Source organism: Ranitomeya imitator, chromosome 2 (assembly GCF_032444005.1).
Source record: "Ranitomeya imitator isolate aRanImi1 chromosome 2, aRanImi1.pri, whole genome shotgun sequence".
Lineage (NCBI taxonomy): Eukaryota > Metazoa > Chordata > Amphibia > Anura > Dendrobatidae > Ranitomeya > Ranitomeya imitator.
Genome location: NC_091283.1, coordinates 565,328,848 through 565,473,026, shown reverse-complemented (window position 1 = coordinate 565,473,026; position 144,179 = coordinate 565,328,848). Strand labels below are relative to the sequence as shown.

Here is a 144,179-nt window from a genome sequence, read left to right as displayed (position 1 = left end):
CCCACTGTTTGGGCGCACGGCAGAGCTCAGAAGGGAGGGAGCACCATTTGACTTTTTGAGCGCAAAATTGGCTGTCGTGTTTGGAGACCCCCTGATGTACCTAAACAGTGGAAACCCCCCCAATTCTAGCTCCAACCCTAACCCCAACACACCCCTAACCCTAATCCCAACCTGATCCATAATCCTAATCACTAACCCTAACCCTAATCACAACCCTTACCCCAAAACAACCCTAATGTCAACCCTAACCATAACCCTAATCAAAACCCTAAATCCAACACACCCCTAATCCTAATCTCAACCCTAACCTCAAACCTAACCCTAATCCCAATACACCCCTAATCACAACCCTAACCTTAACCCTAATCCCAAACCTAACCCTAATCCCAAGCGTAACCCTAATGCCAACCCTAACCCTAATACCAACCCTAATCCAAACCCTAACCCTAATCCCAGCTCTAACCCTAACTTTAGCCCCAACCCTAGCCCTAACTTTAGCCCTAACCCTAGCCCTAAGGCTACTTTCACACTTGCGTCGTTTGGCATTCCGTCGCAATCCGTCGTTTTGGACAAGAAACGGATCCTGCAAATGTGCCCGCAGGATGCGTTTTTTGCCCATAGATTTGTATTGCCGACGGATCGTGACGGATGGCCACACGTCGCGTCCGTCGTACACTGGATCAGTTGTGTTTTGGCGGAGCGTCGGCACAAAAAAACGTTCAATGAAACGTTATTTTGTACGTCGCATCAGCCATTTCTGACCGCGCATGCGTGGCCGTAACTCCGCCCCCTCCTCCCCAGGACATAGATTGGGCAGCGGATGTGTTGAAAAACTACAGCTGCTGCCCACGTTGTGCACAATTTTCACAACGTGCGTCGGTATGTCGGGCCGACGCATTGCGACGGCCCCGTACCGACGTAAGTGTGAAAGAAGCCTAACCCTAAATTTAGCCCCAACCCTAACCCTAAATTTAGCCCCAACCCTAACCCTAAATTTAGCCCCAACCCTAGCCCTAACCCTAGCCCTAACCCTAGCCCTAACCCTACCCCTAACCCTACCCCTAGCCCTAACCCTAGCCCTACCCCTAACCCTACCCCTACCCCTAACCCTACCCGTAACCCTACCCCTAACCCTACCCCTAACCCTACCCCTAGCCCTAACCCTAGCCCTACCCCTAACCCTACCCCTACCCCTACCCCTAACCCTAACCCTAGCCCTAACCCTAACCCTACCCCTAACCCTACCCCTAACCCTAACCCTACCCCTACCCCTACCCCTAACCCTACCCCTAACACTAACCCTACCCCTACCCCTAATTTTAGCCCCAACTGCTGTTCTCCTGCCGGCCGGCAGATGGAGACAGATGGCGGGCGCACTGGGCATGCGTCCGCCATGTTCTTCTGCCGGCGGCCAGGAGGAGCAGCAAGAGGATCCAGGGACCTAGGTGAGTATGCTAGGGTCCCCGAATCCCCCTATTTCTCTGTCCTCTGATGTGCGATCACATCAGAGGACAGAGAATTACACTTTACTTTTTTTTTTTTTTTGCGGTCGCCGGTAAACAGTTAATTACCGGCGATCGCAAAACAGGGGTCGGTAATACCGACCCCGATCATGCTCTTTGGGGTCTCGGCTATACCCGGCAGCCGAGACCCCAAAGATTCTCCCGGTGCCGGCCGGCGGGCGCACTGCGCATGCGCCCGCCATTTTGAAGATGGCGGCGCCCACCGGGAGACACGAGGAGCTTCGGGGGAGCTAGGTGAGTATTGGGGGGCCACCTGGGACCCCTTTTCTCTGTCCTCCGATGTGCGATCACATCGGAGGACAGAGAAATTAAAAAGAGATCGCTTTTTTTTTTTTTTGCGATCGCCGGTAAACGGTTAATTACCGGCGATCGCAAATGCGGGGTGGGTTAAAAACCCCCCGAATCATGTTCTCTGGGGTCTCGGCTACCCTCGGCAGCCGAGACCCCGGAGAAAATCGGCCTCTGGGGGGCGCTATGGACTTTTTCCACAGCGCCGTTAATTAACGGCGCTGTGGTTTAAGTACCCTTAGCGGCCGCCGTTAAAAGGCGTATCGGCGGTCGCTAAGGGGTTAAACAAAAACTTTTTAGCACACAGCAACTAATCAGAGCTCAGCTTTCATTTCATAAACTGCTCTGGTAAAATAAAAGCAGCATTGTGATTGGTTGCTTTCTGTAAGGGCTCATTCAGCCGTCCATTTTTTGCATACCAGTTCTATCCGTGTCTTTTATGGATAGCACACGTACCAATTATAGTCTATGGGGTTGTTCATATGTTCAATTTTTTTTGGGGGGGGATTCGTGCAAATTCTATGAGACATGTCTGATATTGATCAAAGTGTCAGATTAAAATCGGCAATGCAAGTTTATGGAAAGTCTATGCAAGTCTATCCGTCTGCTGTCCGATTTTCGCTGACTGATAGGAAAAGCTTGAGTCTAGCAATGAGCGAATTTGTTCGGAAAACAATCGCCAAGCATAAATATGGCATGAAAATGGCACAATCAGGTTTCATGATCAGAAAAACACAAGCCAAATTTTATAATATCGGGAAAAATCGGAAACATTCGTTAAAAAGTGAGGGAAAATATTTGTGTTGCCACAAAAGTATTTTCAGCACTTTTGCTATGAAAATGATGGTGTATCATAAGCGTGGGGCACGTGTTTGATTAGGGGAGGGGGTTTGCAGAGCTCAGAGGTGCGGCGTGCTTGTAAACATTAATTTTTTTCTAACTTTAAGTGTGCACATTTCTGCTAGCTAATCAGAGTGCAGGAAACATCCACAATGTCCTTACACAACGGCTTGTGTCATTGGCTGCTGAAACCACATGTCCCTCACCATATAAAGAGCGGACATCTTGTTTTAGCGCCAATTTGACACTGTAACAGCGCAGAGAGGCTGCTCCTGATGCTGACAGTCTTAGCAGCTAGATTTTAGCTACCTAGCTAGGCAGTTGCTTCTTACTCAGATAGTTTAGCTAGGTAGTGTCCTGTGTGGCTGTGAAATGGACCTTCCTTTTTGTCATTACTGAGGTCCACAGACAAATACAACCTGGCACATATTAAACAAGTGTGTTGTGCACTGCTTCTAATGTTCTCCATGCACGAGTATAGCGTTCTAAATCTTATTTTTTCACTAGCTAAATGTGAAACAGCAAGCCATATCCTACTGTACTTTGTCATTTAGTGCTGTGGCGACATTGTCCTGTGATTTGAGCTGTTGTGCATGAAGAAATATTTTTTGGTGCAGTTACTACCGTGAATCACCATGCCATATCTCACCTTGTTATTTAGTGGCGGTGAAATTCCACAGTGTGCATAGGTCATGCACATTAAAAAAAATAATGTGGCTAAACGTGATACAGGCAGCCTTATCCCACATTGTAATTTTGTGACATTGATATGAAGCCATCTGCAGACCGGACATAACTGCAAGAGAAGTATGCTGCCTTCCAGGTGCGATGATCAAGGATGTGACCGATAGGATACCAAAGCTCTTCAGCTCCAAGGACGTCCACCCATTTCTTCTGATACATGTTGGCACCAATGACACGGCAAGGAAGGACCTACCGACAATCTGCAAGGACTTTGAAGAGTTGGGGAAGAAAGTAAAGGAACTGGATGCACAGGTAGTTTTTTCTTCTATCCTTCCAGTAGACGGGCATGGCACCAGGAGATGGAACAGGATCCTTGATGCAAACAACTGGCTAAGACGATGGTGCAGACAACAAGGATTTGGATTCCTGGACCACGGTGTGAATTACTGGTATGATGGACTCCTCGCCAGAGACGGACTACACCTCAACAAACCTGGGAAACACACATTCGCCAGAAGACTCGCTACACTCATCAGGAGGGCGTTAAACTAGAAGAAGAGGGGACGGGAAGAAAAACATTAGACTCGAACAAAGACGACCCAGGAAAACATACTCAGAAGGGAGGTAAGAACATTTCTAAAACAATTCACAGTGAGGAGATTGGAACAAAACAAAATCCTCTAAACTGCATGCTCGCAAACGCCAGAAGCCTGACAAACAAGATGGAAGAACTAGAAGCAGAAATATCTACAGGTAACTTTGACATAGTGGGAATAACCGAGACATGGTTAGATGAAAGCTATGACTGGGCAGTTAACTTACAGGGTTACAGTCTGTTTAGAAAGGATCGTAAAAATCGGAGAGGAGGAGGGGTTTGTCTCTATGTAAAGTCTTGTCTAAAGTCCACTTTAAGGGAGGATATTAGCGAAGGGAATGAGGATGTCGAGTCCATATGGGTTGAAATTCATGGAGGGAAAAATGGTAACAAAATTCTCATTGGGGTCTGTTACAAACCCCCAAATATAACAGAAAGCATGGAAAGTCTACTTCTAAAGCAGATAGATGAAGCTGCAACCCATAATGAGGTCCTGGTTATGGGGGACTTTAACTACCCGGATATTAACTGGGAAACAGAAACCTGTGAAACCCATAAAGGCAACAGGTTTCTGCTAATAACCAAGAAAAATTATCTTTCACAATTGGTGCAGAATCCAACCAGAGGAGCAGCACTTTTAGACCTAATACTATCTAATAGACCTGACAGAATAACAAATCTGCAGGTGGTTGGGCATTTAGGAAATAGCGACCACAATATTGTGCAGTTTCACCTGTCTTTCACTAGGGGGACTTGTAAGGGAGTCACAAAAACATTGAACTTTAGGAAGGCAAAGTTTGAACAGCTTAGAGATGCCCTTAATCTGGTAGACTGGGACAATATCCTCAGAAATGAGAATACAGATAATAAATGGGAAATGTTTAAGAACATCCTAAATAGGCAGTGTAAGCGGTTTATACCTTGTGGGAATAAAAGGACTAGAAATAGGAAAAACCCAATGTGGCTAAACAAAGAAGTAAGACAGGCAATTAACAGTAAAAAGAAAGCATTTGCACTACTAAAGCAGGATGGCACCATTGAAGCTCTAAAAAACTATAGGGAGAAAAATACTTTATCTAAAAAACTAATTAAAGCTGCCAAAAAGGAAACAGAGAAGCACATTGCTAAGGAGAGTAAAACTAATCCCAAACTGTTCTTCAACTATATCAATAGTAAAAGAATAAAAACTGAAAATGTAGGCCCCTTAAAAAATAGTGAGGAAAGAATGGTTGTAGATGACGAGGAAAAAGCTAACATATTAAACACCTTCTTCTCCACGGTATTCACGGTGGAAAATGAAATGCTAGGTGAAATCCCAAGAAACAATGAAAACCCTATATTAAGGGTCACCAATCTAACCCAAGAAGAGGTGCGAAACCGGCTAAATAAGATTAAAATAGATAAATCTCCGGGTCCGGATGGCATACACCCACGAGTACTAAGAGAACTAAGTAATGTAATAGATAAACCATTATTTCTTATTTTTAGTGACTCTATAGCGACAGGGTCTGTTCCGCAGGACTGGCGCATAGCAAATGTGGTGCCAATATTCAAAAAGGGCTCTAAAAGTGAACCTGGAAATTATAGGCCAGTAAGTCTAACCTCTATTGTTGGTAAAATATTTGAAGGGTTTCTGAGGGATGTTATTCTGGATTATCTCAATGAGAATAACTGTTTAACTCCATATCAGCATGGGTTTATGAGAAATCGCTCCTGTCAAACCAATCTAATCAGTTTTTATGAAGAGGTAAGCTATAGACTGGACCACGGTGAGTCATTGGACGTGGTATATCTCGATTTTTCCAAAGCGTTTGATACCGTGCCGCACAAGAGGTTGGTACACAAAATGAGAATGCTTGGTCTGGGAGAAAATGTGTGTAAATGGGTTAGTAACTGGCTTAGTGATAGAAAGCAGAGGGTGGTTATAAATGGTATAGTCTCTAACTGGGTCGCTGTGACCAGTGGGGTACCACAGGGGTCAGTATTGGGACCTGTTCTCTTCAACATATTCATTAATGATCTGGTAGAAGGTTTACACAGTAAAATATCGATATTTGCAGATGATACAAAACTATGTAAAGCAGTTAATACAAGAGAAGATAGTATTCTGCTACAGATGGATCTGGATAAGTTGGAAACTTGGGCTGAAAGGTGGCAGATGAGGTTTAACAATGATAAATGTAAGGTTATACACATGGGAAGAGGGAATCAATATCACCATTACACACTGAACGGGAAACCACTGGGTAAATCTGACAGGGAGAAGGACTTGGGGATCCTAGTTAATGATAAACTTACCTGGAGCAGCCAGTGCCAGGCAGCAGCTGCCAAGGCAAACAGGATCATGGGGTGCATTAAAAGAGGTCTGGATACACATGATGAGAGCATTATACTGCCTCTGTACAAATCCCTAGTTAGACCGCACATGGAGTACTGTGTCCAGTTTTGGGCACCGGTGCTCAGGAAGGATATAATGGAACTAGAGAGAGTACAAAGGAGGGCAACAAAATTAATAAAGGGGATGGGAGAACTACAATACCCAGATAGATTAGCGAAATTAGGATTATTTAGTCTAGAAAAAAGACGACTGAGGGGCGATCTAATAACCATGTATAAGTATATAAGGGGACAATACAAATATCTCGCTGAGGATCTGTTTATACCAAGGAAGGTGACGGGCACAAGGGGGCATTCTTTGCGTCTGGAGGAGAGAAGGTTTTTCCACCAACATAGAAGAGGATTCTTTACTGTTAGGGCAGTGAGAATCTGGAATTGCTTGCCTGAGGAGGTGGTGATGGCGAACTCAGTCGAGGGGTTCAAGAGAGGCCTGGATGTCTTCCTGGAGCAGAACAATATTGTATCATACAATTATTAGGTTCTGTAGAAGGACGTAGATCTGGGTATTTATTATGATGGAATATAGGCTGAACTGGATGGACAAATGTCTTTTATCGGCCTTACTAACTATGTTACTATGTTACTATGTTACTATGTTAAGCTGTCTGCAAAGCTCACACACATTAAAAAAATATATTTTTTTTTCTGTTGAAAAATGTGATACAGCTCGCCATATTCCACGTTGTAATTTTGTGGTGGTGATCAGGGTTGAGCGACTTTTACTTTTTTAGGGTCGAGTCGGGTTTTGCGAAACCCGACTATCTCAAAAGTCGAGTCGAGTGAAATCGGCCGATTATGGCGAAAAGTGTTATGATGCGGTGGTCTAGGAGCAACATGGAACGAGCTCTGAGGGAAGTGGTAACTGTACTGACCGCAGTCCCTAAGTTAAACACAACACTAGAAGTAGCCATGGAATGCTCCTAACTCTCCCTAGGCATCTCATCACAGCCTAAGAGCTAACTACCCCTAAAGACAGAAGCAGGAAAACTATCTTGCCTCAGAGAAAATCCCCAAAGGATAGATTAGCCCCCCACAAATAATGACTGTGAGTGGAGAGGAAAAAGACATACACAGAATGAAACCAGGATGAGCACAGGAGGCCAGTCTAGCTTGATAGATAGGACAGGATGGAATACTGTGCGGTCAATATAAAACACTACAAAAATCCACGCAGAGTTTACAAAAAAATCTCCACACCTGACTAAAGGTGTGGAGGGTAAATCTGCTTCCCAGAGCTTCCAGCAAGACAGAATTAATTCATACTGATAACGCTGGACAAACATAGAAAGCACCGAACGGATAAGTCCACAATCTGTGAACAGAAAAGCGCAAGCAAAAACTTAGCTTTCCTGAACTGGTCAGGATAACAGGGAAATCCAAAGAGATGTGAATCCAACCAGGAACCATTTACAAGTGGCACTGGCTGAAGGAACAGCCAGGCCTAAATAGCCGAGCAGAAGAGACGATAAGTGGAGGCAGCTGAAGACAGCTAACTCCAAGAAGCAGCCATACCACTTGAAACCACAAGAGGGAGCCCAAGAGCAGAACTCACAAAAGTGCCACTTACAACCACCGGAGGGAGCCCAAGAGCGGAATTCACAACAGAAAAGTCAGGGATCGACCGAAACACGAAACCCAATGCAAAGTCAATGGGAAATCTATCTTTTTTCTCTCTCTCTCTCTCTCTCCTCCGTCCCTGAACAGAAAAGCTGGTGTTACACATTGCAAATCGCTACAGCGCACAAGCGACAAGATGGCGATAGGCGTCCACGCCCCTAAGACCTATGTCATCACTCTGCCCACGCTCTTTCATTGGCTGAAAAAATGGCACCAAACACGTCATACGAAACGCGACTTTGGCGTGAAGATTGACGACTGCATGGCCGATCCCACACTAGGATCGGGTCGGGTTTCATGAATCCCGACTTTGCCAAAAGTCGGCGACTTTTGAATTTGTCCGATCCGTTTCGCTCAAGCCTAGTGGTGATATGAACCTGTCTGCATACCTAGCGCGCATTAAAAAAATATATAATTTTTTCTGCTGCAAAATGTGATACAGCCCACTGTATTCCACATTGCCATTTTGTGGTGGTGAAATGAAGCTGTCTGCAGACCTCATGCACATTAAATAAAAACATTTTTGTTGGTAAACATGATACAGCCTGCATGTTATAATTTTTTGGTGGTGATATGAAACTGTCTGCAGACCTAACGTACATTAAGAAAATTAATATTGTTTTCTGTTGCAAAACATGTAACAGTCTGCCGTATTCCACATTGTGATTTTGTGGCGGTGATATGAAGCTCTCTGCATACCTAACGCACATAACAAAGAAATGTTTCTGTTGCTGAACGTGATACAGGCCATATCGCCATATCCCACATTGTAATTTTGTGGTGGTGAAATGAAGCTGTCTGCAGACCTAGCGCACATTACAAAAATTTGTATTTTTTTCTGTTGCAAAACGTGATACAGGCTGCCATATCCCACGGTGTCATTTTGTGATGGTGATATGAAGCTGTCTGCAGATCTCACGCATATTAAAATAACTTTTTTTTTCTGTTGCTAAATGTGATACAACCCGCTATATCCAACTTTGTCATTTAGTGGTGTTGCAATTGTTCTGTGTGCAAAGCTGTGGGCATTAAAATATTTTTTTACAAATGTGATACAGCTGCCGACATTTGAGTTTGAAATTGTTTTGAGCATATCTTCTAGATTATGTGCATCTTTGGCATCCAATTTCTTTCATGCCTAGCTTGAGAAGCACCTATGTTATACCTATCTTCTAATGAGCATCAAACACTCTCTGGTGTTGATTAAACAACTAATCATCGTAGGCTGGATTCTGTATTTCGTACCTCCCATAACTGTCCTCTTATTGATCCTGTTGTATGATCCCATTCCCACCATCGTCATGCCCCTTTTCTTGATCAGTTCATCTAACGACACGTTGGCCATATTTCTCTGACAAACCTGCACCTTACCAGCAGCAACTGTAGGAAAGAGGGCGTTCGAGTGCCATGGACAATATTGTAGATTATAGAGGCTTCATCTACACTAAAAACATTTTTTTTATGCTACTAATGTGATACAGAAGGGGAGATGTCAGTTTGAAACTCTTTTGAGCATCTAGTCAATATTATACAGGCCTCATTGACAGGCCAAGAAAATTATTCTGTTACTAACATCATAGAGTAGGGGGCATGTCACTTTTAAATTGTTTGGAGCATATAGTTAACGTTATACAGGCCTCATCGACAGATCCCCCCCAAAATTCTACTGTTACTAATGTAATACAGTAGGGGATATCTTATTAAAAAATTATTTGGAGCATATCTTCTTTGTCATCCAGCCCTCATCCCCACTTAATTCCTTCTTCTGTTACTAACGTCATACAGTAGGGGACATCTCACTTTAAAATTGGGGCATTTAGTCAATGTTATACAGGCCTCATTGACAGGCCCCAAAAAGTTCTTCTGTTACTAACGTAATACATAATTCACATAATGGGAACCTCAAAATAGAAATAAGGGTCTCCAACATCAGTACTTATAACAATAAAATTATAAAAATATCATCCAGAGAAGGTGCTTGATCCAAAAAATGAGGGACTATAATGTCCTGGGACTTCCCACAAACTAACCCACCAATGTGATATAGTCCAATATACAATGTGCATATAGGTCATAAAACAATCATGGCAATAGTCTCATGTTAAGTGTAACAATCTGATACTAACAATAAATATATGCCCACTAGAAAATTGTGCAATTTCATACAGAAACAATGCCCCAAATGTGCATCAATAAACCCAAGATAATAGGCAATCTATAATGATGTTAACTTCTCAGTCATCGTATCGGCTTATACAAAAAAACCCTGTTTGGGAGAGAAGAACAGACAAATCGCGGCGCCCTAAGTGCGTAAACACAATATTATAGTCTTTAAAGGGTGCACAATTTTATGCACTCACCTGATAAAAGACTAAAATGGCTTTAGATCGTGTATCCTCCAAATTCCCTCTGAGATGCTTTTCAATATACAGGGCTTAGAGCCAAAATTGATAAACAATACACAGCGTGTTTATATACAAACCACCTGTGCCTATACAGGGACTACTAGCAAAAGAAATCCCATGCAATTACGACAGATAAATCCTATAAGCAAATATTGCACAAAACAAGGGGATCATTATCAAAAAAAGATTTATTCTTTATTAAATGCAAATAGAAAATATTAAAATATAAAATTACAACAGAGGGAAAACTATGACGGTGATAACTACACCAGGGGCCGCAGATAGGAGGCTAACACATTGCTCATAATCACAAATACAAACCCAATAGCAATTGTTGGTGTGCTAGTGATCCATAACATAGGAAAATACCACTACGCTGGTAAAAAGCATCCAGCACCCACATCCAGACTAGCATATAGGACAGTAGACATATGTTAGTGCAGCATAGATACCTCAGGTCTGCGGCGCCACCACCCCTACGCGCGTTTCGGCGTGCGTGCCTTCTTCCGGGGGAGTGGCGTCGTCAGGACTTGTAGCAGCATATATACAACTGGCCACCCAATGAGAAACAGGACATCAAAAGACGCTAAGTATCGGCCGTGTATCGGCGCATGCCCAGTCGGAACAGGAAGCGTACACCTCGCAGAGTGCGTCATCGCAAGGAGGCAGAGCAAGAACCACCCACAATGACGTGGGACGACACTGCTCGCACGCTGGAACGTTGCGATAGAGACGCCGTCAGTGAAGGTAAACAAGCTGACACAACGGGCATGCGCACTGGCCATAAAGGGGATCCAAGTGAACCAAATCGAAACGCAAGAGAGCTACTATCTAAAGTGCATTATTACAAAGTAATGACAATTATCATAAAAAATACATTGTCATATACTGAAGACAATAAATATATAGATTAAAGTGTGAGAAATAAGTGTGAACAATAATTGTACCGCAATACATGAGAATGAATCATTACAAAAATTAAATAATAATAACCACAACTAGTTATTAATACAAATGTACCAATGTGTCAACGATACATAGTGATACACAAAACATTTTATCAGATACTTAAAATACATATGAACATATTATATATACCAGTGTGAAACAATTGGTACACATAGATGAAGATAATATATTAGAAAAACACACAAGCTCATAAAGTGCATATTGTGCAAAGACTCATTGCTCCAAAAGTCCAAAGGTGCTAATAAGATCCTCTTCATGAAATATTGAGAGACATCATGGGACAAGCCAGATAGACAATTAAACTCAATACAAATGAACTAAGAAAAAAGAAAGAGAAACACATAATTAGTAACAGTTAAAAACAAAAATAAAAACCCCTGACGAGGCCATTAAAAAATCTGATAACGGGTTGATCAGAGAAAAGGGGCGTAACTAATCATTTCGTTTAGGCCTTGTGGATACATAGTACGTAGTTCCCAGATCCAACGAGCCTCCTTTTGGGCTAACAACCGACCCAATATGCACTTTATGAGCTTGTGTGTTTTTCTAATATATTATCTTCATCTATGTGTACCAATTGTTTCACACTGGTATATATAATATGTTCATATGTATTTTAAGTATCTGATAAAATGTTTTGTGTATCACTATGTATCGTTGACACATTGGTACATTTGTATTAATAACTAGTTGTGGTTATTATTATTTAATTTTTGTAATGATTCATTCTCATGTATTGCGGTACAATTATTGTTCACACTTATTTCTCACACTTTAATCTATATATTTATTGTCTTCAGTATATGACAATGTATTTTTTATGATAATTGTCATTACTTTGTAATAATGCACTTTAGATAGTAGCTCTCTTGCGTTTCGATTTGGTTCACTTGGATCCCCTTTATGGCCAGTGCGCATGCCCGTTGTGTCAGCTTGTTTACCTTCGCTGACGGCGTCTCTATCGCAACGTTCCAGCGTGCGAGCAGTGTCGTCCCACGTCATTGTGGGTGGTTCTTGCTCTGCCTCCTTGCGATGACGCACTCTGCGAGGTGTACGCTTCCTGTTCCGACTGGGCATGCGCCGATACACGGCCGATACTTAGCGTCTTTTGATGTCCTGTTTCTCATTGGGTGGCCAGTTGTATATATGCTGCTACAAGTCCTGACGACGCCACTCCCCCGGAAGAAGGCACGCACGCCGAAACGCGCGTAGGGGTGGTGGCGCCGCAGACCTGAGGTATCTATGCTGCACTAACATATGTCTACTGTCCTATATGCTAGTCTGGATGTGGGTGCTGGATGCTTTTTACCAGCGTAGTGGTATTTTCCTATGTTATGGATCACTAGCACACCAACAATTGCTATTGGGTTTGTATTTGTGATTATGAGCAATGTGTTAGCCTCCTATCTGCGGCCCCTGGTGTAGTTATCACCGTCATAGTTTTCCCTCTGTTGTAATTTTATATTTTAATATTTTCTATTTGCATTTAATAAAGAATAAATCTTAAATCTTTTTTTGATAATGATCCCCTTGTTTTGTGCAATATTTGCTTATAGGATTTATCTGTCGTAATTGCATGGGATTTCTTTTGCTAGTAGTCCCTGTATAGGCACAGGTGGTTTGTATATAAACACGCTGTGTATTGTTTATCAATTTTGGCTCTAATTGTTGCTGTGTATTTTCACAGAAATATCTCTGATTCACAATGGATTACAGGAATAGGGATGCTACCTGGCAGGTTCAAGCTGCCCAGGTCTTTGATGGTGATGCTACTAATCTGATGACGGGTGTTCAGGGTGATGTGAGTGGTTTACAAACGCAGATCAAACGTCTACTACACAAACGTACTAGGATGTGGTGGAATAGAGCCCTCCTGGAGAATTGTTTGAGGAAAAAAATTATTCCACGTGGCTTGAGGATTCAGGTGTTCCCGTCTTTTCCAGTGAGTGATGAAAATTTTATAACAAAATGGGAAGAAATTTGTACCAAATCATCTCTTCAGTTCATGGAACTATTAATTGAATTGAACAAAAAATCGGTTTTGGCTGTGGAAGTTGAAATTGATGAATTATTTGGTAACCTTAAGGAGGTGTCTTCAGCTGAGAATTTGACCACGTTTAATATGACTATGGATAAAAATTCAGACGAATGGGAAAAACAAATCAAAACTATTCATGCCAAAAAAATATCACGTGATAATAATGATTACCAACAAGGTACGGTATACAGATGGAGAAATAATGGTACTAGGAGGCAAAGATCTGTTTCGTTCTCATCTGTTTCATCTTCGGGTGAAACTTCGGATACGTCACACTCCATGAAAACAAGGTTTGGGAATGATAATAAAAGAAAGAAGGAACAAAGAACAGATGCTAATAAACGCAACCCTGGTCCCAACCCACGGAGTGATTCCTTGAAGGTGATTAATTTATCGGATCATGTATTTAGTAATGAGGAAATTTATGTGTTATCTAAGGGTTTAACCTTTTCTCCTAGCACAAGATGTGATAAATTTACGGTTATCAAGGATCTGCACGTTTTTGGACGATCGTTACTTTTTAAGAAATGGTACCATAGTGAGGAGATCCAAAAATTATTCCCCTTACCATCTGAACAGGCAGCATTGAGGACATTGGAGGAACTAGCCGTGGAGCATCAGGGTCCATCTTTGGGTAAGGTTCCCCCTTCTCTCCGCCCAAAATCCACGAGGTTTCCACCCTTATCTGCTTGTCCAAATGTGGAGATTTTTGTTCAACTCACCACCAATGATCTCGAAAGTATACCATCGCATATTCATCATAATAATCTGACTGTCTCTCAGCACCAGTGCATAAAACGCCTCAAAAACTTGAAAAATATTGTAATTAAACCGGCCGACAAAGGCGGAAATATCGTCGTCTGGCCCACTAAGTTATATGAGGCTGAGGCCTATCCGTTGCTGAGGGACACGTCTTGTTACAGAAAATTAACATACAATCCCCTATCTTCATATAAGGAACAACTACGGAAAATCCTTTGGAATGCAGAGGAGAGGCATATAATCACCACGGAAGTACGTGATATCTTGATGGTTAAGGATCCACGAATATCAACACTATACCTTTTGCCTAAGGTTCACAAGAGTTTGCAGGTTCCCCCAGGTAGGCCCATCATATCTGGGGTTGGTGGCCTTACGGAGGGCATCGGGAGGTATATTGACTCGTTCCTCAAGCCCCTGGTGGAGACGATCCCATCATATACTAGGGACACGTCTGATTTTTTAAAAAAGATTGACTCAATTCACATTGACGAGGATATGATCCTCGCCACTTGTGATGTTGAGTCTTTATATACGAACATTCGCCACCAGGATGGCTTGAGGGCGGTCTCATATTTTCTGACCATGACGGATTTATCGACTGATGATGCTGAGTTTTTGTTGGTTTTGTTAGAGTTTTAACTTACAAAAAATTTTTTTCTTTTTAATGGGTCCTTCTTCCTACAGCTCCAGGGGACAGCAATGGGGGCGGCATGTGCGCCCTCTTATGCGAATCTGTTCCTGGAGCTGTGGGAGAGGGACCTGTTCTCGTCAGATCGGGGTGTGTCGATTGAGCGGGTCATTTTTTGGACCCGCTACATCGATGACATTTTCCTGATCTGGCGAGGTACTTCTTCTGAGTTAAATTCTTTTTTTCAAGTTCTTAACAATAATGATTTGAATATTCATTTATCGTTTAATTCCAGTTATCATCAAGTTGAATTTTTGGATGTTGTGGTCAGAAGGGGCCCTGATGGTCTGTTGTCCTCCGATGCCTTCCGTAAGGTCACGGCTGTGAACTCGGTCCTCCATGCTAGTTCCTCACACCCTCCTCATGTGGTCAACGCTGTCCCCACAGGACAATTTTTACGCATCAAGAGAATTTGTTCCGACATCTCGGATTTTGAGATCAGAGCCGAAGAAATGAAGGCCCGGTTTTTGGAGAGAGGTTACAGCAAAAGGTCTATCAAGAGGGCATACAATAGGGCAAGAAATACGGATCGCCATCAATTACTATATGCACCCAAAAAGAAGGAATTAAGTAATGAGGTAAGGTTGGTCACCACATATAATTCCCATTGGAACAAGCTGTACCAAATTATGGATAAACATTGGCCTATACTTTTGGCTGATCCTGTACTGAGGCTGTACCTGTCACCCAAACCATCATTGACAGCTAGGAAATCTCCCAGTCTGGGTGATATTTTGGTTAGGAGTTACTATACACCTAAAACTTCCTCATCTCCTTTCAGTTCTGACCAAAAGAAATCATTGCCACCTTGGGGCTGCAAGCCATGTGGGAAATGTGTGGCATGCCCTAACGTTGTGTCAGCCAAGGAATTCACCTCAACAGATGGACGTATATTCAAAATAACACATACCATCACATGTGCTACTACGGCTGTAGTGTATTATGCGTCCTGTCCTTGTACCAAGATCTATATTGGTTTGACAACAAGAGCCCTGAAAATTAGAGTTAGGGAACATGTAAGAGATATCCTGGCGGCCAAAAATGAGGATAATATGGATATTCTGAAAAGTGTACCGAGGCATTTTAAGCAATTTCATGCCTGTGATCCTACGGTTCTGCAAGTCAAGGGGATTGATTGTGTTCATCTGAATTTGCGGGGTGGCAGTGTGGGTCGGTTGTTAGCCCAAAAGGAGGCTCGTTGGATCTGGGAACTACGTACTATGTATCCACAAGGCCTAAACGAAATGATTAGTTACGCCCCTTTTCTCTGATCAACCCGTTATCAGATTTTTTAATGGCCTCGTCAGGGGTTTTTATTTTTGTTTTTAACTGTTACTAATTATGTGTTTCTCTTTCTTTTTTCTTAGTTCATTTGTATTGAGTTTAATTGTCTATCTGGCTTGTCCCATGATGTCTCTCAATATTTCATGAAGAGGATCTTATTAGCACCTTTGGACTTTTGGAGCAATGAGTCTTTGCACAATATGCACTTTATGAGCTTGTGTGTTTTTCTAATATATTATCTTCATCTATGTGTACCAATTGTTTCACACTGGTATATATAATATGTTCATATGTATTTTAAGTATCTGATAAAATGTTTTGTGTATCACTATGTATCGTTGACACATTGGTACATTTGTATTAATAACTAGTTGTGGTTATTATTATTTAATTTTTGTAATGATTCATTCTCATGTATTGCGGTACAATTATTGTTCACACTTATTTCTCACACTTTAATCTATATATTTATTGTCTTCAGTATATGACAATGTATTTTTTATGATAATTGTCATTACTTTGTAATAATGCACTTTAGATAGTAGCTCTCTTGCGTTTCGATTTGGTTCACTTGGATCCCCTTTATGGCCAGTGCGCATGCCCGTTGTGTCAGCTTGTTTACCTTCGCTGACGGCGTCTCTATCGCAACGTTCCAGCGTGCGAGCAGTGTCGTCCCACGTCATTGTGGGTGGTTCTTGCTCTGCCTCCTTGCGATGACGCACTCTGCGAGGTGTACGCTTCCTGTTCCGACTGGGCATGCGCCGATACACGGCCGATACTTAGCGTCTTTTGATGTCCTGTTTCTCATTGGGTGGCCAGTTGTATATATGCTGCTACAAGTCCTGACGACGCCACTCCCCCGGAAGAAGGCACGCACGCCGAAACGCGCGTAGGGGTGGTGGCGCCGCAGACCTGAGGTATCTATGCTGCACTAACATATGTCTACTGTCCTATATGCTAGTCTGGATGTGGGTGCTGGATGCTTTTTACCAGCGTAGTGGTATTTTCCTATGTTATGGATCACTAGCACACCAACAATTGCTATTGGGTTTGTATTTGTGATTATGAGCAATGTGTTAGCCTCCTATCTGCGGCCCCTGGTGTAGTTATCACCGTCATAGTTTTCCCTCTGTTGTAATTTTATATTTTAATATTTTCTATTTGCATTTAATAAAGAATAAATCTTTTTTTGATAATGATCCCCTTGTTTTGTGCAATATTTGCTTATAGGATTTATTTAATATACAGGGCTTGCAGCTTGCCTCGGGTGGATCCAAGTGAGAGAGCCAGAGTAAGGCTAACACAGGATGAGTAGTTCAAGAAAAGCACATCCAGCCCATGAATGGCAGCGCTTCCCAGGACTCACATTCAAAGATGATATTTCATATTTTTTTATTTCATAACTTAAAATAGAAGAGATACAACGCGTTTCGGATACAGTATATATCCTTCTTCAGGTATCATAAAAACAGGGGATTTGTACTGTGTTTTTATGATACCTGAAGAAGGATATATACTGTATCCGAAACGCGTTGTATCTCTTCTATTTTAAGTTATGAAATAAAAAAATATGAAATATCATCTTTGAATGTGAGTCCTGGGAAGCGCTGCCATTCATGGGCTGGATGTGCTTTTCTTGAACTACACATCGTATCGGCTTAGGCATAACAAATAATGGGTAGGTGGGGGTTCCTGGACGTCCCTCTGCCCCGACGCGCGTTTTGCTCTGCTTCTATGGGCTGAGCATCAATTTAAATTTTTTTTTTGTTTTATCACTCATATAGTGCCAAGAGTTCAACATTAGCTTTATAGATATTACTGGCACTGTCATCATTGGGACTTGTAATCTACATTTACTATCTTTTTGTCTATCAGAGTGGGTAGAAAAATAATTAATGGGAGTAAGCCCTTGCAAACACGGGTAGAACATAAAAACTCTTTGCAGATGCTGTCCTTGGTGGGGTTGGAACCCAGAACTCCAGCGCTGCAAGGCTGCTAATGTTTTTGCATTGACGACAGAAAGTTTCTGTGCTTGGAATGCTATCAATGCGATGCAAACTGTGTGCCATACTGCTGTCTTGGGGAAAACCATTGTCAAGATTGTCTTCCAGCATGTTTTGATACTGCAGCATAGGCATGTCCCTTTCCAGGGGGGAAGCAACTGGCAAAATTTACTTTTGTATTGTGGATAGAACACACTGGCAACTCAGTAGTCAGCACTATTTTGAATCATAACTATACAGGTAACAATCATGTTGCAGATAGTGCTGCAAGAAAGTGCTCTTTCATGAGATCCAACTCCACAGTGTGTTGGTGGTGGGATAACACTCAGGTTTTCTTCCTCCATCCTTTCCTGACCACCACAGACAACACAGAGGGAATCATTATCGTCATCATCTCCCAACTGTTGCGCGTCCATCACCTCTTCCTTCTCGTCCTTTTCATGGTCCTTCTCCATTTGTTCCTCCCATGGCAACCACCTGTGAGAAAACAGACCTGAACTTATAGATATTGTTAACCCTAAAGAAATCCTATCCGACTTCCTACTACAGTATTTTCCCGGGACCACCAACACCACCACCTCATCTCCCAGACTATTTAAAGTGTGCTCTAGCATGTACGAGTAATAGTGATGCTGATGATCATAGTAGCCATTAAGAAAACATGCAGAAGGGTGCAGAGGTCCCTCATCTGTGTCCAATACACAAGTATGAATTGCACCACATCTGTACTGCGTTGTGCCAAGCTATAAAAAATGCATACCGCACCAGAGTCGCTGCAACATGTGCAGGGTTTAATTGCATGGTGTGGTCATATCGCATATCAACCGGTAGTCCGAAAGATCTTTATACCACCAATGGTGGAAGTGAGCACACAATGACAGTGGTTTCTGCAGCAGAACATACAGGCTGGAACTATGGCATAGGAATTGCTGTACCATCAGGTTGAGGATGCCAGCCATGCAAGGCACATGTGTAAGATTGGCTCGGCGTAGGGTTGCCACCAGGTTTGCACCATTATCGCACACAGCCTTCCCTGGCTTCAGGTTGAGTGTACACAGCCATTGCTCAAACTCAGCATGAATAGCTGTCCACAACTGTTGATCTGTATGATTGCGATCTCAAAGGCATATTAATGTAAACACTGCCTGATTGCGGTGAGCCCTGGCTGTGCGGTACGGAGATGGGGGTGTTGGAGTATGTGTTTCATTAAGGCATAGGTTGAGGGCGCAGGTGGAGGCCCTAGAGGGGGTGAAGGATGCAGAAGCACTGGAGGAACTGTTGCAGAGGTTTGTTCTGCAAGACCTGGGGATTCCAAGACTTTGTGTCTAGTGACACCTTGGTGTGTACTGCTTTAGTTCTCCATCTCCTGGTGTGTACTAGTTTATTTCTCCAACCCAAGCTGTTTAGTAGTTTAGTTCTCCAACCCCTGTTGTCTGTTAGTTTAGCTCTCCATGTTTTGGTGTGTATTTCTTTTCTTCTTCAATGATATCTGTTTCGTAGTTTAGTTTATCCAACCCCTATGGTCTAATTCTTTAGTTTTCCAGGTTCTGGTGTTAATTTGTTTAGTTCTGCAATCATAGCTGTTTATTAGTTTAGTTCTCCGATCTCTGATGTCTAGTAGTTAAGTTATCCACCTTATGGTGTGTAGTGGTTTATTTCTCCATCCCCAAGCACCCTGCAAGTCTTGGGGATTGCAAGACTTGTGGATTGCAACACTTGTGGAGCAGCCCCTTCCCCGACTGCCCCCACAGCCACCAGAGTTACCCAGTGCTCTGCTAGGTGGCGAGAGATCATGCACACAGATGAAGCAGACCTGCCGTGCTGCATCAAAGCCACCACCAGATGGCAGCAGACAAGTCAAACAAGCCGGGTAAAATCGAAGACTGTAGCGCATTACCAAAGGAATAAGCAAACTCAGGGTCAGAGACAAGCCAGGGGATCAGTAACGGTCAGGAGCGGGTATGCCAAAGACAATAGACAAAAGCAGGTCAGGGTCCAAGCCGAGTTCAAGCACCAAGAAGTCCAGACACAAAGGGGGCCCACAGAGACAGGACAGGGATCAAGGTATAACACAGACACAGGTTGAGTCAGGAATAACAGCAGAACAAGTCAGGGTATAACAGAGTCAGCTACTCACGCCGTAGGCAGAACAATAACTGACACCACCTGCAGGATGCAGGGAAGAGAAATAGCCAACCTGAAGCCAGGCCAGATTGGCGTGGCCATGTAATACTCACAGAGATCACAGACCCTGAGTCATGCAGAAACAAGCGCTGTGATCTTTGTAGAGAATACAGTAGTGAACGCTGCGATAGCAGCCACGATTCAGGTATGTCATAGTCCGCCTGCCTCTTATGTATAAGCCGTTCCTAGCACATTTTGCCCCTTAACTATCGCATATAACCTTTTACCTAGGCTGCATCTACCCCACACAGATGACTCCTTAAGTATCTACAATCCACATTATTGCTAGGTCTTCTGTTATCCTATTCACGTAGCGTTCACGCTATATTCACTTATTGGCACTTATGTATCACCTACACACGGTCTCTCCTATAGGCTTGAACAGCCATTTCCATTCAGCATACCACATCCTTCTGTATGGTACGTTGCTTTGCATTTTTCTACTCTTTCCCATCCTTTCTTTTATGTTATCTGACTATGCCTTGATATACCGATTTCTTCCATACTGACATTACTGCTATATGCATACCCATCCGCCACTATGGAATTATGTGAGATTATCTATATATTTTCCTGTATATACTTTGTTTTTATTTTTTTCATTATTCTCGTTGTATTTTTGTACTTTCTATCCCACTTATATGTTTGATATACTGTATATCTATGTACATCTCTACAGTAATTGATGAAGGTCTGTGGTTGGGACCGAAACGTCTTGTCACATACTGGGATTGAATAAAATCACCTTTATCCTTATCGCAAAGTTGAGTGCCGGGTTCTGCTTTATTTACAATCTGGCTTCAGACAAAATTCTACTGAAATTGCCCTGCCTAAAGTCACCAACGACCTACTATCCGCCAAATGAAAGTGACGCGAGTTTGTTTTCCTCCTTCTCCTGGACCTGGAACAGTGGACCATTCCCTCTTACTACAGACTTTCTGATCTGTTGACATTACAGACTTGGCCCTTTGTTGGATCTCTTCATACCTAACAGACAGGACATTCAGTGTCTACCACTCACACACCACCTTCTCATCTCGCCCCCTATGTGTCGGTGTTCCCCGAGGTTCAGTTGTAGGACCGGGCACTATGCTTAGGGCGCGTGCATGCTCACTCCCTCTTAAAGGGACCACCCACGTCAAGCTATGGTATTCCCAGTCTACAGCTTGGCGACACCTTCTATTTAAGGCTTCTCCTCCAATATTGAGGTGCCTGAGCTATGCTGTTAGTTTGCCTTGTGTGACGCCCAAGAGACCGGGGTACCCAGCACCGGACCAATGGGGTCTGTCTCTTGAGGGGGGTGTCACGGGTGGCTTGACCCGGTGCTGTGGCCTCAGGCAATGCACAGTGTAAAGGGTATCGTGAGGGAACAGGCACTTACTTGATCAGCAGCAGGTTCTCCCAGCGGTGATGATCCCAATCCTGGATAGATGACTATTGTCCAAATGAAAGACTGAGGCACTGAAACGTTTAAAGAGTTTACTTTAACAAAAAAGGATTTACAACCAGTCCTGTCACCGGAGTCTGTATGGGAACTCTGAGTTACTTTGACCCTGCCGGGGTCTTCGCCTCTTATTGTACGCAATATCTGTGTGGCCCTGCTGCTGTATGTGAACTGGCTGCCGGCCCAATCTGTCCCCTCCGGGTCCTGGTTCGACGGGCAACCTGAGTCCTTTTATCGGCTTACCCCCTCCAGGAGTACCGCTGAACTCTGTGTCTGTTGCTGCGTCCGACCCTAGTGAAGCTGATATCACCTCACGTTTTTCCGGTTGCTGTATTATATGTAATGAATACAGCCACGGATCCGGTATCCGTCTTTGCGCCTGTTCTGGGTAGTGATTAATGCTACCCGGTTCTCACAATGTCTTTTTTCTCTATCCCTCTTCTCCTCAGGCCGGTGATTTAGGCCTGGTAACAGTCACAGGGCTGTTAGAGATTCAACTGTATGACCTCTCACTTTCAGCTCCTTAGCCCAACTACCAGTTCTTCTCTCAGACCAGAATGGATCAAGGGGAGTCTCTGGAGCTCCCCCTTCTGGCCGGAGGTGGTAGTGCAGTCTTGCTATTTTAGTATTTGCATTTACTGTCAGTAACTATTTTTGTGGCAAATACCCCTAGGGGTGCCACATTCCCCCTTAGTTAAGAACAGTACTCCGGGACTGTGGGACAATAACATTTTGAAATAACAATTAATATGTACAGAGTCTTAAAAATGAAAAGTTACAAAAACCACTCGAGGAAACAAAAATATAGTTCTGTACAAAGTCACTTCAAATAGCGTCCATTAATACAGTTCTATCCTTGAAGGTATCAGGAAAGGCACTGTACTTAGTGTCCAGGAATTTAGTTTTTTTCCAACGGAGTTATCAATATAAAGTCTAAAGAAAGTTCAAAAAGAGCGAGGAGCAAAGTTCAAAAAGCAGTCTTTCCGGAGCTTTGATTTAGTGCCTCCGGGCTGATAAAAAGTTCAAGAATATGCAAGAAGTTCATACAGACAAGTCTCTGTAGGCACTGGGCTTAAACGTTGCAGACTGATAACAATGACTATACTACATTTTCTGTTTAACTATATACGGCATAACATATATACAATTCACATTATGAGCTTTATAGTTGGTAATCTGCATACCTGGCCGGTAATTGACCCTGGGTACTACGCTGTGATCTACGTAATAGCGGTGTCTCTTCATGTGGTGTACTACTGTCTACTGCGGATGTAGTATCTGCCCGCTCTGCTAAAGATAATTCCACGACTATGGAGTTGGCAAGTCCACCGTGAATGGGATTACTCTGACCAGGAATCTGTTCTTCCTGGCCTGGAACCTCCTGTAGTACGGGGTCAGCCTCTTCCTGTCTTGGGACTTCTGGTACTGGGTTTGGTGTTGGGTAAAAGGCCACCATGGGAACCACTACTGCACCATGGTATGTTAGTAGGGTTTTGGGAAAGTCTCCTATACAGGTGTGATACACTTCCTCTTCTTTTTCCTTTACTGGTTGAACCTGTATGGGTTGAATAACTTCTGGTTCTGGCTGGACAACGTCTGGCTCTTTCAATGCTTCCGGACATAATTTAAGATTGTCTCTTGACACTAGTACAGATGTTAAGCCTCCGTTTTTGCTAATGAGACACATTTTAGGATTATCCACTCTTGTTGGTAAAACTGTGTAGGGTACGGCTTCCCACTGATTGTCCAGTTTATTGGTTCGACGATTTCTCTTGAGCACTTGGTCACCTGGTCTTAATGGGGTCGCTAGAGCATTCTGGTTGAAAGTTCGCTCTTGTCTTTCTCTAGTTTGCTGAAGGCTTCTTTCCACACTCTCTTGCACTTGGCGATACTGCTTTTGCCGTATGATATCCCAATTGGAGTCTTGGACTTCTGCGTCTGGTTTCAGAATTCCCATTTCTAGATCGATTGGTAATTGGCCGGGTCTTGCACGCATAAGGTAAGCTGGGGTGCAATTGGTGGAACTCACCGGGACATGATTATACAGATCCACCAAGTCAGGCAATTTCTCTGGCCATTGATTCCTTTCTGCCTCAGGTAAAGTCTTTAGTAGTTCTATTACAATATGGTTCATCTTCTCGCATAAGCCGTTTGTTTGTGGATGATAGGCCGTCGTCCGGATCTTTTTGCAACCATACATATTACAGAATTCTCTGAAGATCTCTGATTCAAAGGCTGTACCTTGGTCGGTGAGAACCTGTTCCGGATATCCATGGGGTCTACAAAAGTACGTTTGGAACGCTTTGGCTGCTGTTTTTGCTGTCAGATCTTTTACTGGTACTACTACCAAGAAGCGTGAATAATGGTCCACGATGGTCAAGGCATAGACATAGCCAGACCGGCTTGGTGTCAACTTCACGTGGTCCATGGCTACAAGTTCAAGTGGTTGTTTGGTGATTATGGGCTGCAGTGGTGCTCTTTGGTTCTTTTGATCGTTTCTTCTGAGGTTGCACGGGCCACAATTTCTGCACCACTGTTCGATTGATTTTCTCATCCCGACCCAATAAAATCTTTCTCTTAGAAGTACTTCTAACTTTTTCCAACCGAAGTGACCAGCACCATTATGGTAAGCTTCGAGGACCATCTTGACATCTTGTTTAGGCACGATAATCTGCCAAACCAATTCATGTGTTTTCGGATTGGTGTACCTTCTACAGAGCTTCCCTTGATACAGGAACATTTTGCCTCTCTCTTTCCAGAGTTGATGCGTCTCTTCTGGGGCATCCTCATCGGGATATGCACTTTGCTCAGTTAACAGTTCCTTCACCAACTTCACAGCCGGATTGCTGTCTTGGGTGTCAGCCCATCTATGGTGTGCTAACGGATTTAAATTCACCTCTTGTTGTTTCTGATAGGTACTTGACTGATGATGTTTTGCCTTGGGATGATGGAAGGCTGGTAGTTCAATTTCTTCAAGCTCCCCCATTTCTTCTTCTACATCTCTCAAGTGTGGCATCCGGGATAGGGCATCGGCATTTCCATTCTTGCAACCTGCTCGATACTTGATCTTGAAGTTGTAATTAGATAACCGGGCTATCCATCGCTGTTCTAACGCACCTAATTTGGCTGTGTCCAGGTGGGTCAACGGATTGTTGTCAGTATAGACAATAAATTCTGCAGCGGCCAGATAGTGTTTGAAACGTTCAGTCACAGCCCAAACTACTGCCAGTAGTTCCAATTTGAAGGAGCTGTAATTTTCTGAATTTCTTTCAGTAGGCCGGAGCTTTCTACTTGCAAAGGCGATGACTTTCTCCCGACCTTCTTGCTTTTGTGACAGCACCGCTCCTAGTCCCACATTACTGGCATCGGTGTAGAGGATGAAAGGTTGATGGTAATCTGGGTATGCCAGAACCTCTTCTCCGGTTAGTGCCTTCTTTAGTTGTTCAAAGGAGTCTTCCCTTTCGTCGTTCCACTGAAAAGGAGGGTTTCGGTTTGAAGGTTTCTTCGTCTGCCCTACCAAGGTGTCTTGCAAGGGTGCTGCCAACTTGGTAAATCCTTTTATAAATCTGCGATAGTAACCCACCAATCCCAGGAATTGTCTCACTTCTTTTGCGCTGGTAGGTCTTGGCCAATCCCTTATGGCGCTTATTTTCTCGGGATCTGGTGCTACTCCCTCCGAACTCACGATGTGTCCCAGGTACTGTACCTTTGGCTTGAGAAGGTGACATTTGGATGGCTTGACTTTCATGCCATACCTGGATAAGGCTTCGAACACTTCTGCCAGGTCTATTAAGTGTTGTTCGTAAATCTTTGAGTAGACGATCACATCATCTAGGTACAGGAGGACGGTCTCGAAGTTCTTGTGTCCGAGGCAGCATTCCATCAGCCGCTGGAAGGTACCGGATGCGTTGCAGAGTCCGAACGGCATGCGATTAAATTCACATAGACCCATTGGTGTGGTGAATGCCGTCTTTTCCTTATCTCGCTCAGCCACAGGGACTTGCCAATACCCGCTTGTTAAGTCTAAGGTGGAAAAATAATTAGCAGATTTCAAAGCAGTTAAGGACTCTTCTATCCTAGGCAAGGGGTAGGCGTCTTTATGGGTGATGTTATTAATCTTCCGGTAGTCTACACACATTCTCATGGTTCCGTCCTTTTTTTTGACAATCACTAGAGGGGCCGCCCAGGGGCTACAGCTGTCTCTTATTACCCCGGCCTGTTTCATCTCCCTCAGCATATCTTTTGCACATTGATAGTGAGCGGGCGGTATGGGTCTATATCTTTCTTTTATTGGGGGATGGTCACTGGTGGGGATTGTGTGTTCTACCCCTTCTATCCGTCCGAAGTCCAATGGGTGTTTACTGAAGACTTGTTCATATTCCGTCACTAGCCTATACACCCCTTGTTTTTGATGGGTAGGTGTTGAATTTATGCCCACGTGTAGCTGTTGGCACCAATCCTCCATTTCTCCATCTGAGCCATTGCCTTCCACCTGACAGGTTGGTTCTAAGGGCTCAATGGTTGTGATGGCATTGTTGTCAACAGTATATAGCTTTGCCATTGTAGCATACCTTGGCAAAGTGACCTCTTCCTCTCCACAGTTCAAAAGTCGTACCGGCACTCGTCCCCGGTGTACCTCGACTATCCCTCGTGCTGTGAGTATAGTGGGCCTGCTGTCGGTGTACACTGGTTCTATTAAGGCTTGATAATCTCGTCCCTTAGTACCAATGGCTGCTCTACACCATACCAGCATTTCTGTTTTTGGTGGGATTACAATGGATGTTGGATCACTTACCCTCACACTGCCGATTTCTCCACCTGCAACTTCTACCTGTTGCCTTAACATCAATACTTTTATTTCCCTCCGGAGAACTCTCTGCTGGCAGGATTGGGCAGTTTCAGCAATTTGCTGTAAGACAGAAATGACTTCGGAAAAGCAGTTCTCTAACACATTAATTCCTATCAATACAGTTGGTTCACAGTTCCGCCGGTCAACATCAACAACAATTATACCCTGTTTCTTCAATTCTACTTTACCAATCTTTATGGTCATCTCCCTGAATCCTAGTTTCGGTACCAACTTACCATTATTGGCCCATATATCTAGTTCAACATCAGAGGGCCCTTTATCAATATCTGCATCAGCCCAGTACCTCTTATAAAGGATATACGGTATAGATGAAATCTGGGAACCTGTGTCCAGCAAAGCGTTGAGGGGCATTCCGTCCAGCACGATAGGGATAATGGGTCGTCCTCCGATGTACCTGTCGTGCCAGGGTGTTGGGCCTTGAAAGTTCATTCCTGCGAAGCGGCCCGCATTCCCAGGGGATTCCCGTTTAAATCACAATCTCGTGCAAAGTGGCCTGGCTGCTGGCAACGGCGGCAAATGGGCTGTCCATCCGGTTGGTAGCGGTCGCGGGGTCGTCCTCTCCATGTCGGGTATCTCCGGGGTCTCATCCATGGAACACCTTCTCTACGGTTTGACAACTCCATCTTGGGTCCTCTCATCTCCTGCATGGTTTTAGCCATTGAAGCAACAACATCAGTTAAAGAGTCAAGCTTTTGTTGAAGAGCCTCATTAGTACTGGGCCCCAGGGGCTTAGCAATGGCCCCGGACATAGCTGATGTCACTGGTACTCCATGTTGTTGAGGAGCCTCTGCCATGAGTTGCGCAGGATCCTGATCCCGAGGTGCCTCTGCCAGCTGGAGACGTATAACGCTCTCCTTTAATTGGGCAAATGTCAATTCAGGGTTCTTAAAAACAAGCATGCTCACATGCCCCCGGTGAGAAGGGGTGTAGAGTCCCTCAATAAATTGATCTCTTAGCAGTTTATCCGCTCCGGTGTTAAAAATGGGTTCAGCCAGTGTAAGTGATTTAAGGGCTTCCTGCAGGTTTAAGGCAAAGTCTCTCACGCCCTCATTAACTTTTTGTTTGCAATTAAAGAATCGTACTTTAGCTTTGCTGCTGGCAGTGGTTTCAAATGTAGCTTTTAATCCAGCAAATATGCGTTCAACAGTGCCTTTTAGATCAGCTGCCCATGCTGTGACTTCTCGCTTAGCATGGCCACTTAACTGCATCATCAGGAGACTAACACGCTGAACTTCACCCACAGGGAACATGTCAAAATGGGCCAGCATCTTTTCTCTGAAATCGTCAAGGGTATTAGGCTCACCTTCATACATTGGAAGCCATGGGCCACCCGGGGTATATGGCATCAGCACCGGCATGATGGGCGCCACTCCTTGCACCGCTGCGCTACCGGACTCTCTATCGACACTCTGTCTTTCAGCTGCATTAGCGTCGCCGGGTGCTGCGGCGTCTCCGTGCTGCGACATACTGTGCCCCCTTAGTTAATCCGGACCCTTCCGGTCCTCCGCTTCCGTCGGGATAGTGTAGATTCGTTCCGCTGTGCAGCAGGATCGATTTTCCCCTTGCTCTGATGTCAGAGCGCTCAGCTTGGTGCCGCCCACAATGACACGCCCCCTGCTGCTCCCACCCACCGCGCTCTGTAATGGCGGATTCTGAAGTTTTTCAGTTAGACTGGGGCTCAGGTGATGGCGTAGCTCAATTAACAGTCTCGTGCCTAACGGTTATGAAGTGATTACCTCAGGGGATGGCGGCCATCTTTACTCCATTATAACCAATGGGGAAAAGTCACTTTCAATAGTTTTCAATGGAGAATGGATTTTTCTTTAATAAAGTCAATTTTCAAGATTTTTCATCCAAGTTTTCACAGTTTTGGGTCCAATCACGGCACACAATACCCGGTATACGGGCTGGCTAGATCCTGTTTGTGACGCCAATTGTGACGCCCAAGAGACCGGGGTACCCAGCACCGGACCAATGGGGTCTGTCTCTTGAGGGGGGTGTCACGGGTGGCTTGACCCGGTGCTGTGGCCTCAGGCAATGCACAGTGTAAAGGGTATCGTGAGGGAACAGGCACTTACTTGATCAGCAGCAGGTTCTCCCAGCGGTGATGATCCCAATCCTGGATAGATGACTATTGTCCAAATGAAAGACTGAGGCACTGAAACGTTTAACCAGTTTACTTTAACAAAAAAGGATTTACAACCAGTCCTGTCACCGGACTCTGTATGGGAACTCTGAGTTACTTTGACCCTGCCGGGATCTTCGCCTCTTATTGTACGCAATATCTGTGTGGCCCTGCTGCTGTATGTGAACTGGCTGCCGGCCCAATCTGTCCCCTCCGGGTCCTGGTTCGACGGGCAACCCGAGTCCTTTTATCGGCTTACCCCCTCCAGGAGTACCGCTGAACTCTGTGTCTGTTGCTGCGTCCGACCCTAGTGAAGCTGATATCACCTCACGTTTTTCCGGTTGCTGTATTATATGTAATGAATACAGCCACGGATCCGGTATCCGTCTTTGCGCCTGTTCTGGGTAGTGATTAATGCTACCCGGTTCTCACAATGTCTTTTTTCTCTATCCCTCTTCTCCTCAGGCCGGTGATTTAGGCCTGGTAACAGTCACAGGGCTGTTAGAGATTCAACTGTATGACCTCTCACTTTCAGCTCCTTAGCCCAACTGCCAGTTCTTCTCTCAGACCAGAATGGATCAAGGGGAGTCTCTGGAGCTCCCCCTTCTGGCCGGAGGTGGTAGTGCAGTCTTGCTATTTTAGTATTTGCATTTACTGTCAGTAACTATTTTTGTGGCAAATACCCCTAGGGTACCCCTATAGGGTACTTGCTAGTTGTCAGGTTCTCCAGGTCCGCCTGTCTGCTTGTCTACCCTGTACCCGTCTGCTCTTACCTGTCTGTGCCTCTCTGCTCATACCTGTCAGTGCTCTTCTTTCCATCAGCCGGTCCAGATTGCACCTGCAGGGCCCATCTGTCTAACATCCGGTCCACAGTCCCGACAGTGGTTCCACGGTCCCTACAGTGCCTACCTGAATTCTTCATCCCTCCTTTGGGCCATAGCAGCCTACCCACTGTAGCGGGTTAGCTGCCACCTTCTGTAGGTTAGCCATGGAGTAGCACCTGGTGTCACCTCCTTGACCCTCCTTGGGTCGCAGTTTTTGCTTGCTGCCACTTATTTGAGTAGGCCACCTAGTTACGTCCCTCCAGGCTTTCAGAGGGATACGGCACAGTGCTTCCACCACCTTGCCCGTTAAAGTCTACATCTACTGGGTTGGCTGTAGTGGAAGAGGTGGCGGTCCCCGCTACACTGGTTCTACTCTATTGCAATTGATGCCACTTTGTTGGTGTCTGCCACTAATTTTAGTAAATGTGTAGACTCTTGGTTGGCTCTCCTTCATGCGTGTTGCCTGTATCAGTAGGCCTCCGAGACCGTCAGGCCTCCACTCCCTTCGAGTCAGTTACCCGTCTTACTATCCTTAAATTTTTCTGACGATAGTAGTCTATGAAACAGATACTTATGCCACCTGAGTGTGGCTGAGTATCAAAGCAGGTTGAGCTGTTGAATGTGGTATCAGGTCTCCCAGCACATCAGGCCTACACCAATCCTTCACCCACCTCTTCTTACTTTGACTTTCAATTGAAAGCTGTAAATGCTGGTATCGAGCACAAAACCTCATGCATGGCTAATTGCTGCATGCTACAATTTTTACTGTCGGTGAATTGAGGCCACTTTGCTGGTGTCTGTCCCTCATTTGATGTGTTTTGACAGCTGTTAAGACCTTTAGAAGGTGTTGTGCATGCGTTTTTGTTTTTGCCTCCCATTGACTTGAATGGCGCTCGGCTATGTTCGGCAAATATTTGGAACCAAGCATTGAAATATTCGCTCATCCCTACTTGAGACAGCACTTTTTTTTCATGCGAGAAAAACTTATCAAAATCTAACCAAACTCTAATGGAAGAAACTGACCCAACTGCGATGAAAGTCTTGACAAAAACCTGCATGAAACTCGGACCGATCTTCTCGTATTAGAAAAATGCCTGATGTTTGAACCCTAACAAAGACTCCTTTTCAGTAAACAGTTTTGATGTCTTCTAGTGAGTCATGTTTGCTCGGACTGTTTCTTTAAACTGAGATAAATGGCCCCAACCTTTTAGTGAAGTTGAAAGATGACAGCACATGGCGAAAGTCAGTATCAGATAATGATCTTATAGATGTTGATAGTCTCATTATTGCTTGTCAGGTTTGCTTTCAGGCCATACATTTTGCAGTATTGATCCAATTGCTTTGAGCTCATGTGGCCAACGCTGAGGATTTACTCATGACACATTTTGATAAGCACTTAAACATCCTTTCTGTTGACTATTGCCTTCTTGACTATGAAAGCAGAATTCCTTTTTACAGCACTCTGAAGGGCTGATTGTTATGGAAAACAGCTGTATTGTAAAGAGCAGGATTCCATTTCTCTATCATGTTTGAGGCTAGCGCTGACATTAGTCTATTTTGAGTGATGATTTTAATTTAGTCCTTCTTCATTGCTGTTGAAATTGTGGAAAAACATGGAGTTTTAACACAAGTGGCTTAGCATTGTTGAGATATTCATCTACTCCATCCTGTAAAAACTTCTGTCAAGAGAAGTAACCCATACTGCAATGGAAATATAGGTGCAGTAATCTCAGTACAATGCTTGTGTTGAATATTGATTTACATCGAGTGAATATATATGAGAATATATTAAGGAATAGCAGTTCCCAAAACTTGTAATATTATAATAAGAATTCTTTATGACATCTGAGTTTTGTAGCCTACAAGAGAGTAAGCAATTTCATATTCCCTACCTTTGCTTTAGAAATTCAGCTGCCTATAGTCAACCACATTTTAAAGACGTATGCATTTGCAGAAATCACAATCTGTAATGCTATATTGCTAAACACAGAGTCCGGACCACTATTTGACATTGTATTTTCCTTAGATGCAATACTGCAAATGATCACCAATTAGAGAAACTATCATGTCAAAATGATTTATTGTCAAGCTTTTGTGTTCAATGTATATTTATTTACATTTTTGCCATTTTTTATTATTATCGCAATAAAAAATAAAAAATAGAGATCTTAGAATTTTCAGACAGGCCACTAAAGCTGTTTAGACTCTAACTTCCTATTGTTCCAGAAAAACAACACATGAACAGAGTCTCACTCTATATTTAATATTGAAGCATCTAATGAGAGCGTGTAAAAGCCATTGTGAACAGAGGAGGAGTAGGGTCATGTTAGGGGTCGAGTTCCCACCTCTGCACAGGGGGAATCTCGGTCCATCTCTGCTGCGGTTTCCCATTCTTCTCCTGCCGCAGTGGAGGCTGCTCAGCGCAGATGTAGGTTCCTACATTTTGCTCAGTCTGACTCTGTGCAAAGGGTTGCTGCTGCCTCTCCAGCTTCTGCCATTGTAGCCAGTACTGGGCAGCGGCGAGCAGACGTTTTTGGGACTAAGTCCTGCTTTTTCCCTTCTGAGCATGCCCAGGGCAAGATCTCTCGTTGGAGATCAAGGGTCACATGCTTAGATACTGAAGCAAATCCCATTGGTCCTCTAGGAAGGTCCTGAAGGTGCTCAACTTCTGTAGCAGCCTCCCATTGGTGCTTCTGGGAAGGTCATGTACTTGCTGCAGCTATAAAAGGTTTGCACGGCCATGCGCTAGTGTACATTTGAAAACGTATGTGTGTTGATGAGTGCAAGTCGTTCTTTAAACATCCCCTCCCTTGTGTGTGACTGTTCGCAAAAGGTGGATGTATGCTATCTAGCGCCCGGCTGAGCTATCAGCATTAAGCATAAGTTACAGCCTCTCAGCACTAAACATACGTTACAGCGTCTATTGCTGTGACCGCCAGTGCGGCGTCGTGCGTTATTAAAGCGCTTTCCAACCCAAGCCTGGGTGGTTAGTGGCATCCACCAGTGCGGCACTGCTCGCACTCTTGTGCTTCAAATTACTTAGTTTATTCTGACACCCAGTTGCGGTGTCAAGCGCAAGTTGTCTAAACGAACCCAATCCCGAGTCTTGGAATTGGGTTCTGTGACTTCTTACTTGCACTCTTGGTGCGGTACTATGGCTCTGTGACGTAACAGACTTCGTTTCCACTGCCATATAGTGCCGCCATTTAGCAGCAGGCGGTTCTGTCCTGCACGGTGGACCCCGGACTGCGAACGCACCTTATTATTTACTCGGTGCGTTCCGCCAGTCCTATCAGGGTCAGCTGTGACATTGTCTATTGTGATTGGTGGATCCTGTGTTAGCAGCTGTGTATAGAGGTGTCACCTGCCACTGTCAATCTGCCTCTGAGGATAAAAAATCTCCTGTAAACTCCTCCTGAAAGGACAGGAAGTATGAGTGTAAGGCTGGAGTCACACTACCGTTCGATACGGCCGAGTGCTGTGCGATAAAACATCACATAGTACCAGGACCAGTGTTACCAGGAGCAATCCAGATCAGCTTATTTTTTTTCTGCCGTATTTGGCATGCATATGAAATCGCAGCATGCTGCGATTGGCACCGATTTTTGGCCAAGTCTTGGCTCGCTCGCACCCATATAAGTTTATGGGTGCAATTGACGCAACGCACATCACTCGAGTATCATCTGAGTGCAGCACGATATATGCCAACGCAGGCAGCAGACGAGATGGAGAAATTAATTTTTCCGCCTCCTCCGTAACTGTACTCCAATACTCTCTGTGCGAGAGGATCGGACCACAGTAGCATGACACTCGGCTCCTGCTCGCAGCAGAGCTAGAGCTGAGGGTCATTAGTATATTGCATCCAATGCTCTTGCCAGTTGCCAGTGTTAAAATTGGAAAAATTCAAGATTCCTTTTTTTAATAAAGATTTTAATATGAAAAACAATATTTCAAATCTATATTCTGACTTATAAATCAGAATATAACTTACACGCAGTGCTAAATTTGTAACAGGGACATCCAAGTAGTATGTGCCAGTTACTATGTCAGTTATTATATCAATGTCTTAAGTGGCAAATGGGCTTTTGGGCCTCAAGCACCTGGGCCTACCTTTGCAACCCTTTAGCTACACCCCTATTCTTAACTTCATATTGCACACATGGAAAGCCTAAAGGTGTTAAGGACCCATACAGAATCCGTCCCTTTAAAGAGTCTTTAAAGGCTTTGTCTCTCTGTATGCTTGCTGATTTAGCCTCTGTCCCATGATGACACCAGGTCTCTGGTGAAACATGTTGGGGAGACTTTACATCTTTTAACTAACAGTAGTCAACTGTGTTATTTATTACCAATTGTGATGCAGTTACCCATGTTAGAGCCAGGGGGCGCTGCATGTGCTCCTCAGGATATGCATGGAGGTCTATCTGTAATAGTGATAATGAAACAGTGTCCGGCATGATTGTAAATGGCCGGTATGTGTCACAGAGGGAGTCTGCGCTGTAAGTCAGTAATGTAGTTCTGCAACCTGTAGTCCCACAAGTATTTGTATAGCTAAAAGGGAGGCTTGCAGGGTAATTCTGAGAGCTGAATGGGACTGGCTAACCACACACACCTCCCACCTATGGGGGTGGTTACAGGTACATAATGTGAACAGGGTTTGGGTCACATGGTCAGAGTATATGGACCGGAATGGTCAGTGTGTAAAGTCCTGGATGGTCTGTGCTGGAATGTCCTGGAGTAGACTGGATACCTGGAAGCACATGGTGAGGCAATGGACTGAGGGCCTATGTGTTGGAAGTGCCTGGGACTGGACTTCCTGAATAGCACACGGAGAGGCCATAGCTGCAGAGCCTGTCATGGCTACTGTGTTGGGGAAGCTACAGTTCCGTCTGCGGGTCTGGACTATCTGACGTGCCCTGGTAACAAGGATAGTGATCCCAGTTCGGCAGCTTCCCTGGGAACCAGGACTGACAGGAGTCTATGTGTGGAGCAAGAGCTCCTGTAAGGTAACTCCAGATAAAGGGGGTTACTGGCAGAGAAGTATCTGCTATTGGAACAGACTCTCAGCGCTTATGATGTTCTGTTGTTGTAAATAATGAACTGCTTGTGGTGTGGTTTATGATGTTTAATAAACCAGATAGACTGTTTTTGTGAGAAAACATGCCTGAGTGCTGTAAGATTGCTCTTACTAACGGGTAGGGGATTACTCGCTTGGCACGGGATTGACGTAGTCAGGCACGATTTTTCCAAACAAAACAGTCCATTTGGTTTATTAAAGTATCATAAACCACATCATGAGCAGTCCATTTACACACTGGACCAGGACATCACATCAAGTCAGATAGCAGAATAGCAAAGTTACCACAATAAACTATACTTCTGAACAAGTACAAAACTTAATTATGGTTAACAGAATATGTAGACAAAAGAGAAAGTATAGGTAAATAAATCTACTGGTCAAAGTTCGTCCACACAGATCTTACAGGTAGCTCATAAATTACGAAATTTTAAGTTCCAAATCTCCCACTTCCTATTGTATTTATTTATGCCGTTATTATTAACTAGCTATTGAACCCGTTCTACACCCGGGTGGCTAGCATCTATATTGGTATATGGTCTCCATCCTGGTATGTGCTGCTCCATCCTGCGTCCCCATCCTGTCATGTGCTGCTCCCATCCTGCGCCCCCATCCTGACATGTGCTGCACCCATCCTGCACCCCCATTCTGACATGTGCTGCTCCATCCTGCGTCCCCATCCTGTCATGTGCTGCACCCATCCTGCCATGTGTTGCACCCATCTTGCGCCCCCATTCTGTCATGTGTTGCACCCATCCTGCGCCCCCATTCTGTCATGTGCTGCTTCCATCCTGCGCCCCCATTGTGACATGTGCTGCTCTCATCCTGCGCCCCCATTCTGACATGTTCTGCACCCATCCTGCGCCCCATTCTGTCATGTGCTGCTTCCATCCTGCGCCCCCATTGTGACATGTGCTGCTCTCATCCTGCGCCCCCATCCTGACATGTGCTGCACCCATCCTGCACCCCCATTCTGACATGTGCTGCTCCATCCTGCGTCCCCATCCTGTCATGTGCTGCCCCCATCCTGCCATGTGTTGCACCCATCTTGCGCCCCCATTCTGTCATGTGTTGCACTCATCCTGCGCCCCCATTCTGTCATGTGCTGCTTCCATCCTGCACCCCCATTGTGACATGTGCTGCTCTCATCCTGCGCCCCCATTCTGACATGTTCTGCACCCATCCAGCGCCTCCATTCTGACATGTTCTGCACCCATCTTGCGCCCCCATTCTGTCATGTGTTGCACCCATCCTGCGCCCCCATTCTGTCATGTGCTGCTCCCATCCTGCGCCCCCATTGTGACATGTGCTGCACCCATCCTGCGCATCCATTCCGACATGTTGTGCACCCATCCTGCGCCTCCATTCTGTCATTTGCTGCTCCCATCCTGTCATGTGCTGCTCCCATCCTGTGCCCCCGTTCTGTCATGTGCTGCTCCCATCCTGTGCCCCCGTTCTTTCATGTGCTGCTCCCATCCCGCGCCCCTGTTCTGTCATGTGCTGCTCCCATCCTGCGCCCGTTCTGTCATGTGCTGCTGCCATCCTGCGCCCCCATTCTGTCATGTGCTGCTCCCATCCTGCGCCCCGTTCTGTCATGTGCTGCTCCCATCCTGCGCCCATTTTGTCATGTGCTGCTGCCATCGTGCGCCTGTTCTGTCATGTGCTGTTCCCATCCTGCGCCCCCGTTCTGTCATGTGCTGCTCCCATCCTGTGCCCCCGTTCTGTCATGTGCTGCTCCCATCCTGCGCCCGTTCTGTCATGTGCTGCTGCCATCCTGCGCCCCCGTTCTGTCATGTGCTGCTCCCATCCTGTGCCCCCGTTCTGTCATGTGCTGCTCCCATCCTGCGCCCATTTTGTCATGTGCTGCTGCCATCGTGCGCCTGTTCTGTCATGTGCTGTTCCCATCCTGCGCCCCCGTTCTGTCATGTGCTGCTCCCATCCTGTGCCCCCGTTCTGTCATGTGCTGCTCCCATCCTGCGCCCGTTCTGTCATGTGCTGCTGCCATCCTGCGCCCCCGTTCTGTCATGTGCTGCTCCCATCCTGTGCCCCCGTTCTGTCATGTGCTGCTGCCATCCTGCGCCCCCGTTCTGTCATGTGCTGCTGCCATCCTGTGCCCCCGTTCTGTCATGTGATGCTCCCATCTTGCGCCCCCATTCTGTCATGTGCTGCTCCCATCCTGTGCCCCCGTTCTGTCATGTGCTGCTCCCATCCTGCGCCCCTGTTCTGTCATGTGCTGCTCCCATCCTGCGCCCGTTCTGTCATGTGCTGCTGCCATCCTGCGCCCCCGTTCTGTCATGTGCTGCTCCCATCCTGCGCCCCCGTTCTGTCATGTGCTGCTGCCATCCTGCGCCCCCGTTCTGTCATGTGCTGCTCCCAGCCTGCGCCCCCGTTCTGTCATGTGCTGCTCCCATCCTGCGCCCGTTCTGTCATGTGCTGCTCCCATCCTGCGCCCCTGTCCTGTCATGTGCTGCTCCCATCTTGCGCCCCCATTCTGTCATGTGCTGCTCCCATCTTGCGCCCCCGTTCTGTCATGTGCTGCTCCCATCCTGCGCCCCCGTTCTGTCATGTGCTGCTACCATCCTGCGCCCATTCTGTCATGTGCTGCTGCCATCCTGCGCCCGTTCTGTCATGTGCTGCTCCCATCCTGCGCCCCCGTTCTGTCATGTGCTGCTCCCATCCTGCGCCACCATTGTATTATATGCCCCCCATAAGATGCTCCATTATATATGCCCCGTATGCTGCTGCCATATATATAAAAAAAAATAAAAATACCATACTCACCTATCGTCGCTGGGCGCCGAGTGCTGGGGGCCTGAGCAGGCGGGGACACCGGCGCGCTGTGGGGGTCAGGAGCCGGAGTCACCGCTAGCTCAGGGCCCCAGCACTTGCTATACTCACCTGTCTGTCCCGTTCCAGCGCTGCGCGCCGCCATCTTCCGGCTCCTCTGGCTGTGACTGCTCAGTCAGAGGGCGGCGCCGGCGCGCATTAAGCGCGTCATTGCGCCCTCTGAACTGGGAACGTCACAGCAGAGGACCCGGGAGACAGAGCCGCACGCAGCGCTGGAACGGGGGACAGGTGAATATACTTGCCCTCCTGGCGGTCCCTGACTCTCCGGTGGAGATTGCGGAGTGCGTTCAGTGTTTACGCATACCGCAATCTCCTGGGAGCATCACTCTGTGAGGCCCAGACTGCGCCGGCGCTTGCGCTTGCGCAGTCTATAAAGGCTTCGGACAGAGTGACGCTCCCAGCGTTATATTATAGATAGCGAACCTCCACTCTAGAGAGCTGTGTAGGTGAAGTTTATCTAGTATGTCTGTAAATTTGGGTGTTTTGATCTTTTTCCACAAATAAGCTAAGGTATTCTTAACTGCTAAAAAATTGTGGATGATGAAATATTTGATCGAAGAATCCAAGTGCTCCATGTTGACAGAGAGAAGTGCCCTTTTAGGGGTTATCAAAAAGCTATTGTTAGTGAAAGAATTAATATGTTGTGAAACGTACGTCCACAGTGTTTTAACTTTAGAGCACCCCCAAAATATGTGGTAAAGGTTGCCCTGCAGTCCGCAGTTCCTCCAACATAACGGTGACTGATCAGGACTTATATGTGATCGTCTAATAGGGGTATAGTACCACCTTGACAACAGTTTGAGGAAAGACTCATGTAACATAGTAACATAGTTAGTAAGGCCGAAAAAAGACATTTGTCCATCCAGTTCAGCCTATATTCCATCATAATAAATACCCAGATCGATGTCCTTCTACAGAACCTAATAATTGTATGATACAATATTGTTCTGCTCCAGGAAGACATCCAGGCCTCTCTTGAACCCCTCGACTGAGTTCGCCATCACCACCTCCTCAGGCAAGCAATTCCAGATTCTCACTGCCCTAACAGTAAAGAATCCTCTTCTATGTTGGTGGAAAAACCTTCTCTCCTCCAGACGCAAAGAATGCCCCCTTGTGCCCGTCATCTTCCTTGGTATAAACAGATCCTCAGCGAGATATTTGTATTGTCCCCTTATATACTTATACATGGTTATTAGATCGCCCCTCAGTCGTCTTTTTTCTAGACTAAATAATCCTAATTTCGCTAATCTATCTGGGTATTGTAGTTCTCCCATCCCCTTTATTAATTTTGTTGCCCTCCTTTGTACTCTCTCTAGTTCCATTATATCCTTCCTGAGCACCGGTGCCCAAAACTGGACACAGTACTCCATGTGCGGTCTAACTAGGGATTTGTACAGAGGCAGTATAATGCTCTCATCATGTGTATCCAGACCTCTTTTAATGCACCCCATGATCCTGTTTGCCTTGGCAGCTGCTGCCTGGCACTGGCTGCTCCAGGTAAGTTTATCATTAACTAGGATCCCCAAGTCCTTCTCCCTGTCAGATTTACCCAGTGGTTTCCCATTCAGTGTGTAATGGTGATATTGATTCCCTCTTCCCATGTGTATAACCTTACATTTATCATTGTTAAACCTCATCTGCCACCTTTCAGCCCAAGTTTCCAACTTATCCAGATCCATCTGTAGCAGAATACTATCTTCTCTTGTATTAACTGCTTTACATAGTTTTGTATCATCTGCAAATATCGATGTAGAGTCATTAAAATATTAGAGGCATAGGTAGCGTTGATAGCACTGTCCCATTGATCAGTCTGAAGCGTAATATTAAGGTCAGCCTCCCACTTTTTCTTATATATATTCCTAAGAGTGGTTACATCTTTGTTAAAGTAGTTGTAGGGATTTTTTAGACTCCAAATATTTTTGTTGCTTGTGTTACACAAAAGCAAAGAGAGGATTTCAATATTCATTGTTTTACTAATAAAAAGCTTTCAAATACAGTCCGTTACAAATGTGAATAACACCAATTCAGTGGAAGGAAGTTTGTACTTTGTTTTGATTTCACTAAAAGAGAGAAAGTTGTCACCAATAGGGTTGAGCGAAACGGATCGTTCATTTTCAAAAGTCGCCGACTTTTGGCAAAGTCGGGTTTCATGAAACCCGACCCAACCCCTGTGCGGGGTCGGCCATGCGGTACGCGACTTTCGCGCCAAAGTCGCGTTTCAATGACGCGAAAAGCACCATTTCTCAGCCAATGAAGGTGGACGCAGAGTGTGGGCAGCGTGATGACATAGGTCCTGGTCCCCACCATCTTAGAGAAGGGCATTGCAGTGATTGGCTTGCTGTCTGCGGCGTCACAGGGGCTATAAAGGGGCGTTCCCGCCGACCGCCATCTTACTGCTGCTGATCTGAACCTAGGGAGAGGTTGCTGCCGCTTCTTCAGAAGCAGGGATAGCGTTAGGCAGGGTCCATTAACCACAAAACCGCTTGTGCTGTAGCGATTTCCACTGTCCAACACCACCTTTTGTTTGCAGGGACAGTGGAAGCTACATTTTTTTTTCCTCAGTGCTGTAGCTCATTGGGCTGCCCTAGAAGGCTCCCTGATAGCTGCATTGCTGTTTGTACACCGCTGTGCAAACCAACTGCTTTTTTCAAAGCACAAATCCTGTTGTTCCTTCCTTTCTGCACAGCTATCTTGTTTGTTTGTCCACACTTTTGATTTCATTTGTGCATCAGTCCACTCCTTATTGCTGCCTGCCATACCTGGCTGAGATTACTGCAGGGAGATAGTAATTGTAGGACAGTCCCTGTGTTTTTTTTTTTTTTTTTTAATTCTCCCTAAAAAAAAAGCTGTGGGAGATTAAGATTGGCATTTCTGCTCGAGTGCCATCCCTGTGTGTGCCATCTCACATACAGGTCCTTCTCAAAAAATTAGCATATAGTGTTAAATTTCATTATTTACCATAATGTAATGATTACAATTAAACTTTCATATATTATAGATTCATTATCCACCAACTGAAATTTGTCAGGTCTTTTATTGTTTTAATACTGATGATTTTGGCATACAACTCCTGATAACCCAAAAAACCTGTCTCAATAAATTAGCATATCAAGAAAAGGTTCTCTAAACGACCTATTACCCTAATCTTCTGAATCAACTAATTAACTCTAAACACATGCAAAAGATACCTGAGGCTTTTATAAACTCCCTGCCTGGTTCATTACTCACAACCCCCATCATGGGTAAAGGTACCGTCACACTAGACGATTTTACAACGAGAACGACAACGATCCGACCAAAATGAGATCGCTGGAACGTCGCTGTTTAGGTCGCTGCAGAGATGCCAAACACACCAACCTACGAACGATGCTGGAGCGATACAGTGACGTAACAGCGACTCACAGATCGTCCTCGCTAGTCGTTTGCTCAGTGTCACACAGCAAGAGTGTAACGATCTAACGATGCAGACGTAGCCAGATAGGTGTGTTTTATGCACAGGGAGACACCCAGGATGTGACGTTACGGCGTCCCGGAATATAAACCGCAACTCTACAGCGATTGATTCATATTGTTGGAGCGCTGTGTCTTCACGGTCTTCTGCCTTTCCAGCGTCCTGTTCGGAACGATCCTTCGCCAGCTACGATCCTCTTCTCCCGTGGACGTTCTGTCTAGAACGTATTCTACTGCAGGCGTCTTCATCGTTTCTTTTCTTGCTCATCAACGGTATGAAATGTCTTTCAGTTGTTTGTTTCTTTTGTGTATAGTTATGGCTATTCAATAATGTTTATCTATGTATATGGTGTAATGATGGATAAAACACCTCCGGCAGCCATCTTGTGCATCTGGCAAGCAGACGCACAAGATGGAGGCATTACTATGCGGTTTGCAAACTCAGTTGCGCTGTCTGCCAATTTTGCACACACCATATGGAAAGGTAAACTAGCTGTCTGCCAATTTTGCACACACTATATGGAAAGGTTAACTAATTCTCTTGTGTCTGCCTTGGCTGGCCCTGGCGTGCTCCGCTAGTAAATAAAACAGCACACAACTTAAAGGAACGAAATTTTTTTTTTTTTAGAAACTGAACTGATTTTTTTTTTTTTTCAACAAAACACTAACATCTGTCAAGAAAAACAGAAAAAAAAACATTTTTAACGCCCGCGCGCCAAAAGGTGTCGCAGCGTGCGTCCATGTTGCTGCACTTGATGCTGCAGCAGCACTACTGTGCGCTCCAAGAGCGCTACTGTCCGCTCCAGTCCCTCTTGTTTGGCCAGCAGCTCTCTCACAGTGTCCGGTTCTGTAGATAGAAGATAGAATAAAAGTCTTTTTTTTTTGTCCTGTCCCAGAGGTCTTTTTTTTTTTGGTTGCATTTTATTAGTCGCTGTCAAATGTGACATCCCACCGATAACCCCTCCCACTGTCTGTATACTTACGGAGAAGGGACGCCTGTTGTCCATCACTGGAGCTGCTGACCACCCATCCCCTGTCTCGGGCCAGAGTTCCCGGAGCTAAAAGGAATCAAAATCATCTGTTTAACAATTGAACTCGCTGTGGGGAACCGCTCGCAGTTTATCGTCACTTACGAATGCTCGCCTCTGGGGAGAATGATGCCGAGCCGGGGGAGGAAGATGGGTAGCGGAAGGGCGGAGTAGTGGCCTGCGGTGGGGTTACTGCATCTGTAATGTATACAATATTTCAGCTCACCTCTTATGTCCCATATGCCGTTATAATTTTGAAATGAATGATGGATAACTTACGTGACGGTCCAGCTTGTGGGCTGCTGCTGCTGCTGCTGGAAGATGTGGGGGAGGATAGTATCCTCTGCAGCCGGCGGTGTCTCTCTACACAAAAATAAAAGAAACACCATGTTTAGACAACAAAAGTACAGCGCTGTAGACATCACAATAAAACTAGACAACATTGACAGCAAAAGTTAGGAGCCTATCGAAATTCGGCTGCATCTGTAATGTATTCTATATTTCTGCTCCCCTGTAAAGTCCCATATGCAGTTATAAAATTGAAATGAATGATGGATAACTTACGTGACGGTCCAGGCTGTGGCCTGCTGCTGGCCGCTGTGGTGGAGGCCAGTGCCCTCTGGTGCCGGCGGCGTCTTTCTACACAAAAAAATAAAAAAAAGAAATCGCCATGTTTAGACAACAAAAGTACAGAGCTGTAGACATCACAATAAAACTAGACAACATTGACAGCAAAAGTTAGGAGCCTATCGAAATTCGGCAGCATCTGTAATGTATTCTATATTTCTGCTCCCCTGTAAAGTCCCATATGCAGTTATAAAATTGAAATGAATGATGGATAACTTACGTGACGGTCCAGGCTGTGGCCTGCTGCTGGCCGCTGTGGTGGAGGCCAGTGCCCTCTGGTGCCGGCGGCGTCTCTCTACACAAAAAAATTAAAAAAAAGAAATCGCCATGTTTAGACAACAAAAGTACAGAGCTGTAGACATCACAATAAAACTAGACAACATTGACAGCAAAAGTTAGGAGCCTATCGAAATTCGGCAGCATCTGTAATGTATTCTATATTTCTGCTCCCCTGTAAAGTCCCATATGCAGTTATAAAATTGAAATGAATGATGGATAACTTACGTGACGGTCCAGGCTGTGGCCTGCTGCTGGCCGCTGTGGTGGAGGCCAGTGCCCTCTGGTGCCGGCGGCGTCTCTCTACACAAAAAAATTAAAAAAAAGAAATCGCCATGTTTAGACAACAAAAGTACAGAGCTGTAGAAAAAAAAAAAAAAAGAGGCCATTTGCGGGAAGGAGTAAAAATCAATTTTGACAAGCTAAATGTAATTACATATATAGAACATAGGAAGCACCTCACGGCAGTGCACGTCTCCTGTTTCCCCCTACTGGCAGTGCGAGCAGGGTTGCCAACCTCCACGTAATGATTTCAGGACAATCGGGATTACAATTGCGGACATCCGTATAAATTAAATATGGGGGGTGGAGATTATGGAATTCATGACCTGACCAATTTTTACGCGACAACGCATTTTTGCGCTTGGACATTATAGAAATTTGAAAAGAAAATATTAAATTTTTGTCCTCGTAAGTCCCGGACAAGTTGGCAACCACGGGCACGAGTCTCCCATTTCCCCCCGCTCGGTACCGTGCGTCTTCCAATTCCACCATTCTGATACTTGCCTTGCTTTGCCTCCGCTCGCAAGTGTGCCAGATGGAGTGGCTGCTTATAGCGCAGGTCGGCCCACTTCTTGCGCAGTTGCAGCGCACTGCGCCGGATGCTAAACCTCCTCTCCATCATTTCTGCAATGCGGCCCAGCACTGCATTCTTGTGCAAATTTGGGTGGGCAGGCCGGCTCCTCCGTCCCTCATAGTCGAGGGCATCCATCCTGTCCACCAAAAAACGCACCTCGGCCTGCCCCAGAGGAGCACAGCGCTGTCTCGCCGCCATTTTCTAAAGATAGACGCTGTACGGCACCGCCTAACCACGCCCAGAGGAGGTCCTAGCTGCGGCGCGATCGGCATCGCTATAGCGTCTCTGATTATGCACAGCATCGCGTTTGTGACGCCGGCTCCAGACATCCTTTTTTTTGGCGTTCCTGTTACCAAGTCACAGCGTTTATTGTCTTGCTTTCAGTTTTGTAGTAGCTTGTATCGTAATTTTGGGATGTTAATGAGGTGCGGCTGTAGTGTTAAACGCTGCTTATTACACATGTAAATATAAATTTCCATTAAATCCTATGTTCACATTTCTGTAGAACAGGGCAGCGTCTGAGATGCAACGCTGAACAGATATGTGAGCACATGCCCAACGCCGCTTTTTGTGACCCATGCATTAACTTTTCCATGGTTTTAGGGTCAGAAAAAAAAACATCATGCATCGTCCTCTGTGTCCTGACGCATGATTCACAAAACGATAGGGCAACACATGTTATTTCAGGCCCCTAGGTAAAATATAGTGGCACATGCATTGCCGTGGCTGCACCGAACAAAACGCTAATGTGAACTTTGCCTTCTAACCAAAAAAAAAAAAAAAAAAAGATGTGTGAACACTATTTAACAGTATTGGTTGTCTTGTGTCACTTTAGCAAATCATATGTAATAATTATTTTTTATTGTGCTTTTTCAGGTTGCCATGTCTCTTTCGGATGTACCTGCGATTGTAGCGGCTGCATTGCTGTTAGAAGCTCAGAACCAGCTGGAGGCTGAAGCGCGAAACAATCGTGCAAAGCGACAGCGCCGCATGTGGACCAGACAGTGGCTGCAGAAGAGGAATCAATTGTCCCACATGGGCCTAATCAGGGAACTGAAGGAGAACAACCCGCATGATTTCAAGAACTACCTGAGAATGTCCGAGGATTCATTTAATTTCCTACTTGAAGCTGTGGAACCTTATATTAGGCGGCAAAATACAAGGATGCGAGCTGCTGTCCCTGTGGATGAGAGACTGGCTGTTACGCTCCGGTTCCTGGCGACTGGAAGGTCTATGCAAGACTTGCATTACTGCGCTGCGATTTCCCGAACCCTACTCAGCGTCATAATTCCGGAGACATGTAAAGCAATTATCTCTGCTTTACACCAAAATTACATGCCTTTCCCGGAGACCCCGGATGATTGGAAAGAGATTTCAAGGGGATTTCATGAGCAATGGCAGTTCCCTAATTGCGGGGGTGCCTTGGATGGGAAACATGTCCGCATCACCCAACCACCACACTCCGGCTCCTTTTATTATAACTATAAGGGTTATTTCAGCGTAATTGTGATGGCCCTCGTTAATGCGAACTACGAATTTGTAAGTGTGTCTGTAGGGATCAACGGGAGATTATCTGATGGCGGAGTTTTGGAGCTAACCGATTTTGGGGACCGCTTGAAAGAAAACAAACTGGCCTTGCCTCCCAACAGTGACACTACTGAAAACATGAACTTTGTGTTTGTCGGAGATGAGGCGTTCCCACTGCATCCCAACCTTTTGAAGCCATTCTCCCAGAAAACTCTGACACCTGAGCGGCGCATATTTAATTACCGGCTTTCGAGAGCTAGACGCGTTGTGGAGAATGCGTTTGGAATCATGGCAAACCGATTTCGTGTTTTCCACACTGCAATGAACATGAAACTATCGTCTATAGACTCTGTGGTTCTTGCTTGTTGCGTCCTCCACAACTTTTTGCGCCGCCGTGATGCCACTGCATACAGCCCTCCACAGTATGTAGACTCTGTTGACCCTGCAAACGGGGATATAACCCAGGGAGAATGGCGTCTAGACAATCACAGGGTTTCTGGCCTGGAAAGTCTGGGATCCGGAAGGAACAATGATGACGCGACAAATTGCAGGGAAAAATACTGTGACTTTTTCAATGGTCCAGGGGCTGTCTCATGGCAGCACCAACAATTGTAGCGCAACTGTAGGCATATCTTTTACCATTTATTATGGATTACATTTGTTTTTGTTCATCCGCTCTCATGTACCATTCTTTTTAGAACCCAACCAATTTCTTTGTCAAGTAACAATGTCAACATAACGATATATTGATTTATGTACATTGTCTTGTTCTTTTTATTCCATTCCATTTAAAATATTGAACTATGAAAATACTCTACTTCTGTATCAAACATATGAACCATGGGAATCAACAACCTCTTCTGCCCTAGCGCTTTCATGATGTGTGTGTATGTGTGTATATATATATATATATATATATATATATATATATATATATATATATATATATATATATATATACAAAATAGGAAAAAGAAGGCAGCACTCCCAAAGTTTCATGTGAAAAAAATATGGAGATTTAATCGACCCACATCACTGCGCGACGTTTCAGCTCACTGATCCTTTTTCAAGGCTTGAAAAAGGCTCAGGGAGCCGAAACGTCGCGCAGTGATGTGGGTCGATTAAATCTCCATATTTTTTTCACATGAAACTTTGGGAGTGCTGCCTTCTTTTTCCTATTTGGTATACATGTTGGATAAATGCTTGGACCTTCTATCCAGGGGGCTAGGCACCCGCTATTGGTGAGCATTGTGCTGTTCTATATCTATATATATATATATATATATATATATATATATATATATATATATATATATATATATCTCTATCCCGATTATAATGCATTTGGTATTGTACAGTATGCATGTCCACTTTGCATATTGCCCACCCACATAGTATTTTGCCCATCCAGAGAGCCACGTAGTATGGAGACAAATTTGAAAAATATATATATTTTATTTGTTTTCACATGACATTTTCACTGTTGATGATCCATAGGGGATTACGGAGTAGGGGAGGGATAAATTGGCCGGGTTTATTAACATATAAATATATTTGTATACTCACCTTCCGAAGTCCCGTTGAAGCAGTGCTATACTCACCCTACGCCACCTTTCCCAGGGACCGTAAGCTGCCGCTTTCAATGGAGTGGTCCTGGGAGTGGGAAAGGCGACGGAGGGTGAGTATAGCAGGTGTGATAGCCTTTTTTTTTATTTTTATCTTAAATTAAGTTTTTTTTTAAACTATTGATGATGCATAGGCACAAGGATTAATTACCGGGCGTCAGGCCAATGACTGCAGGGCAGTAGGCAGAGTGGATTATGGACGTTATAAAACTGAAGTCTCTAGTGTTTTCAAGACAAGATCCCTACAAATTTTGATAGTAGGTGCCCATCTCGCTGTACCGGTCCGTGGACGTAGGAGGTCCTTGTGAAAAGTCTGCAAAAGAAGGAGGTGCAGGTGGTGTCCAGAACTGAGAATGATGTGGGCCTGGTCTGCGGACAGGAGTGCTGTGCATGGGCTCCTGTGGTGGTCCCAAATAAAACTGGCTACTGGGCTGACGCTCGGTGATGTTCAACATAGATGTGTCGCTCAGTTTTCCAGCGGCTGCCGCATTCAGAACGTCAAACATCAATCGCTCCGCGTGAGATCGTTGGGTAACGTCCAATTTGTTTAACCGTTCCTCAACCAAGGTTGGGAATGCGGAGAGCTGGGTTGCCGCATGCTTGGACAAGATGTTGTTAGCCATTGCCAGGAGATCCACAGGTGTCCCCGCTGTCGACTTTCTTTTGCGAGATGGCCGCTGTGGACGTGTCTGATCCTCGAGACACGGGCTTCTGGAGGACTGATGGGACTGGACATCGTTCCCTTCTGGTCTTTCCCGCTGTTGAAGAGGCACCTGCGATTCAAGCAAAAAGAAAAAAAAATTAAAAGTCAATAACATACAAACAACTCAGCCTAGAGCCCCACCTCTCCAACACCTCTATTCCTGTTCATGGGAAGCTATGAGGAACTAGGTAGCAAACCACAGGGGTTACAGAGCTTTCAGAGCTGGGCTGAACTACATTGGGCAGCAATACTGTACGTACAAATGTGCGGAAGACACAATATGTTAATGTATTTATCTTTATGTTATAGACTTTGGAAATTATTAAAAATGCATTTAAAGGAGGGGGGAGTACTGTTTGGACATACTTCTCAGAACAGGAAGTGACAACTGTTATTAACAGGGGGATTAAACATGAAAAATGTGAATCATTATTATTGGAAACCATGCAGTCTCATAAACCTACAAGACACACGGCATGCTACTAGAAGGGAAGCTAGGGGGTACTTACATGCTCGTCCGGAGACTCGGGCAGGTTCTCTTCAGGCGATGGTGCACATATGCTTGTGACAGTCTGGCACGGACGAGGAATTTCCTGGTCCCGAGTGAACGCCAGCAGGTCATAGTACCACAACTTGGGCACATAGACGTCGTCAGTTCCGGCCCCAGACTTCAGCGACTTTTCCACCTTGTTCAACTCTTTTTTGTAGACTGTGCGGAGAGCCTGGATTTTTTTACGCACAATGTGTTCATCCACCGTCTCAGTGGGATGATGCTCCTTGTAGATGGCCACCAGCTTCTCATACGCATCTTTCTTTTTGTAGCGGTTGCTGTAATCCGCCGACTTTATCTTCCACAAGCAGGGCAGGGAGCGGTACATCTCTATGAGTGCCCGAACACAGTCTTGTTCATTGGCAGACATCTAAAAAAAAAATAAAAAAATGAAGCAACATCAAGCAAGAAAGTTGTGGCCCCTGTGCCTTTCCTAATGTGAGCAGCCTTCTCTTGTATGGGATGGGCCGTGCGCTCTTTCCTTTTGGTAGCCACCATTTTAGGGATGGAATGGTTCGTATGCTTTTTTTATATTATTAATACCAATTTTGGGGCTTGAAAATGGCAGATAAAAAAAAAAAAAAAAAAATTACCATGAAAGATTTAATAAGAACGCTGATGAGTTCAAAATCTCCAACCAGGTCGCTCACAAGAAGCTAGAGAACGAAGACGATGTAAAGGTCTCGATTTACAACCACGACGCTCACGAGATGTTAAATCAATACGGAGCAGAATTCCAGATTTCAAAACAAGACGCTCACGAGAGGTTATAAAACAAAGACGCTGCAAAGATCTTGATTTCCAACCAGTACGCTTACGAGATGGAGAATGAACACGATGCAGAGTTGTGGATTTCCAACCTATTGCAAGATGCTCGTAGTTGAAATACGCACAAGTGATTGAACAGTTGACTCAAGCTTTTTATATCGGAACCTTGCTATAGAACCTACCTATAGATGATCCCGCTGTGGCCTATCACAGTTCACAGGGAGACATCACACCGACTCCATTGTATAACGTTATGGCGTCACCATTTTTTTTTTATTAAATAAAGTAAAAGCCTTTTTTTGTAATGGCTGTTGTAATCCCCATGTAGGCTGTGGCGACAGATGGCATCTCCTTTTGTAAAGTCATGTTATGGCGTCACCTTTTTTAATGTCATTATGTCCTCCCCTTTGTCATTGTAATGTATTGTAAAGACCCCCTTTATTTATAATGTAGACACCACATCACAGACTATTGCGACACAATGGCATCTCCTTTGTAAAGTCATGTTCTGAGGTCACTTTTTTAATGTTATAATGTAATGTAAAGGCGTCTCCTTTTGTAATTGTTATGTATTGTAAAGACCTCCTTTATGGAATGTACACACCACCTCCCAGGCTTTATCAGGACAGAGGGAGTCACCTTTTGTAATAGCGTATCCTTTTTTTTATTTTAGGTAATACTTTATCACTGTGCGGTCCCCTATCCTTTGTAATTGCATATTTTATTGTATTAATCAGGCGATATGTATTGGACCTAGGCTATCATAGTATGGGAAGTTTATGTGATCGTGGTAAATTGATATTTTCCAAGAAAACGTTTAAAATTTAAATCTATTACGGGCGTCACTGCAATGTATTGTAAAGGCGTCTCCTTTTTAATGTACAACGCCTACCTGGCTAGAGCAAGACGCTGCGACGGCCCCTATGATCGTTGCTGGCGTCGTTGCTTTTGGTGTCAAACACAACGATACACGCCAATCGAACGACAAAATAAAGTTCTGAACTTTCAGCGCCGACTAGCGACATCACAGCGGGATCCAGATCGCTGCTGCGTGTCAAACACAACGATATCGCTAACGAGGACGCTGTTACGTCACAGATCGTTGTCGTTCTCGTTGTAAAATCGTCTAGTGTGGCGGTACCTTAAGACTAGTGACCTGACAGATGTCAAGAAGGCCATCATTGACACCCTCAAGCAAGAGGGTAAGACCCAGAAAGAAATTTCTCAACAAATAGGCTGTTCCCAGAGTGCTGTATCAAGGCACCTCAATGGTAAGTCTGTTGGAAGGAAACAATGTGGCAGAAAACGCTGTACAACGAGAAGAGGAGACCGGACCCTGAGGAAGATTGTGGAGAAGGACCGATTCCAGACCTTGGGGAACCTGAGGAAGCAGTGGACTGAGTCTGGTGTGGAAACATCCAGAGCCACCGTGCACAGGCGTGTGCAGGAAATGGGCTACAGGTGCCGCATTCCCCAGGTAAAGCCACTTTTGAACCATAAACAGCGGCAGAGGCGCCTGACCTGGGCTACAGAGAAGCAGCACTGGACTGTTGCTAAGTGGTCCCAAGTACTTTTTTCTGATGAAAGCAAATTTTGCATGTCATTTGGAAATCAAGGTGCCAGAGTCTGGAGGAAGACTGGGGAGAAGGAAATGCCAAAATGCCTGAAGTCCAGTGTCAAGTACCCACAGTCAGTGATGGTGTGGGGTGCCATGTCAGCTGCTGGTGTTGGTCCACTGTGTTTCATCAAGGGCAGGGTCAATGCAGCTAGCTATCAGGAGATTTTGGAGCACTTCATGCTTCCATCGGCTGAAATGCTTTATGGAGATGAAGATTTCATTTTTCAGCACGACCTGGCACCTGCTCACAGTGCCAAAACCACTGGTAAATGGTTTACTGACCATGGTATTACTGTGCTCAATTGGCCTGCCAACTCTCCTGACCTGAACCCCATAGAGAATCTGTGGGATATTATGAAGAGAAAGTTGAGAGACGCAAGACCCAACACTCTGGATGAGCTTAAGGCCGCTATTGAAGCATCCTGGGCCTCCATAACATCTCAGCAGTGTCACAGGCTGATTGCCTCCATGCCACGCCGCATTGAAGCAGTCATTTCTGCCAAAGGATTCCCGACCAAGTATTGAGTGCATAACTGAACATTATTATTTGATGGTTTTTTTGTTTGTTATTAAAAAACACTTTTATTTGATTGGATGGGTGAAATATGCTAATTTATTGAGACAGGTTTTTTGGGTTATCAGGAGTTGTATGCCAAAATCATCAGTATTAAAACAATAAAAGACCTGACAAATTTCAGTTGGTGGATAATGAATCTATAATATATGAAAGTTTAATTGTAATCATTACATTATGGTAAATAATGAAATTTAACACTATATGCTAATTTTTTGAGAAGGACCTGTAGTGGGCCATAGAAAGCCTAATTTTTTTTTCTGTTTTTTTTTTTGTGGGGTTTCTAAATTCTCCCTGAATAAAAAAAAACAGTGGGAGATTAATATTGGCCTTTGGGCTTGTGTGCCAGTCCTGAGCGTGCCATCTCTCTCTCAAATAGTGGGCCATAGAAAGCCTATTTTTTTTTTTTTATTGGTTTTATAAATTCTCCCTGAAAAAAAAAAAAAACAAAACAATGTGTTAGGAGTCGAGTTTCCTCTGCTGCACAGGGGGAATCTCGATCCGTCTCCGCTGCGGTCTCCCATTCTCCTCCAGCCGCAGTGGAGTCTGCTCAGCAGGGACGTCGATCCCAGCGTCTCGCTCAGTCTGACTCTGTGCGAAGAGTTACTGCTGCTTTTCCTGCTTCTGCCATTGAAGCCAGTGCTGGGCAGCGGCGAGTGGACGTTTCTGGATCTAAGTCCTTATTTGCACACACTGAGCATGCCCAGGGCAAGATCTCCTGTTGGAGATCGAGGGTCACATGCTCAGGTACTGCAGCACATCCCATTGGTCCTTTTGGCAGGTCCTGAAAGGGCAAAACTTCTGTAGCTGTTTCCTGTGCTGCAGCTATATAAACTGCGCATGACCGCACGGCCATGCGCTAGTATTGTCTTGTAAATATGTGTGTGTGTTGTGAGTGAAAGTCGCTCTTTAAATAACCCTCCCTATTGAATGTCTGTTCGCGGAAGGTGTATGTTTGCTATCTAGCGCCCGACTTATCCAACAGCACGTAACACACATTACAGCTACCAGTTGCTGTGTCCGCCTGTACGGCGCCGTGCGCTTGCTCTGCGCTTTCCTGACCCAAGCCTGGGTGGTTAGTGGCGTCCGTCTGTGCGGCACCGCACGCACTCTTGTGCCTTTATATTCTTATTTAGTTTCCTTACACACCCAGTTGCGGTGTTGTGCCAGCAAGTGTCTAATCGGACTTCAATCCTAGTTGGGGTTGAGTTCGCTGACTACTTGCTCGCACTCTATGTGCGGTACCGCGGTCCTGTGACGCAACAGGATCGCTTCCTTCACGCAGGGTGTAGTTAACCCGTGCGTGTATACTTGTAGTACCGCCATATAGTCCGTCTTACTAGCAGCAGGGTTTTTACCTGCACGTTGGACCTCGGACTGCGAACGCACCTAGTTCCATTTTCATCTTGTACTTGGTGCGTTCCGCCAGTCCTAACATAATACTAGCGCCAAGGTCTGGCTAGTAAATGGCGGACGATCAGCGTTTACAGCGGTACATCCAGCAGCTGGAGGGAAGGTTGGCGGCTCTAGAGCGTTCAACCTCAGCTGTGGATGTCACTGCTGTCGCTGTTCAGGCTGCTAGCGTGGCTGCAGCTACCTTGTCCACTGCCACCCCTGTTCCGACTCTATCTCGCCTCCCGCTACCAGAGAAATTTTCTGGTGACAGTAAGTCTTGTAGGGGTTTCGTGAGTCAGTGCTCTATACATCTCGAGCTTCTGGCCTCTCGTTTCCCTACAGAGCGGGCAAAGGTGGGGTTTATCGTGTCTCTCCTGTTGGACAGGGCGTTGCAGTGGGCTATGCCGCTGTGGGAGCGTGGCGATCATGTGGTGCAGAGTGCTCCGTTATTCCTGAGCACTCTGAAACAGGTCTTTTTAGGACCTCGTGTCACCCATGATACGGCGCTCCAACTGTTGGCATTGACTCAGGGCTCGTCCTTGGTCAGCCATTTTGCCGTACACTTCCGCACCCTAGCATCTGAGCTGGAGTGGTCGGATAAAGCCCTCATTCCTATATTTTGGAGGGGGCTGGCTGACCATGTTAAGGACGCCCTGGCCACTAGGGAGATTCCCGCCACACTGGAGGAATTAATAACAGTATCCACTCGTATTGACCTCCGTTTTCACGAGCGGAGGTTAGAGCGAGCCCAGTGTAGGCAGAGGTTTCGGCTGGCTCCCATCTTCGCCAAACCTTTGGAATCTCCAGTCCAGGCCCCTGAGTCCCATGAGCCTATGGTAGTGTCACAAGCGGGATCTAAGTCCCGGACCGCTCGTGCACTCCAGGTTTATCATGTGTGCCAGCAGTCAGGACATCTTGCCACCAGATGTCCCCAGTGGTCGAGGAAACGTCAGCGTCTAGTGGTAGTAGGTGGAGGTACACTAGACACGGCGACGTTTGCCTCCAAATTGTCCTTTAAGGGGACAATAACATTAGGCTCATCCTCCCACTCGGTAGAGCTCTGCGTGGATTCTGGGGCGGAGGGCAATTTTATGTCTTCTGCCTTCGCCCAACGTCACGCAATACCCCTGGTTATGCTACCTCAACCAGTAACGGTACGAGTGGTGAATGGGTCGAAACACTGCCCTCACAGATAACACATCAGACCATCCCTTTTACCCTGTCCGTGTCGCCATCCCAACAGGAGATTATATCTCTGCTCATCATTCCTGAGGGAATTGATGAGGTCCTGTTAGGGATACCTTGGCTACGGTACCACTCTCCTCACATCGAGTGGTCCTCAGGCAGAATTCTGGGATGGGGTGAATCTTGTGGGGGTAGGTGTCACCAAGAGTGCGTTCAGGTTGCTACTACAGAGGTACCCGCAGGTCTATCCTCTCTCCCCAAGCAATATTGGTCTTATGCAGACGTGTTCTCCAAAAAGGCGGCGGAGACCCTTCCGCCCCATCGCCCCTATGACTGTCCTATTGATCTCTTGCCTGGTGCTGAACCTCCCCGGGGTCGAGTCTATCCATTATCTCTCCCGGAGACGGAGGCAATGTCTCAGTACATTCAAGAGAATCTGGCAAGAGGGTTCATCAGGAAGTCGGTGTCACCTGCTGGGGCAGGGTTCTTTTTCGTGCAGAAGAAGAATGGGGAACTACGTCCATGCATAGACTACAGGGGTCTTAACGCTATCACCGTTAAGAACAAGTATCCTTTGCCCTTGATATCTGAGCTTTTCGATAGGCTTCGGGGAGCAAGGGTGTTTACTAAACTAGATCTGCGGGGTGCTTACAACCTGATTCGCATCCGTGAGGGGGACGAATGGAAAACTGCGTTTAACACCAGAGATGGGCACTATGAGTATCTGGTAATGCCCTTCGGGCTCTGTAATGCTCCAGCCGTTTTCCAAGACTTTGTCAACGACATCTTCCGGGATATGCTTTCCACCTCAGTTGTAGTCTATCTGGATGATATTCTCATCTTTTCTCCAGATATTGACTCCCACCGGAGAGATGTTGGCAGAGTCTTCGACCTCCTACGGGCAAACTCTCTTTATGCAAAGTTGGAGAAGTGAATGTTTGAGCAGGAGTCTTTACCTTTCCTGGGCTATATCATCTCCGTCCAGGGATTGGCTATGGATCCTGCCAAACTACAGGCTGTGATGGACTGGCAAGAGCCCCATTCTCTTAAAGCGGTGCAGCGCTTTATGGGGTTCATAAACTATTACCGCCAGTTCATTCCCCACTTCTTAACTCTGGTAGCTCCCTTGGTAGTCCTCACCAAGAAGGGAGCGAATCCCAAATTGTGGTCGGAAGAGGTCTCCAAGGCCTTCACTCCTATTAAGTCCCACTTTGCTAGCGCTCCCATCTTACATCGTCCCGATGTGGATAAGCCATTTCTAATGGAGGTGGATGCCTCGTCCGTTGGTGCTGGAGCAGTCCTCTATCAAAAGGATGCTCAAGGTCGGAAGCATCCATGCTTCTTCTTCTCTAAGACCTTCACGCCAGCGGAGAGAAACTACTCCATCGGGGACAGGGAGTTGCTAGCAATGAAGTTGGCCTTTTCGGAGTGGAGACACCTTCTGGAAGGTGCGCGGTTTCCCTTCCAAGTTAACACGGACCACAAAAATTTGGTCTATTTGCAGACAGCCCAGCGGCTAAATTCTCGCCAGGCCAGATGGTCCCTGTTCTTCTCCCGGTTCCACTTTTCCCTTCATTATCTCGCCGGGGAGAAGAATATCCGTGCTGACGCTCTCTCTCGCTCCCTTATGTCAACTGAGGAGGAGGAAGAGGAGCCTCGGCTTATTGTCCCTTCCGAGAGCCTGAGAACCGTAGCGCCAGTTTTGCTAGAGTCTGTGCCTCCGGGCAAGACTTTTGTGCCCATTAATTTGCGACCGGAGGTTCTCTCTTGGGCTCATTCGTCCAGGGTGGGTGGACACTTTGGGACAAAGAGGACATGTGACTTACTGGCGAGGACGTACTGGTGGCCGCATATGGTCCGAGATGTCAGAGATTATGTTCTGGCGTGTGTCTCATGCGCCAAAAATAAGTCTCCTCGACAACGGCCATCTGGGTTACTCTATCCCTTGCCGGTGGCAGACAGGCCCTGGGAGATGGTCGGGATGGACTTTGTAGTGGGTTTGCCCAAGTCTCGCGGCTGTACCGTCATTTGGGTTATTTCCAATCATTTCTCGAAAATGGTGCATTTGGTGCCGCTCCCACGGTTACCTTCTGCACGGGCCTTGGCAGCGTTGTTCATAAGACACATCTTCCGCCTACACGGCATGCCAGACAAAATTGTCAGTGACCGGGGTCCCCAGTTTGCGTCTCGGTTCTGGAGAGAGCTTTGTCGTCTTCTCAGCATTGAGTTAAATCTCTCTTCCGCATATCATCCCGAGACGAATGGGTTGGTAGAGAGGGCCAACCAGACCTTGGTCACATACCTGCGACATTTTGTTTCAGCCAGGCAGGATGGCTGGGCATCCTTGCTATCATGGGCAGAGTTTGCACTGATCAACGCCGTAGCCGACTCCACTGGACAAACCCCATTCCTCCTCAACTATGGTCAGCATCCACGGATACCTGTGCCTATGCCCGTGTCTTCTGCCGACTCCAGGGTGGCAGACTGGGCTGTGGAGGCACGGGATATTTGGGACCGCACTCAGGATGCCATTCGGGCCTCTAAGGAGAGAATGAGGTCCTCCGCCGGTGCTCATCGGCGCCCCGCTCCGACCTTTGCTCCTGGCGACTTGGTGTGGCTCTCCGCCCGTAACATCAGGCTGCGAGTTGAGTCCACTAAATTTGCTCCTCGCTACTTGAGCCCATTCAAGGTCCTCGAGCAGGTTAATCCTGTGGTCTATCGTTTGGCCCTTCCGCCATGCCTGGGTATCACCGACACCTTTCATGTGTCCCTCTTGAAACCCGTGTATATGTCCCGGTTCTCCGAGTCATCTGCTGGGACATCGGGTTCGTCTACGGACGATTATGAGGTGAACGCTATTTTGGGGTGCAAGGTGGTACGTGGGAAAAAATTTTATTTGGTAGACTGGAAGGGTTATGGCCCCGAGGACAGGTCCTGGGAGCCTGTTGAGCACATTCGGGCCCCGCAGCTCATTGCTGCCTTCGAACGTAGCGAGGCCCAAGGAGGGGGGGGCCATGTTAGGAGTCGAGTTTCCTCTACTGCACAGGGGGAATCTCGATCCGTCTCCGCTGCGGTCTCCCATTCTCCTCCAGCCGCAGTGGAGTCTGCTCAGCAGGGACGTCGATCCCAGCGTCTCGCTCAGTCTGACTCTGTGCGAAGAGTTACTGCTGCTTTTCCTGCTTCTGCCATTGAAGCCAGTGCTGGGCAGCGGCGAGTGGACGTTTCTGGATCTAAGTCCTTATTTGCACACACTGAGCATGCCCAGGGCAAGATCTCCTGTTGGAGATCGAGGGTCACATGCTCAGGTACTGCAGCACATCCCATTGGTCCTTTTGGCAGGTCCTGAAAGGGCAAAACTTCTGTAGCTGTTTCCTGTGCTGCAGCTATATAAACTGCGCATGACCGCACGGCCATGCGCTAGTATTGTCTTGTAAATATGTGTGTGTGTTGTGAGTGAAAGTCGCTCTTTAAATAACCCTCCCTATTGAATGTCTGTTCGCGGAAGGTGTATGTTTGCTATCTAGCGCCCGACTTATCCAACAGCACGTAACACACATTACAGCTACCAGTTGCTGTGTCCGCCTGTACGGCGCCGTGCGCTTGCTCTGCGCTTTCCTGACCCAAGCCTGGGTGGTTAGTGGCGTCCGTCTGTGCGGCACCGCACGCACTCTTGTGCCTTTATATTCTTATTTAGTTTCCTTACACACCCAGTTGCGGTGTTGTGCCAGCAAGTGTCTAATCGGACTTCAATCCTAGTTGGGGTTGAGTTCGCTGACTACTTGCTCGCACTCTATGTGCGGTACCGCGGTCCTGTGACGCAACAGGATCGCTTCCTTCACACAGGGTGTAGTTAACCCGTGCGTGTATACTTGTAGTACCGCCATATAGTCCGTCTTACTAGCAGCAGGGTTTTTACCTGCACGTTGGACCTCGGACTGCGAACGCACCTAGTTCCATTTTCATCTTGTACTTGGTGCGTTCCGCCAGTCCTAACACAGTGGGAGATTAATATTGCCCTTTGGGCTTGTGTGCCAGTCCTGAGCGTGCCATCTCTCTGTCAAATAGTGGGCCATAGAAAGCCTATATTTTTTTTTTTTTATTGGTTTTATAAATTCTCCCTGCAAAAAAAAAAAATAGTGGGAGATTAATATTGGCCTTTGGGTTTGTGTGCCAGTCCTGAGTGTGCCATCTCTCTCTCTCAGATAGTGGGCCATAGAAAGCCTATTTGTTTTTGTTTTTTATTTGGTTTCTAAATTCTCTCTGAAAAAATCACTTTTTTTTATTTGTTTTCTAAATTCTTCCTTAAAAAATCATTTTTTTGGGGGGGGTTTCTAAATTCTCCCTGAAAAAATAAAAAAAAACAGTGGGAGATTAATATTGGCCTTTCTGCTTGTGTGCCAGTCCTGACTCCTGGGTGTGCCATCTCTCTCTCTCAGATAGTGGGCCATAGAAAGCCTATTTGTTTTTTTTTTTATTTGGTTTCTAAATTCTCTCTGAAAAAATCACTTTTTTTTTTTATTTGTTTTCTAAATTCTTCCTTAAAAAATCATTTTTCTTTTTTGGGTTTCTAAATTCTCCCTGAAAAAATAAAAACAAACAGTGGGAGATTAATATTGACATTTGTGCTTGAGTGACAGTCCTGCGTGTGTGGCATCTCTCTCATTTGGTGCCACCAAAAACAGAGTGTGTAACATTGTGCCTGCTTTTCCTTGCGGTCTCACCCACCTCTAAAGGGGTATCTAAATCATACTGAAGTTATAGCTCACCGTGTAAGTTGTTTGACAGCAACAAATACCGTTAGTTTGGTTACGTTTTTAAAACAATGAGGAAGTCTGGTGGAAGAGGTCGTGGCCGGGGGCGTTCATTGTCAGCTGGTAATGAGGGTAGTGGTAGTGGTGGAGCATCAGGTGGTCGTGGGAAAAAAATATTGCACCTAAGTCTGGAGCTGTGGAGCCAGGTTCGTCGTCTGGCTACACAAGGCTTCGAACGCTCCCTTTTCTGGGAGTAGGAAAACTGCTTTTAAAGCCGGAGCAGCAAGAGCAAGTTTTGGCTTACCTTGCTGACTCAGCCTCTAGCTTTTTTGCCTCCTCTTTTGAAACTGGTAAATGTAAAAGCAGCGCGTCGTTAGTGGATGTTCACGGTCAGGGACAAGTCGCTTCCTTGTCCTCTTCAGCAAAGACAACAACAGAGAAGGATGCAGCAGGCGACACAACGGGTTACTCCATGGAGCTCTTTACACATACCGTCCCTGGCTTAGAAAGTGAAGCAGTTAACAGGCCATGCCCATTACAAGTTGAATCTGACATGGAGTGCACTGATGCACAGCCACAGCCAGACTACTATGCTGGTCCTTTGACTCAGACCACAACATTGCCCTCGCAGGGTACTGATCCAGAATCAGACCCTGATGAGACTATGTTGCCCCGTCACGAACGCTCTACCACCGACTTACACGGTGACACAGACGAAGTTGCGCACGAGCTAGAAGAGGAGGTTATAGATGACCCAGTTGTTGACCCCGATTGGCAGCCATTGGGGGAACAGGGTGCAGGCAGCTGTAGTTCTGAAGCGGAGGAGGAGGGGCCGCAGCAGGCATCAACATCGCAACAGGTTCCATCTGCCGGGCCCGTATCTGGCCCAAAACGCATGGCAAAGTCAAAACTTGTTGGAGGACAGCGTGGCCATCCGGTTAAAGCTGAGTCTGCAATGCCTGAAAAGGTATCCGATGCTAGAAAGAGTGCAGTCTGGCATTTTTTTAAACAACATCCAATTGATCAGCGCAAAGTCATCTGTCAAAAATGTTCAACTACCTTAAGCAGAGGTCAGAATCTGAAAAGTCTCAATACAAGTTGCATGCATAGACATTTAACCACCATGCATTTGCAAGCCTGGACTAAGTACCAAACGTCCCTTAAGGTTGTAGCACCCTCGGCCAATGAAGCTAGTCAGCAACGCAACATCCCTTCCGGCAGTGTAGGGCCACCATTTTCCGCACCACCTGCAGTATCTGTGCAGGTTTCCTTGCCAGGCCAAAGCAGTCATGGTCAGGGAATCACCAGTTTCGTAGTAGGAAACACTGCATCTAGGGCACCGGCGGCAACAATACCATCTCCCACCGTCTCTCAGTCTGCCATGTCCACCGGCACCCCCGCTAGTTCCACGATCTCCAGCTCTCCAGTCCAGCTCACCCTACATGAGACTATGGTTAGAAAAGGACGTACTTAACCTCGCATCCGCGTACACAGGGTTTGAACGCCCACATAGCTAGACTAATCTCGTTAGAGATGATGCCCTACCGGTTAGTTGAAAGCGAAGCTTTCAAAGCCCTGATGGACTACGCTGTACCACGCTACGAGCTACCCAGTCGACACTTCTTTTCCAGAAAAGCCATCCCAGCCCTCCACCAGCATGTTAAAGAGCGCATCGTCCATGCACTCAGGCAATCTGTGAGCACAAAGGTGCACCTGACAACAGATGCATGGACCAGTAGGCATGGCCAGGGACGTTATGTGTCCATCACGGCACACTGGGTGAATGTTGTGGATGCAGGGTCCACAGGGGACAGCAATTTTGGGACAGTTCTGCCTAGCCCACGGTCTAGGAAACAGTTGGCTGTAGCCGTTCGCACCCCCTCCTCCTCCTCCTCGTCCTCCTGCAGAAGCGAGAGCTCGTCCACAGACCGCAGTCGCACAACCACTCCATCCGCAGCTGCCACTGTTGCACACCAGGTCTCCCATTATGGGGCAGCTACTGGCAAGCGTCAGCAGGCTGTATTGGCTATGAAGTGTTTGGGCGACAACAGACACACCGCGGAAGTTCTGTCCGAGTTCTTGCAGAAAGAAACGCAGTCGTGGCTGGGCACTGTAGATCTTGAGGCAGGCAAGGTAGTGAGTGATAACGGAAGGAATTTCATGGCTGACATCTCCCTTTCCCAACTGAAGCACATTCCTTGCCTGGCTCACACCTTAAACCTGGTGGTGCAGTGCTTCCTGAAAAGTTATCCGGGGTTATCCGACCTGCTCCTCAAAGTGCGCAGACTTTGCTCGCATATCCGCCGTTCGCCCGTACACTCCAGCCGTATGCAGACCTATCAGCGGTCTTTGAACCTTCCCCAGCATCGCCTAATCATAGACGTTGCAACAAGGTGGAACTCAACACTGCACATGCTTCAGAGACTGTGCGAACAGAGGCGGGCTGTTATGTTTTTGTGGGAGGATACACATACACGGGCAGGCAGTAGGATGGCAGACATGGAGTTGTCAGGTGTGCAGTGGTCGAAGATACAAGACATGTGTCAAGTCCTTCAGTGTTTTGAGGAATGCACACGGCTGGTTAGTGCAGACAACGCCATAATAAGCATGAGCATCCCCCTAATGCATCTGCTGATGCAAAGTTTGACGCACATAAAGGATCAGGCGTCTGCAGCAGAGGAAGAGGAAAGCCTTGATGACAGTCAGCCATTGTCTGGCCAGGGCAGTGTACAGGACGAGGTAGCGGGCGAAGAGGAGGAGGAGGACGAGGAGGATGATGGGGATGATTATATTTTTAATGAGGAAGCTTTCCCGGGGCCACTGGAAATTGGTGGCGTGGCAAGGCCGGGTTCTGTTTTTTTGAGGGACATAAGTGACGTAGATTTGCCTGAAACTGCCCCTCAACCAAGCACAACCACAGATTTGACAACTGGAACTTTGGCCCACATGGCGGATTATGCCTTACGTATCCTCAAAAGGGACACACGCATTACTAAAATGATGAACGATGACGATTACTGGTTGGCCTGCCTCCTTGATCCTCGCTATAAAGGCAAATTGCAAAATATAATGCCACATGAGAACTTGGAACTAATATTAGCAACCAAACAATCAACTCTTGTTGACCGTTTGCTTCAGGCATTCCCAGCACACAGCGCCCGTGATCGTTCTCACATGAGCTGCAGGGGCCAGCAGACCAGAGGTGTTAGAGGGGCAGAAATCAGAAGTGGCGTTGGACAGAGGGGTTTTCTGACCAGGTTGTGGAGTGATTTTGCTATGACCGCAGACAGGACAGGTACTGCAGCATCAATTCAAAGTGACAGGAGACAACATTTGTCCAGTATGGTTACTAACTATTTTTCATCCCTTATCGACGTTCTCCCTCAACCGTCATTCCCATTTGATTACTGGGCATCCAAATTAGACACCTGGCCAGAATTGGCAGAATATGCATTGCAGGAGCTTGCTTGCCCGGCAGCTAGTGTCCTATCAGAAAGAGTATTCAGTGCTGCAGGTTCAATATTAACCGAAAAAAGGACTCGTCTGGCTACCCAAAATGTAGATGATCTAACCTTCATTAAAATGAACCACAACTGGATTTCAAAATCTTTTGAATCCTCCTTGCCCGGCCGACACCTAGCTTTCCTATGAAAAGGTCTTGCCTGTGGACTATTCTGAATGACTTTTCCAATCTCGTAATTTGCAGCACCTGATTGTCCAGCATACGACATGTTTACACCTCCCTAAATGGCCAAACTCCCCACACGGGGCCGTGGTATCACCACTTGGCGCCAGCACCCGTGAGAGTGCTGTTTGTCTGAAGAGGTGGGTGTGCCCGCTTTTGGTCGACGGCACTGCCACTGGGTCCCTCATAGTACAATAAAGTGTCTCTGGCGGTGGTGGTGCGCACCCAACGTCAGACACACTGTTGTAACATGAGGGGCCCTGGGCTTGTACCGCCGGCCACAAGAGAGTTCCCCCACCCCCAGCTCAAACATTGCTAAACCACTTGCACAATTATCTCTCACAGTTCCACCAATGTTTAGTCTATGCGCTGACATCCTTAAATTCCAGAGACTGACAATGCCATTGTATTGACATGTATGATGGTACTTAACATAGTCCGGGGCAGTGTCCTATATTTACTCAAGTAAATAGTTTGCGCCAAATTACTAGGTCTGAAACTCCGCAGAGGAGCCCACCCCAGTACCGAATGATTGCACCCTTTGGTGGTTTCGTTTTGTTGTCATGCGAGAGATTAACATCTATTTATTGTTTGGGACTACTAACTGGCAGACACTCATTACAATCGGCCTCCGCTGACAACACCAATGCTGCCCGTGTACCCCTGGAACCAATTATAAAGTGCCTACAGCCCAATTTTATTATGTTAGGCCTTCGAAGCCTGTCTGCGGTCCGTTCTTTCTACTACTCCTTCACTGACCAGACCACTGCTGCCCGTGTACCCCTGGAACCTATTTAAAAGTGCTTACAGCCCAATTTTTTTATGTTAGGCCTTCGAAGCCTGTCTGCGGTCCCTTCTTTCTACTACTCCTCCACTGACCAGACCACTGCTGCCCGTGTACCCCTGGAACCTATTTTAAAGTGCCTACAGCCCAATTTTTTTTATGTTAGGCCTTCGAAGCCTGTCTGCGGTCCCTCCTTCCACTAGGCCTCCACTGACCTGTCTACTGCTGCCCGTGTACCCCTGGAACCAATTATAAAGTGCCTACAGCCCAATTTTATTATGTTAGGTCTTCGAAGCCTGTCTGCGGTCCCTTCTTTCTACTACTCCTCCACTGACCAGACCAATGCTGCCCGTGTACCCCTGGAACCAATTATAAAGTGCCTACAGCCCAATTTTTTTATGTTAGGCCTTCGAAGCCTGTCTGTGGTCCCTTCTTTCTACTACTTCTCCACTGACCAGACCAATGCTGCCCGTGTACCCCTGGAACCAATTATAAAGTGCCTACAGCCCAATTTTATTATGTTAGGCCTTCGAAGCCTGTCTACGGTCCGTTCTTTCTACTACTCCTCCACTGACCAGACCAATGCTGCCCGTGTACCCCTGGAACCTATTTAAAAGTGCCTACAGCCCAATTTTTTAATGTTAGGCCTTCGAAGCCTGTCTGCGGTCCCTTCTTTCTACTACTCCTCCACTGACCAGACCACTGCTGCCCGTGTACCCCTGGAACCTATTTAAAAGTGCCTACAGCCCAATTTTTTTTATGTTAGGCCTTCGAAGCCTGTCTGCGGTCCCTCCTTCCACTAGGCCTCCACTGACCTGTCTACTGCTGCCCGTGTACCCCTGGAACCAATTATAAAGTGCCTACAGCCCAATTTTATTATGTTAGGCCTTCGAAGCCTGTCTGCGGTCCTTTCTTTCTACTACTCATCCACTGACCAGACCAATGCTGCCCGTGTACCCCTGGAACCTATTTAAAAGTGCCTACAGCCCAATTTTTTTATGTTAGGCCTTCGAAGCCTGTCTGCGGTCCCTTCTTTCTACTACTCCTCCACTGACCAGACCAATGCTGCCCGTGTACCCCTGGAACCAATTATAAAGTGCCTACAGCCCAATTTTATTATGTTAGGCCTTCGAAGCCTGTCTGCGGTCCGTTCTTTCTACTACTCCTCCACTGACCAGACCAATGCTGCCCGTGTACCCCTGGAACCAATTATAAAGTGCCTACAGCCCAATTTTATTATGTTAGGCCTTCGAAGCCTGTCTGCGGTCCGTTCTTTCTACTACTCCTCCACTGACCAGACCAATGCTGCCCGTGTACCCCTGGAACCTATTTAAAAGTGCCTACAGCCCAATTTTTTTTATGTTAGGCCTTCGAAGCCTGTCTGCGGTCCCTTCTTTCTATTACTCCTCCACTGACCAGACCACTGCTGCCCGTGTACCCCTGGAACCTATTTTAAAGTGCCTACAGCCCAATTTTTTTTATGTTAGGCCTTCGAAGCCTGTCTGCGGTCCCTCCTTCCACTAGGCCTCCACTGACCTGTCTACTGCTGCCCGTGTACCCCTGGAACCAATTATAAAGTGCCTACAGCCCAATTTTATTATGTTAGGCCTTCGAAGCCTGTCTGCGGTCCATTCTTTCTACTACTCCTCCACTGACCAGACCACTGCTGCCCGTGTAACCCTGGAACCTATTATAAAGTGCCTACAGCCCAATTTTATTATGTTAGGCCTTCGAAGCCTGTCTGCGGTCCGTTCTTTCTACTACTCCTCCACTGACCAGACCAATGCTGCCCGTGTACCCCTGGAACCTATTTAAAAGTGCCTACAGCCCAATTTTTTTTATGTTAGGCCTTCGAAGCCTGTCTGCGGTCCCTTCTTTCTATTACTCCTCCACTGACCAGACCACTGCTGCCCGTGTACCCCTGGAACCTATTATAAAGTGCCTACAGCCCAATTTTATTATGTTAGGCCTTCGAAGCCTGTCTGCGGTCCGTTCTTTCTACTACTCCTCCACTGACCAGACCAATGCTGCCCGTGTACCCCTGGAACCAATTATAAAGTGCCTACAGCCCAATTTTATTATGTTAGGCCTTCGAAGCCTGTCTGCGGTCCGTTCTTTCTACTACTCCTCCACTGACCAGACCAATGCTGCCCGTGTACCCCTGGAACCTATTTAAAAGTGCCTACAGCCCAATTTTTTTTATGTTAGGCCTTCGAAGCCTGTCTGCGGTCCCTTCTTTCTATTACTCCTCCACTGACCAGACCACTGCTGCCCGTGTACCCCTGGAACCTATTTTAAAGTGCCTACAGCCCAATTTTTTTTATGTTAGGCCTTCGAAGCCTGTCTGCGGTCCCTCCTTCCACTAGGCCTCCACTGACCTGTCTACTGCTGCCCGTGTACCCCTGGAACCAATTATAAAGTGCCTACAGCCCAATTTTATTATGTTAGGCCTTCGAAGCCTGTCTGCGGTCCATTCTTTCTACTACTCCTCCACTGACCAGACCACTGCTGCCCGTGTAACCCTGGAACCTATTTAAAAGTGCCTACAGCCCAATTTTTTTATGTTAGGCCTTCGAAGCCTGTCTGCGGTCCCTTCTTTCTACTACTCCTCCACTGACCAGACCACTGCTGCCCGTGTACCCCTGGAACCTATTTTAAAGTGCCTACAGCCCAATTTTTTTTATGTTAGGCCTTCGAAGCCTGTCTGCGGTCCCTCCTTCCACTAGGCCTCCACTGACCTGTCTACTGCTGCCCGTGTACCCCTGGAACCAATTATAAAGTGCCTACAGCCCAATTTTATTATGTTAGGCCTTCGAAGCCTGTCTGCAGTCCCTTCTTTCTACTGCTCCTCCACTGACCAGACCAATGCTGCCCGTGTACCCCTGGAACCAATTATAAAGTGTCTACAGCCCAATGTTATTATGTTAGGCCTTCGAAGCCTGTCTGCGGTCCGTTCTTTCTACTACTCTTCCACTGACCAGACCAATGCTGCCCGTGTACCCCTGGAACCTATTTAAAAGTGCCTACAGCCCAATTTTTTTATGTTAGGCCTTCGAAGCCTGTCTGCGGTACCTTCTTGCTACTACTCCTCCACTGACCAGACCAATGCTGCCCGTGTACCCCTGGAACCAATTATAAAGTGCCTACAGCCCAATTTTATAATGTAACATAGTAACATAGTAACATAGTAACATAGTTAGTAAGGCCGAAAAAAGACATTTGTCCATCCAGTTCAGCCTATATTCCATCATAATAAATACCCAGATCTACGTCCTTCTACAGAACCTAATAATTGTATGATACAATATTGTTCTGCTCCAGGAAGACATCCAGGCCTCTCTTGAACCCCTCGACTGAGTTCGCCATCACCACCTCCTCAGGCAAGCAATTCCAGATTCTCACTGCCCTAACAGTAAAGAATCCTCTTCTATGTTGGTGGAAAAACCTTCTCTCCTCCAGACGCAAAGAATGCCCCCTTGTGCCCGTCACCTTCCTTGGTATAAACAGATCCTCAGCGAGATATTTGTATTGTCCCCTTATATACTTATACATGGTTATTAGATCGCCCCTCAGTCGTCTTTTTTCTAGACTAAATAATCCTAATTTCGCTAATCTATCTGGGTATTGTAGTTCTCCCATCCCCTTTATTAATTTTGTTGCCCTCCTTTGTACTCTCTCTAGTTCCATTATATCCTTCCTGAGCACCGGTGCCCAAAACTGGACACAGTACTCCATGTGCGGTCTAACTAGGGATTTGTACAGAGGCAGTATAATGCTCTCATCATGTGTATCCAGACCTCTTTTAATGCACCCCATGATCCTGTTTGCCTTGGCAGCTGCTGCCTGGCACTGGCTGCTCCAGGTAAGTTTATCATTAACTAGGATCCCCAAGTCCTTCTCCCTGTCAGATTTACCCAGTGGTTTCCCATTCAGTGTGTAATGGTGATATTGATTCCCTCTTCCCATGTGTATAACCTTACATTTATCATTGTTAAACCTCATCTGCCACCTTTCAGCCCAAGTTTCCAACTTATCCAGATCCATCTGTAGCAGAATACTATCTTCTCTTGTATTAACTGCTTTACATAGTTTTGTATCATCTGCAAATATCGATATTTTACTGTGTAAACCTTCTACCAGATCATTAATGAATATGTTGAAGAGAACAGGTCCCAATACTGACCCCTGCGGTACCCCACTGGTCACAGCGACCCAGTTAGAGACTATACCATTTATAACCACCCTCTGCTTTCTATCACTAAGCCAGTTACTAACCCATTTACACACATTTTCTCCCAGACCAAGCATTCTCATTTTGTGTACCAACCTCTTGTGCGGCACGGTATCAAACGCTTTGGAAAAATCGAGATATACCACGTCCAATGACTCACCGTGGTCCAGTCTATAGCTTACCTCTTCATAAAAACTGATTAGATTGGTTTGACAGGAGCGATTTCTCATAAACCCATGCTGATATGGAGTTAAACAGTTATTCTCATTGAGATAATCCAGAATAACATCCCTCAGAAACCCTTCAAATATTTTACCAACAATAGAGGTTAGACTTACTGGCCTATAATTTCCAGGTTCACTTTTAGAGCCCTTTTTGAATATTGGCACCACATTTGCTATGCGCCAGTCCTGCGGAACAGACCCTGTCGCTATAGAGTCACTAAAAATAAGAAATAATGGTTTATCTATTACATTACTTAGTTCTCTTAGTACTCGTGGGTGTATGCCATCCGGACCCGGAGATTTATCTATTTTAATCTTATTTAGCCGGTTTCGCACCTCTTCTTGGGTTAGATTGGTGACCCTTAATATAGGGTTTTCATTGTTTCTTGGGATTTCACCTAGCATTTCATTTTCCACCGTGAACACCGTGGAGAAGAAGGTGTTTAATATGTTAGCTTTTTCCTCGTCATCTACAACCATTCTTTCCTCACTATTTTTTAAGGGGCCTACATTTTCAGTTTTTATTCTTTTACTATTGATATAGTTGAAGAACAGTTTGGGATTAGTTTTACTCTCCTTAGCAATGTGCTTCTCTGTTTCCTTTTTGGCAGCTTTAATTAGTTTTTTAGATAAAGTATTTTTCTCCCTATAGTTTTTTAGAGCTTCAATGGTGCCATCCTGCTTTAGTAGTGCAAATGCTTTCTTTTTACTGTTAATTGCCTGTCTTACTTCTTTGTTTAGCCACATTGGGTTTTTCCTATTTCTAGTCCTTTTATTCCCACAAGGTATAAACCGCTTACACTGCCTATTTAGGATGTTCTTAAACATTTCCCATTTATTATCTGTATTCTCATTTCTGAGGATATTGTCCCAGTCTACCAGATTAAGGGCATCTCTAAGCTGTTCAAACTTTGCCTTCCTAAAGTTCAATGTTTTTGTGACTCCCTGACAAGTCCCCCTAGTGAAAGACAGGTGAAACTGCACAATATTGTGGTCGCTATTTCCTAAATGCCCAACCACCTGCAGATTTGTTATTCTGTCAGGTCTATTAGATAGTATTAGGTCTAAAAGTGCTGCTCCTCTGGTTGGATTCTGCACCAATTGTGAAAGATAATTTTTCTTGGTTATTAGCAGAAACCTGTTGCCTTTATGGGTTTCACAGGTTTCTGTTTCCCAGTTAATATCCGGGTAGTTAAAGTCCCCCATAACCAGGACCTCATTATGGGTTGCAGCTTCATCTATCTGCTTTAGAAGTAGACTTTCCATGCTTTCTGTTATATTTGGGGGTTTGTAACAGACCCCAATGAGAATTTTGTTACCATTTTTCCCTCCATGAATTTCAACCCATATGGACTCGACATCCTCATTCCCTTCGCTAATATCCTCCCTTAAAGTGGACTTTAGACAAGACTTTACATAGAGACAAACCCCTCCTCCTCTCCGATTTTTACGATCCTTTCTAAACAGACTGTAACCCTGTAAGTTAACTGCCCAGTCATAGCTTTCATCTAACCATGTCTCGGTTATTCCCACTATGTCAAAGTTACCTGTAGATATTTCTGCTTCTAGTTCTTCCATCTTGTTTGTCAGGCTTCTGGCGTTTGCGAGCATGCAGTTTAGAGGATTTTGTTTTGTTCCAATCTCCTCACTGTGGATTGTTTTAGAAATGTTCTTACCTCCCTTCTGAGTATGTTTTCCTGGGTCGTCTTTGTTCGAGTCTAATGTTTTTCTTCCCGTCCCCTCTTCTTCTAGTTTAACGCCCTCCTGATGAGTGTAGCGAGTCTTCTGGCGAATGTGTGTTTCCCAGGTTTGTTGAGGTGTAGTCCGTCTCTGGCGAGGAGTCCATCATACCAGTAATTCACACCGTGGTCCAGGAATCCAAATCCTTGTTGTCTGCACCATCGTCTTAGCCAGTTGTTTGCATCAAGGATCCTGTTCCATCTCCTGGTGCCATGCCCGTCTACTGGAAGGATAGAAGAAAAAACTACCTGTGCATCCAGTTCCTTTACTTTCTTCCCCAACTCTTCAAAGTCCTTGCAGATTGTCGGTAGGTCCTTCCTTGCCGTGTTATTGGTGCCAACATGTATCAGAAGAAATGGGTGGACGTCCTTGGAGCTGAAGAGCTTTGGTATCCTATCGGTCACATCCTTGATCATCGCACCTGGAAGGCAGCATACTTCTCTTGCAGTTATGTCCGGTCTGCAGATGGCTGCTTCGGTGCCTCTCAGTAGTGAGTCTCCCACCACCACCACTCTTCGTTGCTTCTTGGCTGTACTTTTTGCTGTCACTTGTTGCTGTGTGCCCTTTTCTTTTTTGCTTGCTGGTATTGCTTCATTCATAGGTGTGCCATCTTCATCCTCTACAAAGATTTGATATCGGTTCTTCAGTTGTGTGGTTGGTGATTTCTCCATGGTCTTCTTGCTTCTTTTGGTCACATGCTTCCACTCATCTGCTTTTGGAGGTTCTCTGACACTTTTTGCACCTTCTGTGACCAGTAGAGATGCTTCTGTTCTGTCTAGAAAGTCTTCATTCTCTTTGATGAGTTTCAAAGTTGCTATTCTTTCTTCCAGACCCCGCACCTTTTCTTCTAAAAGGGCCACTAGTCTACACTTCTGACAGGTGAAATTGGATTCTTCTTCTGGTCGATCTGTGAACATGTAGCACATGCTGCAGCTCACCATGTAGGTTGTCACATCTGCCATGTTGCTCCTAGATCCTGCTGACTTGCTGTGTGTTTTCCTTCTTGTGTAATCTACTCAGCCAAGCTCTCTTGCAATAATGTCCTTCAGGCAAAAATTCACGCGCCGTAAGGCGCGGTTTGGTGATGCTTTCGAAGCAGCTGGTCCCGGCTGTACCCAACGATCTTCTAGCTTAGGGAGACTTCGCTTCTCCCAGAAGGCACCTGGAATATGCAAATTAGCCTCCTGAAGCTTGAATCCCTGGTTTGGTGATGCTTTCGAAGCAGCTGGTCCCGGCTGTACCCAACGATCTTCTAGCTTAGGGAGACTTCGCTTCTCCCAGAAGGCACCTGGAATATGCAAATTAGCCTCCTGAAGCTTGAATCCCTGGTTTGGTGATGCTTTCGAAGCAGCTGGTCCTGGCTGTACCCAACGATCTTCTAGCTTAGGGAGACTTCGCTTCTCCCAGAAGGCACCTGGAATATGCAAATTAGCCTCCTGAAGCTTGAATCCCTGGTTTGGTGATGCTTTCGAAGCAGCTGGTCCCGGCTGTACCCAACGATCTTCTAGCTTAGGGAGACTTCGCTTCTCCCAGAAGGCACCTGGAATATGCAAATTAGCCTCCTGAAGCTTGAATCCCTGGTTTGGTGATGCTTTCGAAGCAGCTGGTCCCGGCTGTACCCAACGATCTTCTAGCTTAGGGAGACTTCGCTTCTCCCAGAAGGCACCTGGAATATGCAAATTAGCCTCCTGAAGCTTGAATCCCTGGTTTGGTGATGCTTTCGAAGCAGCTGGTCCCGGCTGTACCCAACGATCTTCTAGCTTAGGGAGACTTCGCTTCTCCCAGAAGGCACCTGGAATATGCAAATTAGCCTCCTGAAGCTTGAATCCCTGGTTTGGTGATGCTTTCGAAGCAGCTGGTCCCGGCTGTACCCAACGATCTTCTAGCTTAGGGAAACTTCGCTTCTCCCAGAAGGCACCTGGAATATGCAAATTAGCCTCCTGAAGCTTGAATCCCTGGTTTTTAGGGATGTTAAAAAAATGTTAGGCCTACTACGCCTGTTTGCGGTCCCTCCTACCACTAGTCCTCCAGTGACCAGTCCACTGCCACCCGTGTACCCCTGGAACCTATTTCAAAGTGCATACAGCCTACTTTTTTTCTTTAATTTATAATTATAAAGCCCAGTTGGACTACGCTGTACCACGGTAAGAGCTACCCAGTCGTCACTTCTTTTGCGAGAAAAGCCATCCCAGCCCTCCACCATCATGTAAAAATCCGCATTGTCCATGCTCTCAGGCTATCTAATAGTAGAAAGGTGCACCTGACAACAGATGCATGGATCAGTAGGCATGTCCACGAAAGGTTACATGTCCATTACGGCGCACTGGGTTAATGTTGTGGATGCATGGTCCACAGGGGACAGCCTACTAAGTCTGTCTGCAGTTCCAAATAGAAATTGTCCTCCGCTTACCACACCAATGCTGCCTGTGTACCCCTGGAACATTTTATAAACTCCATTGACCAAAATTTTGGGTTTAAAGCCTACTACCAGTGTCTGCCGCTCCAAGGTGTTCTCCGGGGTGCCTTTTCTGAGCTTTGATCTTCAGGCTCTCGTTTAGTAGCTTTTTTAAATCTAACTGCAGTGGGGCTAGTGTTATGGCTGGCAATCAGGCAACACAGCGTGCAGTAATCAGCGCACATACAGAGATCTGGCAATAACCAAAAACAATAGGACGAGCTCTGAGACGTGGAATCTCTGTAGACTGCAGTACCTGATCTATCCTCACACAACTATAAGCAGCAGTGGATTGCACCTATCAACTACCTATGCAACTCGGCACTGCCTGAGGAGCTGACTAGCCTGAAGATAGAAATACAAGCCTGACTTACCTCAGAGAAATACCCCAAAGGAATAGGCAGCCCCCCACATATAATGACTGTTAGCAAGATGAAAAGACAAACGTAGGAATGAAATAGATTCAGCAAAGTGAGGCCCGATATTCTAGACAGAGCGAGGATAGCAAAGAGAACTATGCAGTCTACAAAAAACCCTAAAACGAAAACCACGCAAAGGGGCAAAAAGACCCACCGTGCCGAACTAACAGCACGGCGGTGCACCCCTTTGCTTCTCAGAGCTTCCAGCAAAAGTTAATAGCAAGCTGGACAGAAAAAACAGAAAACAAACTAGAAGCACTTATCTAGCAGAGCAGCAGGCCCAAGGAAAGATGCAGTAGCTCAGATCCAACACTGGAACATTGACAAGGAGCAAGGAAGACAGACTCAGGTGGAGCTAAATAGCAAGGCAGCCAACGAGCTCACCAAAACACCTGAGGGAGGAAGCCCAGAGACTGCAATACCACTTGTGACCACAGAAGTGAACTCGGCCACAGAATTCACAACAGTACCCCCCCCTTGAGGAGGGGTCACCGAACCCTCACCAGAACCCCCAGGCCGACCAGGATGAGCCACATGAAAGGCACGAACAAGATCTGGGGCATGGACATCAGAGGCAAAAACCCAGGAATTATCTTCCTGAGCATAACCCTTCCATTTGACCAAATACTGGAGTTTCCGTCTAGAGACACGAGAATCCAAAATCTTCTCCACAATATACTCCAATTCCCCCTCCACCAAAACAGGGGCAGGAGGCTCCACAGATGGAACCATAGGTGCCACGTATCTCCTCAACAACGACCTATGGAATACATTATGTATGGAAAAGGAGTCTGGGAGGGTCAGACGAAAAGACACCGGATTGAGAATCTCAGAAATCCTATACGGACCAATAAAACGAGGTTTAAATTTAGGAGAGGAAACCTTCATAGGAATATGACGAGAAGATAACCAAACCAGATCCCCAACACGAAGTCGGGGTCCCACACGGCGTCTGCGATTAGCGAAAAGCTGAGCCTTCTCCTGGGACAAGGTCAAATTGTCCACTACCTGAGTCCAGATCTGCTGCAACCTGTCCACCACATAATCCACACCAGGACAGTCCGAAGACTCAACCTGTCCTGAAGAGAAACGAGGATGGAACCCAGAATTGCAGAAAAATGGAGAGACCAAGGTAGCCGAGCTGGCCCGATTATTAAGGGCGAACTCAGCCAACGGCAAAAATGACACCCAATCATCCTGGTCAGCGGAAACAAAACATCTCAGATATGTTTCCAAGGTCTGATTGGTTCGTTCGGTCTGGCCATTAGTCTGAGGATGGAAGGCCGAGGAAAAAGATAGGTCAGTGCCCATCCTACCACAAAAGGCTCGCCAGAACCTCGAGACAAACTGGGAACCTCTGTCAGAAACAATATTCTCAGGAATGCCATGTAAACGAACCACATGCTGGAAGAACAAAGGCACCAAATCAGAGGAGGAAGGCAATTTAACCAAGGGCACCAGATGGACCATTTTAGAAAAGCGATCACAGACCACCCAAATGACCGACATTTTTTGAGAAACGGGAAGGTCAGAAATGAAATCCATCGAAATATGTGTCCAAGGCCTCTTCGGGACCGGCAAGGGCAAAAGCAACCCACTGGCACGTGAACAGCAGGGCTTAGCCCTAGCACAAATTCCACAGGACTGCACAAAAGCACGCACATCCCGTGACAGAGATGGCCACCAGAAGGATCTAGCAACCAACTCCCTGGTACCAAAGATTCCTGGATGACCGGCCAGCACCGAACAATGAAGTTCAGAGATAACTTTACTAGTCCACCTATCAGGGACGAACAGTTTCTCGGCCGGACAACGATCAGGTTTATTAGCCTGAAATTTCTGCAACACTCTCCGCAAATCAGGGGAGATGGCAGACACAATGACTCCTTCCTTGAGGATACTCGCCGGCTCAGATAACCCCGGAGAGTCGGGCACAAAACTCCTAGACAGAGCATCCGCCTTCACATTTTTAGAGCCCGGAAGGTATGAAATCACAAAATCAAAACGAGCAAAAAATAACGACCAACGGGCCTGTCTAGGATTCAAGCGCTTGGCAGACTCAAGATAAGTAAGGTTCTTATGATCAGTCAAAACCACCACGCGATGCTTAGCACCCTCAAGCCAATGACGCCACTCCTCGAATGCCCACTTCATGGCCAGCAACTCTCGGTTGCCCACATCATAATTACGCTCAGCAGCAGAAAATTTCCTGGAAAAGAAAGCACATGGTTTGAACACTGAGCAACCAGAACCTCTCTGTGACAAAACCGCCCCTGCACCAATCTCAGAAGCATCAACCTCGACCTGGAACGGAAGAGAAACATCAGGTTGACACAACACAGGGGCACAGCAAAAACGACGCTTCAACTCCTGAAAAGCTTCCACGGCAGCAGAAGACCAATTAACCAAATCAGCACCCTTCTTGGTCAAATCGGTCAATGGTCTGGCAATGCTAGAAAAATTACAGATGAAGCGACGATAAAAATTAGCAAAGCCCAGGAATTTCTGCAGACTTTTTAGAGATGTCGGCTGAGTCCAATCCTGGATGGCCTGAACCTTAACCGGATCCATCTCGATAGTAGAAGGGGAAAAGATGAACCCCAAAAATGAAACTTTCTGCACACCGAAGAGACACTTTGATCCCTTCACGAACAAGGAATTAGCACGCAGTACCTGGAAAACCATTCTGACTTGCTTCACATGAGACTCCCAATCATCTGAGAAGATCAAAATGTCATCCAAGTAAACAATCAAGAATTTATCCAGATACTCACGGAAAATGTCATGCATAAAAGACTGAAAAACAGATGGAGCATTGGCAAGTCCGAACGGCATCACCAGATACTCAAAATGACCCTCGGGCGTATTAAATGCCGTTTTCCATTCATCTCCCTGCCTGATTCTCACCAGATTATACGCACCACGAAGATCAATCTTAGTAAACCAACTAGCCCCCTTAATCCGAGCAAACAAGTCAGAAATCAATGGCAAGGGATACTGAAACTTAACAGTGATCTTATTAAGAAGGCGGTAATCAATACACGGTCTTAGCGAACCATCCTTCTTGGCTACAAAAAAGAACCCTGCTCCCAATGGTGACGACGATGGGCGAATATGTCCCTTCTCCAGGGACTCCTTCACATAACTGCGCATAGCGGTGTGTTCAGGTACGGACAAATTAAATAAACGACCCTTAGGGAATTTACTACCAGGAATCAAATCGATAGCACAATCACAATTCCTATGCGGAGGTAGGGCATCAGACTTGGACTCTTCAAATACATCCTGAAAGTCCGACAAGAACTCTGGGATGTCAGAAGGAATGGATGACGAAATAGACAAAAATGGAACATCACCATGTACTCCCTGACAACCCCAGCTGGTTACCGACATAGAGTTCCAATCCAATACTGGATTATGGGTTTGTAGCCATGGCAACCCCAACACGACCACATCATGCAAATTATGCAGTACCAAAAAGCGAATAACTTCCTGATGTGCAGGAGCCATGCACATGGTCAGCTGGGCCCAGTACTGAGGCTTATTCTTGGCCAAAGGTGTAGCATCAATTCCTCTCAACGGAATAGGACACCGCAAAGGCTCCAAGAAAAATCCACAACGTTTAGCATAATCCAAATCCATCAGATTCAGGGCAGCGCCTGAATCCACAAACGCCATGACAGAATATGATGACAAAGAGCACATTAAGGTAATGGACAAAAGGAATTTGGACTGTACAGTACCAATAACGGCAGAGCTATCGAACCGCCTAGTGCGTTTAGGACAATTAGAAATAGCATGAGTAGAATCACCACAATAAAAACACAGTCTGTTCAGACGTCTGTGTTCGTGCCGTTCTACTTTAGTCATAGTCCTGTCGCACTGCATAGGCTCAGGCTTACTCTCAGACAATACCGCCAGATGGTGCACAGATTTACGCTCGCGCAAACGACGACCGATCTGAATGGCCAAGGACATAGACTCATTCAAACCAGCAGGCATAGGAAATCCCACCATTACATCCTTAAGAGCTTCAGAGAGACCCTTTCTGAACAAAGCCGCTAGTGCAGATTCATTCCACAGAGTGAGTACTGACCATTTCCTAAATTTCTGACAATATACTTCTACATCATCCTGACCCTGGCATAAAGCCAGCAGATTTTTCTCAGCTTGATCCACTGAATTAGGCTCATCGTAAAGCAATCCCAGCGCCTGGAAAAATGCATCAACATTACTCAATGCAGAATCTCCTGGTGCAAGAGAAAACGCCCAGTCCTGTGGGTCGCCGCGCAAAAAAGAAATAATAATCAAAACCTGTTGAATAGGATTACCAGAAGAATGAGGTTTCAAGGCCAAAAATAGCTTACAATTATTTCTGAAGCTCAAGAACTTAGTTCTGTCACCAAAAAACAAATCAGGAATCGGAATTCTTGGTTCTAGCATCGATTTCTGATCAATAGTATCTTGAATCTTTTGTACATTTACAACGAGATTATCAATTGAGGAGCACAGAGCCTGAATATCCATGTCCACAGCTGTGTCCTGAAGCACTCTAATGTCTAGGGGAAAAAAAAGACTGAAGACAGAGCTAAGGAAAAAAAAATGATGTCAGGATTTCTTTTTTCCCTCTATTGGAAATCATTGGAGGGCTCCTTGTACTGTTATGGCTGGCAATCAGGCAACACAGCGTGCAGTAATCAGCGCACATACAGAGATCTGGCAATAACCAAAAACAATAGGACGAGCTCTGAGACGTGGAATCTCTGTAGACTGCAGTACCTGATCTATCCTCACACAACTATAAGCAGCAGTGGATTGCGCCTATCAACTACCTATGCAACTCGGCACTGCCTGAGGAGCTGACTAGCCTGAAGATAGAAATACAAGCCTGACTTACCTCAGAGAAATACCCCAAAGGAATAGGCAGCCCCCCACATATAATGACTGTTAGCAAGATGAAAAGACAAACGTAGGAATGAAATAGATTCAGCAAAGTGAGGCCCGATATTCTAGACAGAGCGAGGATAGCAAAGAGAACTATGCAGTCTACAAAAAACCCTAAAACGAAAACCACGCAAAGGGGCAAAAAGACCCACCGTGCCGAACTAACAGCACGGCGGTGCACCCCTTTGCTTCTCAGAGCTTCCAGCAAAAGTTAATAGCAAGCTGGACAGAAAAAACAGAAAACAAACTAGAAGCACTTATCTAGCAGAGCAGCAGGCCCAAGGAAAGATGCAGTAGCTCAGATCCAACACTGGAACATTGACAAGGAGCAAGGAAGACAGACTCAGGTGGAGCTAAATAGCAAGGCAGCCAACGAGCTCACCAAAACACCTGAGGGAGGAAGCCCAGAGACTGCAATACCACTTGTGACCACAGAAGTGAACTCGGCCACAGAATTCACAACAGGCTAGTACTTGGGTTGGGGCCTACTACCAGTGTCTGCCGCTCCTAGGTGTTCTCCGGGTTGCCTTTTCTGAGCTTTGATCTTCAGGCTCTCGTTTAGTAGTTTTTTTTAAATCTAACTGCAGTGGGGCTAGTACTTGGGTTGGGGCCTACTACCAGTGTCTGCCGCTCCAAGGTGTTCTCCGGGTTGCCTTTTCTGAGCTTTGATCTTCAGGCTCTCGTTTAGTAGTTTTTTTAAAATCTAACTGCAGTGGGGCTAGTACTTGGGTTGGGGCCTACTACCAGTGTCTGCCGCTCCAAGGTGTTCTCCGGGTTGCCTTTTCTGAGCTTTGATCTTCAGGCTCTCGTTTAGTATTTTTTTGTAAATCTAACTGCAGTGGGGCTAGTACTTGGGTTGGGGCCTACTACCAGTGTCTGCAGCTCCAAGGTGTTCTCCAGGTTGCCTCTCCATTGCTTCAATCTTCTGGCTCTCGTTTAGTAGTTGTTGAAAACAACACTGCATGCGGCCTACAAGTTGGGTCAGGGGTGTAGAGACGGTGTGTTCCACTCCAAGGTGTTCCCCAGGTTGCCTCTCCATTGCTTCAATCTTGAGGCTCTTCTTAAGTAACTGTTGAAAACAACACTGCATTCGGCCTACAAGTTGGGTCTGGGTTGTAGAGACGGTGTCTTCCGCTCCAAGGTGTTCTCCAGGTTGCCTTTCCTGAGCTTCTATCTTCAGGCTCTTGTTAAATAGTTGTTAAATGGAACAACTGCATTTGGCCTACTAGTTGGGTTGGGGCCTACTAACAGTGTCTGCCGCTCCTTGCTGTTCTCCTGGTTTCCTGTCCTGAAATTCCATTTTCAGGCTCTCGTTAAGTAGTTGTTAATGTTAGACTGCATTTGGCCTACTAGTTGGGTTGGGGCCTACTATTTGTGTCTGCCGCTCCTTGCTGTTCTCCTCCACTGAACAAAGCTGTGCCGCCTGTTTACTACTGTTGCCAATTTCGAACTGCATTTAGACTAATTACTGATTTGGGCCTACTCTCTGTGTCAGCCTCTCATTACAGTTGTCCTCCACTGAACAAAGCAATGCCCCCTGGTTAGTCCTCTTACCAATTTTGAACTGCATTTAAACCACTTTATTCTTTGGGCCTATATCTGTGTTTCCTCCTCATCCTGCCCATTGCCCAGCCAGTGATAGATGAGTCTGCTGGTACATTGACCCATAACGCAACATTCCCCATGCACGCTACACAGCAAGATTGTGACCCTGCTGAAAGTCAGGTTCCTCTTCCCGCATACCATACCACCTTTACACGGGGACAAAGAGGAAGGTGCAGATGAAAGTGCAGGTTCCTTCATCAGGTGGGGGGAGGAATACTCGTTGGCGACGTCACTGGCACAGGGCCCCTCATAGCATGCAAAAGTGTCGCTGCCAGTGGGAGGCGCCCCCGCCGTGCAAACACACCGCCGTACTTTGAGGGGCCCTGTGCCAGTGCCAATGCCAACGAGTGGGCCCCCCCTGCTTGCTCAGGATCACAGCACTTGCAAAGTTTAAATACTTACCTTACCTTAAATATTATTATAAGGGAAATTAAGATTGACAAGCTTCATTAAGAAGAATGCATGGTTTTGGCATTAAAATGGGCACTCTAGGTGTTTTCCTGGCCCCCACTCACTGCCGACTATGCTGCCCTATTGACTTGCATTGGGTTTCGTGTTTCGGTCGATCCCGACTTTACGTCATAATCGGCCGATTTCACTCGACCCGACTATTGAGATAGTCGGGTTTTGGGAAACCCGACTCGACTCTAAAAAAGGCAAGGTCGCTCAACCCTAGTCACCAACGTAAATATCCCCTATTAAATATCTGGTAGAGAGAAATTGTAAATAGAAGCGAGCAAAGGTAGAGGAAGTTTTTTGATTTGGTCAACCTTAGTGAAGTTTTTAGAAGGTTTAATGACTATTTTCCAGGCATAAATTAAAGCTTGAAAAATTGGGTTTGAAGATTCTTTTGCGGAGTGTGAATTAAGAAATTGAAAAATAACTCTCGAATAGACCTATGGCCGATTTAAACAGATTCTAAGATGAACCACACAGGGTGAGATTGGGCGTTAAACCAATGCCAACTTTATTTAACCAGGGATGCAAGGTAATAAGCATATATATTTGGTAAACCAAAACCTCCGTTACATTTACACTTGTACAAAATGTCAACCGCCACTCTAGCCCTTTTCCTGCTCCAAATGAAGGAGTTGATCATGCCTTGTATCTTAAAAATAAGCCGAGGAGGAATAATTATTGGAAGACTCCTAAATATGTATAGGATTTGGGGTAGAATAATGGATTTAACTGCCAATATTTTGCCTAACAGGGAGAGATTTGAGTGCCGACAGAGATAGTTTTTATAATATTGTCTAGATTGGCATCAACAGTAGAGTGTAGCTTATTTGTAACAATGATGCCTAGATAGACAATTTCTTTCTCTTCCAGTGCAAAATCCGTTTGGTCCCTCAATTATTATTATTATTATTATGACATGGTGGGGATATCTGAGACATGGCTGGTGAGAGCCATGACTGGGCTGTTAACTTGCAGGGCTATAGTCTGTTCAGAAATGACCGAACGGATAAGCGAGGGGGAGGTGTGTGTCTATATGTAAAATTATCCTTAAAACCCATCCTGCATGATAATATAGGTGAATTTAATGAAAATGTTGAATCCCTGTGGGTGGAGATAAGGGGAGGGGGAAAAATAATAAATTACTGATAGGGGTTTGCTATAGGTCTCCAAAAATAATGGAAGCAACAGAGAATATCCTCATAAAGCAAATAGATGAAGCTGCGACTCAAGGAGAAGTCATTATTATGGGGGACTTCAACTACCCTGAAATAGATTGGGGAACAGAAACCTGCAGTTCCAGCAAAGGTAATCGGATATTGACAACTATGAGAGACAATGACCTTTCACAACTGGTTCAGAACCCAAAAAGAAGGGGGGCACTGCTAGACCTAATATTAACCAACAGGCCAGACCGCATAGCAAATATAAGGGTTGGGGGTGACTTGGGGAATAGTGACCACAAAATAATAAGTTTTCATGTATCCTTCAATAAGATGTGTAGTAGAGGGGTTGCAAGGACACTAAACTTCAGGAGGGCAAATTTCCAATGGATGAGAGTTGATCTTGGTGTAATTAGCTGGGATGATATCCTGAGACATAAAAATACACAAAGAAAATGGGAGACGTTTATTAGCATCCTGGATAGAACCTGTGCACAGTATATACCGTATGGGAATAAACATACTAGAAATAGAAGGAAACCAATATGGCTAAATAGAGCTGTAAGGGGCGCAATAAGTGACAACAAGAAAGCATTTAGAGAATTAAAGGAAGTAGGTAGTGATGAGGCATTAAATAAATACAGAAAATTAAATAAATTCTGTAAAAAGCAAATCAAGGCAGCAAAAATTGAGACAGAGAGACTCATTGCCAGAGAGAGTAAAAATAATCCCAAAATATTCTTTAACTACGTAAATAGTAAGAAACTAAAAAATGATAGTGTTGGCCACCTTAAAAATAGTCTGGGTGAAATGGTGGATAAGGATGAGGAAAAAGCCAATATGCTAAAAGATTTTTTTTCATCAGTATTTACAGAAGAAAATCCCATGGCAGACAATATGATTAGTGATAACAAAAATTCCCCATTAAATGTCACCTGCTTAACCCAGCAGGAAGTATGGCGGCATCTAAAAATCACTAAAATTGACAAATCTCTGGGCCCGGATGGGATACACCCCCGAGTACTGCAGGAATTAAGTACAGTCATTGATAGACTATTATTTTTAACTAGATGGTGGCCCGATTCTAACGTATCGGGTATTCTAGAATATGTAGGTAGTATGGGGGCTTCCTAACACCCGGCCCAAGCCCTCTAGTCTCTGCCCGCGGTAAGTGCTTGTCTGTACCGCATGGTGTTCTATTTTTGACCCCATATACATTATTTTTGTTGTAGACAAGCCAGCTGGTGCTATATTTACTGCACAAGCACTTTAGATAAGGATTGATTCCTAGGCACAATCGAGCAAGTGCAATTAGTGGTTCCCTGGTACCTCTGTTTCACTTTTCATGCATTTTTTCTCATGATTTGTGCATAGGCAGCATCGATAGTAAAAATTTGGGGACACACAGGGTTAATAGCAGCGGTAACGGAGTGCGTTACCCGCGGCATAACGCGGTCCGATACCGCTGGCATTAACCCTGTGTGAGCGGTGACTGGAGGGGAGTATGGAGCGGGTGCTGGGCACTGACTGCAGGGGAGTAGGGAGGGATTAATTGGACTGTGCCCATCGCTGATTGGTCGTGGCAGCCATGACAGGCAGCTGGCGAGACCAATCAGCGATGCAGGATTTCCGTTACGGAAGTTGCAGACAGAAAGACAGACAGACGGAAGTACCCCTTAGATAATTATATATATAGATCTTTAAAGACTCCATAATAACAGGGTCTGTGCCACAGGTAAAATCGTGCCCCTGGGTTTGTCCTGAGGAATGCCATAAGGACGTGGGAGGCGTCGGATCCGATCAATGTTCAGTACCAGGTCAGTTAGAGTGGGCAACAATTTTTTGAATAATATAGTATAAGTTTGAAGCTCATTTTGGGGGATGGTTTTGGGAATGCCTCTTAACTTTAGATTATTATGTCTATTTCTATATATTCCTGTCCTCCAAGTCAGTTAGTTTGGTTTTGAGAGTTAGGATTTCAGCTTGTAGGTTTGAGTTTTGCTTGGAGAGGAATACCGTATCCTCCTCAACAATTTTTATCCTTTTTTCATTTTTTTCGAATCTCTGATTAAAGTTGCTACATACATCTTGCAAGGTTCTGTTTTGTGTTTCAAATCCGATTCTCATGGAATCATTGAATGATTTGAAAAGACTGGCCAAAAATCCCTCAGTTACCTGTTTATCAGAGCCAAGAAAGTCGTCTAAATTGACAGTGGGAGGAGTGGGCATTAGCGGAAGGGAGGAATCAGGTCTGTCCCTTTTTGGTTGCTGTCTGTTAGGACTATTATTTGGAGAGTAATCGTCAGAAAAACTGTCTGAGTCTTCTGGGTTGGGATCTTTTATGTTTTCTTGGGCATTAAGGCCTTTTCTTTTATCTGACTTTGACAAGTCCATTTCTTCAATAAAAGCGGCATTCAAGGAGAGGGACTTGGTCTCTCCTTTAGCTTCTGCTTTGGTAAAAGAAGGATTTGGTTGGGGGTTTAGAAAATATTTTTTTTTGCCCAGCCCCTACTTTAATGGCTTTACTGTACGAATGAATAGATGATTGATTTGTATGAATGGACCTTGGTTCCTCCCTTTTCAAGGGGGACCTGGATTTCATAGGACTAATTAAACTTGGGAAGTCCTCTGATAATTTTGAATAGGACTGTTGCATAGTATGTTTACCTTGTAAAGATTTGTTTTTAGTTTTTGACCCTGTCATTTCCATTGTTATAGGCCCAGTAGTGCTTTGACAGGCCGGTAGTTATAAACTCTCTTAAAGGGATAGTTGTAGAAGTGTTCACTCCCAAGCAGAGTTGTAATACTGTAATTTTTTTAAAGAAAAGTCTTATAGGGCTTAACGCAAGTGCCAGAAGGGATTAGACAAATAGAGTGGTAAAAAGGTATAGAGTGAACACTTCACCAGATTTGTGTCTACACCAAACCAAACTCTGAGACACCTAATCAAACTGTAGCAGAGCAAGAAAAAACATGCAGCAAAGAAAACTAGCTAAAGATGAGGAAGGTTAGCACAATATTGGTAAGGTCTAACACGGTGGTGCTGAACAACCTAAAAAGGAAAAAAAATGGCTAATAATCGGTTTGATCTTCAATAAACCTAGTAAGACCCCAGATATTCTGTGTTCCTACAGAGACACATAGTGAAAGGATCAGCTAGTAGTGTATTAGATGTACAACTAGCTCTACTTATAGAGAGACTCCCAACTGTTGAGGTAGAGGGAGAGAATTTGACAGCCTCTCTGTTATTTTAAATAGTGTATAAAATGGTTCAATGCAGAGCAATATGAAATCAGAAAGGAGATGCAGGTTCAAATATACACTAAACTCTGTGTCACCTATTGGTAATAAACTCAAGTGGGTAGAGAGTTGGTATGGCAGAGCTTGTGCCCTGAGAGAGAAAACGTCAAAGGTATATTCTGCAATTCAGATATATGTAAAGGTGGCAATCTTCTTCCAGATCCACTCCGGGATCAGCAACTTCTCCCCCCGCTGACAGTATTGATGTTGCTCAAGCCTCTGCTGTATACCAGCTTTCAGCCAATTTCAGGGGGGATTTCTCCTTGTACTGTGTGGCAGTTGTGCTCAATATGCACTCATAAAAGATGGGCTCAGTCTAGTAGCCTTCCCGGTATTAGCCACTGCATATCTTGTTCCCAGGGGTGCCAGGTAGATACCTAGTTAATCGGGAACTGTGGTGATTAATAAAAGAATGTGCTCAAACCTGTGACCTAGTCTTTTTCAGCAATGAGGGACACCAACGTCACTCAAGATCCCTCGTCTCCTGTAAACAGAAGCAGCCGCGTAACGTCACCACTTAGGAGCAGGCCCCCTTCAAAGCCGGAGCATCAGTCTGTAATCCAGGATTCCCGAGGGGAGAGCTTGGGTGTCGGGTCCGAAATAGTTCCCCACTACTGTAATGGATGGCAGCGTGGATCAATGAACAGTCCGCTCTTGAGCAACAGTGTCTGATGCAGTCTCCGGTGCTTGCATGGGCCCGCCGATTCCTGCGAATGTTCTCCCCGGTGTTACTCACCCAGGCAGTCCCGTCTTGTTATCAGATTAACCGTCAGGTTAGATAGAAGAACCCTCCAGGGCTTGTTAAATATGCAAAGTCCATGGCTTTATTTTGTCAATGGCACACGTCGTGTGTCAGCACACTTCCTACTTGTCATGCAGGCCCCAACCGTCTCCTCCAAAAAGCTGTATCTTCTGAAATCCTCCACCAAATTGTACAATCTTTGTGTTGATTAATTCAGCAATGAGTGGGGAACAAATCTGGATCAAAGGCTAGAGGGAATAATCCTCCTGCATGCTCTGTAGTCGCTTTAGAGAAGTCCCTCAGTGGGAGCTCAGAGCTCTTGTTTCTTTACATTAGCAGAGCTCAGGCCGTGCCCCCCAACATCACTGATGATGTAGCCTTATCAGTACAGTTTCTGGCTTGTAAAGGCTGGCTGTCCTTTTAATGATGAGGACCTTAGGCAGTTACCCAGTCTAGACTACCACCCTCCCCAATGCCAGTCCTGAGCCTATCATAAAGGCTACAATGCCCAAAATGAATGTTTGACTCACAACTATATTTACTCTTGTCAATAATTGCTTGAAATATAGTAATGTTGTTAACCAAATTGGTATGGATAACACTGCCAAACAGCAAATGTGATTGCCATATGGCATCTAAGGGTTCTCAATAATGTATTCAGTCAAAGTACGGTAATTCTCTGTGAGCTTAATACTTTCAATAGCACTAATTCATACTTGACCTGCAGGCTTTGAGAAATTGAAATGCAAAGTGCATTACAAAAGGTACATAATTATTCATTATTCAGGGGATGGCATTTAGCTCCATTAGACTGGACAAACCTAATGCTATGAACACCTTTTTCATAGAAAAAAAATATTTTTATATATATTAGTAGTTGTTTCAGGATGATGAATGTTTTGAAAATTTAAATTTGCAGTCAGACTGAGCAAAGAGTTCCTGTGTATGGAGGAGTTGGAAGAGATCTAATGTGTATGGACACCTTAAAGAATTTTTCTCATGTTATGATTTCAAATAGTTAACCCCTTACTGACCTCGGATGGGATAGTACGTCCGAGGTCAGCTCCCATGCTTTGATGCAGGGCCCCGCAGTGAGCCCGCATCAAAGCCGGGACATGTCAGCTGTTTTGAACAGCTGACATGTGCCCGCAATAGCGGCGGGTGAAATCGCGATTCACCCGCCGCCATTAACTAGTTAAATGCCGCTGTCAAACGCAGACAGCGGCATTTAACTACCGCATCCGGCCGGGCGGCCGGATATGAGCGCATCGCTGACCCCCGTCACATTATCGGGGGTCGGCGATGCTTCTCCATTGTAACCATAGAGGTCCTTGAGACCTCTATGGTTACTGATCGCCGGTAGCTGTGAGCGCCACCCTGTGGTCGGCGCTCACAGCACACCTGATTTTCTACTACATAGCAGCGAACATAAGATCGCTGCTATGTAGCAGAGCCGATCGTGCTGTGCCAGCTTCTAGCCTCCCATGGAGGCTATTGAAGCATGGCAAAAGTAAAAAAAAAGTTAAAAAAAAATGTGAAAAAAATAAAAAAAATATAAAAGTTTAAATCACCCCCCTTTCGCCCCAATCAAAATAAATCAATAAAAAAAAAAAAACCTACACATATTTGGTATCGCCGGGTTCAGAATCGCCCGATCTATCAATAAAAAAAGCAATAACCTGATTGCTAAATGGCGTAACGAGAAAAAAATCGTAACACCAGAATTACGTTTTTTTGGTCGCCGCGACATTGCATTAAAACGTATAGGCACCAAATTGGAATCATTAAAAATGCCAGCTTGGCACGCAAAAAATAAGCCCTCAACCGACCCCAGATCATGAAAAATGGAGACGCTACGAGTATCGGAAAATGGCGCAATTTTTTTTTTTTTTTTTTTTTTTTTTTTTAGCAAAGTTTGGAATTTTTTTTCACCACTTAGGTAAAAAATAACCTAGACATGTTAGGTGTCTATGAACTCGTAGTGACCTGGAAAATCATAATGGCAGGTCAGTTTCAGCATTTAGTGAACCTAGCAAAAGAGCCAAACAAAAAACAAGTGTGGGACTGCACTTTTTTTGCAATTTCACTGGACTTGGAATTTTTGTTCCCGTTTTCTAGTACACGACATGGTAAAACCAATGATGTCATTCAAAAGTACACCTCGTCCCGCAAAAAATAATCCCTCACATGGCCAAATTGACAGAAAAATAAAAAAGTTATGGCTCTGGGAAGGAGGGGAGCGAAAAACGAACACGGAAAAATGGAAAATCCCAAGGTCATGAAGGGGTTAAACACTGTAAAAATATTCAAGTTTGCAATTTGACTTGGTGTGTTTGCTGTCTTTGCTGTGAGAACTTTTGCTTTACATTGTTTACAGGTTGCTGCCACGGAGACGACCACCAGAACCTGGCCAAACGTGCAGTTGCTACTTCCCTGGCTGAGGAGATAACTCATAAGAACCCAGTCACTTCTCTTCAGTTTTTTTATTTCTATAAAGTAACTAAACAGTGCTGCTCACCTCCCCCTCCATGTCTGCTCCTGATCTGGAGCTGCCATTTTAAGTCTTACAATATCACAAGCCTCTAGCCCATATCTGTCTGGCCGCTTAGCCAGTGCAGTTATCATAAGCAGTGTTAATGGATCGCCCCCAGACACAGGGCCACGCGTTTCGGTACCGGGCCTCTCTGGTTCGGTTCTGAGGCTGTCACGGTGGCTAGACCCGGTCCGCGACCCTGCTAAGGGGGCGTCCAATGGAAGCAGTAAAGCAGTCTGTCAGGGGTTCGTGACGCCACCTGTGGGGTTCGGTCAGGGTGACCGACGCTGCTATGGGGTCCACTGGGGTGATGGAATAGCAGCTGGATGGTATACCTTCCCACAGGTGAAGTATGTCCCCAGGGCTTCCCAGCTAAGTGGATGGTGATGGTGTGAGGTGCAGTCAATAATGAGGACACAAGGTTGCAGTCTCTTTACCTCTTTACTGAAGGCTTCAGGATCCTCTATCCAGAGTACGTTCAACAGGGCTCTCAGAGACCGGCCGGTCCGATGGGCACATCCAGAGTTTCCTTCACAGATGGAAATCGTTGCCTACCAATAGCGCCTGTGTGTTGTAGTCCTATCCTGCTGAGCATTCGGAATAGTCCTCACAACTGCTGTTCTCGTTCGTTCGTTCTCTACAGCTCTCTCTCGTTCTTTGGTTCCAGATGTTACCAGTTTCTAACGTCCCCCAGGTATGTTATGGCTAGGACGCCACCCGTATGACGGGAAGGCTTGGAGGCTTTCCGGGACCCTAGAGACGCCCCTCTCCCAATGTTGCCCCCTATGTCTTCGTAGGTGTAGTAAGGTAGACAGCCAACCTATGACTAGCTGTCCAGCGGAGTTTGAAGTAAGGCCTGAAGTCAGTTACTCCTACGGTGTTCCGGCCACCGACTACACGTCTCAGTAAGATGTTGCCTCTCTCTTTCTCAGCACGACTCTTACTGGCTCTCCTTTGTGCTTGATCTCGTTTACACGGTTCCACAATATCCTTCCCTTCGTGTCTCTTTCTTAGGATACTGCCGCAGGGTGTGCAGGCGCGGTTCCATTACGTTCTGTTCTGTTCGCTAGGCACCTGCCAGGTTCCCACGCCCGACAGGGGCCCCCTGTGCCTTCTCCCTGCAACACCCCCTGCCACGGGATGTTGCCTGGTTCCAACCCAGTCAGCTTCTGACTAACTTCCTCCCCAGCCCCTAGTTTTACCAGTGTGAGGAGTGGCCCAATAAATAAAGCCTTTTTCTGCCCCTAGTGGCCGGAGTGTGAAGTGTAATGTGTTCTGGTGATACCTGGTCAGGAGAACTCCTTAGTGCCATCAGACGTACCGCTACTCCCCTTAGCGGCAGAGTGCCATACTGCAACGACCAGGTCTCTGGGGCGCTGCATTTACTTTCCCCATGAACTGCTGAGCGGTGCGCTTGTTCAAAGACACTTTTTTACCAATAAGCAAATTTAGAGATAACTGTGTAGGCTTTAAGGTATCGTCACACTCAGCGACGCTGCAGCAATATAGACAACGAGCCGATCGCTGTAGCGTCACTGTTTAGGTCGCTGTAGAGACGTCAAACACAGCAGCTCCAGAACGATGCAGGAGCGATCCAGTGACGTAACGGCGACTCACTTATCGTTCTCGCTGGTTGTTAGCTCCATGTAAAACATTGCTGGCATCGTTGCTTTTGATGTCAAATATGACGATACACGCCGACCTGACGACCAAATAAAGTTCTGGACTTCTAGCTCCAACCAGCGATGGCACAGCGGGATCCAGATCGCTGCTGCGTGTCAAACACAACGAGATCGCTATCCAGGATGCTGCAACGTCACAGATCGTTGTCGTTCTCGTTGTAAAGTTGCGGAGTGTGAAGGTATCTTTAGAGCAAGGACACTGTGAAACATTCAGGTCTGCAGAAGGATGATTGTTCTCAACCAGAACAGTCACTCAAAGAGAAACCCTCATTCACCAGCATCAAGGAAATGAGGAGTAAAGAGGACGAAGGAGCATCACTTCTGAAGTGCTGCTCTTTTGTCCTCTTCACTTTCTCTGCTGTGTTGCACTAGGGAGAGACATGGCACCCATTGGACTGCACCTCCCATTGTTCCAGATGTAGGCATGGTAACCTCCTGGTCTTCACTAAAGGAAATGAGGAAGTTGAGGAGCTGTGCATTCCTGAAGACATATGTTGAGCTAAACCCTTTAAGACTGAAAAATTTTAGGTTCCTCCTCTGTCGCCCTACTGTGGGGGCCTTAATCTGTGTCAATAGAAATACACAACCTATGTGATTCACACCTCCTCCCTCTCACACTGCCATAGTACAGGCTGTGTAATTTGCCCTCACTATTTGCAAATTATATATCCCAGAGGCGCATAATCCTCCTTACCTTGACAAGCCAGAGATGGTATGTCATTCTCCATAAGGAGAAACAATACCCCTTAGACCCCAGTCCAGAGCCTCCCACCTAGCCAAATCAGTTCTCATGCTTCGCACTGACGAGGGCCAACAGTCCGAAACACCGTGTCTGCGAATTGAGATATTGATTTGGCTTTTATCCTAAATCATATTGCACGACTTGTTAAAGGGTTGATTGTGACTTGTAGGATCGCCGTTTCCAACAGGTGGCGCTATAGAGTTTAAGTCCTCTTTTTCTCAGAAGAGGCAATTTGCATACTGCCCTCACTAAACACTTGGATGCATTCCTCCCTCCCAACCCTTCCAATGCTGTCATCTAAGGCTACTTTCACAAATCAGGTTTTTTGTTTCAGGCTAAATCCGGCGAATGTTGGAAAAACTGGATCCGGTGCAGATTGTGAAAAACTGATGTGACGGATCCGTTTTTTTGACGGATCCGGCTAGCCTATCTAGATTATTCGATACAAAAAAATTTTGGAGCATGCTCAGTTTAAAAAACCGGATCAGGCTGCCGGATCCGCCATTTTCCGGATCCGGCACCTTCCGGCTCCCATAGGCTTCCATTCTAGAAAACAGCCGGAAGCGCCGGCGCTTCAGGCTTTTTCGCCGGAGACAAAAAACGTTGCAGTAGACGATTTTCCCAGATGCCGGAATCGATTGTTCACCGGATCCAGCAAGAAACCGGGCCATCTGGCACAATCCAGCGCTAATACAAGTCCACGGGGGAAAAACCGATTCCGGTTTTTATTTTTTCCGGTTCCATTTTTCTCCAAAGAGCCGGATTTAGCCTGAAACAAAAAACCTAATGTGTGAAAGCAGCCGTAACTTTAAAACCTCCTTCCTGCTCCCATCTCTGACACTGAGCAAAATGAGAGGGGCAGACAAAGGTAGTACAGTCAAGAGAAGTGTGCTGTCGGATCTATGTGAGAAGCAGCAGCATACCAGCTATGTGAAGGAGATAGGCAGGCACTAGAACAGCAACTAGGGAAGAAATTTTAAAAAAAGAAAAAAATACTATTTAGAAATGCACTTCATTTTGCTTTTAGGAAGCAAATGGACAATAAAAATAAACAGTAAAAAAAACAGAAGCCTCGTAGTATAAACATACATTACACTGTCACATTGCAGAGTACTTCACATAATGGGGCCAATGCAACTGTTTTACATATTAGGGAACTTTCACACTGGAGTTTTTTTAATACGTCGCAATGCGTCGTTTAGGGAAAAAAACGCATCCTGAAAAGTTGTTTGCAGGATGCGTTTTTGCCCCATAGAGTAACATTACCGACGCATTGCGACGTATTAACACACGGTTGCGCCGTGTTGTGGCGGACCGCCGGGAGCAAAAAACGTTAAATGTAACGTTTTTTGCTCCAGACGGACCGCTTTTTCCGACCGCACATGCGCGGCCGGAACTCCGCCCCCACCTCCCCACACCTCACAATGGGGCAGCGGATGCGCTGGAGAATGCATCCGCTGCACCCGTTGTGCGGCGCTAACAACGCTAGCGTCGGAATCTCGGCCCGACGCAATGCGACGGGCCGAATTCCGACGCTAGTGTGAAAGTAGCCTTACTTGCCAGACAGACATTTTGCCCCTAGTAGGTTACATATGCCATCACGACCAATGAAACATTTTTACATAATATCCTAAACTCTATCCAAATTATTTCTAAATCACATAAAAAGCAAGAATAAGATTAAGGTTTTTAATGCTTCTAGAATGAGGAATTAGCAGAAGTAAATAACAATGTAATGAGAAATCCATATGGCTATGCTCCACTAGGCACTGTTTCTTACGCTTTATTTAGTTGCTATGCCACAGAAGTCATTGAAAAATAATCTCGCATAACTATGAGCTTCCTATATGCACTAGTTATAGGTGCTGAGCAACCAAGACAAAAGACAAAACCAATATATTTGGTATCCATATTTTAAAGGGAGATTATCATGTAATAATCTGCAATTCTGATCTCCAGATACTGCATGCTACATAAAAGTAGCTTAGCTACTCGGGGGAAGAGGGCACGGTTGCCCCGGGCACAGCATTCAGAGGGACCCACCCGGACCTACGCTACCTTTAGCTATATTGGTGTGCGCAGCATGCTGATATAGTTCAGCCCTGTGGTAGTGAGGAGACACAACCTCCCTCCACTAAAGCTCTCTGTTCTGTAGAATGCAGGTTGCCTTAAGCCTGCAGTCTATAGAATGGTTGAGACGCTAACGCACGCACAGGACTAATCCCAGTGCGGTGACATCACCGAGCTGCACCAGGACTCTGACATCCTGAGCGTGCTTTGGCGCTATGACAGCGCGTTGGTAGCCAATGTGGGGGCCATTATACAGTTTGGGGGCTAATGTGGGGGACTTTATATAGTTAGGGGACTAATGTAAGGGTCATTATAAAGTTTGGAGGCTAAAGTAAGGGCCATTATACAGTTTGGGGGCTAATGTAGGGGCCATTATACAGTTTGGAGGTTAATGCGGCGGCATTATACAGTATGGAAACTAATGTGGGGGGCATTATACAGCTCGGGGGCAAATGTGGGGGCCATTATACAGTTTGGAGATTAATGCGGGGGGCATTATACCGCATGGAAACTAATGTGGGGGCATTATACAGCATGGAAACTAATGTGGGGGCATTATACAGTTTGGGTCTAATGTGGGGGCCATTATACAGTTTGGAGGCTAATGCGGGGGGCATTATACAGCATGGAAATTAATGTAGGGGGCATTATACAGTTTGTGGGCTAATGTGGGGCCATTACACAGTTTGGGGGCTAATGCGGGAGCCATTATACAGCATGGAAACTAATGTGGAGGGCATTATACAGTTTGGGGGCTAATGTGGGGGCCATTATACAGTTTGGGGACTAATGATACAGCCAATATACAGTTTGAGGACTAATGTAAGAACTTTTATACAGGTTGGCGGCTAAAGTGCAGGCCATTATACAGTTTGGCGGCGAATGTAAGGGGCATTATACAGTTTGGGGGCTAATATGGTTTCCATTATACAGATTTGAAGGCTAATTTGGTGGTCAGTATACAGTTTGGGAGCTAATGTGGAGGTCATTATACAGTTTGGGGCCTACTGTGGGGGCAATCACACAGTGTGGTGACTACTGTGAGGTGCTCTAATATATTGTGGGGGTTATCATGTGTGGCACCCCAGGAGTTCAGGTACCACAGTGGTGCTGCCTTCCTCTCCGGGAGGGTAACGCCATGCCTGGAGACAGGAGGGATCCCTTTGGCAGGTAATCTCACATACAACACTTTCTGACTCCAGGCCAGAAGGGGGAGCTCAAAACCTGGTTTTAGGGGAGCTTCCCTCAATTTACATCCTAGTCTGTAGGAGGAGTTAGATAGTCTGGTGCAGACAAGAGACTGGGAAGGAGCAGAGAAGATATTAGGAGCTAGAGGAGGGCTGTGACTGAGCCCCTCTAAGCAGAGCGCAGAGGCTGGGCATCGGGAACCCGAGGTTGTGGGCAACTGCAAGTTCCACAGCAGAACCGGAGGGCAGAGAGCTGAAAGTAACCTGCCCCTTTAAACCTGAGGTACAGCAGCATTCCAGAGCCCGGAGTCACAGTATACAGAGACCCCAGAGAAACAGCTCAAGCTGCCCACCATACAGGTACTGTTGCAGGACAGGAGAGAACGAGGGCCTTGTTAGGACACTACAGGCAGCAAGGGACTAATAGTCAGTGCAAAATGGAAGGCCCCAACCTGACCTGCCAAGGGGTCCTCACCTATCTTCAGGCTGCCTGGACTCCATCTACACCTGTTGCCAGTATCCTGAACTGTGGCCTGCTACCATCAGTAAACGAGGTAAAGACTGCCACCCTGTGTCATCCATTTATTTACCGGCATCCCACCATCCTTGTCCACTCCACTGGGAGCCCTGGGGACCCTGCTTCACCTGTGGGAAGCATCACCATCTATGCTGAGTTAACATCACCCCAAAGGACCCCTTTAAGGAGTGTCGGTTTCCTCTGACCGAGAACCACAGGTGGTGTCACAAACACAAACTTTATTACAAAGCCCCCTTAAAAGACTTTTCCTTTTAATTGGGCGCCCAGGGCCACGGACCGGGTCTTAGCCACCGTGACATCCGCTTTAAGTGCGACCGGACCCTGTACCGAGTATCCCCATTGCCCTGGTTGGCGACTCACATACATTGTAGATACATCTGTGGGGGTCCTCATAAAGTGTGGGGCCATTATACAGTGTTGGTGCTAATGTGGGGGCCATTATACAGTTTGGGACCTTCTGTGGGGGCCATTATTCAGTGTGGGATTTAATAAGGGAGCCATTATACAGTTTGAGGGCTAGTGTGGGGACTACTGTTAAGGTCAGTATACATGTGGGGGCCATTATACAGTGTGAGTTCTACTGTGGGGGTCATTATACGGTGCTTTGGGAGAGCAGCTGAGATATTATGCTATGTATAGAGGAACTGTGGAAGTATAATTCTGTGTATAACTGAGCTGGTGGCGCATCATAGTATGTATAAGGGAGCTGTGTGCCTATCATACTGTGTATAGGGGAGCTGTGGGCCCAATATACTGTATATAGTGGAGCTGTTGGGACATCATACTCTGTATAAGAGAGCTGTGGACCCACCATAATATATGTACAGTATAATAATGCATAATATATGTGTATAGAGGAGCTATACTTTGGGGGAGACTCAGTGAATAATTATTAAATGTTAAATGGGCACTTAAGAAGCATTATTGTTATTGGGACACTCAGAGTATTGTGTCCATCATAGGGGCAAAATAAGGACATTGTTTTCTAGGACATTTCCACAGAAAATTAACATTTTCTAGGGGGCAATTTTACCATCTAGAGCAGAGGTCCTCAACTCCAGTCCTCAAGGCCCACCAACATGTCATGTTTTCAGGATTTCCTTTGCATTGCACAGGTGATGCAATTATTACCTGGGCAAGACTAAGGAAATCCTGAAAACATGACATGTTGGTGGGCCTTGAGGACTGGAGTTGGGGACCTCTGATCTAGAGGGCACAAAGGAGGCATTGTGTAAGAAGCACAGTGGAGGGTATTAAAGGGAACCTGTCACCCCGTTTTTTGAGATTGAGATATAAATACTGTTAAATAGGGCCTGCGCTGTGTGTTACTATAGTGTATGTAGTGTACCCCGATTCCCCACCTATGCTGAGAAATAACTTACCAAAGTCGCCGTTTTCGCCTGTCAATCAGGCTGGTCAGGTTGGGAGGGCGTGTTCACAAGCGCTGGTTCTTCCTCAGCTTTACGTTGGTGGCGTAGTGGTGTCCGCATGTTGAGGTGACTAATCCACTGTGGGCACGTGAACAAGCAGCGCGCGATCTGCGCTGTAATCCCTTGCATCGGTGGGGGCGGCCATCTTCCTGGGGCCGAGCGTGCGCAGATGAAGTGCTCTGCTGCACGGGGCTTCAGGAAAATGGCCGCGGGATGCCGCGCGTGCGCAGAAGAGATCGCGGCGGCCATGTTCCCAAAGCCGAGATGCAAACTCGGCTTTGGGAAAATGGCCGCCGCGATCTCTAATGCGCACGCGCGGCATCCCGCGGCCATTTTCCTGAAGCCCCGTGCAGCAGAGCACTCGATCTGCGCACGCGCGGCCCCAGGAAGATGGCCGCCCCCACCGATGCAAGGGATTACAGCGCAGATCGCGCGCTGCTTGTTCACGTGCCCACAGTGGATTAGTCACCTCAACATGCGGACACCACTACGCCACCAACGTAAAGCTGAGGAAGAACCAGCTCTGTGAACACGCCCTCCCAACCTGACCAGCCTGATTGACAGGCGAAAACGGCGACTTTGGTAAGTTATTTCTCAGCATAGGTGGGGAATCGGGGTACACTACATACACTATAGTAACACACAGCGCAGGCCCTATTTAACAGTATTTATATCTCAATCTTAAAAAACGGGGTGACAGGTTCCCTTTAATATGTGGGACACTAAGAGGAGAACTGTTATTGTGCCAAACAATGCATCTCGGCTTTGGGAAAATGGCCGCCGCGATCTCTTGTGCGCACGCGCGGCATCCCGCGGCCATTTTCCTGAAGCCCCGTGCAGCAGAGCACTCCATCTGCGCACGCGCGGCCCCAGGAAGATGGCCGCCCCCACCGATGACAGGGGGTGATAGCGCAGATCGTGCGCTGCTTGTTCACGTGCCCACAGTGGATTAGTCACTTCAACATGCGCACACCACTACGCCACCAACGTAAAGCTGAGGAAAAAACAGCTCTGTGAACACGCCCACCCGACCTGACCAGCCTGATTGACAGGCGAAAACGGCAACTTTGGTAATGTATTTTGCAGCATAGGTGGGGAATCAGGGTACACTACATACACTATTGTAACGCACAGCGCAGGCCCTATTTAACAGTATTTATATCTCAATCTGAAAAAATGGGGTGTCAGGTTCCCTTTAAAAGATACTAAGATGCAATAACAGGCACAATGCATGGAAAAGCCTGGCGCTGTTCTCTGAAGAAAGCTGTGTTTCCTAATCTTTAAGGTTAAAGGGAATCTGCCAGCAGGTTTTTGTTATGTAATCAGAAGAAGCATGAGATAGGGGTTAAAACACTGAATTCATCGATGTGTCACTTAGTGGGCTGTGTGCTGTTGTTTACTTACAATGAAGGTTTTATCACTAGGACATTATCATTGCTGGGATTAGCTGTCTTGTGCCAAGTCTTCAGATCATACCCCTCCTGTAATAAGCAGCTCACTGTTGATAGACAATTTGCATAGAGTGCCTGGTGTGGGCAGGATTAGCTTTCTCAGCTGTGCTGCATACTACATCTAAGAACTCTGATTGTGTCACAACTGCTGCCCCCAGTAAACTAAGTGATATTTTGTTGGAATCAGGGTCTCTTTTCCTACCTTATGCTGCTCTCGGATGCAGTAGCAAAAACCTGGTGACATATTCCCATTAAAGTGGTTTTCCCTTTAAAAACATTAAAGGGAACCTGTCACCCCCAAAATCGCAGGTGAGCTAAGCCCACCAGCATCAGGGGCTTATCTACAGCATTCTGTAATGCTGTAGATAAGCCCCCGATGTATCCTGAAAGATGTGAAAAAGAGGTTAGATTATACTCACCCAGGGGCGGTCCCGCTGCGCACTGCAGTACTTTGCTCTGCCCTCAACAGGGAAGACAAAGCACGCCGGAGCAGCAGCATGAAGACAAGAAGAGGACGTCATCGTAAGAAGATGGGAGGCCCCGGATCGCGACGCCCATCAGATCGAACCGCCCGCCCAGGTGAGTATAGTCTAACCTCTTTTTCTCATCTTTCAGGATACATCGGGGGCTTATCTACAGCATTCCAGAATGCTGTAGATAAGCCTTGATGCCGGTGGGCTTAGCTCACCTTCGATTTTGGGGGTGACAGGTTCCCTTTAATGGCATGTTACTTTGAGAGCTTGAATGTAGCAAAATCTCTCTAATCTAGCCTCAGTGGTCTTCATTTTCAAATGTTCAAAGGTATTGCAATCAATTAATGCAATTGTACCATTTATTAGACAGATCCAAAGGAAACAATATGCTTAAAGAATAACTAAACCTTTATCTTTTTTTATACTTGAGTGCATTTTTAATTGTAAGCAGATCACAGAGGGGCCAGGTCCTAAAACCCTCACCGATCATTCCAGATAAAACCTCGAGAAATGCTCAGCTAGGGCGACAGAAGCGCACATCTCCTGCCTGAGCGCACCCCCAAAGCCGAGTACGGATACAATGGAAAGCATTGGCCTCGTAGCCTATGATTTCCATTCAATCCATATCCCGCTCTGTGTGCATGTTCAGCCAAGGGCAGTGCGCTTCTGTCACCCTAGCTGAGCATGTCTGAGATGTTTTTTAGCGATCAGCAGGGCTTTCAGGACCTGAATTCCCACAGACTTGCTTGCAATTAAAAGGGTACTAAAATATAAAAAAGATAAAGGGTAAGTTTCTTTTCAAACATGAAAAATGAGAAACTGTGAAGTTTTAATTCATGTATCCTTAAAGAATCTACCGTATTTTTCGGACTATAAGACGCACCGGACCATAAGACGCACCCCAAATTTGGGGTGAAAATTGCAGAAAAAAAGATTTTTTATAACATGGGGGTCCGTCTTATTGTCCGAATTTACAGTATCTTATGGCGGTGACAGAGCAGGGTCACAGGAGGCAAGGTGGGGTGATGCTGGGATGAGGAGGTGCTGGGATGAGAAGGTGCTGGGATGAGAAGGTGCTGGGATGAGAAGGTGCTGGGATGAGGAGGTGCTGGGATCAGGAGGTGCTGGGATCAGGAGGTGCTGGGATCAGGAGGTGCTGGGATCAGGAGGTGCTGGGATGAGAAGGTGCTGGGATCAGGAGGTGCTGGGATCAGGAGGTGCTGGGATCAGGAGATGCTGGGATCAGGAGGTGCTGGGATGAGAAGGTGCTGGGATCAGGAGGTGCTGGGATCAGGAGGTGCAGTGAGAGGTATGGCGTGAGAGGGGTCCCTGGCGTACCATGCAGGCTTACCTAGGTGGCAGAGGTGCGGTGGCAGAGGTCCGGTGGCAGAGGTGCGGTGGCGGGGGTGTGGCAGCAGAGGAGGCGCAGGAAGCGGGGTCCCTTTCCCCGGTATGGTGATGCAGCAGGCCCGGTATGCAGCAGAGCCGGGTGAATCCTCTTGTTATCGGTGGGCGCGGCCATCTTCCTGAGGCCGCGCGTGTGCAGATGAAGCGCTCTGCTCCCGGGGCTTCAGGAAAATGGCCGCGGGAGGCCGCGCGTGCGCAGATGGAGATCGCGGCGGCCATTTTCCTGAAGCCCCGGGAAGCAGAGCGCTCCTGCACATCATAACAAAATAAAGCAAATGTGAGCAGGTGCAAGCTGCTATGACTGCATAATATACAAACAAAAGAATACAGCAGCGTCTGTAAGCAATAAGATATATGCAAACATTGAGTGTATGAAATTTAAGCTGCATTACTGCTATATAGAATATACTTCTAAAACGAGGATGCTTAGCACACAAAGTGGCTAATTCATGAGAGCCTTCAGGTACGCCTTGTCGTGGCTGGGGGGCTCTCATGAATTGGCCACTTTGTGTGCTAAGTACCTTCGTTTTAGAAGTATATTCTATATAGCAGTAATGCAGTCCTAATTTCATACACTCAATATTTGCATGTAAGCGCTTACAGACGCTGTATGCTTTTGTACCTATCTTCCTTTCTCCACAATTTCCCAGTGCTCTCATTCAAATTTTTAGACTGTAGATTTACCGACTTCCTTGTCAGATAACCACAATTGTATTAAAAGCTACTTCTCATTCAAAATCAGTTCTGACAGGGGTTAATAGAATTTAAAGCCAGGAGTGGGTGCTCAGTCTCCTGTGGAGGGCACCTTGCCAAGCTTCGTATTCATTTGGTTGTAGGATGTGGGGAGTAAACAGCTCAGTCTCCATGGAAACGTGATCGCCCCCAGGAGCTAGAACTGCACAGGGTTTCTGCCAACTTTCTCCCTACAGTGCTGGGTTTGCACCTTACTGTTTCGCTCAGCACCCTTGGCTATTTCTGTTCTCTTCCCTTCCCCCACTGTTCTGTTATAACACCTGTACTGGAATCTTATTAGGCTCGCCCCATTAAAGGCCTAGGCTAATGAACAGGTTGCACAGCTAAGGATGATTGTATAAGTACTGTGGCTGTCATAGATTGAATAGTTATTGTATACATTTCTGGATATAAAACTTTCCTGTGATGATGTCTGTAAATCACTGTGGGATTAATGGCGCTGTATAAGCGAGCAAAACAAATAACTACATAATCCATTAATTACAGTCACTTTTATAGAAAAGCCTCTAATAATTAATTATTCAAAACTAACTGTGCAGTATATGTACTTCCATTTATTTGTCTTCTATTTACATCTATCTACAGTTGAAACCAGAAGTTTACATACACTATATAAAAAGACATTTATGCATGTTTTTCTCAATATCTGACATGAAATCAGAATAAACCTTTTTAGGTCAATTAGGATTACCATAATTATTAATATTTGCCAAATGCCAGAATAATGAGAGAGAGAGAATGTTTTAAGGCATTTTTATTACTTACTGCAAAGTCAAAAGTTTACATACATTTCATTAGTGTTTAATACCATTGCCCTTATACTGAATGACTTGGGTCAAACGATTGGGATATCCTTCCACAAGCTTCTCACAATAGTTGGTCAGAATTTGGGCCCATTCCTCCTGACAAAACTGATGTAACTGATCCAGGTTTGTAGATCGCCTTGCTCGCACCTGCCTTTTCTGCTTTGCACATACATTTTTAATAGGGTTGAGATCAGGGCTTTGTGATGGCCACTCCAAAACATTGACTTTGTTATTCTTAAGACACTTTCATAGTATTTTGGCAGTATGCGTTGGGTCATTATCCATTTGGAAGACCCATTTCCACCCAAGCTTTAATTTCCTGGATGATATCTTGAGATTCAAGATTAGTATTAGTATTAGTATTGCCACATAATCTTCTTTTCCTATGATGCCATCTATTTTGTGAAGTGCACCAGTACAACCTGCAGCAAAACAACTCCACAACATAATGTTGCCACCCCCATGTTTCACAGTTGGGATGGTGTTCTTAGGCTTCCAAGCTTCTCCCTTTTTCCTCCAAATGTAACGATGGTCATTATGCCCCAAAAGTTCATTTTTAGTTTCATCAGACCACAGGACATGTCTCCAAAAATTAAGGTCTTTGTTCCTGTGTGCATTTGCAATCATTAATCTTCCTTTTTTATGTTTCTATTGGGGTAACGGGTTCTTCCTGGCAGAGTGACCTTTCAGCCCATGTTGATACAGTACTCATTTCTCTGTGGATATTGACACAATCTTACTAGTTTATTAGATCATCTTCACAAGGTCTTGGGTTGATACGCACATGTCAGACCAAAGCAGGTTCATCTCTGGGACACAGAACCTGTCTCCTTCCTGAACGGTATGATGGCTGGACATTCCCATCTTGTTTGAACTTGTGTATAATTGTTTGTACAGATGAATGAGGCACCTTCAGGTATCTTGAAATTGTACCCAAGGATGAGCCAGACTTGTGCAAGTCCACAATTATCTTCCTAATACCTTGGCTGATTTCTTAATACTTTCCCATGATGATGTACAAAGAAGTGGTGTGTTTCAGATGTGCATTAAAATACATCCACAGGTGTGTTTCTAATTAACTCAGATGTTGCCAAAAAAAAGTATTATGCATTGTTGCTAAATAAGATGTACTTACAAAAATAAACTTGCTAAAATGAAGCTTCTTAGCGCATAAATTGGCCAATTCATGTGTGCCCATCAACCATGGCAAGGTGTAGCTTCTCTGATGGGTAAATACTCAGATACGTATCAAACATGCCTCTCCAGGGCAAACATGAATTGGCCAATTTATGCGCTAAGAAGCTTCATTTTTGCAAGTTCATTTTTGTAAGTACATCTTATTTAGCAACAATGCATTCCAGGTCTTCTGTGTTCAGTGTTTGCATATACTTTTGCCTTTATAGAGTGCTGCTCTCCTTTTGTATCTATCTATCTATCATCTTTCTATCTGTTCTAAAGTGCAAAGACAGGCAGCACTTCCATGTAAATATAGTGAAAAAAGGTTACAAGTTGTTTTATGCCAAAAGTATATAGACATTCCCGGCCACAGAGCTAAAACGTTGTATACCTTTGGCACCAAATAAATTGAACCCTGTTATGTTGGTTATCTATCAATCTATCTATCTATCTATCTATCTATCTATCTATCTATCTATCTATCTATCTATCTATCTATCTATCATTCCAAAAATCAGAGACAGCACAATATTTGTAGTGAAAAAATGGCTATGCAATTAGCCCATCTTAGCGACGTTTCGGTCTAAAAAATGTGAACCTTTCTCAAGGCTTGAGAAAAGTTCACAATTTTTTGACCGAAACGTAGGCTAAAATGGGCTAATTACATAGCTATTTTTTCACTACGAATATTGTGCTGTCTCTGATTTTTGAAGTTGTACAATTGAGGTTTGGAATCTGCCTGGGGGGGGGGGTTGCACCCTGACTCTCTTTTCTTTTTTGCTGCTCTTGTTTTTTCTTTTCTATCTACCTATATATCTATCTATCCATCTATCTATCCCATATCTATCTATCTATCTATCCCATATCTAGTAGTAAAAAACGGAAGGCAGCACTCCAAAAAGTAGTTTCAAAATAAGGTGGACTTTATTAGGTCCACATGGAGTTGCGACTTTTCAGCTATAAGCCTTGATCCCATATCTATCAATCACATATCTATCTATCTATCTATCTATCTATCTATCTATCTATCTATCTAAAAATCCAGAAATCTTTCTCTTATCTATGTATCTATCTATGTCTCTATCTATCCCATATCTATCTATCTATCTAATCTATCTATCTATCTATCTATCTATCTATCCCACATCTATATATCTATCTATCTATCTATCTATCTATCTATCCCATATCTATCTATCTATCTATCTATCTATCTATCTATCTATCTATCTATCCCACATCTATATATGTATCTATCTATCCCATATCTATCTATCTATCTATCTATCTATCTATCTATCTATCTACAGCGCCCCAGAGACCTGGTCGTTGCAGTAGTATCGCTCTGCCACTAAGGGGAGTGATGGTACGTCTGATGGCACTAAAGGAGTTCATCTGACCAGGTATCACCAGCACACATTACACTTCACACTCCGGCCACTAGGGGGAGCAAAATGTTTTATTTACTAGGCCACTCCTCACACTGGTAAAACTAGGGGTTGGATAGGAAGTTAGTCAGAAGCTGACTGGGTTTTGTCCAGGCAACATCCCGTGGCAGGGGGTGTTGCAGGGAAGATTCAGGGGGGTCCCTGTCAGGCGTGGGAACCTGGCAGGTACCTAGCGACTAGAACAGAATGTTACGGAACTGCACCTGCACACCCTGCGGCGGTATCCTAAGAAAGAGACACGAAGCGAAGGATATTGTGAACAGTGAGAAACGAGATCAAGCACAAAGGAGAGCCAGTAGGAGTCGTGCCCAGAGAACGGCAACATCCTACTGAGGCACGTAGCCGGAACACCGAGGAAGTAACTGACTCTATGCCTTACTTCAAACTCCGCAGGACAGTTAATTAAAGGTTGGCTGTCAACCTTACATCACCTAAGCAGACATAGGGGACAACGCATGGAGAGGGGCATCTCTAGGGTCCCAGAAGAACTCCGAGCCTTCCCGTCAAACGGGTGCGTCCTAGCCATAACATACCTGGGGGACGGAGAACTAGAAAGAACTGGAACGAATTAGAAAGAACGAGAATAGAAGTTGTGAGGACTATCCCGAATGCTCAGCAGGGAAGCACTACAACACACAGGCGCTAGTGGTAGGCAACGATTTCCTCCTGCAAAGGGAACTCTGGATGTGCCTTCGGACCGGCCGGTCTCAGACAGCCCTGTTAACCGTGCTCTGGATTGAGGATCCTGAAGTCTTTAGTAAAGAGGTGAAGAGACTGCAACCTTGTGTCCTCGTTATTGTCTGCACCTCACACCATCACCATCCACCTTACTGGGAAGCCCTGGGGACATACTTCACCTGTGGGAAGGTATACCATCTAGATGCCATTCCATCACCCCAGCGGACCCCAAGCAGTGTCGGTCGCCCTGACCGAACACCACAGGTGGCGTCACGAAACCTTGACAAACTACCATCACCCCTTTTATTGGACGCCCCTTAGCAGGGTCACGGACCGGGTCCAGCCACCATGACAACCCCAAAACTGAGACAGAAAGGACCGGTTTTGAGTAACCTGTGGCCCTGTGTCTGGGGGCGCTCCAACTTGGCGTCACGAACAGGATCGTACTTAAGCCTGAAGAATTGGGTCATGTGTGCCTTGGAACTGTGATTGAAACGTGTTTGAACTGTGATTTATTGCAAAGACTGTGTATTGCTATCTGCCGCAAGATTCCCACAAAAACTGCCGCCATTGTAGCGCCACGAGGAGCGCAGGAGAAGAAGAAGGGCGTGGAAGTGGGCGTGAGCAAGCTAAAGAGCACGAAAGATAATGGCCGCCCAGTCCAAGTATTGCTGTATCCTGAGGGCATGTCCCTCAGCCGCTGAGGTCCGCCTTCTCATCCTCTATGGAGGGTGGAGACCGTGGAGACGGGGCCGCCCCCGAAAAAGAGCCCGGGAAGAAGATCCAGAGGAGGGGACAAAGATGGCGACTTCCAGGACCACGCATGGAGACATCCCGGCCCAGCGCAGGGCTGTATCACCCGTGGCAGTCCCGGGATCACCGACGCTGCAGGGATGGACAGGCACGGAGCTGCCTGGAGGGAAACCTGGCGGGCGGATGCCTGAGAGCTGGGTGGCTGCAGCTGAAGCCCGGCAGCTGGCAGGCTACCGAGAGGCCCAAGCTCGTGTGAGTTTCCGATTGGGCCACCCAATGGAGATTCGCCTTTCGCCCGTGTCTCCTCCTCCACCCTCTCCGACCGCAGTAGACCCTCGAACCCGGCCAGGGGATCGTGCACCGCAGGAGCCGGACCTGAGGATCCTGCCGGTGACAGAGCATCAGCAGCGCCTGGTGGCAGCCTGGAGGAAGCAGCCCCGACCTGTGACCATGATTGACCTCACAGAGGAAGTGAAGGTCTCGCCCTCGCACTGGGGAGTGGTGATCCTCTTCAACTCCAAGGAAGAAAGGGGAGTTATCCAGGAGATCGGGGAGCCCCTACAGGTCCATGTCACCCGGAGCGAGGTGGAGCCCTGTTATGGAACGGTCAATGAAGATCATGACCTTAAACCTGGGGATGCTGTGACTTACACCCGTTGGCAGAGGGGGACCGGCTGGATGGCCAGGGCTGTCCAGCGGTGCGCAGTCCTTCAGGTCGCAGCTGAAACTCCAGAGGGCGAGGTCCCCGCTACAGACCACCAGACTGACCAGGCCCCGCGTGTGACTGTGGGTCCCACCCGTTCTCGGCCGAAAGGGGTGGTCTGCGAGTTAAGACAGCAACCTTCGCAGTAACAAACCTCGAAACCCCGACAAATGTACATAGTTATTTAACTGTTTCCTGCTTTGCTGCTTAAAACCCGTCTAGGGTTATTTCTTAAGGTGATCCCTTTGTTGACCCGGGATTCCTATTGTTTTACATCTTTTCTATTTTTCTACAAGTTCATCATTGTTTAAAAGACTGCCAGATCATGGACGGTGAATGATTCACAAACTGCATTGTAAATAGTTTGCACCTTCTTTAAGGTGCCCTCTACTGGTTTTACAAAAGAAGGAAGACTTTGCGAAGAGACTGTTTTGAATACAGCACGGAAGGTCTTGTTTTCTAACGGACTTGCAGACAGAGAGAATCTGCACTACCTCAAAGACACTTGGTTCCCTCTTAAAGGGAAAGTTCACATGTTGCACTTAAGTATAATGTTGCCTTAGGAAAGTTAAAGAATTGTAATAATGTTGAGATTTAGAAACTGTTGATAATGTTGCTAGAGATTGAGGACAGGAAAATTTGAAAGTGAACCCGTAGGGGTTAGAGAGTCCTCCTGAGAACCATAGGAAGATGGTTAGTACATTAACAGAAGAACAATTGACAGTAGGCCCAGACAAGGAGCTGGGCGGCCCTGCATTTGTAGAGTCGGAAAAAGTAAAGAAAAAGTTGAGTATGTTTTATAGTGTTTTATAGTAAACCTTTAGTGGGTTCAGCCTATACGCCCTTAAAGGAGAAGTTAAATTATTGTTCAAGCATTTGCACTTAGTAGAATACCCGGCTGGGTAATAAGAATTATTTATAGTCTGTAGAGTAGAGTGTTATTTAAAATATTTATACTTGTTTTGTTTGCAACGTTCAAGTGTCCTCACCTCCCATAAAGGGAAGCCTTGTTATATTTACTTGTTTCAAGCATTCCAAAATTTTGTATGCCTTTTGCTAACATGTATTGTTGTTCTTCTTCCCAGTCCAGGAGTACTGGATTTAACCGGGGGGGGCGGGAGTGCAGCGCCCCAGAGACCTGGTCGTTGCAGTAGTATCGCTCTGCCACTAAGGGGAGTGATGGTACGTCTGATGGCACTAAAGGAGTTCATCTGACCAGGTATCACCAGCACACATTACACTTCACACTCCGGCCACTAGGGGGAGCAAAAGGTTTTATTTACTAGGCCACTCCTCACACTTACATCACCTAAGCAGACATAGGGGGCAACGCGTGGAGAGGGGCATCTCTAGGGTCCCGGAAGAACTCTGAGCCTTCCCGTCAAACGGGTGCGTCCTAGCCATAACATACCTGGGGGATGGAGAACTAGAAAGAACTGGAACGAATTAGAAAGAACGAGAATAGAAGTTGTGAGGACTATCCCGAATGCTCAGCAGGGAAGCACTACAACACACAGGTGTTAGGAGTCGAGTTTTCTCTGCTGCACAGGGGGAATCTCGATCCGTGTCTGCTGCGGTCTCCCATTCTGCTTCGGCCGCAGTGGGCTCTGCTCAGCGGAGGCGTCGCTCCCAGCGTCTTGCTGGGACTGATTCTGTGCAGGGGGTTACTGCTGCCTTTTCTGGCTCTCCTGTTGTACCCTGCACTGATCTGCGGTGAGCGGGCTTCTCTGGGACTAAGTCCTTATTTGCACACACTGAGCATGCCCAGGGCAAGATCTCCCGTTGGAGATCGAGGGTCACATGCTCAGGCACTGCAGCACATCCCATTGGTCCTCTTGGCAGGTCCTGAAAGGGCAAAACTTCTGTAGCTACTTCCTGTGCTGCAACTATATAAACTGCGCATGACCGCACGGCCATGCGCTAGTATTGTCTTGATATAATGTGTGTGTGTAGATGGATGGATGTCGATGGATGAAAGCTCCTAAGTATCCCTCCCTAGTGTTATTGACTGCTCGCGGATGATGGTAGCTATCTAGCGCCTACTAGCCATCTGCACGTAACACACATCACAGCGTCCAATTGCTGTGTCTGCCAGTACGGCGCTGTGCGCTTCCTCTGCGCTTTCCTTACCCAAGCCTGGGTGGTTAGTGGCGTCCGTCAGTTCGGCACCGCATGCACTCTCGTGCCTCTATATACTATTTAATAGTTTCCTTACACACCCAGTTGCGGTGTTGTGCCAGCAAGTGGTCTAATCGGACTTCAATCCTGAGTTGGGGTTGTGTTCGCTGACTTCTTGCTCGCGCTCTATGTGCGGTACCGCGGTCCTGTGACGCAACAGGATCGCTTCCTTCATGCAGGGTGAAGTCAACCCGTGCGTGTATACTTATAGTACCGCCATATAGTCCGTCTTACTAGCAGCAGGGTTTTTACCTGCACGGTGGACCTCGGACTGCGAACGCACCTAGTTTCTTATCATCTATACTTGGTGCGTTCCGCCAGTCCTTAACATAATACTAGCGCCAAGGTCTGGCTAGTAAATGGCAGAAATTCAGCAATCTTTGCGGTATATCCAGCAGCTGGAGGGTAGGTTGACGGCTCTCGAGAGCTCAACCTCAGCTGTGGATGTTACCGCAGTTGCTGTACAGGCTGCTAGCGTGGCTGCAGCAACCTTGTCCACTGCCACCCCTGTTCCGACATTATCTCGCCTGCCGTTGCCAGAAAAATTTTCTGGAGATTGCAAAACTTGTAGGGGATTCGTGAGTCAGTGCTCTATCCACCTCGAGCTCCTGGCTGCACGTTTTCCTACAGAGCGGGTTAAGGTGGGATTTATTGTCTCTCTCTTGTCGGACAGGGCATTGGAGTGGGCTACGCCGCTGTGGGAGCGTGGTGATCATGTGGTGCAGAGTGCTCCGTTGTTCCTGAGCACTCTGAAAAAGGTCTTTTTAGGACCTCAAGTCACCCATGACACAGCGCTCCAACAACTACTGGCATTAACTCAGGGTGAGTCCTTGGTCAGCCATTTTTCCGTCCGCTTCCGTACTTTAGCTTCCGAGCTGGAGTGGTCGGATAAAGCCCTTATCCCCATATTTTGGAGGGGCCTGGCTGACCATGTTAAGGACGCTCTGGCCACTAGGGAGATTCCTGCCACACTGGAGGAGTTAATAACTGTCTCTACTCGTATTGACCTCCGTTTTAACGAGCGGAGGTTGGAGCGAGCCCAGTGTAGGCAGAGGTTTCGGCTGGCTCCCACCTTCGCCAAACCTTTGGAATCTCCAGTCCAGGCATCCGAGTTACATGAGGCCTTAGAGGTGACACGAGCGGGATCCAAGTCTCAGTCCGCCCGTGCACATAAGGTCCGTCATGTTTGCCAGCAGTCAGGACATCTTGCCTCCAAGAGTCCTCAGCGGTCGGGGAAATGTCAGCGTCTAGTGGCAGTTGGAGGAGGTACACTAGACACGGCGATGTTTGCCTCAAAGTTGTCCTTCAAGGGGACAATTACCATAGGCCCATCCACTCTTACGGTCGAGCTATGCGTGGATTCTGGGGCAGAGGGTAACTTTATGTCTTCCGCTTTTGCCCAGCGTCACGCAATACCCTTGGTGATGCTCGCCAAGCCAGTAACCGTTCGAGTGGTAAATGGGTCAACACTACCTTCACAGATTACCCACCAAACCATTCCTTTCACGCTATCTGTGTCTCCATCACATCAGGAGATAATCTCCCTATTAGTCATTCCTGAGGGAATTGATGAGGTCCTGTTGGGGATACCATGGCTTCGCTACCATTCTCCTCATATTGAGTGGTCCTCTGGGAGAATTTTGGGATGGAGTAAATCCTGTGAGGGTAGATGTCAGAGGGAGTGCGTTCAGGTTGCTACTACACAGGTACCCGCAGATCTTTCCTCTCTCCCCAAGCACTATTGGCCCTATGCAGACGTGTTCTCCAAAAGAGCTGCGGAGACTCTTCCGCCTCACCGCCCCTATGACTGTCCTATTGACCTCTTGCCTGGTGCTGAGCCTCCCCGGGGTCGAGTCTATCCGTTATCTCTCCCGGAGACGGAGGCAATGTCCCAGTACATCCAAGAGAATCTGGCAAGAGGATTCATTAGGAAGTCAGTGTCACCGGCAGGGGCTGGGTTCTTCTTCGTACAGAAGAAGACTGGAGACTTACGTCCATGCATAGACTACAGGGGTCTTAACGCCATCACCGTTAAGAACAAGTACCCATTACCCCTGATATCTGAGCTCTTTGATAGGCTACGGGGAGCAAGGGTATTTACAAAGTTAGATCTGCGGGGTGCTTACAACATGATTCGCATCCGTGAGGGGGATGAATGGAAGACGGCTTTTAACACCAGGGATGGGCACTATGAATATCTGGTGATGCCCTTCGGGCTCTGTAATGCCCCAGCCGTTTTCCAAGACTTTGTGAACGACATCTTCCGGGATATGCTCACCACCTCGGTCGTAGTCTATCTGGATGATATTCTCATCTACTCTCCAGATATTGACTCCCATCGGAGAGATGTTCGCAAAGTCTTCGACCTCTTACGGGCAAACTCCCTCTACGCCAAGTTGGAGAAGTGTGTGTTTGAGCAGGAGTCCTTGCCTTTCCTTGGTTATATCATCTCTGCCCAGGGTTTGGCGTTGGATCCTGCCAAGCTGCAGGCTGTAATGGACTGGCAGGAACCCCATTCTCTTAAAGCGGTGCAGAGCTTTATGGGGTTCATTAATTACTATCGCCAGTTCATTCCACACTTCTCAACTTTGGTAGCTCCCTTGGTTGCCCTCACCAAGAAGGGAGCAAATCCCAAGTTGTTGTCAGAGGAGGTCTCCAAGGCCTTTCTCTCGATTAAGTCACACTTCGCTAGCGCTCCCATCCTACATCGCCCCGATGTAGATAAACCATTTATCTTGGAGGTGGATGCCTCATCCGTTGGTGCTGGAGCAGTCCTTTTCCAAAAGGATGCTCAAGGTCGGAAGCATCCTTGCTTCTTCTTCTCCAAGACCTTCACACCAGCGGAGAGGAATTATTCCATCGGGGACAGGGAGTTGCTAGCCATGAAGTTGGCTTTTTCAGAGTGGAGACACCTCTTGGAGGGAGCTCGCTTTCCCTTCCAAGTCTTCACTGACCACAAGAACTTGGTGTATATACAGACGGCCCAGCGGCTGAATTCTCGCCAGGCCAGATGGTCCCTGTTCTTCTCCCGGTTCCATTTTACTCTCCATTTTCTCTCCGGGGAGAAGAACGTTCGTGCCGACACTCTCTCCCGCTCCGTAGTGTCATCTGAGGAGGAGGAGCCTCGGCTTATTGTCCCGTCTGAGAGCCTGAGAACTGTAGCTCCGGTTTCGCTAGAGTCTGTGCCCCCGGGCAAGACTTTCGTGCCAGCTAACTTGCGACCGGAGGTTCTCTCTTGGGCTCACTCTTCCAGAGTGGGTGGGCATTTTGGGACCAAGAGGACATCTGAGCTTTGGCGAGAACATACTGGTGGCCGCATATGGCCCGAGATGTCAGGGACTATATTTAGGCGTGCGTTTCTTGCTCCCAGAATCGGTCTCCTCGGCAACGGCCTGCTGGGTTGCTTTACCCTCTACCGGTGGCAGACAGGCCCTGGGAGATGGTCGGGATGGACTTTGTGGTGGGCTTACCCAAGTCGCGTGGCTGCTCCATTATTTGGGTTGTCACCGACCATTTCTCTAAGATGGTGCATTTGGTGCCGCTTCCTCGGTTACCCTCAGCACGGGCCTTGGCGGTGTTGTTCGTTAAGCACGTTTTCCGATTGCATGGTATGCCTGATAAGATTGTCAGTGATCGGGGTCCCCAGTTCACGTCTCGGTTTTGGAGAGAGCTCTGCCGTTTACTCAGCATAGAGTTAAACCTCTCCTCTGCATACCATCCCGAGACGAATGGGTTGGTGGAGAGAACCAACCAGACTCTGGTGACATATTTGCGACATTTCGTCTCTGCTAGGCAGGATGACTGGGCATCTTTGCTACCTTGGGCGGAATTTACCTTGAACAACGCCGTAGCCGATTCCATTGGTCAAACTCCCTTTCTCCTTAATTACGGCCAGCATCCGCGTGTCCCTGTGTCCATGCCCGTGTCATCCACCGATTCTAGGGTGGCAGACTGGGCGGTGGAGGCACGTGACATCTGGGACCGCACACAGGATGCCATCCGGGCCTCCAAGGAGAGAATGAGGGTTTCGGCTGATACACACCGTCGCCCCGCTCCGGTCTTTGCTCCTGGCGACTTAGTGTGGCTCTCCGCCCGTAACATCAGGCTGCGAGTTGAGTCCACTAAGTTTACTCCTCGCTACATTGGTCCGTTTAAGGTTCTGGAACAGGTCAACCCTGTGGTCTACCGTTTGGCTATTCCTCCACGCCTTGGTATCACCGATACTTTTCACGTTTCCCTCTTAAAGCCCGTTCATTTGTCCCGGTTTTCTGAGTCATCTGCTGGGACATCGGGTTCATCCACGGATGTGTTTGAGGTGAATGATATTGTGGGGTGCAAGGTGGTACGTGGCAAGAAATTTTATCTGGTGGACTGGAAGGGTCACGGCCCAGAGGATAGAACCTGGGAGCCTGTGGAGCACATTCGGGCTCCGCTGCTTATTGCAGCTTTTGAGCGTAGTGAGGCTCAAGGAGGGGGGGGCCCTAGGAGGGGGGGTAATGTTAGGAGTCGAGTTTCCTCTGCTGCACAGGGGGAATCTCGATCCGTGTCTGCTGCAGTCTCCCATTCTGCTTCGGCCGCAGTGGGCTCTGCTCAGCGGAGGCGTCGCTCCCAGCGTCTTGCTGGGACTGATTCTGTGCAGGGGGTTACTGCTGCCTTTTCTGGCTCTCCTGTTGTACCCTGCACTGATCTGCGGTGAGCGGGCTTCTCTGGGACTAAGTCCTTATTTGCACACACTGAGCATGCCCAGGGCAAGATCTCCCGTTGGAGATCGAGGGTCACATGCTCAGGCACTGCAGCACATCCCATTGGTCCTCTTGGCAGGTCCTGAAAGGGCAAAACTTCTGTAGCTACTTCCTGTGCTGCAACTATATAAACTGCGCATGACCGCACGGCCATGCGCTAGTATTGTCTTGATATAATGTGTGTGTGTAGATGGATGTATGTCGATGGATGAAAGCTCCTAAATATCCCTCCCTAGTGTTGTTGACTGCTCGCGGATGATGGTAGCTATCTAGCGCCTACTAGCCATCTGCACGTAACACACATCACAGCGTCCAATTGCTGTGTCTGCCAGTACGGCGCCGTGCGCTTCCTCTGCGCTTTCCTTACCCAAGCCTGGGTGGTTAGTGGCGTCCGTCAGTGCGGCACCGCATGCACTCTCGTGCCTCTATATACTATTTAATAATTTCCTTACACACCCAGTTGCGGTGTTGTGCCAGCAAGTGGTCTAATCGGACTTCAATCCTGAGTTGGGGTTGTGTTCGCTGACTTCTTGATCGCGCTCTATGTGCGGTACCGCGGTCCTGTGACGCAACAGGATCGCTTCCTTCACGCAGGGTGAAGTCAACCCGTGCGTGTATACTTATAGTACCGCCATATAGTCCGTCTTACTAGCAGCAGGGTTTTTACCTGCACGGTGGACCTCGGACTGCGAACGCACCTAGTTTCTTATCATCTATACTTGGTGCGTTCCGCCAGTCCTTAACAACAGGCGCTAGTGGTAGGCAACGATTTCCACCTGCAAAGGGAACTCTGGATGTGCCTTCGGACCGGCCGGTTTCAGACAGCACTGTTAACCGTGTTCTGGATTGAGGATCCTGAAGTCTTCAGTAAAGAGGTAAAGAGACTGCAACCTTGTGTCCTCGTTATTGTCTGCACCTCACACCATCACCATCCACCTTACTGGGAAGCCCTGGGGACATACTTCACCTGTGGGAAGGTATACCATCTAGCTGCCATTCCATCACCCCAGCGGACCCCAAGCAGCGTCGGTCGCCCTGACCAAACACCACAGGTGGCGTCATGAAACCTTGACAAACTACCATCACCCCTTTTATTGGACGCCCTTTAGCAGGGTCACGGACCGGGTCCAGCCACCGTGACAACCCCAGAACTGAGACAGAAAGGACCGGTTCTGAGTAACCTGTGGCCCTGTGTCTGGGGGCGCTCCATATCTATCTATCCCATATCTATCGATCTATCCCATATGTATCTATCTGTCTATCTAGCCCATATCTTTGTATGTATGTATGTATGTATGTATGTATGTACAGTACGTATGTATCTATTTATTTATCCATCCATTTATCCATTATTCTTTTTTTGCTAAAGGAAATATTTCTATCGCTCATTTTGTATAGAAAAATACAGAGCCCAAACTCTTTGTTTCCTCTGCAGGCTCACCCCCTGTGGTATCAGGTATCTGGCAGTCACATAAAAAAAAAATAATAAATAAAATTTAAAAGCAATGAACAGCAGACCCCAGTTCTAACTATTTCAGTACCAGTTCTAGCATTTCTGTACAGAAATTGTTTTTGTAACGTGACTGTGCGTTATCCTTAATAATACATATAACAGCTCAGCTTTATATCTTCCATGACACAGAGGCCTGCAGAATTGCGCAAGAAAAAAAACACTATGATTTACATTCTGGAGAAAGTCAGCTAATTCCATTATTGAAGAATCTTCAAGAAAAGCTGAGGTTTGTTCTAAAGTGATGTGCAAGTCATTTCATCTAAGGGTAAAACACCAAAGAGAAATTGGATTGCCAGTATTGTGTCAGGAAGGAGCTCGTATCATTAATGAAAGCGCTGGCCAGGGGGTCATTGGGCCTCACATTCATGACACAGTAAGGAAAGACTTCTCATAGAGGTTGTTATATGTGTGTCCCATATTGAAGGGTCCTACGAATTTGAAATTCAATTGAGGGAGCTGGGACGTTTGATAATATTTCAAGATCTAAAGTCCACAAATCACTAAAATGGATCAAAATAAACTATATTTATATGTAGGCTAAAAAAGTTAAGGCTGTAGAATGTTATAATATCTAACATGATTTCATAGAAAATGACCCCCCCAATGGGTTCCCTATAAGCAGTGTCAGGCCCAAGCCCTGTGCATCCACGGTACACAGACCAGAAGGGGGGAAAAGGGACTGTTGGGATGAAATGGGTTAATATAACCTCATTTTAGCTTGATTATTGCATGTATGCAGTTTTTTCATTAACTTCACAACCCCTAAGAGGTTTTCATATCTCAGCGATTTATGGCATATCTCAAGGGTAATCTGGCCCCTATTCTGCCAGTTAAGTCAGTTGCGTCTAGATGTAGAGTGAATGGAAACATTACGGTGTATGTGTGCTGCTCTCTTTATTAAGGACTATGAATATACAAATAGTCACGCAAGAACATGGCAAAATTGAAATCAGAAGACAGTTCTTTCAAATATTTATGTCATTCTGCTTATATACTGTAACAACTGAGAACATCCCTTTGAATATCAACCTGCTGCTTTATTTTTGCTATGCTTACAACGAAAAAGCAACATAACCTCTAGATTTTGAAGTATGTCAGTAAGTTACAACTCCAACTTCTTAAAGATATTTTTTCTAAATGTTACGTTTAATAGGCAAGTTCTAAGTGATAGTCACAATAAATACTAACAGAGTGGGAGGGATATTAACTAGTGATGACCGAGTGTACATGTTGCTCGGGTGTCCTCCGAGTATTTGTAACTGCTCGGAGATTTAGTTTTTGGCAGCTGAATGATTTACAGATGCTAGCCAGGCTGAGTACATGTGGGGGTTGCCTGGTTGCTAGGGAATCCCCACATGTAGTCAAGCAGGCTAGGAGCTGTAAATCATTCAGCTGCCCCGATGAAAGCTAAATCTCTGAGCAGTCATAAACACTCGGAGGTCACCTGAGCAACGAGTACACTCGCTCATCACTAATATTAAAGTCTGGCCATGTTGTTATTGTAACTTTTTCCACTCTAGGAAAACGTTTTCCACTCTAGGAAAACATTAAAGGGGTATTCTCAAGTTATTAAATTGCTTTAGTTAGACAGCATAAAATTAAGCAAGTATGCAATTGACTAGCCTTATTCTATCTGTCTTTCTAATGTAATGAGAGATTTTTTTTTCTTTCCTAGTGTACAACTGTTATCAATAAAGCATGGCCACAATTGCCTGCCCAGATCCTGGCCAACAGTGTGTAGCTGTAACAATCCAGAAGAGGGATTAACTCCTCACATACTAGACACCTCTTTCTAGTCCATTGATTTGCTTAAAGCAGTTAGCTGCTCACCTGCCTACCCTCACACTCAGCTCCTGACAAGCTGCTGTTATAAATCTTGCAAAATCACAGGCTGGCACTATCAGCAGTTTTCCCCCCAAGCAAGTTTCTTAATCACAGTTCGCAGTTTGTTGAGCTGTACACTTGTTCAAATGCCACAGCCACTCCAGAAAAGGAGCACCTACTAGATGAGCCAATTCTGGGCTTTGCTTGCTCTTCCCACTTGCCCTTGTGTGGTGGCAAGTGGGATAATGGTTGTGGACTTGATGCCAGCTATGAAAGCATTAAATTTTATATAACATTTTCAACTAAATAGGACCCATCAGAGAAGTGTCACCTTTCCATGGTTGAATTGTCCAATTTATGTGCTAAGAACCTTCATTTTATGTAAGTACAGCTTAGAATTACTGCTTACAGTGTTTTCATATATTTTGGCCCCTATAGAGTGTTGTTGTGTTTTCTTTTTATATATCATGCAGCCATTGCAGTTTTCACCTGTTCACACCTAGGAAGTGCTGGTCAGGTTTTTTACAATAGTTTACTATTGGAGGTTTTGACTGCCTCCTGTCTGACTCTGCACTCCTCCAATTAGCCTATAGGTGATTTTAATCAGTTCTACTTGCCCGTTTAAGTTGTAGGCTTATAGCCCGAGAGAGACATGTTTGTCCATTTACGCTAATTGTAGGTGTTATAGCCCGAGAGTGGCATGTCCAGTAGGATATGAAAGTGGCATGTTCAGTAGGATAGGAGCCATCAGAGAAGTGTCACATTGCCATGGATGATGGGCACACATGAATTGGCCAATTTATGAACTAAGAACCATCTTTCTTTTTGTAAGTACATCTTATTGAGTAACAATACAGCATAGGTTTAACTCCTTAATGACCGGGCTAATTTTTTTTTAATCTGTTGCTTTATATTGTAATAACTCTGGAATGCTTCAACATATCCCATTGATTTTGAGATAGTTTTTTCGTGACACATTATACTTTATGATAAAGGTAAGTTTACGTTGATATGTTTTACGTTTTAAATATCAGACATTTGACCAAACTTTTAAAAAATTAGCAATTTTCAAACTTGGAAAGATTAACCCTTTGATCCAGACAGTCACGCCACACAAAACCATTAATAAATAATATTTCTCTCATGTCTGCTTTACATCGGCACCATTTTTGAAATGTTTTATTTTGTTAGCATTTTAGAAGGTTTAATAATGTAGCAGTAAGTTTTGCATTTTTTCAAGGAAATTTACAAAACTCATTTTTTTAAGGACCTTTCCAGTTTGGAAGTGACTTTGGAGGTCCTATATATTAAAAAATCAAAACAAAAGTGATACCATTTTAAACACACTTTAATGTATTCAAAACTTCTGTCAGGTAGTTTATTAACCCTTTTCAGCAATTAATGCAAAGTGGTATGGCAGGAATGAAAAAGTTGATTTTTACCACCTAAATGTCACTAATTTCTGAACAGGCCGCTGTAGCCGGCAGACTTTAAGGACATTATTTGGCCATGACCTGCCATGAAAAACATCTGGACCACGTGATCAAGATCTCAGGTTGTAAATGGGGTTAAAGAGGGAGCCCTCACACTCTGTTAACCATTTAGATGCTATAGTCACTATTGACAGTGTCATCTAAGGGGTTAAATGGCCATGTTCAGTGCTAACACTGATCGTGGCAGATGCAGAAAGTTGTCAACTATAGTGTACAGACGACAGCTGCTGGATTGATCAGGATGATTTAGATAGTGGTCACGTTGGTGATTCCACCGCTATCCATGCCTGCCGGAACACACTGACAGGAGCATACTACTACTGTACAGTACCTCTAGGGGTGAAAGCAATGACCAAATGCAAAAGTGACCAAAACAGCAAAAACTATGAGATCAGAGAAATGGTCTGTGGTCACCCCCTCCAGAATCACTCTTTCATTGATGATATCTTTCTAATTGCCTATCGTTTCTACCTGCTGTCTGTTCCATTTGCAAAACAGCAGGAGACATTGATTCACAATTGGTTTTGCTTCATCACTGGACAGGTTGATATCACAGACATGTGATTGACTTGGAGTCACATTGTGTTGTTTAAGCGTTCGCCTTATTTTTTTGAGCAGTGTATATTTACTGTGGCACTTTAAATATACTTAGTAATAAGGTGAGATGGAATATTATTAAACATATTATTTGATCCTGGAATTGATAGTGATGCTTCTAACTATCAGTCATTATATTTTGCTAACCTATTGTAACTTGGATACTTGATTGACTGTGACACAGTAAAATTAGTGAGGTCAGCTGAAGAGGCCAGGATTGAGCGAATATATGGCTGGAATACTCCAGGAGCAGCATTAATATGTATTAAAGCAAATATCGCACAGGGAAGAATTTCGCATTGACAATACCGGAGCATGATAGCAAGCGTCTAAATGCAGCCAGATAGAGGGGAAACTCTTTATTGCTAGTAGATTTGTGGAGAACATTACTTCCATCCAGCCTAAGTAATCCTCTATAACATTCAGTCCAGAAGATAAGCATATCAGTCCCCACAGTCACTTCTCAATCCTGCTCTAATATACAGAGTTCCTTTATAAGCAGAACTATGAGGAGCTGTCCACTGCCAGAGTGGTGCTGAATACCACATGCTGAATTTACCTTGTTGAGAGCAGACATTACATAGTAATGTTAAATCTTGGTAAATGCCACAGTCATGCTTTAACTCATTCATGGGTTAAGCCTAAATTAGCAGTTGCGAAAACACTGTTTAAGGCCGGTTTCACATTTGCGGTTGTGTCCGCAGCGTTTCTTCCGCAATTATCCGCATGCGTTGTGTATTCCTATATTTAACATTAGAGACGCATGTGCCTGCGATCGGTTGCGTTTTGCCGCATTTGACGACACATGCATTGTTTCGTCGTCTGCGGCTTGGCGCGGTAAACGCTACATGTAGTAATTTTAGAGGCGTCAATTTGCCACCTAGAAGCGGATGGAATGCGGCAAAAAAACGCATTGCTGTCTATGTGTTTGCATGCTGCCGCAAGCACATGCGTTTGCTTGCGTTTGTGAATGCATGCGTTACACCACAGAAAAACATGTCTGGACACCAAATAGCCCCCCCCCCCCCCACGTACAAAGTGATAAAGGGAGGGAGTGGACATTTGCAGGTCACTACTCAGAAGTTTTCCAGACGCAGCAGAGCAGACACAGGAAGGAATCTACACTCAGAACAATGTGAGTATATCCTAGCCAATGCCTTTATTTTCTATTTTCTGTCTCTACATGTCCTAATTTCTGCCATTTTCTTTTTTTCTGCATGCATCAGAATGTCATCTTCTGATGAGGAGCAACGTCCTGGGCCTTCACAAGCCAAACATGTCAGTGAAGTGAGTACTCAACTCCTCAGATTGGTAAGTATTCACTGTCACATCTACACATGTGACAATTGTTTATTCCTTTTTTTAGAGCACGTCTTCCACTGCGGCAGAGGGTGAGCAGGAGCAGCGGGTTCACGGTCGGGTGGCAAGGCGGCAGCGTGTAACTATAGCTGGCTGACTGTTTACTGTATCCTCATTTTAGTATTCTTGAATCTTCCTTTCTTTACTTTCCTCTTTCTTTACATTTTTCTTCTGGACTCCTTTTTTATCTTGACTTTCATTATTCAGGCCATTTCTCTGCCTCTGTTTTCTTTCTTTTCCTTATGTTAATGTATCCAACATTAATGTCTTCATTTATTTTTTAGGTTCCAGAACGGGATGAGGACCTCATTGACAACGATATCCTCATCTCCCTGGTCCATGAGCAAGTCCCGTTGTGGGACACCTGGGTTCCCCAGCACTCGGACAACGTGGCGATCCGGTGGCTATGGAATGAGGTGGCCAAAGCGATGTGGGATGGCTGGGACAACGCCCCAACTCGGGTCCGAAATGCATTTTATAAGTATTGCAATACAGTGTGATGCAGCAGAGACCTTGGCCGTGCTCACTAAAACTGTGTGTAATGAGAGAAACTCTCAGGAGTTTCTCTCATCACACACAGTTGTGTGAGCATGCCCAAAAGTCCATTATCTAACCATTATTTTTTGTTTTTTCAACAGTGCTCAAAGTCAAAACACTTTAGCATTCAATGAAGGACCGCTTCATCAAGGACCTGTGTCAAGAAAGCCGTGTTCCCAGTGGTTCTGGAGCAAGGCTCCGAACGTATAAATACCACTGCATTCTGGCATTTTTAAGACCGATCCTTGCCCAGAGAGCGTAAGTAGTTTCTCGGTGTATTAGGTTGTGTTGTGTGGCCATAATCTGTATGTTTCTATTCAACATGAGTTGGCGTTTTGTAAATTTTTAGTATTATTTTTTTTTCTTTTTTCACAGCACATGGAGCAGCACTGTTGACCCAGGTTCTGGAGTGGTCCTTCATCAGACAGCCACGGACCCGACCCAGCCATGCAGCAGCGCTGCAGCAAGTGGGCCTGCCACACTAACTGGAGACGAGGAAGCTGGTCCATCAGGTGTTCCCCTTTCGCAGTCCTCTGCCTCTGCCCCTTTTTTTTGGGTTCCTCCCGGCAGCGGCAGAGGGCATCGGACAGGTCACTCATGCCCGAGTTTTTGCATTTGAGCTCGGTGTTTCACGATGGACTCAAGGCTTTGGGTGACCGACTCGATACTGCCATTAGCCATATGAATACACGTATCCAGGAGGTCACCAAAAGCCTTGACCAACTAAAATCAAACCTCCAGAGGCCAGCACATAATTTTTTTAATCGAATTGAACAGGGCATGTCGGAACACCTTACTCCTGATCTCCAGCTTAGTGTCCTGCAGGCCTGCAATGCTGCTTACGTGCAAGCTATGCAGCAGAGTCGGTATTTTCAGCAGACAGTGGCGGCATATCCACCTGTGCCTACACTGTCACACTTTACCTCAATGCCGACCTCTGCTGCATACCACTGCACGGCCACCTCCATTCCAAGCACTGCCGGACACCACTACAGCACCACCACCATGTCAACTGATGCTCCTGCTTGGACTTCCTCCACTGCCACCACCATGCAGCAGCAGGATCCTGGCATAGCCTTCCGCTCCACCACCACTACGATGCAGCAGGACCCTGGCATGGCCTTCCGCTCTACGAGCACTATGGACTCTGGTATGGCTGCCCGCTCTACAAGCATAATGGACCCTAGCATGGCCTTCTGCTCTACGAGCACTATGGACTCTGGTATGGCTGCCCATTCTACGAGCACAATGGACCCTGACATGGCCTTCCACTCTATGAGCACTATGGACTCTGCTATGGCTGCCTGTTATGACCTGGTGGTAAGGACAATAATGTACCTGGTGGTTAAGAGCACACGGAATGACCTGATAGTTACAAATAATATAGGACGAGCTCTGAGACGTGGGAACTCTGCTGACCGCAATCCCTAATCCTATCACACACACTAGAAATAGCCGTGGATTGCTCCTAACGCTCCCTATGCAACTCGACACAGCCTAAGGAACTAGCTAGCCCTTAAGAATGAAAAATAAGCCTACCTTGCCTCAGAGAAATTCCCCAAAGGAAAAGGCAGCCCCCCACATATAATGACTGTGAGTAAAGATGAAAATACAAACACAGAGATGAAATAGATTTAGCAAAGTGAGGCCCGACTTACTGAACAGACAGAGGATAGGAAAGGTAACTTTGCGGTCAGCACAAAAAAACTACAAAAAGACCACGCAGAGGGCGCAAAAGACCGACTCACGGTGCGGAGGCGCTCCCTCTGCGTCCCAGAGCTTCCAGCAAGCAAGACAAAAATCAAAATAGCAAGCTGGACAAAAAAATAGCAAACTAAAGAAAAACAAGCAGGAACTTAGCTTCTGCTGGGAAGACAGGTCACAAGAACGATCCAGGAGTGAACTAGACCAATACTGGAACATTGACAGGTGGCATGGAGCAATGATCTAAGTGGAGTTAAATAGAGCAGCCAGCTAACGAATTAACCTCGTCACCAGTGGAAGGAAACTCAGAAGCCGCCGCCCCACTCACAACCAACAGAGGAAGCCCATGGACAGAACCAGCCGAAGTACCATTCATGACCACAGGAGGGAGCTTGACAACAGAATTCACAACAGTACCCCCCCTTGAGGAGGGGTTACCGAACCCTCACCAGAGCCCCCAGGCCGACCAGGACGAGCCAAATGAAAGGCATGAACCAGATCGGCAGCATGAACATCGGAGGCAAAGACCCAGGAATTATCTTCCTGACCATAACCCTTCCACTTGACCAGGTACTGGAGTTTCCATCTCGAAATACGAGAATCCAAAATCTTCTCCACCACATACTCCAACTCCCCCTCAACCAACACCGGGGCAGGAGGATCAACGGATGGAACCACAGGCGCCACGTATCTCCGCAACAACGACCTATGGAATACATTATGGATGGCAAAAGAAGCTGGAAGGGTCAAACGAAACGACACAGGATTGAGAACCTCAGAAATCTTAAACGGACCAATGAAACGAGGCTTAAACTTAGGAGAGGAAACCTTAATAGGAACATAACGAGACGACAACCAAACCAAATCCCCAACACGAAGTCGGGGACCCACACAGCGCCAGCGGTTAGCGAAACGTTGAGCCTTCTCCTGGGACAATGTTAAATTGTCCACCACATGAGTCCAAATCTGCTGCAACCTATCCACCACAGTATCTACACCAGGACAGTCCGAAGACTCAACCTGCCCTGAAGAGAAATGAGGATGGAAACCCGAATTGCAGAAAAACGGCGAAACCAAAGTAGCCGAGCTGGCCCGATTATTAAGGGCGAACTCAGCCAAAGGCAAAAAGGACACCCAATCATCCTGATCAGCAGAAACAAAGCATCTCAGATATGTTTCCAAAGTCTGATTAGTTCGTTCGGTTTGGCCATTTGTCTGAGGGTGGAAAGCCGAGGAAAAAGACAAATCAATGCCCATCCTAGCACAAAAGGCTCGCCAAAACCTCGAAACAAACTGGGAACCTCTGTCCGAAACGATGTTCTCCGGAATGCCATGTAAACGAACCACATGCTGGAAAAACAATGGCACCAAATCAGAGGAGGAAGGCAATTTAGACAAGGGTACCAAATGGACCATCTTAGAAAAGCGATCACAAACCACCCAAATGACCAACATCTTTTGAGAGACAGGGAGATCCGAAATAAAATCCATAGAGATATGCGTCCAGGGCCTCTTCGGGACCGGCAAGGGCAAAAGCAACCCACTGGCACGAGAACAGCAGGGCTTAGCCCGAGCACAAGTCCCACAGGACTGCACAAAAGAACGCACATCCCGCGACAAAGACGGCCACCAAAAGGATCTAGCCACCAAATCTCTGGTACCAAAGATTCCAGGATGACCAGCCAACACCGAACAATGAACCTCAGAGATAACTCTATTAGTCCATTTATCAGGGACAAACAGTTTCTCCGCTGGGCAACGGTCAGGTCTATCAGCCTGAAATTTTTGCAGCACCCGCTGCAAATCAGGGGAGATGGCAGACAAAATTACCCCCTCTTTGAGAATACCCGCCGGCTCAGGAACACCTGGAGAGTCGGGCACAAAACTCCTTGACAGGGCATCAGCCTTCACATTCTTAGAGCCTGGAAGGTACGAAACCACAAAATCAAAGCGGGAGAAAAATAGCGACCAACGAGCCTGTCTAGGATTCAACCGTTTGGCAGACTCGAGATAAGTCAAATTCTTGTGATCCGTCAAGACCACCACGCGATGCTTGGCTCCTTCAAGCCAATGACGCCACTCCTCGAATGCCCACTTCATGGCCAACAACTCTCGATTGCCAACATCATAATTGCGCTCAGCAGGCGAAAACTTTCTAGAAAAGAAGGCACATGGTTTCATCACCGAGCCATCAGAACTTCTTTGCGACAAAACAGCCCCTGCTCCAATCTCAGGAGCATCAACCTCGACCTGAAACGGGAGCGAAACATCTGGCTGGCACAACACAGGGGCAGAAGAAAAACGACGCTTTAACTCCTGAAAAGCTTCCACAGCCGCAGAAGACCAATTGACCACATCAGCACCCTTCTTGGTCAAATCAGTCAACGGTTTAGCAACACTAGAATAATTACTGATGAAGCGACGATAAAAATTAGCAAAGCCCAGGAACTTTTGCAGACTCTTCACAGATGTCGGCTGAGTCCAATCATAAATGGCCTGGACTTTAACAGGGTCCATCTCGATAGTAGAAGGGGAAAAAATGAAACCCAAAAATGAAACCTTCTGAACTCCAAAGAGACACTTTGACCCCTTCACAAACAAAGAATTCGCACGAAGGACCTGGAACACCATTCTGACCTGCTTCACGTGAGACTCCCAATCATCTGAAAAGACCAAAATATCATCCAAATATACAATCAGGAATTTATCCAGGTACTCTTGGAAGATGTCTTGCATAAAGGACTGAAATACTGATGGAGCATTGGAAAGCCCGAATGGCATAACCAGGTACTCAAAATGGCCCTCGGGCGTATTAAATGCTGTTTTCTATTCATCGCCCTGTTTAACCCCTTAGTGACAGAGCCAATTTGGTACTTAATGACCAGGCCAATTTTTGCAATTCTGACCACTGTCACTTTATGAGGTTATAACTCTGGAACGCTTCAACGGATCCCGCTGATTCTGAGATTGTTTTTTCATGACATATTGTACTTCATGTTAGTGGTAACATTTCTTCGATATTACTTGCGATTATTTATGAAAAAAACGGAAATATGGCGAAAATTTTTAAAATTTTGCAATTTTCAAACTTTGTATTTTTATGCCCTTAAATCAGAGAGATATGTCACGAAATATAGTTAATAAATAACATTTCCCACATGTCTACTTTACATCAGCACAATTTTGGAAACAAAATTTTTTTTTGTTAGGGAGTTATAAGGGTTAAAAGTTGACCAGCAATTTCTCATTTTTACAACACCATTTTTTTTTAGGGACCACATCACATTTGAAGTCATTTTGAGGGGTCTATATGATAGAAAATAATGAAGTGTGACACCATTCTAAAAACTACACCCCTCAAGGTTCTCAAAACCACATTCAAGAAGTTTATTAACCCTTTACGTGCTTCACAGGAACTGAAACAATGTGGAAGGAAAAAATGAACATTTAACTTTTTTTTGCAAACATCTTAATTCAGAACCATTTTTTTAATTTTCACAAGTGTAAAAACAGAAATGTAACCATAAATTTTGTTATGCAATTTCTCCTGAATACGCCAATACCCCATATGTGGGGGTAAACCACTTAGAAGTGAAGGAGCGCCGTTTGACTTTTTCAATGCAGAATTGGCTGGAATTGAGATCGGACGCCATGTCACGTTTAGAGAGCCCCTGATGTGCCTAAACAGTGGAAACTCCCCACAAGTGACACCATTTTGGAAACTAGACCCCTTAAGGAACTTATCTAGATGTGTGGTGAGCACTTTGAACCCCCAAGTGCTTCACAGAAGTTTATAGCGTAGAGCCATGAAAATAAAAAATCGCTTTTGTTTACACAAAAATGATCTTTTCGCCCACAAATTCTTATTTTCACAAGGGTAACAGGAGAAATTAGACCACAAAAGTTGTTGTGCGATTTCTCCTGAATACGTCGATACCCCATATGTGAGGGTAAACCACTGTTTGGGCGCACCGCAGAGCTTGGAAGTGAAGGAGCGCCGTTTTACTTTTTCAATGTAGAATTGGCTGGAATTGAGATTGGACGCCATGTCGCGTTTGGAGAGCCTCTGATGTGCCTAAACAGTGGAAACTCCCCACAAGTGACACCATTTTGGAAACTAGACCCCTTAAGGAACTTATCTAGATGTGTGGTGAGCACTTTGAACCCCCAAGTGCTTCACAGAAGTTTATAACGTAGAGCCGTGAAAATATAAAATCGCTTTTGTTTACACAAAAATGATCTTTTCGCCCACAAATTCTTATTTTCACAAGGGTAACAGGAGAAATTAGACCACAAAAGTTGTTGTGCGATTTCTCCTGAATACGTCGATACCCCATATGTGAGGGTAAACCACTGTTTGGGCGCACCGCAGAGCTTGGAAGTGAAGGAGCGCCGTTTTACTTTTTCAATGTAGAATTGGCTGGAATTGAGATTGGACGCCATGTCGCGTTTGGAGAGCCTCTGATGTGCCTAAACAGTGGAAACCCCCCACAAGTGACCCCATTTTGGAAACTAGACCCCTTAAGGAACATATCTAGATGTGTGGTGAGCACTTTGAACCCCCATGTGCTTCACAGAAGTTTATAATGTAGAGCCGTGAAGAAAAAAAATCGCATTTTTTCTACAAAAATGATATTTTTGCCCACAAATTTTTATTTTCACAAGGGTAACAGGAGAAATTAGACCAGAAAAGTTGTTGTGCAATTTCTCCTGAGTACGCTGATACCCAATATGTGGGGGTAAACCACTGTTAGGGCGCACCGCAGAGCTTGGAAGAGAAGGAGTGCCGTTTTACTTTTTCAATGTAGAATTGGCTGGAATTGAGATTGGACGCCATGTCGCGTTTGGAGAGCCCCTGATGTGCCTAAACAGTGGAAATCCCCCACAAGTGACACCATTTTGGAAACTAGACCCCTTAAGGAACTTATCTAGATGTGTGGCGAGCACTTTGAACCCCTATGTGCTTCACAGAAGTTTATAACGTAGAGCCGTGAAAAAAAAAATTGCATTTTTTCTACAAAAATGATCTTTTTGCCCACAAATTTTTATTTTCACAAGGGTAACAGGAGAAATTAGACCACAAAAGTTGTTGTGCAATTTCTCCTGAGTACGCTGATACCCAATATGTGGGGGTAAACCACTGTTAGGGCGCACCGCAGAGCTTGGAAGAGAAGGAGTGCCGTTTTACTTTTTCAATGTAGAATTGGCTGGAATTGAGATCGGACAACATGTCGCATTTGGAGAGCCCCTGAGTTGCCTAAACAGTAGAAATCCCCAACAAGTGACCCCATTTTGGAAACTACACCCCCAATGGAACTTATCTAGATGTGTGGTGAGAACCTTGAATGCCCAAGTGCTTCACAGAAGTTTATAATGCAGAGCCGTGAAAATAAAAAATATTTTTTTTTTCCACAAAAAAGATTTTTTAGCCCCCAAGTTTTTATTTTCACAAGGGTAACAAGAGAAATTGGACCCCAAAAGTTGTTGTCCAATATGTCCTGAGTATGCTGGTACCCCATATGTGGGGGTAAACCACTGTTTGGGCGCACGGCAGAGCTCGGAAGGAAGGAGCGCCGATTTGGAATGCAGACTTTGATAGAATGGTCTGCGGTTATTATGTTGCGTTTGCAGAGCCCCTGATGTACCTAACCAGTAGAAACCCTCCACAAGTGACCCCATTTTGGAAACTACACCCCCAATGGAACTTATCTAGATGTGTGGTGAGAACCTTGAATGCCCAAGTGCTTCACAGAAGTTTATAATGCAGAGCCGTGAAAATAAAAAATATTTTTTTTTTCCACAAAAAAGATTTTTTAGCCCCCAAGTTTTTCAAGTTTTTATTTTCACAAGGGTAACAAGAGAAATTGGACCCCAAAAGTTGTTGTCCAATATGTCCTGAGTATGCTGGTACCCCATATGTGGGGGTAAACCACTGTTTGGGCGCACGGCAGAGCTCGGAAGGAAGGAGCGCCGATTTGGAATGCAGACTTTGATAGAATGGTCTGCGGTTATTATGTTGCGTTTGCAGAGCCCCTGATGTACCTAACCAGTAGAAACCCTCCACAAGTGACCCCATTTTGGAAACTAGACCCCCCAAGGAACTTATCTAGATGTGTGGTGAGAACTTTGAATGCCCAAGTGCTTCACAGAAGTTTAGAATGCAGAGTCGTGAAAATAAAAAAATTTTTTTTTTCACAAAAAAGATATTGTAGCCCCCAAGTTTTTATTTTCACAAGGGTAACAAGAGAAATTGGACCCCAGAAGTTGTTGTCCAATTTATCCCGAGTACGCTGATGCCCCATATGTGGGGGTAAACTACTGTTTGGGCGCACGGCAGAGCTCGGAAGGGAAGGAGCGCCTTTTTGGAATGCAGACTTTGATAGAATGGTCTGTGGGCATTATGTTGCGATTGCAGAGCCCCTGATGTACCTAAACTGTAGTAACCCCCCACAAGTGACCCCATTTTGGAAACTAGACCCCCCAAGGAACTTATCTAGATGTGTGGTGAGAACTTTGAATGCCCAAGTGCTTCACAGAAGTTTAGAATGCAGAGTCGTGAAAATAAAAAATATTTTTTTTTCACAAAAAAGATATTGTAGCCCCCAAGTTTTTATTTTCACAAGGGTAACAAGAGAAATTGGACCCCAGAAGTTGTTGTCCAATTTATCCCGAGTACACTGATGCCCCATTTGTGGGGGTAACCCACTGTTTGGGCGCACGGCAGAGCTCAGAAGGGAGGGAGCACCATTTGACTTTTTGAGCGCAAAATTGGCTGTCGTGTTTGGAGACCCCCTGATGTACCTAAACAGTGGAAACCCCCCAATTCTAGCTCCAACCCTAACCCCAACACACCCCTAACCCTAATCCCAACCTGATCCATAATCCTAATCACTAACCCTAACCATAATCACAACCCTTACCCCAAAACAACCCTAATGTCAACCCTAACCATAACCCTAATCAAAACCCTAAATCCAACACACCCCTAATCCTAATCTCAACCCTAACCTCAAACCTAACCCTAATCCCAATACACCCCTAATCACAACCCTAACCTTAACCCTAATCCCAAACCTAACCCTAATCCCAAGCGTAACCCTAATGCCAACCCTAACCCTAATACCAACCCTAATCCAAACCCTAACCCTAATCCCAGCTCTAACCCTAACTTTAGCCCCAACCCTAGCCCTAACTTTAGCCCCAACTCTAACCCTAGCCCTAAGGCTACTTTCACACTTGCGTCGTTTGGCATTCCGTCGCAATCCGTCGTTTTGGACAAGAAACGGATTCTGCAAATGTGCCCGCAGGATGCGTTTTTTGCCCATAGACTTGTATTGCCGACGGATCGTGACGGATGGCCACACGTCGCGTCCGTCCTGCACTGGATCAGTTGTGTTTTGGCGGACCGTCGGCACAAAAAAACGTTCAATGAAACTTTTTTTGTACGTCACATCCGCCATTTCTGACCGCGCATGCGTGGCCGTAACTCCGCCCCTCCTCCCCAGGATATAGATTGGGCAGCGGATGCGTTGAAAAACTACAGCTGCTGCCCACGTTGTGCACAATTTTCACAACGTGCGTCGGTATGTCGGGCCGACGCATTGCGACGGCCCCGTACCGACGTAAGTGTGAAAGAAGCCTAACCCTAAATTTAGCCCCAACCCTAACCCTAAATTTAGCCCCAACCCTAACCCTAAATTTAGCCCCAACCCTAGCCCTAACCCTAGCCCTAGCCCTAACCCTACCCCTACCCCTAACCCTACCCCTAACCCTAACCCTACCCCTAACCCTAACCCTACCCCTAACCCTACCCCTAACCCTACCCCTAACCCTAACCCTAACCCTAATTTTAGCCCCAACTGCTGTTCTCCTGCCGGCCGGCAGATGGAGACAGATGGCGGGCGCACTGCGCATGCGCCCGCCATTTTCTTCTGCCGGTGGCCAGGAGGAGCAGCATGAGGATCCAGGGACACAGGTGAGAATTGTAGGGTCCCCGAATCCCCCTATTTCTCTGTCCTCTGATGTGCGATCACATCAGAGGACAGAGAATTACACTTTACTTTTTTTTTTTTTTTGCGGTCGCCGGTAAACAGTTAATTACCGGCGATCGCAAAACAGGGGTCGGTAAAACCGACCCCGATCATGCTCTTTGGGGTCTCGGCTACCCCCGGCAGCCGAGACCCCAAAGATTCTCGCGGGGCCGGCCGGCGGGCGCACTGCGCATGCGCCCGCCATTTTGAAAATGGCGGCGCCCACCGGGAGCCACGAGGAGCATCGGGGGAGCTAGGTGAGTATTGGGGGGCCACCTGGGACCCCTTTTCTCTGTCCTCCGATCGGAGGACAGAGAAATTAAAAAGAGATCGCGTTTTTTTTTTTGCGATCGCCGGTAAACGGTTAATTACCGGCGATCGCAAATGCGGGGTGGGTTAAAAACCCCCCGAATCATGTTCTCTGGGGTCTCGGCTACCCCCGGCAGCCGAGACCCCGGAGAAAATCGGCCTCTGGGGGGCGCTATTCACTTTTTCCACAGCGCCGTTAATTAACGGTGCTGTGGTTTAAGTACCCTTAGCGGCCGCCGTTAAAAGGCGTATCGGCGGTCGCTAAGGGGTTAATACGCACAAGATTATACGCACCACAAAGATCTATCTTGGTAAACCAACAAGCCCCCTTAATCCGAGCAAACAATCAGACAGCAGCGGCAAAGGATACTGAAATTTGACTGTGATCTTATTAAGAAGGCGGTAATCAATACAAGGTCTCAAAGAACCATCCTTCTTGGCCACAAAAAAGAACCCTGCTCCCAATGGTGACGACGACGGGCGAATATGACCCTTCTCCAAGGATTCCTTTACATAACTCCGCATAGCGGCGTGCTCTGGCACAGATAAATTGAACAGTCGGCCCTTAGGAAACTTACTACCAGGAATCAAATTGATAGCACAATCGCAATCCCTATGAGGAGGTAGGGCACTGGATTTGGGCTCCTCAAATACATCCCGGTAATCCGACAAAAACTCCGGGACTTCAGAAGGGGTGGATGACGAAATAGACAAAAATGGAACATCACCATGTACCCCCTGACAACCCCAGCTGGACACAGACATTGATTTCCAATCCAATACTGGATTATGGACCTGTAGCCATGGCAACCCCAAAACGACCACATTATGCAGATTATGCAACACCAAAAAGCGAATATCCTTCTGATGTGCAGGAGCCATGCACATGGTCAATTGGGTCCAGTACTGAGGCTTATTCTTGGCCAAAGGCGTAGCATCAATTCCTCTCAATGGAATAGGATACTGCAAGGGCTCCAAGAAAAAACCACAGCGCCTAGCAAACTCCAAGTCCATCAAATTCAGGGCAGCGCCTGAATCCACAAATGCCATAACAGAATAGGATGACAAAGAGCAAATCAGAGTAACGGACAAAAGAAATTTCGACTTTACCGTACCAATGGTGGCAGACCTAGCGAAACGCTTAGTGCGCTTAGGACAATCGGAGATAGCATGAGTGGAATCACCACAGTAAAAACACAGCCCATTCCGACGTCTGTGTTCTTGCCGTTCAGCTCTGGTCAAAGTCCTATCACATTGCATAGGCTCAGGTCTATGCTCAGATAATACCGCCAAATGGTGCACAGCTTTACGCTCACGCAAGCGTCGATCGATCTGAATGGCCAAAGACATAGACTCATTCAGACCAGCAAGCATGGGAAATCCCACCATGACATCCTTAAAGGCTTCAGAGAGACCCTTTCTGAAAATTGCTGCCAGGGCACATTCATTCCACTGAGTGAGTACAGACCACTTCCTAAACTTCTGACAATATATCTCTACCTCATTCTGACCCTGACACAGAGCCAGCAAGATTTTCTCTGCCTGATCCACTGAATTTGGTTCATCATAAAGCAATCCGAGCGCCAGAAAAAACGCATCAACATCACGCAATGCCGGATCTCCTGGCGCAAGGGAAAATGCCCAGTCTTGAGGGTCGCCACATAACAAAGAAATAATGATTTTCACTTGTTGAGCAGGGTCACCTGAGAAGCGAGGTTTCAAAGCAAGAAACAATTTACAATTATTTTTGAAATTCAGAAACTTAGATCTATCTCCAAAAAACAAATCAGGAATTGGAATCCTAGGCTCTAACATCGGATTCTGAACCACAAAATCTTGAATGTTTTGTACCCTTGCAGTGAGATTATTCATACAAGACGACAGACCTTGAATGTCCATATCTACAAATGTATCCTGAACCACCCAGAGGTAAAGGGGAAAAGAGAGACAAAACACACTGCAAAGAAAAAAAAAATGGTCTCAGAACTTCTTTTATCCCTCTATTGAGATGCATTAATACTTTGGGCCACCTGTACTGTTATGACCTGGTGGTAAGGACAATAATGGACCTGGTGGTTAAGAGCACACGGAATGACCTGATAGTTACAAAAAATATAGGACGAGCTCTGAGACGTGGGAACTCTGCTGACCGCAATCCCTAATCCTATCACACACACTAGAAATAGCCGTGGATTGCTCCTAATGCTCCCTATGCAACTCGACACAGCCTAAGGAACTAGCTAGCCCTGAAGAATGAAAAATAAGCCTACCTTGCCTCAGAGAAATTCCCCAAAGGAAAAGGCAGCCCCCCACATATAATGACTGTGAGTAAAGATGAAAATACAAACACAGAGATGAAATAGATTTAGCAAAGTGAGGCCCGACTTACTGAACAGACAGAGGATAGGAAAGGTAACTTTGCGGTCAGCACAAAAAACTACAAAAAGACCACGCAGAGGGCGCAAAAGACCCTCCGCACCGACTCACGGTGCACAGGCGCTCCCTCTGCGTCCCAGAGCTCCCAGCAAGCAAGACAAAAATCAAAATAGCAAGCTGGACAGAAAAATAGCAAACTAAAGAAAAACAAGCAGGAACTTAGCTTCTGCTGGGAAGACAGGTCACAAGAACGATCCAGGAGTGAACTAGACCAATACTGGAATATTGACAGGTGGCATGGAGCAATGATCTAAGTGGAGTTAAATAGAGCAGCCAGCTAATGAATTAACCTCGTCACCTGTGGAAGGAAACTCAGAAGCCGCCTCCCCACTCACTACCAACAGAGGAAGCCCATGGACAGAACCAGCCGAAGTACCATTCATGACCACAGGAGGGAGCTTGACAACAGAATTCACAACAGCTGCCCGCTCTACGAGCACAATGGACTCTGGCATAGCCTTCCGCTCTACGAGCACTATGGACTCTGGTATGGCTGCTCACTCTACAAACACAATGGACCCTGACATGGCTTTACGCCCTATGAGCACTATGGACTCTGCTATGGCTGCCCGCTCTACGAGCACAATGGACCCTTGCATGGCCTTCCGCTCTACGAGCACAATGGACTCTGGCATGGCTGCATGCTCTATGAGCACAGTGCAACCGGACCCTGACAGGTCACCTACCATGACAAGGCCGCAACAAATGAGCCCACTGAGGCTTCCCAGACCACGTAGATCCCAGAAAGGGAAAAAAATAAAAAAAAGCGTACTATCAGTACTCCTCCCCCCTCACCTCCCAGTGTGTCTGTAATGTCAGATTTGTCTCACACTTCCAGTGCGTCTCAGGCCTTTCATGTGTCAAGCCCCATCTCCGAACTACCAGACCCCACTAGTTTAATTGCCCCTTCTCCTGCCACCCCTGCATCGTCCACACTTAGCCAGGCCTCACAGCTACAGCCTTCCCCCCCGTTTCCATCACTCTACCCCAAGCAGGCACAGTTAATTAAATATTTTAGTTATTCTAAAATAAATACTACTGTTTTTTGCCCCAAATTATGTTTGGTTAATTGTGTATTTCGCCACCGGCAACACACACCGTGCGTCAAACAAAAAACTGCGCCGCACACTTTCTTTTTTACCCACATCATAGCTCCAGTAGTTAGCAAGTACAACACTGCAGTTTTGTGTGTCTTTAGTATAGAGATATGAGGTGGGCCAAAAAATTTATACTTGTATTTTATCCATAATCTCTTCCATCTGCTTAGTCTGTGACTAGTGTTGCAGACTGAAGAGAAAATGGCGGCAATACAATGCAGAACTATACTCAACAGCTTATGTGTCCAAAAACTCATTAGTTAGGACACCTGACCTGGTGAGCACTGCCTTGTATAACCTCCATTTTCTCTTATGTGTACATAATCTATTTCACACAAAGTGAAGGGACTATGGCGGTCATAGAAGGCATATCTATGCTCAACTGGACATGTGTTAGAAATAGTGAATTCATAAGGCTGTTATATGTGCATCATGAATTCATTATTTCTGACACCTGACTTGATGAGTATAGATCTGTTTTGTATTAAACAGCCATCGTCTCTTCAGTCTGCGTCCAATAGATACTACCGAACAGAATCAGGACGCAATGACGTCAACAACCTTACCACTAACAAAGTGGTTTGTAGAAGAAATACATTGAAGAGACGGTCAAGATACCAAAAATGTAAAGTTTATTAACAACAAATATTAGTAACATAACTGGTACAGACCCAAACCCAACAGGATATTTTACACAATAGTGTCCTGCCATGCCACGCGTCCAATATCAGAATCAAAAAAGGCAGCAAATTGTTCCTGCATGTGGCCAACTTCAGCAGTTGACCGCAGCGGGTGATGCTGGTAATCTGGCAATGGGTTTGTAACTGCTTCATCCAGTTCAATGTTGGGTCGCTCCTTAGCCATTATGTAATTGTGGAGAACCACACAGGCTTTGACCACCTCATCGACTGTCTCCATTTTTAGATTAGTGGCTGTTGCAAGAATGCACCATTTTGAGACTAGAATCCCAAAGGTACACACTACTGTTCTTTGGGCCCTGGTCAGTCTGTAGTCAAAGATCCTTTTAGTGTGGTTCAAATCCCAACTGGAATATGGCTTCAGTAGGTTTTCACACATCTGAAAGGCCTCATCCCCAACCATAACAAATGGCATTGGTGGACCTTGAGTGTTGGGGAGAGGTCGTGGCCGTGGAAAAGTAAAATTTTTGCCATACACACGGCGCCCCTTATCCGAGTTCTTGAAAGCCTGGGAATCATTGCCACGGCCAAAAGCTCCAATGTCCACGGTGATTAAGCGACAGTCCGCATCTGCTATTGCCATGATAAACTCTCTCCGGTTGTCAGAAATCTGTAATAAAATAAATTTAAAAAAAATTTACAATCAATTATATTTATGGAGTTGTTCTGCTAAAGACATAAAGGAAAATACAAAGAATACATGTCAGAACAACAAAAATTAGGACTGGCATTTGTTTATAATTGTTACGTACCTTAATGTAACCAGCAGATGTTCCTCTGGTGGAATCGCTCTACGGAGCTGGGTGTCCTGTCTCCGGATGGCTCCTTGGACACGACCAAGCTAATCCTGGAAAGAGTCTTGCGACATCCTTGTATATTCTGGGAATTTGTCTGGGTTGGCATTAAGCTCGCCATATAGCGTGTGATAGGCTCCACAGCTCTCACGCAGTTCGATAATGGGGTGTCGCCAAAAACGCCTATGCCGTGTCCTTCTCCATCTTTTGCGATTTCTGTGTTGCTCCCAAGCAAACGCACAGGCAAGAAACAGCTTGATGCTTAAATCCAGGTTGAAATAAAAGCTCTCCATGCGAAGATCCATCATGACACAGGATACAGTAGCACACTGTTAAGATTTCAGCAGTCCTAGGGTCTATATATAGATATCCCATAATATACGCCCTCTGTAGTCCCATTGGCGATGTCTGGTTATCTAGATTTTTCTCCATGCGCACCAAAAACGCAAATGCATGACAAAACGCATGATAAAGCGTGAAAACGCGGCGTTTTTTTAACCGCGTGCGTTCCCGCATGCGTCTAAAAAACGCTGTGTTTGTACGTGTTTCTATGCATTTTTTCCTGCACTTGCAGATGCGGATTAAACGCTGCGGATTCGAACGCAAATATGAAACTAGCCTAACAAGGTCACAGCTTGAGTCTTGACAATTATGTAATCAAGAAATACACAGTGAATATACAAAAGTCTCCACACTCCTGTTAAAATGTAAAGTTTTTATTATTATTAAAAAAAAAAAATCTCATTTCAGAACTATTTCCACAAATGAATGTCACCCATAATCTGTACAATTCAATTTAAAAACAAACTGAAAACTTTTCGGGTGGAAAATGAAAAATAAAGAACTAAAATAATGGAATTGCATATATATTCCCACCCTTAAAGGGAACCTCTCAGTAGGATTGTGCACAGTAATCTACAGACAGTGTCAGGTTGGTGTTGTTACACTGATTACAATGATACCTTGGGTGATGAAATCCGTCTTATGGTTGTTTTATAATCTTTATTTTCAATTTGTTGTTAATGATATGCTCGTGCCCTAAGGCGGAGTTAGTGTATGTGGTGCTCTGATTATATATTCATAATGAAGACTGCTGACAGGTCACTGATCCCTCACTGACCCGCCCCCTAGTTTCCATAATGAATACCAGCACATACTGAAGAAAGGGACAAAAAATGCTTCTGCAGGCAGGTGACAGCCCTCTATATAATCCAAAAAAGTATTCATAGTACTGATAAAAGAATATATCTCTTTATTGGCATATGTAAAAAAACATGATTACAGAATAAATACAAAAGAAAAAATTGATGTCACAAAAAGATTTTATTAATGACATAAAAACAATAAATTAAAAACTGAAAATCTATGTGTGATGCAGGGGGCACAGAATGACAGATAAAAAAAATATTATATTATATATGAATAAAGAAAAATGTAATAAATGTATAACCATTGAGCAGATAAAGTTTTTTAATAAATATATAAAAATAAATATATAGTGGTTGGGAAAGATGAGACAAAAAGGCAAACATTGGAAAAAAAATAGATGGTGATAATGATCCGTACTTTGACACAAAAACACTGATGCAAGAGGCAAGAAAACCCCTCTCCATCCCCCCTTTGTGATGATCAAATATATATTAATCATATAAGAAACATATTAATACACTTGATATTGAAAACAATGGCAAAGAATAAGTATGAAGAACTACAGGATAAATTCTAATAATACGCTCAATAGAAATGCATAATGGCGTTACATAATAACAAATTCCGTGGCAATATAAGCCTGAATAATAGGAACAGACTTATACATAGGACACACTTATATTAAGGACACAAACTGCATGAGGTAATAAAAACACTATATAATATATATACCATGAGACATAGTATCTCAGTAAGAGATATAGGGGAGAATAAGGGGCGCACAGGCACCTCAACACGCGTTTCACCAACATCGGGCTTCATCAAAAGACATGCATAAGATAAAATCTGGGCACTATTTCTATGAAATATTCACCTGCATGTAGCAAATTGGCACTCACCTCTCCATAGTGGCCGACAGACATGCCGAGCATGAAGGACAGGACGATGAACATTATGGCACAGATCACCTAGACACCAAGCCAACACAAGCAAATTGCGTCACCAGGGGTGAGTCAAACGGCGCATGCACGGGGTACGTTTGTGCTGTTTTAACGAGAACAAGTTGAGTAAAACAGTTTACTGTGTTTTCCCACATAGACTTGTGCCTTATAGAGATACCAGTAATTTTGGTGAGTATTACATTAGTATTTGTAAGCTAAAATCCGGAGTGTCTCCAAAACGAAGAAGAGCTGTGAATCTTCTATCATACTTTTTCTCTCTGCAGGATCCACTACTGATTTTCGTGAAAAAATACTGACCAAACACTGATGTTTCAAAAGGCCTTCGGATGCATTTACACTGAAAGATTATCGTTAACGAGTGTTCTTAGCAATGCTTGCTTCGCAATATTCTTTCATTGTAAGCAGGCTGCTGATCACCCAGGAGAAGACTGATCTTTTGTGGAGCGGGGAAGATCATCTTTCTTGGCAATGCATTGTTCTGTATAAAGAGGACGCGCTCTGCCGAGAACAGTGACAGCCTATGCACAATGAGCAATTCCCTAAAGGTCATTCAATGCACATCATTTATTGTGGTCTGTCTATGTAAAGATTTATGCATAGGCGGTCATTTAGTGCCAATGATCAGTGGAGCGCCCCCAAAGGCTTGGGGAACTCGGAGCCGGGCCCTTCGGTTCTCAGGGGGGATGTCACGGTGGCTGACCCGGTCCGTGGCCATCGGGAGGTCCGTTGATAAATGGGGGGAAAGGTATTTAAAGGGGAGATGTTCATGACGCCACCTGTGATATTCGGTCAAGGTGACCGACGCTGCTTAGGGGTCCTCTGGGGTGATGTTATGGCAGCTAGATGGTATACCTTCCCACAGGTGAAGTATGTCCCCAGGGCTTCCCAGTGTATAGATGGTGGATGGTGAGAGGCACAGTAAAGAATGAGGACACAAGGTTGCAGTCTCTTTACCTTTACTGAAGGCTTCAGTGTCCACAGTCCAGAGCACCGGATCACAGGGTAGGCAGAGTCCGGCCGGTCTGAAGACAAATCCAGAGTTCCCTTATCCAGGTGGAAATCAGTAGCCTTCCTCTAGCGCCTGAGTGTTGTAGTCCCTCCCTGCTGAGCTTCTCGGTGAGGTCGTCACAGCTATTGTAGATGTAATGTCTCTTTCTCTCTGTCCCCCTGATGGATAGGATAGGACAAACCCGTATAACTGAAGGCCTGAGGCTTTTTACAGGGACACTATCACGCCCCGGCCCCCGCAAGTTGCCACTGTGCCTCCTGGGTATAAGGTCGGGCAGCCAACGTGGAATTAACTGTCCTGCCAGTCTCTGAAGTAAATCGTAGAGATCCTTACTCCCTCGGTGTTCTGGCTACCGGCTTCTGCGCTTCAGAAAGGAGGCAGCCTTTTACAGGGCAGAACTCCTTCTGGTTTCCTCTCCTTTTGCTATGACTTAGTTTCTCACTCACTACAAGACAATTCCCTTCTGATGTCTCTTTCTCAGGATGCTGCCGAACGTGGGGCAGGCGCAGCTCCGTGGACCCTCGTCCTCCGCAGACCTCAGTCTGCCTCTGGCTCCCTCTCTCTCCAGCCAGCTTCTTCCTCCTCCTTCCTATCCAGACTACCAGTTTTAGCTAGTTCCTAATAGATAGAATCATGGATCCCCCTGGCGGCCTGGAGTGTGAAGTGTGTTGTGTGGTTTGTGAAACTTAAAAACTTAAATAAACTGACAAATGGGTTTTATAAGTTGAGAGTATGACTCTATACATTTGGACACTGTCAATCAGTACTATTAGTATAAGGCCATGTTCACACTATCAGTATTTAGTCAGTATGTTACCTCAGTACCTGTAAGCCAAAACCAGGAGAGGAACTATCAGAGGAAAAGTATAATAGAAACACGTAACCACGTCTGTATTTATCACCCACTCCTGGTTTTGGCTTACAGATACTGAGGTAACATACTGACTAAATACTGATAGTGTGAACATGGCCTTATACTAATAGTACTGATTGACAGTGTCCAAATGTATACGGTCATAATCTCAACTTATAAAACCCATTTGTCAATTTATTTAAGTTTTTAAGTTTCCAGGACAAATAACTGAGCACAATGCAGATTTTTAGAAAGATATTCCAGAATTCAGAATATTTTTTTTTATTGGGCGGCTCACATTTCCTTCATGAGTATTCAAAAAGAAAGAATTCACATCATATTTATTACACAGAGAGACAGTAGCACTTTAAAGAAAGGCAAAAAGGAGTTAGAATGCACGGGAAACAGCCCCCAACCTAGATGTTAGGGGATGCTGCTTGAAAATTCTAGGAATGCTTCTGGAATTCCTTTTGAAAATGACTGTCACTTTAGGAAGCCAGTCTTGTCAATGAGCATCTCTCGTTCAATCTGTATATCTGCAGAAGCACTAAGCAGCACTGATTGTATTACAGCCAGTAATTGACATGACCTTCTTCTAAAACACTGCATCTACGTCCTATACAGAATTCATGTAAGTGGCTTCTGCTCCACCAAACTATCAAGACAAGAGCACTTTACTATCTACTTGGATAAAAGCAGGTAGATCTTACCCTTCTGTCACATGCATACACATGAAGTATACGTAAATTATATGTTTGTCAGTCTCTCTGGGTAGGTCACAGTATTTTTGTGACTTTTACTTATATACAGTACAAATTTGTCCTATTGTCACAGTCAATTAATATGGTGTGAAAAAAGTCAGTTAACACGGTGTGAAAATAGCCCTGGTAGCTGCTTTACATAAATCTGCCATATTCTTCATTTAACGTTTTTTGACCTGTTTAGAAAACACCAATGTTCAAAGTAATGTTCAGAATCACAAAAGATGTAACATAGTAACATACAGTAGCTAGCAAGGCCAAAAAAAGACATTTGTCCATCCAGTTCAGCCTATATTCCGTCAGAATAAATTCTCAGATCTACGTCCTTCTAAAGAACCTAATGGCTGTAAGATACAATATTGTTACGCTCCAGGAAGACATCCAAGCCTCTCTTGAACCCCTTGTCGGAGTTCGCCATCACCACCTCCTCAGGCAAGGAGTTCCAGATTCTCACTGCCCTAACAGTAAAGAATCCTCTTCTGTGTTGGTGGAAAAACCTTCTCTCCTCCAGAAGCAGAGAATGCCCCCTTGTGACTGTCACCTTGCTTGGTATAAACAGATCCTCAGCGAGATATTTGTATTGTCCCCTTATATACTTATACATGGTTATTAGATCGCCCCTCAGTCGTCTTTTTTTCTATACTAAATAATCCTAATTTTGCTAATCTCTCTGGGTATTGTAGTTCCCCCATCCCCTTTATTAATTTTGTTGCCCTCCTTTGTACTCACTCTAGTTCCATTATATCCTTCCTGAGCAAAGGTGCCCAAAACTGGACACAGTACTCCATGTGCGGTCTAACTAGGGATTTGTACAGAGGCAGTATAATGTTCTCATCATGTGTATCCAGACCTCTTTTAATGCACCCCATGATCCTGTTTGCCTTGGCAGCTACTGCCTGGCACTTGCTGTTCCAGGTAAGTTTATCATTAACTAGGATCCCCAAGTCCTTCTCCCTGTCAGATTTACCCAGTGGTTCCGGTTACATGTGTAATGGTGATATTGATTCCTTCTTCCCATGTGTATAGCCTTACATTTATCATTGTTAAACCTCATCTGCCACCTTTCGGCCCAAGATTCCAACTTACCCAGATCCATCTGTAGCAGAATGTGTTGCATGTAAATGTTATTGGTAAACTATTAGAATGAATAGTTTCCATATATTGAGGAGACCTCACAGTAAAAATAAATTTCAAGGAGAGAGAGCAGATTGTGAGAAGATTCATACACATTGCACCTAATCATAGAGGAATTGCCAATATAGCAAATGTCCAGTTGGAAATAAGATCTAGTGCTTGCAATAGTTCTCCTCCAATTTTTTCCCTAGAACCAATGCTCCTAAAATAGCTCCATAAAGAGGCATCCAATGGAGCACTTTTGTATTTGTAATGCTGGTTTTGGACATCTGACAGTAACCTTGCAAGTACTGAAAACAATGTTCGAACTGGCGGCAGCTATGATGGCCTGAACTCAACCACCTAATAAATGCCTGCGAGCTTGCTGAGATCCTATCAGGAGACCCTTGGCTGAACCTGACATTGTGGTCCATACGTGGACCATGAATGTCATATGTGTGAAACCAGCTTAGCAAAGAAGAAAAAACTGAACTGAAAGAAAACTATGTATACTTCTAAGCGAAAGAGGGCCTATACAGGCATGGTAGAGCTCCACAGAATCCAAAATACTAGGATATTATATGGAATTGTAATAAATCCATGTGTCAAGCCTTAGTCACTTACTCAGGGGCCGAGCATTCCAGAGTATTGGTACAGCACAGGAGAAAACTTGGAGACACGAGTACGTGAAGCACTAAAAAGAGCTTTGTAGACTTTGCTAGAAGGCCAAACTTCTTGGCCATAATGGTAGTTATGGTTTTGCTACCTATCTTCAAGTTGTGGTAACTAATCAGTTTGATGATTAACAGGGGAAAGAGGCATTAGCATAACCAGTGGAAAGAATAGATTTTTCCTTTAAGTTTGAGACACATTGCGTTTGATCGGTTGAATACGAACAATAAGTTATGGTCATGATTGCGGTAAGTAATCACGATATTTATTTCTAGTACTAGTATGCTTTAAATTTTGCTCCAATATTTAATTTTGACGATTTTCCTTTGCAAATAAATTTTTAACTTACCGTTTCATTTTTTTTCCTTTTTCTCTCATTATATTCATTGCATATGACCATCTATTTATACAACGATGGATTTTTTTTTACAAATATATATTTATCTCTCATTATTTCTTCACATTTTCTTATAAGTCACATTTCCCCTTCCAATTATTAGAGAGATGGTAAAAGGATTACGACATATGCAGAGATGTGAATAAAAAGTAATGAGTAGATAGCTGTAACTAGCTGTCATTTACATATGTTTGAGAGAAGATCATTTGCGTAGCGCACACTGTTGTAGATAGGATTAATAGCAGCAGGCACTGCATAATCTTAATATCACTAGTTGGGTAGGAACTACATTGCTGAAACAAGAAATTCCTGCACTGTAAATCTAAATCCATACAGCTTGTAAAACCTTATAGCCAGTTTATACACAGTGGATATAAAAGTCTACACATCTATTAAAATGCCAGATATTTGTCATGCAAACAAATCATACCAAGAAGAATTATTTCAGAATTTTTTTCACCTTTAATGTCACAAGGGACACTGTGAAGACAGTCATCGAGAAGTAGCTTAAAATTAGCACAACAGTGACATTTCCTAGAACTGGATGTGCCTCAAAAATTGATGAAAAGAGAAGAAGAAAATTGGTCATTGAGTCTGCCAAGAAGCCTACAGCAACATTAAAGGAACTGCAGGAATTTCTAGAAAGTACTAGTTGTATACTGCGTGTGCCAACAATCTCCTGTAATCTCCTGTAATCTTCATATGTCTGGCCTGTGGGGTAGGTTGGCAAAAAGGAAGCTTTTTCTTATGTGACGCCCAGGAGACCGGGATACCCAGCACCGGACCAATGGAGTCTGTCTCTTGAGGGGGATGTCACGGGTGGCTTGACCCGGTGCTGTGGCCTCAGGCAATGCACAGTGTAAGGGGTATCATGAGGGGACAGGCACTTACTTGATCAGCAGCAGGTTCTCCCAGCGGTGATGATCCTGATCCTGGATAGATGGCTATTGTCCAAATGAAAGACTGAGGCACTGAAACGTTTAACCAGTTTACTTTAACATAAAAGGATTTACAACCAGTCCTGTCACCGGAGTCTGTATGGGAACTCTGAGTTACTTTGACCCTGCCGGGGTCTTCGCCTCTTATTGTGCGCAATTTCTGTGTGGCCCTGCTGCTGTATGTGAACTGGCTGCCGGCCCAATCTATCCCCTCCGGGTCCTGGTTCGACGGGCAACCCGAGTCCTTTTATCGGTTTACCCCCTCTGGGAGTACCACTGAACTCTGTGTCTGTTGCTGCATCCGACCCTAGTGAAGCTGATATCACCTCACGTTTTTCCGGTTGCTGTATTATATATAATGAATACAGCCACGGATCCGGTATCCGTCTTTGCGCCTGTTCTGGGTAGTGATTAATGCTACCCGGTTCTCACAATGTCCTTTTTCTCTATCCCTCTTCTCCTCAGGCCGGTGATTTAGGCCTGGTAACAGTCACAGGGCTGTTAGAGATTCAACTGTATGACCTCTCACTATCAGCTCCTTGGCCCAACTGCCATTTCTTCTCTCAGACTAGAATGGATCAAGGGGAGTCTCTGGAGCTCCCCCTTCTGGCCGGAGGTGGTAGTGCAGTCTTGCTATTTTAGTATTTGTACTTACTGTCAGTAACTATTTTTGTGGCAAATACCCCTAGGGGTGCCACATTCCCCCTTAGTTAAGAACAGTACTCCGGGACTGTGGGACAATAACATTTTGAAATAACAATTAATATGTACAGAGTCTTAAAAATGAAAAGTTACAAAAACCACTCAAGGAAACAAAAATAGAGTTCTGTAAAAAGTCACTTCAAATAGCGTCCATTAATACAGTTCTATCCTTGAAGGTATTAGGAACGGCACTGTACTTAGTGTCCAGGAATTTAGTTCCATTTTTCCAACGGAGTTATCAATATAAAGTCTAAAGAAAGTTCAAAAAGAGCAAAAAGCAAAGTTCAAAAAGCAGTCTTTCCGGAGCTTTGATTTAGTGCCTCCGGGCTGATAAAAAGTTCATACAGACAAGTCTCTGTAGGCACTGGGCTTAAACGTTGCAGACTGATAGCAATGACTATACTACATTTTCTGTTTAACTATATACGGCATAACATATATACAATTCACATTATGAGCTTTATAGTTGGTAATCTGCATACCTGGCCGGTAATTGACCCTGGGTACTACGCTGTGATCTACGTAATAGCGGTGTCTCTTCATGTGGTGTACTACTGTCTACTGCGGATGTAGTATCTGCATGCTCTGCTAAAGATAATTCCATAACTATGGAGTTGGCAAGTCCACCGTGAATGGGATTACTCTGACCAGGAATCTGTTCTTCCTGGCCTGGAACCTCCTGTAGTACGGGGTCAGCCTCTTCCTGTCTTGGGACTTCTGGTATTGGGTTCGGTGTTGGGTAAAAGGCCACCATGGGAACCACTACTGCACCATGGTATGTTAGTGGGGTTTTGGGAAAGTCTCCTATACAGGTGTGATACACTTCCTCTTCTTTTTCCTTTACTAGTTGAACCTGTATGGGTTGAATAACTTCTGGTTCTGGCTGGACAACGTCTGGCTCTTTCAATGCTTCCGGACATAATTTAAGATTGTCTCTTGACACTAGTACAGATGTTAAGCCTCCGTTTTTGCTAATGAGACACATTTTAGGATTATCCACTCTTGTTGGTAAAACTGTGTAGGGTACGGCTTCCCACTGATTGTCCAGTTTATTGGTTCGACGATTTCTCTTGAGCACTTGGTCACCCGGTCTTAATGGGGTCGCTAGAGCATTCTGGTTGAAAGTTCGCTCTTGTCTTTCTCTAGTTTGCTGAAGGCTTCTTTCCACACTCTCTTGCACTTGGCGATACTGCTTTTGCCGTATGATATCCCAATTGGAGTCTTGAACTTCTGCGTCTGGTTTCAGAATTCCCATTTCTAGATCGATTGGTAATTGGCCGGGTCTTGCACGCATAAGGTAAGCTGGGGTGCAGTTGGTGGAGCTCACCGGGACATGATTATACAGATCCACCAAGTCAGGCAATTTCTCTGGCCATTGATTCCTTTCTGTCTCAGGTAAAGTCTTTAGTAGGTCTATTACAATATGGTTCATCTTCTCGCATAAGCCGTTTGTTTGTGGATGATAGGCCGTCGTCCGGATCTTTTTGCAACCATACATATTACAGAATTCTCTGAAGATCTCTGATTCAAAGGCTGTACCTTGGTCGGTGAGAACCTGTTCCGGATATCCATGGGGTCTACAAAAGTACGTTTGGAACGCTTTGGCTGCTGTTTTTGCTGTCAGATCTTTTACGGGTACTACTACCAAGAAACGTGAATAATGGTCCACGATGGTCAAGGCATAGACATAGCCGGACCGGCTTGGTGTCAACTTCACGTGGTCCATGGCTACAAGTTCAAGTGGTTGTTTGGTGATTATGGGCTGCAGTGGTGCTCTTTGGTTCTTTTGATCGTTTCTTCTGAGGTTACACGGGCCACAATTTCTGCACCACTGTTCGATTGATTTTCTCATCCCGACCCAATAAAATCTTTCTCTTAGAAGTACTTCTAACTTTTTCCAACCGAAGTGACCAGCACCATTATGGTAAGCTTCGAGGACCATCTTCACATCTTGTTTAGGCACAATAATCTGCCAAACCAATTCATGTGTTTTCGGATTGGTGTATCTTCTACAGAGCTTCCCTTGATACAGGAACATTTTGCCTCTCTCTTTCCAGAGTTGATGCGTCTCTTCTGGGGCATCCTCATAGGGATATGCACTTTGCTCAGTCAACAGTTCCTTCACCAACTTCACAGCCGGATTGCTGTCTTGGGTGTCAGCCCATCTATGGTGTGCTAACGGATTAAAATTCACCTCTTGTTGTTTCTGATAGGTACTTGACTGATGATGTTTTGCCTTGGGACGATGGAAGGCTGGTAGTTCAATTTCTTCAAGCTCCCCCGTTTCCTCTTCTACATCTCTCAAGTGTGGCATCCGGGATAGGGCATCGGCATTTCCAT

At 45.6% G+C, this 144,179-nt stretch overlaps 2 protein-coding genes and 1 long non-coding RNA gene across 3 annotated transcripts; 1 reads left to right on the top strand and 2 right to left on the bottom strand.

Moving 5' to 3' along the window:
* Positions 1-40,728: 40,728 nt before the first annotated feature.
* On the top strand, positions 40,729-46,005 carry LOC138664994 (uncharacterized). The gene is made up of 2 exons (XM_069752112.1): positions 40,729-41,184; positions 44,575-46,005. The coding sequence occupies exon 2, from the start codon at positions 44,581-44,583 to the stop codon at positions 45,838-45,840; it is 1,260 nt and encodes a 419-aa protein (XP_069608213.1). The 5' UTR covers positions 40,729-41,184; positions 44,575-44,580; the 3' UTR covers positions 45,841-46,005.
* Positions 41,589-42,273, bottom strand: LOC138664995 (uncharacterized). Its single transcript, XR_011318409.1, has 2 exons — positions 42,045-42,273; positions 41,589-41,969 (listed from the first exon to the last, which is right to left on the bottom strand). It is a non-coding gene; the product is annotated as an uncharacterized lncRNA (long non-coding RNA).
* Positions 46,006-46,660: 655 nt separating the features above from the next.
* Positions 46,661-84,498, bottom strand: LOC138664993 (uncharacterized). The gene is made up of 3 exons (XM_069752111.1): positions 83,825-84,498; positions 48,063-48,473; positions 46,661-47,623 (listed from the first exon to the last, which is right to left on the bottom strand). Exons 2-3 carry the CDS (start codon positions 48,471-48,473, stop codon positions 47,093-47,095), a joined length of 942 nt encoding a protein of 313 aa, XP_069608212.1. The 5' UTR covers positions 83,825-84,498; the 3' UTR covers positions 46,661-47,092.
* Positions 84,499-144,179: the final 59,681 nt, after the last annotated feature.

Excerpts from the sequence above, each read along its gene's own strand:
- LOC138664994 (XM_069752112.1), top strand. The coding sequence starts at position 44,581 with ATGTCTCTTTCGGATGTACCTGCGATTGTAGCGGCTGCATTGCTGTTA.
- LOC138664993 (XM_069752111.1), bottom strand. The coding sequence starts at position 48,473 with ATGTCTGCCAATGAACAAGACTGTGTTCGGGCACTCATAGAGATGTAC. Across the intron at positions 47,624-48,062 it reads CCGAGTCTCCGGACGAGCAT|GTGCCTCTTCAACAGCGGGA; the intron begins GTAAGTACCCCC and ends CTTGAATCGCAG.